We start from the raw sequence: 144179 nt of genomic DNA, 5'->3' as shown, positions 1-144179 counted from the left end.
AATTGTTCACTGAAGAGAATGTTCATCAATTCTCTCTCTCTTCAGGAGATAGTCACTGTCTCCTCCATTAAGTTATCATCCTAAAGCAGGAAATTTATCATAATTTATTCTTGGATATTCCAAATTTACCCTGTTGATTACCACTGTGTAAACAATGTCTGCTGTGAGCTGGGGTTGCATGATTGAGGGTTGGAACTGGCGCTGGTTTGGAGTTGCCATTTGCTGAAGAGCTTCATGATGGTTATATCAGTACAAAGTCCAGGGATGTCTAACAAGGGGTTCAGTGGTTATGGAAAAAAATGAGGCTCTTCCTCTATGTAATGGTAATGGGCCACTTACTGAAATATCTCTCTTTGCAGAGGCAAGTCCAAATGGCATAAGGTTAAAGAACATTAGAAAGTGGTTTACACATGTACAACAACATGGCTTTTCTCATTTGAAAAAAGAAACACAAAACTGTGCTTAAGGCATTTGTAGAAGTCAGCACTGAAAATTCTTCTTAAGAAAAATATTTTCAATGGCAATACATGAAACTCAGTTATGGTAAGTTTCCTAATAACTATAGTAAAAGCTGTCCAAATTGGAAAGAAGGGTTTATTTTTTAATTTGCTGTTTCTATTAACAAAAAAAATATTTAGGAATTTATTTGATGTAGACTGAAGACACAGCATTTATTAAAATTAGTGACATCTGGCTATTCTTTTCCTTCAGACAATGCTCATAACTCTTTTGCTCTTTTTCTCCCCAGACTTTCTCTTGCTTCATTTTCAACCATATGTTTGTGGTAACCTAGTTATTTTCAAACCCCTAGCCTACAGCATTGATAAGGACTTGATTTCACCATTCAACTTTACTTTTAAGTTTGTCTTTTCCTATCTTTCTGAGTGGAGAAAATTGATGTAAAATTTTTTTGGAATATTTTTGTCTCTGCTACAAAAGTTTCTTGCTTCTCTTTCCTCCTCATTCTTCCCCTAAGAAATGCTCTATTGTCTTTTTCCTACAGATCTTTCTGTCAGACTAAAAGTATCTTCAGCTTCTTTCTAGATGACACTAAGAGAAAGTTGGAAGACAATGTCACAAAACAAAGAAAGTTTATCTAATATTTTCATCACACAGTGTTAGCCTTCTCCTTTGTCTTTGTCTTAGCTCAAATTAAATCAGGCCTCATGCTGATGTCTCTTCTACTGCTATTTCATTTCTTTTTCCAGTAGCACAGTTGCCTCATTGAACCTATTTTTAATCAAATTGATAGTTAGCAAGTATCTCTGGGTGACACTATAATTGTTCTAGAAAATCCATGAAATTCTAAGCATCCTATTCAGAGCTCCATTCTTTGGCTAATGACCACATAAAGATGTCACTCCTCATGCTGTGTTACCTGCTGCATGTTAATTGGACAAAGGACTGGCTTGTCTAAAAAGTAGCTCTGAAGAAACTGGACATAAGAAAGGTCACCTGCCTTTGTGGCATCTTCGTGAGATACTCTGCCCAATTTGATAGGACAAGCTAACCTAGTCACACCCCTTTATGACATATAGCTATTCCTTTCCTGTAGAAAAAGGAATCGCCGTTTTTCTCCTCTTTTTTCCTTTTGCTACATCCTCAACCATATCGTTGTGGTAACCTAGTTGTTTTCAATCTCTTTAGGCTTTGGCATTGAAGAAGGCTTGATTTTTGCCATACAGTTTTACCTTTAAATTTGTTCTTTCCTATCAAAGTTTCTTCTCCATCTTTGGTCTTTCAGAGCGGGGAAATATACTGTAAGATATTATTTGAATATTTTGGCCTCTGCTCCATAAGTTACTTGTTTATCTTTGTTCTCCATGCTTCACCTTTGAAAGTCCCTCATTATGGGGGAGTATAATGTAAGATTCAAAGAGGAGGCTAAAAGGACAGTAGTAGACAGCGACAGGTACCCTCTTCCACAAGGAAGACGAAATGATCAAGTCGTTGGAGCTGCTATTGAATGCTAAATTAGGATTATTCCAATTTTAGAAGGCCTAGGATCTAAATCATTCTACAGCTGCTGACATGTTTCTATCTTTCCACGCTTCTCATGTATCTTTACCAAAAAGTCATATTTCTTTGAAACTTTAAAGAACCTCAGAATCGCCTTCTGGTCTCATTGAAACAGTTGTCATTAAGTTTGTCTTCTTCCTTTCTTCTGGCCTTAACCGAGTTTCATCTGTTACAAGATGATGCATGAGTTCTGTTTCAGAGGAGAAGGTACAAATCCACATGGCGTAAAGTAAAGTGGAAACAGCCTCAGACTTGCCTCCTGCAAAATCAGCAAATATGGTGTTATTATTTTAGCTATAAAATACTTAAAATAAGTGAGGGTTAAGAGTGAACTTACCTCCTTGATCAGTATTTAAGAATACGTTAATACCTTCCTGGATATTTTTCATAAATTAAACTGATATTATATTTTTGTGGGATATAATCGTGGGATCAATTCGCTAAATGAGCTGGAGTCAGGAAGGAGTAAACAGAACATTATTCTTTCTCCAAACTTCCCCTTTCAACCCCACCCTAGTCTTCAATTGCATGAAATTTTTCAGTCAATTTTGATTCTTAAAAAGTCCAGCCATTCTATAAGGCAATTTGCCTGTTCTCTTGAAAAAGTCAGTATCATGATTAGTAATTCAAATAATGTACGTGGTAGAGAAAATATGACTAAGAGATATTAGATTTCTAATGTTTAATAATTTAAAATATTGAAATGTATGTAGGATAGTTATAAATATTTCTCATTAAATAAACGTATAGTGCAAGTATATGAGAATATAATACACAAGTGTTTCAATCCTAATATTTACGAAAACATACTCTTACTGCTATCTTCCATTTTTAACCATCAATTATATGGCAATTCTTGTTCTGCTAAATTCTTTATATACTATCTCATTTAATCCTGATAGGGACCCTGAAAAGTCACTATTGTTACCATTTTAGAGATAAAGAAACTGATATTTAGAGGAGATAAGTAACCATATCCAAAACAACACAAAATAACTAATTCTCTCAAGCTATAATCAGGTTAACAAATAGACAAAAACTAACCAAAGACTATGACTAGGGTAATGACTACTTATATTTATTATACAAATAACATAAAATCAATAATAATTATATTTATTATTTTCTCATATTTTTCTATATATTCTGGCATATATGTGGATACTGGCAGCAAATGGGCCACTCAGCCCCTCCCACTGCAGGACAAGAAAAAAATTATTAGTGTCCAATCAAGAGTTTGCAAGCTCTACTATTCACCACAGCCAAGACATGGAAACAATCCAAGTGCCCATTGACTGATGATTGGATAAAGAAGATGTGGTATATACATACAATGGAATACTACTCAGCCAGAATAAAAGACAAATTCATCCCATTTGCAACAACATGGATGGACCTGGAGGGTATTATGCTAAGTGAAATAAGTCAGACTGAGAAAGACAAACACCAGATGATTTCACTCATATGTGGAATATAAATGAACACATGGACAAAGAAAACAGTTCAGTGATTACCAGGGGAAGGGGGGTGGAAGGTGGCCACAGGGGGTGAAGGGGAGCACGTACATGGTGACAGACAAGAAATAATGTACAACTGAAATTTCAAGATGATGTAAACTATTCTGAATCTCAATTTAAAAAATAAAATAAAATAAAGAATTTTGAAATTTCAAAAAGAGAGTTTGCAAGCTTTGATAGAAGTATGCAAATATAAAATTCATGGAACTTTGAATAAGCAAAATAACCACAAATACCAGAATACTCATCAATCTGAAGAATTTTTCTTTTTTTTTTTTTTAAAGATTGGCACCTGAGCTAACAACTGTTGCCAATCTTTTTTTTTTTTTTCTGCTTTATTTCCCCAAATCCCCCTGGCACACAGTTGTATATCCTAGGTGCAGGTCGTTCTAGTTGTGGTATGTGGGACGCCGCCTCAACGTGGCCTGATGAGCCATGTCCGTGCCCAGGATCCGAACCCGCAAAACCCCAGGCCACTGAAGCGGAGCGCAGGAACTTAACCACTCGGCCATGGGGTCGGCTCCCTGGAGAATTTTTCTAAATGGCAGAATTAGATCTCAGTTGCGCAGTTTTGTTTTTTGGGTTTTTTTGGCTTGTAGGTAGGCTAGAGAGAAGTTTTGTCTTAATGAGAGTCTATTTGTTTTCACTGGTATAAATACATATTGTTAAATTTGCTCATGACAACCTTAAAGTGAGAGATGTAATCTTAAATGTAATCTCTGACAGGTAAGAATATAGCAAATTCATTTTGACTTACAAAAAGGAGGGAAACATTTATAAGGACAGAGCTACATTACATAGTCAAAATACAAAAATAAAAACACCTATAGGAGATATTCAGGGAAAACATGGGGAAATTTAAACATAAATTTAAGAAAGAAGATGGGAGGATTATACGGTATCTTTGTAACTGAGGTGACAGAGAATGGGCAGCAGCATCCTGGGAGACTTTCCCTGCAGAGCTGAGGCTCCTTGAGGACCTCAAGGGTTAATGTCAGAAAGGGTCATAATGGATGCTCAAAGGGTGCATCTTTTCTTGACAGGACAGAGGGCATAAAATCAGCTCCCTGTTGTTTCCATCAGCGGCACTCAGCCTATTGACGTAATACCTAAGAATCTAGTTATGATTTTCTCCTCTGGAAGACCTTGAAAACTACCACAATCCAACTGATCACACTTCTAGTAAGTGGAGGTACTGAAGTGTGAATTCTGGTTGTCTGGTGCTATATAATAAGACCTTGGAGAGCTGAGAAATAGAATCACATGCACATGGAGGCATCACTTATGACATACAGCTTTGGCATGAGAAATCATTAAAGCAATTATACTGATGAGACCATTTCATTTCTGATTAAAAAAATAAAATCGAAGTATCTCACACTACAGACAAAAATAAATTCCAAATTAGGAATACTTAAATTTGAAAAAGCAAAGCTCAAAATTTGAAGATAATATAAGAATGTTTTTATTATATATCTAGATTTATCTTTTTTTTTCTCTAGATATATCTAGGAAAGAATTTCTTAAGCTAGGCACAAAAAAGAAAGATTGATAATTTTTTAAACTTCTATGTCAAAGTCTTGAAATCTATTGTCCACTGACTTCAGAAAATCTTTCCCTTAAACAACTGCTTACAATTATGGTTTTTTAATTTTCCAGAGATTCCTAATAGTATAAATATCATTCCAGGATAATGCCTGTTAAAATTTTGATGCTTTAGCTTCTAATAAGGTTCAGTGATTTCATGAAACCAAATACCTGGACAGTGAACATGCACTAATATCTTTCACAGAGTGTGTATTTACTGTGAAATTCCAATGATCAAAACAGAAGGACAAGGAGGGAAGAAGGAAAATGGAATAAAAACCATCAATTACTCTTTTTGCCTGTCTTTCTTTTCCATGTCTGTGTTGTCTCCTTGAGAAACCCAGGATGAGATCACTCCTCGCATACGTTCCTACTTACTGGTTGGCTTTTGGTGGGTTTATCTGTTTCTAAGTAATTAGCTGGAATGCTGTGGGAATTTTGAGGGATGTCAGACCTGTCACTCAGAGCAGCCATGTGGGAGGTCTTGAAAGGACCACTGCAATATGGTAGAGCCTTTTTTTCTTTTTATACTAAAAGGTTTTTGATCCTCTTTAAAACTCAGTCAGCCAAAGTCAGTCAGTCTGACTGCATGATTTCTGGTCCCGTGTGGAGCTGCCACACAGGAAGCGGGATTTCACCCTGTGAAATATCTTGACGTTGCAAGGTCTTACAATAAGGTGCACACGTAGGCCAAAGTTGTGTGTTGAGACACACGCACACACACAGCCCTAGAAGAGTGTCTCTATCTATATTAATCACTTTGTACCTTCATGTTTAAAAATGTTTGTAGCGTGTTTTTAAGCTACACAAGCAGGCACTGCATGACTATTGCATGTCCAGCAAATAACTTTCAGTGAATTACTTTCATCTAATTGATGTAGAGGAGGTTGATTTCAGCTATAGATTTTTATCCCATTATCTTCAATTAGTCTTAACAGTTTTATTTTCCACATTCAGTAACAAAAGCAGGAGTCCCAGCATCTGACAAGGACCGCGAGTAGCAGAACAATTCGTTGGCACTTGCAGAGAGTACAGTTTGATTTCTCATCGTTCTTTGACCAAATGACATATGCATGCCTTGCATCTTCGTCCTTTTGGGCTGTCTTAAAACAAGGGGGAAAATGAAAAGACAGGAGTTAATGAGAATCTAACATTCTTTTTTATAATTAACTCCAATTCAATACATGAAAATAAGAAAAGTAACATTCATTCCATGGACCTCAGTTTTGAAGAATAGCAGAGACAGAAAAATGGTTTGTGAAGAAGTGGTTTTAAGAAATAGAGGAAGGTATAGGAGAAAGCTTGGCAAACAGACTGGGGCAAGGAGCAGGCAGGAAGAACGTAGTTACGTTTCAGTCCGTAGAACACCCAACAAGCAGAAGAGAAGAGAGGAAGAAGAGAGTTATGCAGGGAGAAGAGAGTTAAGGACGTCAAAGGATGGACTGTCCTAATTTAGTGCCCATGACACACACGGCCCTACTAGGACATCATAGTGCCTCACAGGTACATACAGATGGATCGGTCCCCAGTAATACATTTTAGTGTATTCTTTTACTCTTGCCCACGCAAGAATAAAAGGATGAAACAGGTTTAGGAACCAATCTCCCCAAAATAGAAAGGGGCATGCTCTAGTGCTAAAGGTGCCTAATGGAAAAATTTTAAGTTAAAATTATCTTAAAGATTTAAATTAATTTAAATAATTTGCATGTCAAAAGCATTTATTGCCTTAAACTTTTAGAAGAAAATGCATGTATTAGTTGAACAAAAGTTCTAATAAAAAAAAATGAAAATGCTTCATCCTATATCAATGAGGAAAACACAGTTTTGCGGGGTTTTTTCTGTAAATATGAATGACTGTGTTCATATGTTGACATGTTGCTACCTCTAATGGTTATCAAGATTGTGGTTATGTATATGCGTGTGTTTATTTTCATCAAAACTCAGCAAGCCAAACCATGTACAAAAGACTAAAAGACTGAATAGAGGCTAGATAAAATGACAAATATTCTCACATCTGGTGCAATGTCTTCTGTATGCTCTGTAGTACAATTAGATATATACCAAAAAGACTCTGCTTAACATTTTTAAGTTACAATGTGTCTTTAATTAAAACATGATGATCCCTTCATTTCTTAAAAATATAGTTACTCTTTATCACCTTTATACATTCGTCTACAAAGAAATAAAAAATCTGAGGCCAGCCTGGTGGCACAGCTGTTAAGTGTGCATGTTCCGCTTCGGTGGCCCGGGTTTGCTGGTTTGGATCCTGGATGCAAGCCATGCTGTGGCAGGCGTTCCACATGTAAAGCAGAGAAAGACAGGCACAGATGTTAGCTCAGGGCCAGCCTTCCTCAGCAAAAAGAGGAGGATTGGCAGCAGTTAGCTCCGGGCTAATCTTCCTCAAAAAAAAAAGAAAGAAAAAATCTATATAAAATATCTTGAGCTTTGAGGAACAGAGGATGAAAAGTCACGATACTATGCCAACCATTCAAGTAGCTGAACTTAATTACATATACTAATTTTAAAGAGCAAATTAATGTTGACAGTTTCATGTATCATTTTGCCAAGAAGATAAATCATACAAATTGCTCGTGTAAACAACATAATCAGTGACATTATTAAAATTCTAGAATTATGATATTTAGTACTTCATCAAAACCTGAGTTATTGCCTTCTCACTACATTTTCAACAACTACTATGTTAACAAATAAATTAGTATTCAATGGACACTGTTATAGTCTTAAGTAAATCTGTCCATTAAAAATGTACTATATGAGTACGTTTGGTTTAATAATATATAATTGTTAAACCAAAGGATATTGACGTCTATTGAGGTAGAGAAAAATCCCTTTATAAAATTCTACTAGTTGTGTTTTCTGAATGTGTATAAAATAATGCCAGCTCAAGTAAAATGTGTTTATTTATGTCCTGATAAGAAATCCATTATTTTCTTCAATCTTGAACAAGTAAAAATGATGTGTTCACTTTAAAACACAATCTATGTATAACGTTTTAGAAACACTAAAATTTGTATTTATCACATCAATGTGACAGAATTTTTCAAAGTCAAAATATGAACAACAAGTAAATTATCCATTGGCTGCCCAACAATGGCTTTGATGTTTTTTTTCATTCTGTTCAGTTTTTGGACCAAAACTCTACTGGACAGTAAAATGAGCATTAAGTAAAGTACGAATTCAAGGCACAAGATTTAGTGAAACTTTTCTTAGTGAATGTGAGATGTGTCAATATAAAAATTAAAGAGCTACCTAGTAACTCAGGCAAAAACATTTAAAGCAAGCTTCTTTAAATGCTGATGCTAATCCAGAATTTGGGTGGCTTATTTTTTGTTGGGGAGGGTGCCAGAGGTAGTATGAGGAAAATAAGGAAAAAACTTCAAAGCCCCCGATTTACATTTGCTGGCAAAATAATTTGTGCTTTAATAAAAATTTTAAAAGAAAGCAATTATTTGAATTCATAGCACTATTTTCCTCCTTAAATTGTTTTTACTTAAATGTTAAGATTTCCTCTTCTAAGAAGTCAAAGGAAGAGCAAGTACAGCTGTTTTCTCTTTGAACATGGGAATGGCTTTTACAGTAGTTATAAGTTTGATTATATCCAGACACAGGCTCTCCCAAGGGAAGATTTATCAACCAAGTCAGCATCAAGTACAAATATTCACAAACAGTTGTTGAAACAATTGTTTATCAACAGTATCCAATGACATCTGCTCTGTCCCTTGTAATGGGAGGAGGGGGAGCAGGAAATCTTAAGTCTCATCTCTTTCCCTACATACTTTGTATATTTGGCTTCCAGGTTCATTTGCTATGCTAATAAAGATACAGAGAACATATTGATTACATTGGTAATGGCTGATAGTTACTAGAGAAGAAAATAGAGCAACAGGGCTAATCAGGGAAACGAGAAAAAAAGACAAAAATATTATGGGTCTGTTGTGTTTGGATGGGGGTTGGGACAATTTGCACTCAAAGAGGAGAGAGAATATGGAGGGAGACTACCTTGTTGCAGAATGTTGAGAGCAGGAAAAAAGAGTTGAAAATACGTTGCTATGTTTGATACACATAACCCACTTCGGCAAGTTCTTGAGATGCTTAGCTTCTCATTTATTTTGCCTGCTGGACTATAATTTTCCTGGCTAAGACAACCTGCAAAGACTGTCCTCACATTAAGTTTGTTTGGCCAACCTTTCATTAGAGGCTTTTGCTTCTTCCAAATTGTCCCTGAGTCCACTCCCCTCCTCCATTTTATGCTCCCTGTTCTAGACTGAATTGTGTCCTCTCAAAATTCAAATATTGAAGTCCTAATGCTGGTACCTCAGAATGTGACTGTATTTGGAGACGGGATCTTTAAAAAATTAATTAAAGTTAAATGAGGTTATTAGGGTAGGTCTTAATCAAATATGACTGTTGTCCTTATAAGAAGAGGAAATTAGGACACAGGCATAGAGAGAGGACCATGTGAAGACACTGGAAGAAGACAGCTATCGGTAGGCAAGGAGGGGGGCCTCAGACTCTGCCCACACTTTGATGGACTTCTAGCTTCCTGAACTGTGAGGAAATAATTTCTGTTGTTGAAGCCCCCCAGTCTGTGGTAGTTTGTTATGGCAGCCCCAGCAAACTAATAGACGCTTCGTTAAAGTCTGTTCTCTTTTGTTCCATCTTTTCAATTTTACCTTCTCTCTTTCTCCTCAACAGCTCCAAATAACCAAGGTAAGCTGTAAAATGCCTCTCACAGTAGGTTCACATGGACTATTCCTGTATCTGAACTCATATGAGGGCCAGTTACCAAGATAAGGTAAAAAACGGTCTGGGACTGTGGAGTTGTCAGGAGGGGCAGTATGCTAGGAGGACAGGAGGGCGAGCTAGGTAGTTGAGTTCATTCAGGAGAATCACTCCTGGGCCAGAGGAGGAGGTTGGGATATCAGGTGCTTCATAGATGGAAGCATGTTTCAGCTTGGGAATGAGAAAAAGAGAAAGAAACCATGTCGTTAAATGAGCAACCATCTGTGCCAAACTACTGAATTAAATGTCTATATGTTTTATGGCATGTAACCACCTTTAGTGATCATAGGTATCAGAATTTTCCTCAATTTATTGATGAGGAACTGAGGTTCAGTGAGGTTTGGTATCTTGCCCAAGGTTTACAGAAAAGGAGTGGTCAAATTATACATCAACCCCTATCCACCTTCCTCCAGCTTCTGGGCCCATTACCATTATGCTCTACTCCAAGGTTCTAGACAGATGAATCAAGCACAGTGAAATTCCTGGCTAATAAAGATGGAGAACCAAAGCCCAGTGCTGGTGTGGCTTCTCATCCAGGATAGAGAACAGAGACAGGAAGGAGATGCAAAGGGAAAAAGAGGCATGGGAACCGACACTGAAGACCTAACTGACCATGGTGGAGCTGACTCCCATCAAACTGCTCTTGTTCCTATCATTCTCCATTCTCCACCCAAATATGGGACTTAGGTTTGGTTCCACACATGTGCAAACATCTTTACTTGATTCTCAGCCACTAAATAATTCCCTTACAAACCTGGCTGCCCCATTCCCCACCCAACTTGGTATTTAACACATCCTAGGCACATTCCCACGAAGCAGCCATCAGCTGATAACATAGGTGCCCTCATCCATAGAAAAACTTCCAACTTGCACAATTATGTTTGTTTACATGCTGATTCATAACACCTGCTGACATCTAGACAGGTCTAGGGCATCTGATGGCAATGACACTTTTCACCAGGCGAAATGTGCCTTCACAAAACACAAAAATCATGGTGAGTTAAGCTCCAGAATTAGCTTGAGTCATTAGAGCCATGAGATTTCATATTCCAAGAAACTCCTAGCAAACTTGAATGTTTACCTTTGTGGATAAAATTTCAGGCAAATTCAATCAAAAGAACGTTCAGATGAGAAAATACTCATAGGGATCACAACCTCCCAACATTGCCCAATTCTGAGCATTTGAGCCCTAACTATTCAAGGAGTGCTTTTGCTCTTCTCCACTTCCTGCAAACTAATGTTGACTAAGTATATTTTCTGTGTATGTGAATAAGATCTTGCAAGATGTTTATGAAATCAAAGATTTTACTGGGGACTAAAAGCCCCTACTCTAGACACTCCACTTGTAGGGTCTATAAATCAAATGGCTGGACCTTTCCTACATCTTCCAGATGCAGCCACAAATATTTTCAGTTGGCACAATAGCAAAAATAAGGAGGGGACTTTAGGATCCTCACATCCAGATTTTAAATGCCACCACTAAAGCTGTTATCCACATGAATTTGAAATAAGTTTAAAAACTAGAATTTTAGCCTCTCCCCTTCTAATTTTCCTCTTTGTAATATAATTTGAAGCCATAATGGTCTCAGGTTAAACTATCAAGGAGAAAGTAACTTCGTTACAAGTTTTTCTCACATTTTAAGACTAAGGTACAAATTTTATTTTTTATCATCACTTAACTAAATTTATATAAGTGAGATGTCACGTAAGTGATTTTTAATCATATTACTCTATTGATTGTTTCAATTTTTAAAAGAATATTATTCCAAAATTTAAATATTATCAGCAAGGCTCTTAGTGTACTATTCTCTGCAAAGTACCACTGAAATTATGTTTTTCTACTCTGATGATTAAAACTTTGGTGTCATAAGGAAATTTGTATTTGTTGTACTGATTAGAGTTGTGAATTAAATTCATAACCTTAACATCCAGTTTTTAACATTATTGAAAATCTATCTCCCACATACTAAATAACTACCATTATTAATATAGTATGACATATATATTACATATAAGTATTAGCGTAATTCTTATACATAAGTATACATATATGCAACATATATACATATATGTGTATATGTATTATACGTATATATTGTATATAAAATGACTTTTTTAGCTTTTAAATAATCTGCTACTGTTTTTGTCATTCTTTGTTTTGTTTTTTAACTCTCAAATAACTTATTTCTGCTTTTGTCATTCTTAGTAATAGGTTTCAAAACAGATTTTATGCCCAAACGGGCTGTATGCCTCGACAGTATCACGTCTAGTCATTAACCATGGTAACTATAGCAATTCATAGATTAACCACAGTAATTAGAAACATGCATCTTTATGGAGAACAGTAAATACAACTAATTTTATCTCTTTTCATGAGTATTGATACTCATGCTATTACCCATTTAAACTATTTGCATAGCATCATTTTAGTTTGTCTATTGAGGAGAAAAGTATCATCCCAATTTATCCTATAAAAAACTTCTCGGTGTTTGGAAGAATTCCAAAATTGATGATAAAAATACATTCAAAGAAGGGATAAAATTTCCAGCCTAACATTTTCTATGGACCAAAACTGGCTTTGTACTTCAAGCTAAAGTGAAATATGTCAAGAAAATGTTATTTTGGTCAATTAGTTTCAGTGTTTTTCTATTGTTCTTTTATTTTCTGTGTGTGAGCTAGTATCATAGTTTTCTTTCATAGCTTTTCAAAAAAAAAGATGATCTGATGCCTAAATTGTTAAAGTATAGACATATACTTTTTAGTATATATAGAGATGGAGCTGATATAAATTTCAGCCACAAAGAGAGCAAAAATGTAACTATTGTAGTAATCAAGGCGTCATTTTGTCTGATGTAGAAAATTTCATCTATTAGTTACTCTTAAGTAAACTCAATTTGTTACTTTTTTCAATCATTTTAGATTGAACTTTGAACTCAATGAGAATGGACTCTGTTCCTGTTCTTTCTTCAGAGATTGAAGCTAAACCCTAGGTGACTTAAGCCAATGGCGTTCCAGTGATGGAGAGGAGTGACTCTCTGCCTCTCAGGTGTCACATATCTCTGTTCTCTACTGGCATCCTCCGTCATTTGGCCCATTGGACCATCAGATAGGTTCCCCCTTGATCCTGGCACCAGCTAAGACGTAACTGTGATTCATGCAGTTCCCAGCAAGATAGCCACTCCTCCTCAGCTGGCTTGTGCTTCATGTGCAGAAAAATCCCCACAGGTCTCAGTCTCTTCCTCTCTTTCTCTCTCCCTCCCTCATTCTCCCTCTCCTCACCTACCCCTTCTATGTCCTAATCTAGGGCAGGCAGATGCTTTCCTAGATTACTCTGGAGCTGTGGGAAACTGAGCAGGCAACCTTCCCCCCTCGTTTTTAAGTCACCAAGTCACAGAAATGGTGCAGGGCCTTCATACTGAGGGCCTCTGTCTTCCCGCCTTTATCTGGAGAGTGAGGGACAAGGCCTCTCTGCTCTCAAATCCGTAAAGGGAGTTGTATCACCTTCTAACCTGGACTCACTGCCAGAGGCCAAGGGTGGGAGAGAGGGCCAGAGGCCCTGCTGCCCTAACTTGCTAAATTCCTCTCTGAACTCTCCTAACTACTTCCCAACTCCAACACTGCCTAAGGGGCAGAGACTCCTGCTCAGATTTAACTTCCTCAAAGCTTCTATTTTTAATGCCCAAACCTAAGTTTCCAAATGTTCAGAAAGAGTGCGTGTCTTGGGTTTCAAGAATCTCTTTCAAAACTCACAAGGCAGTGAAGGTGGGTTTCTTTACTTACCTGGGGGGAGTAGGGGGAGCCAAGACATGTAAAACCAGTCAACGTAAGGGAAAAAAATCTCTCCGTTAATATCGCAGAATTATTATCCTACTACAACTGTCTTCCATGATTAATAAATATAGAAACAGAAGATTGAATACAAGTGTATCTTAAGTGTATTTGAAGCATTGAAAGATGTGAAAATTTTCCTCTGTAAGTGGCTCATTGATTTTGTTCGTTTTCCTAATTGTGACTTACGAACACTATTGTGGCTAGGTTTTTACAGGTATATATAGAAAGATAGATGTCTTGTTAGCGATTTATTCCGAACGAAATGAAAGTACTTCAGAATGTCCACAGTAATTAAAAATTATCAGGCCAAATTTTATTCCCACAGAAAAGTATTACTACTAAAAACCCCTAAAAGAAACTAAATTTACGTCACATATTATATGATCATCTCAGAATAAGAAGTGTAGATGTAGTTCAATTATTATAATGTCTTTTGGTTTCCCTCATTTTTTTTTTTATAATTAATTTTTTTGTTAAAGATTTTATTTTTTCCTTTTTTCTCCCCAAAGCCCCCCCCCCCCGGTACATAGTTGTGTATTCTTCGTTGTGGGTTCCTCTAGTTGTGGCACGTGGGACGCTGCCTCAGCGTGGTCTGATGAGCAGTGCCATGTCCGCGCCCAGGATTCGAACCGACGAAACACTGGGCCGCCTGCAGCAGAGCGCGCGAACTTAACCACTCGGCCACTGGGCCAGCCCCTGGTTTCCCTCATTTTATTATAATGTTGTATCCACAGTACCACAATGATCCATTAAATTGCTTGAAAAGTTAATTAATTGAAAAATCCAGTCAAACCAAACATAAGTCAAAATCAACTCTCATTTCAATTAACATTAGTTCACTGAAACTTCAAATACAGGAAAATATATAAGTATTTTTGTCTTTACACAGAACCGTGTATCTTCTTTAATAAGATATGTTGGCTTGGTAAGTGAAGAGAATAAAATTTTAGAAATGTGATATATAATATGCCAAGTTCTGATCTTACCTAGCAATCTCATCTTTACATGCTGATTAGACCTTTCATTAGTCACACCATTTTACATTTTAAAGAATGGAATGGGTAGGCAAAAACAGCAAGAGGTAAAAATAAAGGGAAGAAGTTATAAAACTATATATATTTTTTTCTTCTCCCCAAAGCCCCAGTACATAGTTGTATATCCTAACCATAGGTCATTCTAGTTTTTCTACATGAGATGCCATCAGAGCATGGCTTGATAAGTGGTGTGTAGGTCCATGCCCAGGATCCAAACCAGTGAACCCTGGGCTGCCAAAGCAGAGCAGGCAAACTTAATCACTTGGCCGTGGGGCTGGCCCCTATATTTTTTATATTTTTATATTTTCCTGATACATTGGGTCATCAAAATTAATCATTTCTATATCTTTCATTTTTAAAGTTCACCCCTCGCTTCTTCCACACCTGTGCATATGTTTGCTTCCTCATCTTTGAAAGGAGGGTGACAGAAAGCATCTAGGATGCCAGAAAGGCATATTGCAAACTGTTGACAAACCACACCACAAGCCAAAAAAAAGTGGATATTAGTGTTCGTCATAGTAGAACAATTACCAAAAATGTAATTGTTTACTTTTAGCATATGTTAAATGTCTCGTGATAAGAAATATTCCGGAGCAGATATAATTTACTATCCAGCAAGGAAACTCCCATAGAAAGTCTGGATTAATTTTCATTCAAACTTATTAAAGGTGAATAAAGATCGATCCTTTTAAAAATGTTTTTAAATTCCCAAAATAATTTAGTCATTTATGTTTGTTATGGATGATTGATCCATTTATAAGGTTTTTGACAGTAATAGCAGAGAGAAGTTTGATCTTTTTGTTAGTCCTTTAAATTACATTGGCAATGATCTCTCTACTATATCCAGGCAACAAATACAAATGCATGTTGATCTTCTACTAAAGGGACAGTAAATTCTGTAAAAGGATATAAAAATGTATGGTCATCAGAAAACACATAAGGAATATAAAATATGAATGACCATTATAAGGGAAAATTGGATGAAGGACAGTAAAGAAAAAGTTTTACATGAGCTCAAAAGACAACACATAATCTTTGCCTGAAGGGCATCAAGATGATTTTGTAACGCAGGTGCCGGTTCCCTGGGCCTTCAGGATGGTCAGCATGTGATCAAGCGGAGCAAAGCGGGCCACCTCCAGGACAGAGAACTGAAAAGGAGGGAGAGTGATGGGAAATTACTCATCTAGAAAACGCAAAATGCCCTAAATCAAAAAATCCTCAACTACTGACAAATCCTGCAAATATTGCGGCAACAGAAGTCTTTGTTAAAATGCAAATTAAATATATGAACACCCAGCATCAATCACTTACAATAAAAGCCAACAAAACAAAAAGTCAAGTTTCTAGCTTAACAACCAGAAAGATTTTAATGTGAACACAGTAAACTAGATTAGGATCAGTAGACTCAGTTCTAATATGAGTCCTGCCATCTATTTGCTGACTGGCTGGAGAAAAGTTACTTGACTGTCTGGGTGTCACCTAGAGAACAGAGATGACAAAACCCACCCCATCACTGTCTCAGGGTTATTGGGGGCATTAAAGAAAATGGAATTCAAAAGGAAATAAACACTTTCAAAAATGTATTACCTGGTAAGAACGTATACTATGCAACATATTGAAAAGCAGTGCTTATATTCCTCAATTTTTGCACTCATAGACACACACATACACACACACACACACACACAGGTGTTGAGAAGAGAGTGACAGTGATGACACGTCTGGACATGCCAAAGGAAGAGGTTTTCCTGTGGCTATAGGAAGTCTCCCACACCTTAGTCATCCATAAAAATGGAGCTTTATTCTCTTTCCATCAAATATCTGAAGGCCCATGAAGACTATCCTTCAGAGTTCTGGATTGGCCATTTTAGTCTAAGTTTTGGTGTCTTCTAGAACAGTGGCCACCAGATTCCCAAACCACACAATGAGACTTCTCATCTAGATATTAACAACTGTATTTCCTCCTTTTTCTTTGCAACCTTGAGAAAACAAAGGATTTGTTTCATTTCATTTTGATCATCAATGAATTACGAAGTAGAGGGCAGGATTGATGTGTGCTAGGTAATGTGAGGGACACTTATGAACACTTTCTTACTCGGCATCACATTTTTAAAAATATTTTTTAAATCGTCTTGTAATATAGTAGGCATGAAATTATTTAAAGATTTTATTTTTTCCTTTTTTCTCCCCAAAGCCCCCCCCCCCCGGTACATAGTTGTATATTCTTCGTTGTGGGTGCTTCTAGTTGTGGCATGTGGGACGCTGCCTCAGCGTGGTCCGATGAGCAGTGCCATGTCCGTGCCCAGGATTCGAACCAACGAAACACTGGGCTGCCTGCAGCGGAGCTCGCGAACTTAACCACTCCGCCACGGGGCCAGCCCCGGCATGAAATTATTTAAATAATGTAAAGCACTATCTACTTGTAAGTTATTACTATCTAACTTGTAGAATTCTTCAAGGAATTTAAAAAATCCTTTCTTTAAAGAATAAAAACAAGTATAAAAATGCCATATCATCGGCTCAATAATAAAATAAAATAACCTGATAATGAGAAGTAAATATGAACAATGTGATTACGTACTACTCTTTATTAAACTAGTGGCACAATTGTTTCTTCTTAAATAATTACTTCATGTATGATTATGGATATTAACAAAGGGAGTTTTCTAAACACTCAGTGCATATCTCCTACTTTGCTTTGTTTTGTATCCATGCTCCAATTATATGAATTTTTGAAGAAAACAGGAATAGCCCCCACATCGTTTGGATGAATATAACCTGGATTTCACTACTAGATCTTGAGATAACAGTGATGTTAATTTTGTTCCTCCAAACAACCATCTTTCTTAACATCTCTAAACGACCCCATTGCAGGCAAGCTCTTCATCAGCTGTACAGCTGTGACATGAGACAATGTGCAGCATAATCTGTTCTGCCACATCTGCTTGGTCTCTCACATATTTAACTAAGCTTTCATCTCTGAAGTGCAAAGATAATTATTTCCAGAAGTCACTGAAAGAAGCAGGACCATCGGAGGACATGGGTGTCAGAGATTTGCTTGACTTTCAGACAGCGAGAAAAAGTGAAAATCTCCCAAAAAAAGGATTTGTGAGATTCTACAGGATGTATGTGTTTTACAGTTCAATTTTGGTCTTAGAGAACACGAAATGTACTAAACATCAGAAAAATCCCATGAGGGCAGGGGAAGCACTCTGTTCTGCCGTCATTCCAGTGAGTCGGAGAGCTCTGTGGAGATCCAGAGAGAGAGCAAGAGCTGTCCTGCAATGCTGAACAGCCACCAGCAGTGATGAGCACCCTAGCAGATGCTTCTGGCTCACACAGCTGCCTACCAGTCCCACGGGAATCAGAAAAGGCAGAATTTAACAAAGGAACATTAATTTAAATATTTCTGTTGACAATGTTAAGATCTTATTATTGTTCTGTCAAAACATATCATGTGATTATTACATTTCTTTTTCATTTTTTATTTATTTTTTTGGTTGTTTTTTTGAGGAAGATTAGCCCTGAGCTAACTGCTGCCAATCCTCCTCTTTTTGCTGAGGACGGCTGGCCCTGAGCTAACATCCATGCCCATCTTCCTCTACTTTATACGTGGGACGCCTACCACAGCATGCTGTCAAGCGGTGCCATGTCCGCAGCCGGGATTCGAACCTGCGAACCCCCGGCTGCCAAAGCAGAATGTTCGCACTTAACCCGTGCACCACCGGGCCAGCCCCACATTTCTTTTTTGTTAATTAAGCAAATAAAAATAGTTCTTGAGGGCCAGCCCCATGGTGTAGTGATTAAGTTGGCACACTCTGCTTCAGCAGCCAAGGGTTCGCAGGTTCAGATCCCAGGCGTGGACCTAGGGCTGTTGGTCAAGCCACGCTGTGGCATCCCACATAAAATGGAGGAAGATGGCACAGATGTTAGCTCAGCAACAATCTTTCTCAAGTAAAAAGAAAAAGATTGGCCACAGATGTTAGCTCAGGGCCAAGCTTCCTTATGAAAAAAAAAAAAAGTTCTTCCTTTGCTTAGAATTTTGCTGGGGCTGTTAATTTTGTTTTTGTCCTGTCATAACATTTGGAAATTGCCTAATTTTTTTCTTTTCATGCATTCTAGATGCCGTGGTTATGACAGGATGAAAAAATAATTACTAGTAAGTCCTTATTTGTTTGTGATAAATAATGAAAGAATTGTATCTTGTTCAATTAAAACAGGAAAAAGAATTCATGAGTAGCAGGGACATATTTGATTGCTATCGTGTTAAAAACATAACTCATAAAAGTTAGAAGCATGCTAAAGATGACATACTTCAATATTTATTTCACCAGTTCCATGATGCTAACCGTTACTTTGTGAAGGTTACCATTACACTAATTAACTTGTTTAATACATATGTACCAAATACTGTGCTAAGAGCTTTACTTGCATTATCTTTTATCTTTTTTAAACTTTTTATTATGGGTATTTTCAATAATATATCAAAATAAAACAGTATAATGAACTCCCGTGTACCTCATAACCCATTCTCTACAGTTACAGCTATTTCTATACTCTCACACACTTCCTCTTCTCTCTACTGTTTTGAAGTAAATCTTATCCTTCATATAATTTCATCCATAAATATTTTAGTATATAATTTCTAGAAGATTGGGATGTTTTTTAAAGCAGCATCATTTTATATAATACTCAACGCAAGCTTATGAAGTTGCTCCTATGAATACCTCCATTTCCCAGATGAGAACACTAAAGCTTAGGGACGTGAAGCATCTTGGCCAAAGTACCCGCTAGAGTGTGGCCTCCTAGGGGCTCAAATACCGCTCTCCCTGAATCCAAAGTCGAAGCTCCTGAGCATCACGTCAGCTCTCTAACACAAGATCATTTCGCTCTCTGAAAGTTTTTCTGCTTTTTAAATATCTCAGTACTGACTGGTACCTCATGGTGACAACACCAACAAAGTAAAAATGCTCTTAATCACCTCAGGAATTGAGAATTGTACTCAGGGCACTAGATGACATGAATTTCTAAAAACTAAGGCGGTCACAGAAATCATTATGCCTCTTTCCCTCCTATCTTAAGTTCGTCAAAACTTGTGACCTAGATATACAGACTCTTGAGATTCTGGCTCTAAAGTTAGAAAAACCTCTGTCATGGGTACTCTGAATTACAGAAGGTACAGAGAGCTGCAGCCAGCCCTGACATATATCCAGGCAGGCCAGGGAGAAGGCTGACCAGGATACGGGGAAGCCCCAGGAGTCAATACTTCAGACTACTTAACATTTCTCCACAGAACTGCACATGCTCTAGTTAGGAGGACGTGATACATAGGTGCTGCCGGCTGGTGACAGTTCTAGCTGTCGTTTAGTTTTAACGTTGCCCTCCTACACAGATCCTTATTCTAATAAAATATATCTTTTAAAATAATTTTCATGCCTAAATATGTTTTTCTGAGATGAGTCATTTATGTCACTGTACTACTTGTAAAGTCAATATGGAATTATTTTCATATTCAGCTACTATAAATAATAACTATCACGTGACATGGAATTTCTCTCTTGAAATAAAGCTATATAATCATGGCAATTTCCATGCGAATTATCTCAGACATGACTCTGGCCTAGAGAAACCTAACCTGCAATTTACAATTGCTAGATCACATAAAAGTAGTTGTCACAGAGGCAGGCCTTTGGAATAGTTAGGGATTCAGCAAAAAGAGTGGTTTCCTTGGGTGCTAATCGAATGTCTGAGGAGGCAGAACTGAAAGAAGAGAGAAGTAAAGAGTCTTGGCTTGGGATTCCTAACATTAAACTTACGTCCTTGTCTACATTAGATAAGATTCCATCTCTTTTAGCACATTCGGACCTTTACACAAACAAGTCAAGAATACATACTAATTTTTCATTGTCCATTTGGCTCATTAGCTACTTCTTTATAGGATTTGATTCCATACATAAGCACTATGTGTGTACATGGAGGATACAAATATGGGTAACTCATAGAGTTGCCATTACAATCCAGTAGAGAGACAAGTATACTGATGACTATAATATATTGTAGTATAAGATGTCTTTCCTATGAAAGGAAAGAAGATATAAGTAAAGTGCCATTGGGTCAGAGATTAGGATCAAAGGGAGGACTGATATTATTCAACTGGGATGGGACCAAAAAGTCATGGCATTTGAGATAGGCCTTAGGTCACTTCCTCTCTGCGTGTTTCACTCCTACTAAGTCTCAAATGAAGTGTCTCCTTCTCTGAGAATCTTTCCATGACTCCCTCCCCAAGACTGAGTCCCATGGCCATTCTTAGCGCTCCCATATTTCTATTATTGCCTTTCCTGGCAGTTCTAAAAAGATGCTTCTAAATCACAGTATCTCCTTCTACATGAGTTCATTGAATTAAGGGGTGTTGATTTGTTCATCTTTGCACTGTTTTTGCAGTTCTGGCATGGAGTGGGTCCTCAAAACTTTGTTAAATTAATGAATAACGCTAAGATTTAAACAGGGCTACACCTCAGAAGATAGGTGGTGTTAGAGGTATAGAGTGGGAAATCACCAGCATATAGGTGCCAATTGCAGAATTTAAGGTGGATGAGCTCTGCAAGGGTTATGATACAGAGGAAAAAGAGGTGAGCCCTTGGTGAACTATCTTCCCAATGAGGCCTATTCTTATTGATACTCCCTGCTTCCTGCTTCCAACCTTCTGTAACCCCACCCACACCCTCTTATCCTGCTTGAATTTTCTTTTATTCTATTGACTTTTAAGATATGTAATTTTTTACTTATTTATTATATTTTTCGTTGCCCAACTCCCCTGATTAGCATGTAAGTTTATGAAGGTTGGGACCTTCGAATATTTTGTTAAAAAATGCAACCTTAATACTTAGAACATACTAAGCACTCAATAACTATTTGTTGAATTAATGAATAATTATCTATATTTAGAGTGTTAAATAAGGGAGAAGAGAAACACAAAAAAGAACAATTATGGTATTGGAAGACAAAGAGAAGATCTAAATTATAGAAGCAAAAGGAGAAAGGAATTTTAATAAGTAGTGGGTAGGTAAGAATTAAGATAGGTATGAAGTGTTTTAGGAAGAAGAAATCTGAGAAGAGATTTCTGCATTTAGTAAATTCAGATCATTGATAATTACAGAACAATATCTACGGAAGTGAGTGAAGAAATCAGATGGCAAAAGCTTGAGAATGAAGTGAAGGCTGAGAGAGAAAATGGCATCTAGCACAGACCACTCTTTTGTGAAATTTAGTGGCAAATAGCAAGAGCAGTGGAAAAGAAATTTGAGGTAGTAACAGGGATGAGAAAATTGTAGATGGTTTTAAAACAAGGAACAAGGCACAAATGGCCATTAGGTAGGACGCAGGGGAAAAAAATGCTAAAAAGGAAGAGAGTGATGTAAAATAATATTGGGGAAAAATCCAGACAAGGGCAGTGATGATAACAAAGAACAGGTAAGTTTAACCTTTCCAAGTCAGCCAAATTCTTTCTCCAAAACATAATGAAAAGGATAAAGCAAGTGCTCTATAGACAAATCATTTAGGAGGAATGAAGAGAATACAAAGGAGTTCACCTTGTATGGTGCAGTTTTGTGCATAACTGAAGCTATATCAGCTCGTGTCCATATATGCTGCTCTATCCACACATGAATATTATCAACAATATTGATCGTGAGGCTGGATCACAGCATAATGCATTTGGTTACTTTCTACCTGCATGGATGCTGAAGATGCAACACAGAAAATTCATTCGTTCAAAAGTATTTGTGAGGGGGCTGGCCTCATGGCCAAGTGGCTAAGTTCGCGCACCCCACTTTGGCGGCCCAGGGTTTCACTGGTTCGGATCCTGGGCGCAGACGTGGCACCACTCATCAGGACATGCTGAGGCAGCATCCCCCATAGCACAACCAGAGGCACTCACAACTAGAATATACAACTATGTACTAGGGGACTTTGGGGAGAAGAATCAAAAATAAAAAAGAAGATTGGCAACAGTTGTTAGCTCAGGTGCCCAATCTTTAGGAAAAAAAATTTAAAAAAAAAGTATTTGTGAGCTATCTACTATGGACTCATCACTGTTCTAGGCACGGGACCACATCAGTGAACAAAGCAGACAAAATTCCTTGCTAGTGGAGAGAAACAATAAACATATGATATATTAGATGATAATGTATGCTAAGAAGAAAAATAAAACAGGAAAGTGGTAGGAAGGGTAGTGTCAAGAACTGTGAAGGGTCTGAGAATTCACCCTGTTGATAGGCTAATATATTTACCTTGAACAGTTTCATGGATTCTAGCAAAAGACACAAGACTCCTGGGTCAAAGATGGACTTTATTACTCACAATAAGCAGCAGCCAGAGTATCAGATTGCACCACTGCCTCTGAATTCTCACAAGATGACAAAAAGAAGGCCAGACGATACCTACACATGCAGTGGGCTGCATTATAGGAGAAGAACTCTGAGTTTAGGGAACCGAAATCTTTTATAACAGACAGTGAGCCTTCCTGATCTTTCTTTCAGAGGAAACGTTACCTTTTTTATATTGGAAGTAATCATGTCTCCTTTTGCTGTATAAAGCAAAACTATTTTCATCTTCCAGGGCTGTTAGCTATATACACATCTTTAAAAAGATAGTCTAGAATAAAAGTCTATCAATGTTTCCTTCACAGGATGTACAGACACATGAGAGACACATGCAGAATTATCTCCCAGTAATATCAACCCCTCCTTTTACCAAATTTGTTCAGTTTGTGTCAATCAACATTTTATTAAGGCTACTATCAATAGAATGCCAAGAAGCAGGATGAGGCTAACTTTTACTTCAATCATGCCACCCAGGTTCCAAGCTTCAACCACGCGAGCAAATCCCATGAACCATCAGGGTCTACCCAAGAAAGTCAGATGACTTTCTCCTAAAGTTTCTTTGTTGACCTCTCTACTTTGCCCAAGGCATTAATCCAGGCACAAAGAAAAAGTCTAGGGCAATTTTCCCATGTATAACCACCCTGATCAGTGCGTTGAGGCTGGCCTAAACGCCTTCGAGGGCCAAGGTGGTATCATTAATCACTTTAGCTAAAGTTAGGTACCAATTTCATACTACCTTTCCAAGGTAGGGATAACTTCCCACAGGGTGCACATAATAAGTCGGTTATCCCTCTGTGATACCTCGCTAGAAAGAGTAGTCTCATTTGGAGAGATCTTCACTGTCATCTGAGGGCTATATAATCTACTCGGGGTATATTTTTAAATCCTTGAAGGTCACTTATGATTGCCCTGATCATGCAACTTACCATTTTAGAGGGGAGAGAAGCAAGTTAATGCCTGGCTTCCACCCGAGAAGTATAGTTCCCAGGGGTGTGTGTAGTGCCTCTGGGAAGGAAGTGTTGTTTACGATTGTCAGAGCTCTCCAAGTGGGACCTACACCAGTCACAGAGCACAGTATGACGCGCCTCCACGGCAGCCTCCCAACTGGCTAGTATGTCTTAGGATACCCTTTTCAGGATATAGTTGAGTCTTTTTCTCGTGTTTTGAAGGACAGCCAAAGGGTAGTTAGTACAATCTGTCCTGTTTGTCCCTATCACCAGATGAGCAACATTCCTCCACCTAACTGAATGATTGACTGAACAATGGCCATGGGAATAGCGTTGGGAAAGACATCCATCCAGAGTGTTGACAGGTGTTTTGCATGGAAGGTGCAGGAGCTGAGGCCATTACCTGCAGTTTCTGATAGATGTCTCAGTAAGGCTAAAGGGAATGTCATAAAATTATAGTCAAAGGTGTCTGGGAGAGGATGGCAGATCCATTAGTCAGTTAAACTTAAGGTGCTCGAAGCCGTTTGGAAGAGCTGCACCAGAGCATTTTCCTTTCTAAAAAAGGCTCCAGGGATGATTCTGAAAGTAAAGATCGTTAATGTCCCTCTGCTCCTCATACATCCTGAGGCATGAGTCTTCTCTCTCTAAGGGCCAGGGGTGTTGTTCTTTCTCTAATGCCATGAACTCAGTGTCCCATTCCAGTACATATAACTTTATCTTTTTTCCAATTATCTCCTACTTGCACTTAGACTTAAATAGTATAGTGTAAATAAAGAGAATATAGAGAGAAAGACAAAGATATTTTTATAAATTGTACAGAGACCCCAACTTTGACCCACATGTGACACTATAGTCCATTTTTTGAGGAAGTCATTCCAACAGTCAACAACATCAGATGCCTATAATGCTCGGAAAGTTCTGCAATTCCTTGACTATTAGTCCACTTTTGTGTGCCTATTGCAATAAAAGCACACCATTGTGAGATTGCAAGTGGAACAGAAATCTGAAAACACGACACAGACTAGTTTCAAGGCCCACACTAGTATCATCCACAATCCACTGGTTGGACTAGAACAGCAAAATTGCAAACTGAAAAGAATGTCAACAGCAGTAAGTGACCTCTGATAGCCTCAAGAGGAGACCATAGGTTCCATGGAGTCAATATGTGAGACAAACATACTTATTTTGTCAGAAGTCATAAATATGGCATGCAGTGTGTTATGGGCTGAATTCTGTCCCCCCAAAATTCAAATGTTGAAAGCCAATCCCCAAGACCTCAGAATGTGACTCTATTTGGAGACAGGATCTTTAAAAATGTAATTAAGTTAAGATGAGGTCATTAGTGTGGCCCTTCATCCAATGTGACTGATATCCTTATAAGAAGAGGAAGTATGCATGCAGATATGGTACAAAGGGAAGACCATGTGAAGACACAGGGAGAAGACAGCCATCAACAAGCCAACGAGAGAGGCTTCAGAAGAAACCAATCCTGGAAACACCTTGATCTCAGACCTCTAGCCTTCATTTCTATGAAGAAATACATTTCTGTTGTTTAAACCACCCTGTCTGTGGTGCTGTGTTATAACAGCCTGAGCAGACTAAGACACAGTGGTAGCTTCTGCATCAGAAATGTAGTCCTTGACTTTGTGCCTTGTCATTAATGGTGGATGTGTTGCCATGTCTGGTTTGATGATAGGTCCAGTCAGTGGTGGTAGTGATCTGGGTGGTGAAGCCTTGATCAGCACTTCAAATCCAGTCAGTACCATCAGAAAACAGGCTCTTATTATGACCATCTACACCAGTGGTCCAGACTGTTCGATCAGGATTTGTTTCCAGAGTTTGTGGACCAAAGGAAGACTATTTAATCATTCAGCCTGTAGTTTTCCAAGTGGCAGACCAAACAGGTAGACCACTGGCAACAGCCCAAAGATCAATAAAAATACAACAACTTCAACAAGGGGAGTATGGACCAGAGCTGTGAGAAGGACCTTGAATTCTGCTCACTGAATGGACCAATCGTGTCCACTTTAGGTTCTGTTTAGATGGTGCTGATGTTGAACAAACACAGCAACTCAGTGGGCACTATCAGGTTTCAGTTTAGCCAAACCATCAGTGAGCTAAGTCTAGGCATTTAGGAGAACTCTCTGAACCCAGAGCCCCATTGAGCCAGCACTTTGTTTCAGATGATGGGATGGAGGATAAAGGTTCTCCCAAAGAAATAGCTGGCACTTTTTCACATAAAGCCAAGATGCCACTGACCCAGGCCAGCTGCATTCTTGAATATACCATTTCCATTTGATGAGTGAGGCTTATTAAGCCATTCCCAGCTTGTTAGTCCTTGAATCCAAGTTGCCTCACCACAAAATGGAGGTCACACAATATTACTATTTCAAGGATATCCTTGAAAGAATAATCTGTAACAAAATGCAGGCAGTGTCTCACTTGCAAGATGTTCCAAAATGAAAGCGACTTGTGAAGAATTGTCTCCCAACATACACAGTTTGCGATTTTAAATAAGGTGGCAGAGAAAGACTGAGAATTTGGAATAAAGACCCGAACAATAGGAGATTGGAAGAATCTTTATGGGTATCTGGAGTTGAATCATTCTCCTTTGTTCATACAGAAACAGGGTGAATAAAAGATGCTAAAGAATACTTGACTGGGAACTAGGAAGCCTGATTAGACAGCCAGTCTTACTCCTGACCATTTGCATAAACTAGGGTAAAATCAACTGGAATTTCCCATTCTTGATGTTGTCTACAACATGAAGTGGTTAGACAAGGTGCGTCATGAAGGCCTCTGTGATTCTGTTTTAATCTATACCTGCAGAAGTCCGTGGCACTTATAAGTAAATCTTCAGATCGTCATCATCAATAACATTCTGTACTTGAGAATCTGCATTCCTTAAAAAGACTCCCTCGGCTAAAATGGCTGATTCCCACCACCACCACATTGTCAAGGGCTGTCATCCTACACTGATTTATTCTGTCTCATAGTACTTATCTCAATCTGAAAATATATTTTATGTTTGTTTTATTGTTTATTTCAAGAGCAGAGATTTTGTGTCTTTTTCACTTTCATATTTCTAGTACCTAAAATAGTGCCTATCAGATATAGGGACAAGATAAATACTTGTTGAATGTTATTGTTTAATTAGGAAAATACTCGATCTGTCAGATTTTCTGCTGAGATGCCTATTTACTTAGAATCCATTTTCAGGTTGAATAGATTCTGAGAATATTTCCTACTTGTGATTTAAATATCATCCATTTCCTGACTTAGAGGCATTTTGCTAGAGATATTGTCATTTTTGATCATGTTTCTAACTAAAAGAGAAAAGAATAATAATTTAAATAAGTAGTAAGTAAAGTCATATGACTGTACTGCTTTCACTGCTTCAGATAAATCAATTAATTTTTTTTAATTTGCTAATACTTTTAAAAATTTATCTGTCTCAATGAGTTGACTTGAGGGGAAAGCCAGGCTGGACGTCCTAGATAATCTGATGAAATAATATATTATCTCTTGAAATGATTAAGATATTGAATAAGGAATTGCTTTCAATCATCTACTTATATTCACAGTTTTTCCCCTCAGGAAAACAGAAGTTTATTGATTTTGATAATTAACCTCAATTAACAGATGTCTTATTCATTAGTTGCAGTAACAACATTATCATTTTTGGTATTTTCTCAGCAGTTCAATACATGAAATGGAATAGATTTTTTTAACCTTTCCATACTTTCTTTGTATATCAGGGCTAGTGAGTAGGCATTTCTTGGAATTTATAACTGAAATTCCAGTACCGTACACATTTTTTTAAATTCTGACTTATTCCTCTTCTTTCTTCATTCCTTACAGAAACAACTACGGACTTTTTTTTACTTTGACTTCATGAGTGAGGATGACTTTGCTAACACTTGGAGAAAAGTTATGCTAAATGGAGACATGGATCTATTAGAAGTGTCCTGAAAAAGAAACTTTGTTAGGGAAAAGAGTAGGGAGATGATGATACTAAAAAACCTGCCTCCCCCAGATGCTCTTCCTAGGACTTATCACAGTAAGAAACAAAAGCATGATCAACAAAACTAAATAACACAGATGTTTAAAAAGAGCAAAACTTCGGATAGGCAGCACAGTTTGTGGTCAAGAACATAAGTTCTGAAACCGTATGATCTGGATCCAGTCCTGACACTAACTCATGATCTTAGATGAGTTATTCATCTGCTAAGAGCCTTAGTTCCAGCATATGTGAAAACTGGTTTAAGACTAGTACTAACCAACTGGACTGTTGGGAAGGCTAGAAGAGATAACACTTAGCAGAGCACTTATCACAGTGTCTGGCAGACAATAAATCCTCACTAGATCTTTGCTATTATTATCGTTTTAAACTTCAATTGGATAAACATCCTTATCAAAATATTTTCTGGTAAGCATCTTTACTCAATATCCCACAAGTGTTTACCAAGAGTCTACTAACCCAACAATATCACAGTCATAAATATTCATTATGTTGCTGATACAACCTATCTTAGCCTCGTTCCCTAGAAACAGAGCCCCAGGCAAAAGCAAATGTGCTAATACTTTGTGGAGGAGTGCAATCCAGAAACAGGCAAGAGGGAAAGGTGGGGGGATCAAATACAAGTAATGCTGGGCACAGCTTCATGATGAGGTCGTTGATCATTTTTACAAAATATCTCCAGAGTTCATTTATGAAGTTACTGAGTCTCTAAACAATCCTTTTGTGATCGAAGAAGAGAGTTGAATTTATTTACCAGCCCTCTTGTTCGAAATTTGTCCCATGGGCATTAACACTTACAGGTTGCACATGCATGTGTTCCCCTTGGATGCTGTAGTATCTTGCTTCTCAGGACCTGGGAATCCACAGGGCCAGAGCAAGAGGTGCTCAGTGAGGAGGGTAAGCTGATGTTTTAGGACAATGCCCGTGAACAACATGAGGAAATAGGGAGCAGCTGCCACAGCAGGCCCATTCATCTATAGAAGTAGGGACACCTCCTGCCAGAGTGCAAGACAAGTATATGGATCTGGAGTGGTGCATAAGCTGACTGATACACATGCTAGCTACGGAAGCTCAGAGTTAAAGGAAATAGGACTGAGAATTCCTGGAAGAATCGAATCATATCTCTTTCTCTTCTAAATTAGCTGGGCCTGGGGTATGTCAAGTTTCTCTGAATATCTAAGGCACTCACAAATGGACTCTATATGAGCCCCTCCATTAGCCTCCAAGAAATCGACTACTGTAATTGATCTGCAGTCTTTTCAAATACTATTTCATTCTCTGGCATGTGAATGAGCAAAATAACAAAAAGTCAAACACAAACCAAAAAAATTAGCTGAAACAATCTGCAACAGTACAGTCAGAAAACGTGCTACACATGAGGAAAAGAACCTTGTCAATTATTGTTTTCAAAAGCTATGCTAAAAATTGTTCATACTGAATAATATTTAGACAAAAGTACTTTTAGAGCTTCTGTACAAGTTAATATTTGACATATATTTAACTGATATATCATGATTCCAAGATGCAAACCAGGGCTATTTGGGGGTGTCTCATATAACTGAAAAATAACTACTTTATCTCTAAGAAGATGTAAAATAATGGGAAAGCTTTTGAGATATATTCTGGTTAAATTTGAATGGGAAGAGAAGAAAGGGGTGAAAAATATGAAGATTTTTAAAAGATGGTGCTTGGCCCAAAGAGATTCTGCTTTAGTCTGTTAGATCAGCTTGCTTCAACAAAAGTAGATAAATAGCCACTGTAGTGAGGTAAGTTTGATCACAAAAAGGACAAAAATAACATCCGTTTCAGGAATCAGAAAGAATTAGAGGTAGACTAGATAATTTGAAGTAGTAAGTACTCTGCTATGTACTGGAAAAGCTGAACAAAACATACAAAACACCTGCTTTAAGACACAGGAGAGATAACATGTCAGTGAAAAGTTACTGGTTCAGGATCTTGAGATACAAAAGAGAACCAGGAAAGTGAGCCCAGCTCCAGGACCACTTCTCACCCTTTTTTTTCTTAATTTGAAAGAGGAAGGGTGAGAGCACTTGAAAGAACTACAGCTCAGCTTAAAATCATTTCATTACGTGAAATTAGATTAAGACAATCCGCACTCTGCATTTTTAGTGTTCCCAGATGCCTGGTTGGAGGAAAAGTAAATCCTCTCTGGAAATTATAACATTATTCTCTTTTCCAGACTATTTTTAAGGGCAATTGGTAAACACGTCGTGGGGGAGGAGGCAGCAGGGAGCAGGGAAACAAGCACAGAAAAGCAACAGTACTGAAAAACAGCAAAAATAAACAATAGAAACAAACCCAAAGGAACTCCAAATTTGAAGCTAAGCTTATTCTGTTCAAGGACATAAAAGATAAGACATCAGATTTTAGCAGAGAACTAAAATCAACTTTTACAATAGAATGACAACAACAAAACAATTACCAAAGTTAAAATCTCAATGAATGGGTTTTATAGGAAATTAAAGATGATTGAAGAGAGAATTAGTGAACCGAGCTGTAGCTCGGAAGAAAATCTTCAGAATGAAGCATGGAGACACTAAAAGCATGAAAAACACAGAAAAGAAAATAAGAATTATAAAGGGATATAGTATAAAAGCCTAATATAAATATGATGGAAATCCTAGAAGAAGAACAAAAGGAGAATGGAATAACAGTTATATTTAAAGAAGAAATGACTGAGAACATTCCCAAACTGACGAACCAAGCCACATATTCAAGAAACCATACAAAGCACAAGGAGAAAAAACTAAAAAGAAATCAATACCCACTCACATCATGGTAAAACCCATATTGAAAACCATGCTGAATACCAAACCAAAGAGAAACCTTAAAAGCAATTAGAACAAAAAAGAACAGATTACCTTCAAAAGAGCAACAGTTAGACTGACAGCTGACAGCTTACTTCTCAAAAAAAGAAATATAAGCAAAAATAAAAAAGCAAAAAAAGGCCAGAAAGCCGTATTTGAAGTATTTGGATAAAATAATTATCTAAATTAGAATTATATGCATAGCAAAAATAACCTCCAAAAGTAAAGATGAAATTAAGATATTTTTCAGACAGACAAAAACTGAGAAAATACATCTCCAGCAGATTTGCATTTAAAATATTTTTCAGGGGACCAGCCCAGTAGTGTAGTGGTTAAGTTTGCATGCCCCACTTTGGCGACCCAGGGTTCACAGGTTCGGGTCCCTGGTGTGCCTATGCACCACTCATCAAGCCATGCCATGGTGGCATCCCACATACAAAGTAGAGAAAGATAGGCACAGATGTTAGCTCAGGGCCAATCTTCCTCACACACACAAAAACAATTTCAGGCTGAATAAAATTTATCCCTGAGGGAAACTCAGAAACTCAAGAAGAAATAAAGAATAAAAAATGTAATAAATATGTGGATAAATATAAATGAATTAAGTATCTGATGAAAGACTTTGGATGTGAATGTCTTTGTGACATTGTTATCCAAAGACTAAAACATAGAGATAGACATCAATTTCAAACGTGTCTCCAAGCTAGCATACCATAATCATGAGTTCATCTCTTTCACTTTAGAGCTCTGCTGTCTAATATGGTAGCTACTAGCCACACATGGCTATTGAAAACTCAAAATATGGCTAGTCTAAACTGAGATGTTTGTAAATATAAAATACACACTGGATTTAGAGAACTTAACTTTAAATATCAATATCTTATTAATATTTTACATTAAATAATATTGGAATAGTATTATGGATATATTGGGTTAAGTAAAATGTTATTAAAATTAATTTCCTCTGTTTCTTTTTACTTGTTCTAATATGGCTATCAAAGCACTACAAATTGCAAAATTACATATGTGGCTGTCATTCTGTTTTGACTGGGCGGTGCTGCCCTAGAGCATGAATTCCATTACTTCAAAATGGAAAGTTCCAAATTTGATATCCACTCACTGAAATCACTGTATAGAGTTTATTAACAGCAGAGACAATAGTAATTCATGAACACTGTGTCTTCTTCTCTTTAAGATAAAGCAGTTTCTTAAATTTACCACTTGAAGAGTGACATCCATAAGCAAAAGTCCTTTACAAACTAGACCGACTTGTAAGGATATAGTTGCACATAAAACTGCAAATTTGGAATTGTGGCAGCAGCCTCAGCACTCCACACATTCTCTCCATTGAATCACCCTTCCTTGTAGTAGCCAAATATATCACCACTAGTGGAAGCTCAAGTTGCCTTTGGAATTATACAACATTCAATTCCTAAAAAAGGAAAGTAGTTATGTCTTAGAGATGGTTCGTGTTTGTTTTTTATTACAGTATCTTGATACATACTTCAAGGTTTTGACATGTGAACAGCACATGGGAAATGAAATGAGACGTGAAGACCAGCCCATAAACTGCAAATGTGAATGCCACACACAAACATGCATGATGATACAGTAGAGTACACAGAGAAGCTAGGCAGAAGGCTCTATGCATGTATGTAGGTGTATGTATGTTATGTATATGCATAATTCTCCTCTCTTGAGCTCAAAAGGACATTTACTGTGCTTTTCCTCCAGAATGCTCAGTAACAAGCTATTTGGAAGGCAAAATTTGTTCTGTGACATTATCTTTTATCTTCATTCCTGGCCCTGTTTATTGGAGGCCAGAGTACCTGAGATAAATAAGTGATGCTATAGAAATTTTACCAACTGTGTATGGGAACAAAGTAGCTGGACACTTCTTTCTATTCATACCAAAAATGAAGCCAGGAATATAATCCAGTGGGCACATTGCCATCTAAGCCTGGTACAGGAAGAAGTTGAGAGGAGATAAATAACAGAGAAAAAATATTTCCCTGTGTCCATAAATTCACCCCTTGAAGTATTCCAAAGTCATTTCTTCAAATTATTAATCCTAACATCTCTGCTTCTATTTTGCGTATTAAAGGTCATTCAGCCTCACTTCACGTTATGCTCACACGTGCCCTCTGCACTCCAGAAAGACCAACTTTCTTACTTTCCTGAGCATGCCGTTTTCTGTCACACTTGCACTTCTTCCTATCCTTTCCCGTCTATCTGGAATGTTCTTCCTCGCTTCCTCTGTTTGCTTAAATCTGTTTATTCTTTATAACTAAGCTCAAATTCCATATACTTAGTGAACTTTCACCTCATAAAAAATGATTTTTGGAATCCATTTTAAAACATTTTTAGATGAGTCTGTGGGAAACAGGAAAATAATGTAATTTAATGTAGACCAACTTCAAGGATTTCATTAACAATTACTCAAATGTAATATTCTTGGTAAGAACCTAGACTATACATACACATATATATATATGAATACATATATATTTTCATAATTGCTCACCAAAGAAGATAGGAAGAATTCTATATATATACATGTAGACAAATACATGAACATACAATATTTATGTTAACCAACAAGAAAATTCTGCCGCTATGTTTGTTAATGTTTTGGAAATAAAATCATTTCTGATAGTAACTGGGAATATATTCACCATTATTTTGTTGTTAGAACATTTCCTCCCTAAAATGACTAAAATGTTAGCTTATCATGAAAAAATAAACTACACAATATGCAAAGGGATACCAAATTAAAATTTCAACTTCAGTCATGACAACAAAAACATGTTTCTCTTCAAATTTAATTTCCATGAGAAACTATTCTAAATTAAAACCTTCCAGTGCAGTGTCCTTCCATTTTTTGCATTTTTACTACCTAGAGATCAAACAGTTTGACACAGCAAAAATTCTGGTGAGTTAGGAAGAAATGCTGATTGGTTTGTTGGCTGGTGGCCGGGGGAATGTTATGACCGAGTAATTATGTGTTCTGGACAGATGCATTAACCAGGCTTGAGGCTGGAGCCACTGGATATTATTTTAGTCATAAGGCTAGAGGAACTGAATCATTTTCAAAGCATTGGCTGGCTGACATTGCCTTACTGATGCCTGTTCCAATGACTCTTTGGCAGTAACTTCCAACGCTGCACTTATGACATGGTAAACAAAAACTACATTAAAGGTTTGCTTTTTAATCATGAAGGAGTTCAGCATTTCCACTAAGCTCTCTTGCTATTCATCAAGTCGCATTGAAGGCTATTGCAGATTTTCACAGTCCTGTCTTCTGAGAGAAGAATTGTAGCAATGTAACAGGCAGAAAACCTTAGTCTTTTTACAGCAATAAAAAGGCACATGATCAAAATTCAAAATGATAACATTTTTAGAATTGTCCTCAGCTATTAAATAGACTGAAAGTTAACAATGCTTTTTACCTTTTACCAAGGACTTATTTCAATTCATAAAATGACATTCTTTATACAGCATCTATATTTAATGATCAGAAAAATATATATAATAGTAAAATAATACAGTCAACATGATGGCTTTTGGCTTCTAGGAAAAGACTAAATCTCATAATAATCAATTCGTTAGCTTCAGGTAACTTTTCCTCATGTGCCATTTATACTTGAGTTTTACTTTGACACCAGGTACTAATTATAAATTTAATAATAGTTTAATTGGAATCTTGCTAAGTTATTGCAAATGTTTTATACTGGCTATTTAAAAACAATAATTTTAATATGATTTGACATAGAAGCATTTTTACTTCTTTTAATGCTTTTGAATTACGAGGGCATAGTGACATCTTTCTCAAAGATAGCACTGCCAAAGTGAAATGCAAATAATAAAGTCAGATTCCAGAACACTTGGAAGACTTGAATAGTTTTTTCACATTAGCGAATGATTGCTTTTGATAGCTAGCAAGGTAGGTGATGGATGGATGAATGGATAGATAGACAAAGATGATAGCCATAAAGATGGGAGTGTTTCATTGTTTTTATTTATTTTCAGAATATAATGACTGCAAACTTTAAAACTATTAAACAGAAAAAATATTGGAGGATATTCTCCAGAGTCAGATGTGCTTAAAAGCATTCTTTGAAGATTCATCATTTTGGTCCAGTTTCATAATATTATTGATTTTTTTCCCTTCGATCACAAAACATCCATCAGCGGAAAATGAAAAATCACTTTTGCTGATGGAAATTTTTTCTTAAATTACAAAAATCCCTCAGAAATAAGTCCATCAGAGTACAGTAATTACAGAATCAGTGTATATGCTATAAATAAGTTATACATCTTTTAAATAATAGCAACTGAAATTTCTAAGAAAAATGCTTCACAAGATGATTACAAATTAGTAATGAAATACATTAATTTGATCATTAAAATATTGTAGTTATTTTATTTTTTATTAACAAAGTTCACTATGTAAAATGTCTGTTTTTAAATAAGCTCATCTAGAAAATACTACTCCTGTTTACTACAGAGTTATCAAAAGCCTGGAGGGCTCAGTTAATTGGAAGGTACTTAATGAACTTGTTAGGAAAAATTTAGAAAAACTCTTTCCTAAACCATCAAGCAGATCCAAAAACAATATAAACTGACACTGAATGCAACGTCTGGGAAGAATTTACTGAGAGAAAAACTTAAAGTGTATCTGAAAAGCAAAAGCTTTATGAATGAAACCACAATGATAAAAATGATGAAAAATTTCTTTCTGCGAAAATGGAGAACGCAGAAATAGAAAGGAGAAAATTAGGTTGGTGAAGAAAGAGAGAGAGCAAAAAACACCAGTTTAATCATCTACAGTCAAAATTGTATTTACCAAACTTATTTGGCTGTGAATTGTTACTCATTCCATTAATAGTGTTAATCAGTGGAACTAATTAATTGCCACTTAAATGAATCATTGGACAAATGAGTGAAATAAAATTAGTGCTATTTTATCATATGTGGTACATTCAATTCCTTTCTGAAAAAGAAGAAATCAGAATAGTTGATAGAGTTGTTTAGGTTGGAAAATTAAAATATTTAATGCAACGTCTGCCACACAGCATACAAATATCATGGATAAATAAATGCATTCTTAATAAGTGGATTTTTTTTGTTACAAGGTCTAGCATTCAGTATGTGTTCATCACTTACTCTACCCTCATGCATTGTTTTCATTCAGTATATACATTGGATATATACCTCAGTTATAATAATTCTCTGTTGAAATGTAAGAAATTCTGAGACTTTTTTCAAAAGTTTTTATTAGATGCTTTTTTGGTTGTTAAAAATTCTCTTCCATCAAATGTTCACCTTGATGAAGTACACAAAAAGAGGGGAAGGGGGCAAAGAGACTTTGAAAAAAAAGTCTTTGAAAGAGCAAAGTATAAAATATGGTGAAAATATCGAAAGGTATTTTATTACCATAAGCTGTAGTAAATGTGAATTTAGCATAGAGGGGCCTAAATTAAATGCAGAAACTTATACACTCTTTTCTCTGATGGCCCTAATGAAAATACAATATTTAAGCAAGCTTTAAAAAAAGAATACCAACAAAATAATGCATGTTAATGTGAAATGATCCTCCACTAATGATTTTCTTAAAAAAAAAAAAAGCAACTTTCTATAAAGCCTAAACAAGATACAAAAGACACACAGACACACATCTGTCATATGTTTGCTGCTTTATAGTCACTGTTTTAAGAAAGGAGATGAGTTATGAAGTGAGTCCTTTTGTAAACATTCTCATAAAGTCTGGGTAAGATATACAAGGCATCGGAACCCTTCAAGCTGCTGCTCTCTAAATAACGCTAAGAATTATAGGAGAATCTCCAAGCTCCTTGTGTAAATTGCTACATCAACACAAAACATTAGGCTGCTTCATCACTTTTAAAATCCTTTAAAGAAAACCTGTGTTACTTTTCCACTTTACAGAAAGGCGAGAACACAGCAATGAAGAATCTGTATTTTATAAGATGCTTTTGGAAGGAGGGGGTCAGTACCTTTAATTTATGAGCCCTAATTCCTTTTTTTCCCTCCTAAAACATCAAATCACTAGCTCTGTGGAAGGTACCAATGATGACATGAGCGTGACACAGAAAAGCCAATTAACCTCTGATTACTTTATTAACTGTACCCTTCAAAAACTAAAGTGAAAAGACAGTAGATTTTAAAAGTATAGAATAAACAGTAGACTGTCTCCTCTCCTTCTCACCTGTCTTTCCCACTGAATAGTTTTGAATTAAATACTTTAAATCCTCTGGGATTAATTTCCACGAAGACTGTTTAAAGAACTTAATTCCTTCCTGTTTTCAGACTGCAGTACTGCTGCTTCAACCCTATTCCTAATAATCCTAATGACTCTTTTTAACAGCATACTTTTATTATCCAATTCTAAACTAAAATCAACTCCTGAAAAAAGAAAAGGTAAGAATTATAAAATTCTATTGCACTAGTTGAAGAAAAAATATTTTTCTCGGTTTCTAAAAATACTTAAGGGGACGGAAATGCTAATATTGTGAGAAAATCTGAAGCTAAAGTAAAAAGCATAGACCTAATTCAAATTAACAAGTTATTATCAAAGTACTTGATTGTTAAAACCTTTAATTGTTTCATGGCTATTTGCGAGTTACAAGTTGAAAGTAACAAAGAAATACAAACATAACGACAGAAAAAAATAAATTAAAAAACGAAACAGTACGGATTAAGTATATTGTCTCATGTAGGAGTGGAACTATAATAAACTTCCTAAGACACTCTAATTAGTGTTTACTATTATTTCATAAGGATTTATGTTCTTTAAACTTACTGTTAAATTTAGTCTGTGAATCTAACATCATAAGTTTATTTCTATTTTCTACGTTAGGAATTACCTAAGGACAAAAATGGCTACTGCAAAACTAGATGTTAAAAAAAGAAAAATAGAGAAAGCGCAGGCAGAGTTTGAGATTATAGAAGTGATAAGGCTATTTTAATTCTTACTTGCCTTTCTGTTAATAACACCCAGCCACTCTGGGACCCTCACCCTCTTTAACTGATGCTGTGTAATATTTATGCATGCATGACAACAAAATATGTTTCAATAAAAATATATTTGAACTAGCAAAGCAAAATTGCTTTAAGCTTTTGATCTGTCTCATAGCTCACATCTCTGAAAGTCTTTTCCTTTCAACAGTTACATTTAAAAAGTCAAAGATATACAGCTGACGATTCAAGCAGAATGACACCACGATAAACTATGGTTTCTCCTGAAGATAAAATACATCATAAATCGGTGCAACACTTACCTCATTTTAAATATTACTGTCTCCTTTTATCAGGTAACACTATATGACCTCCCCTTACCTCCCTTCCTCCCATATTTTACACGGGATTTCAATTCTATACAATGATCACAACCAGAATTTTTTTTTTAATTAAAATAGGATATATGGCTTTAAAGGCTTAGGTTATCTGACAGACAGATTTAATTAAAAAAAAATAACGAGGACAGACTGACTTCTGACGTCCTGTAAAATGTAGCAATGACGAAATTATATCCATCCTTAAACTGCAGTAGCTCTTTATACTTAGCTGCAATTTATCAGATGGTATAAAAAGATAGGCAACACGGTTTAATAAAATGGAAATGCATTCACAACTACATGGCAACGAGATATTTTTGCAGGGAGGATATGACAACATAATATGTAGCTTTTTCTCATTAAAATATCTATTTGTGAATTACAGCCACCCCCATCAACACCGTGTTTCCAGTGAACTGCTTGATTTATACCGCCCAGCCTCTAGCCAGAAGTCATCTTTTTCTGAATACTCAAATCTGGATTATACTCCCCAAACTATCAAATGCGTTAAACGTACTAGTATAAATCCTGATTATCATCTGCACAGCTTTGCATTCGCATCCTCCTTCCTCCCAGGCCTGTTGAGAGGCGGGCTTTCTTTGGCTGAAGGAAAGAGGGAGGAGGGCTCCCTGGTCAGGGGAGAGCAGCTGTGAGGGAGGCGCTGGAGGGCAGCAGACAATCAGGGAACCTGGGCACTCCTCTCTGCCCTTTTGCCTCCCAGGTTGCCCCACAGCAGATGCTATGTGGCCCTTCCAGATACATCAGTCTTGTCTATCAATGGGGAGCATCAGTCACAAAAGCTTTTCCCCATTTTCCAGTTGCTTTTGTCTGAAACTGGGGCTGGGCATAGAAACCTGTGGACTCAGTTCCCTGACTCAGACCCCCAAATTACTCCATCTTCTGAGTTCTTCCTGTCATTCCAAAACACCTTAGACAAAAGCCATTTAATGGGCTATATATATATCCTTTCATCAGGAAGTAGGTGGCCTCAGTAATCTGAAGACCATATCACGCACATTTAAGGAGATTCCTAAGCTAGTTGAAAATTTCTTTATTGACTCAATGGATCCTTTTTTTTTTAAATTTTTATTTTTTTCAGATGTACATCACATTTCAAATTCTGTATACATTACATCATGTTCACCTTTTTAAAATTATTATTCTTTTTTACTACACAGGGACTGCTTACCATGTGGGAACTTTACATACATAAGTAAATAATACATCTTATTTTCATATAATATGAAAAAGAAATAAAATGCCTTTTATACAATCCTATTGATTTGAAAGATTTCCAGTTAGGGCATGGTTTGTGAGGGCTGTCAAATTAGCAGTGATAGATTTGTTTTGAGGTGTGTCAAATGTTTCAGCACCTCAGGCTCTATGGAACAATGCCACGCATTAGCCACATCACTGCCTTGAGTTCACATGGGGTTAATAGTGCAGTCTATACCCTTGAAACGGAATGAAGCCAATTAGTCTTAACACACTGCCCCAATGGCTATTCCAAACCCATATTCCTGAAGCCCTGACTTTCCTCTAAGGGTGAGATTCCCAGACTTGAATATTGCCAGCTGCCTTTGTCCCAACCTCTCAACAGCATTATCTCTATACTATAGTTTTCTTTTCTTCCTTCTTACCCCCCAAAATCAATGTCCTTCTTTTCCACAAGGACATCTCTCCACCTTTGCTTAATTTCATCTCCTCTTGACTCTCCAAGGACTTTGCATCATCAGTTATCTGGTCTTGTCCTTGCCACGGACTCCTTTCAATATTCCTTGAAAGACACGTGGATCTAGTTGGAAAAAATTACTTCATGCGTCCCTACCACATTCCTCCAGCTATTTTTCCATTTCTATCCTTTTTTTTCATTGCTCTAAACTTCCCAAGCACTCACTCTTCTCCTTCTATGGCACCTAATCCACACATCATTAATTGTTTGTTTCATGTCATTCTTCACAAGACGTCTATAAACTCCATAAAGGCAGAGATTAAATTGTCTTGTTCCAGTCTATATCCTCAATGCCGAAAACAGTTTCTGGCAGATCGTAAGTATTCAAAAAATATTGATTATATTGGATTATTTAATTTTAATAAGTGTTTCTTTTTTTCTTACCACTTTCGCCATAACTACTGAAAATCTGGTCTCTACCTCTCCATTCTCTTGAAAATGTACACTCGTCAAAAATATATGGTTTATACTTTCTCAGCAATTACTTACAAATCAATCAATAAAATAACGTTTTCTCAGCCCCCACTCTTTTTGTCCCTTAGGAATTCATTGCTGATGAGGACATTTTCTCTGAGGATTCTCCAACAACACACTGGTTCTTCTCACACTCCAGTCACTTTAACTCAGTCTCCTTCCACCATCCTTTGCAAACTAACATGACCACCTACACCCCAATGTCCTTGCCTGGAATGCTGTAGCAGACCCCAATCTTTCCCATCTCAATCGACGCTGAGCTTTATAAGGACACCAATTTCCTCTGTTCAAAAATTTCCAAAGCTTCTTACTGTTTGCATTATTAAGTCTAAACTCCTTATCCTGACATTCAAGGCATCCTTTGCAACCTGTACCTTAATCTCTCCAGCCATATCTTCCCAAATTACTTATAGTCAGCCCGATCTACTTATTACGACCACACAGGTTTCATATTTTCCTCCCTAGGGCTTTTGCTTAATGTCAGTTGTCCTGCCTAGAATGCTTTCCCCTCTTTTCAGTCTATCCAAATATTACCCATCTTTTAATAATCAGTCCATATTACTGATTCTTCATGAAAACCCAATGAAGAATTCTAAGTATAATGTAGAATTCTTAGAATTCTAAGTATAATGGAGTCCATTTGAACCATTGTTTTGGAAACCAACCATATGCTTAATATTTATTTTCTTTTATTTGTTAGTTTTGGAATAGTTTTGTAATACATTCTCGATGTTCTAAAGTCAAGGGGTACAAAAGTATATACAAAAAAACATCTCTTTCCGAACCCCATCCTTCAACCAGCTAGATTTCCTCCTGGAAGCAACCAACATTATCAGTTTCTAGAGATACGTTATTAGAAGCAAATAAAATTTACTACCTTTTAATACGTTTAGCATTTTGTACCAAACTAATATGTATCTATTTCTCTCCTTTATAGATATTTGACATTTTACGTACTTACGTATTATCTTCCCATTTATGGAGACTGGGCCTTGACTTCTTTATACAAATATTTGTCACACAAATATTCCTTGATTGATTGTGCAATTCTTTCTTTCAAGTTTGGGATAGACTATTCAATGGTAGGACTGAATCTCCACCACCTTCCTCCTCCATTAAGAAGGATAAAAAAGCAAGCAGTAGGTTTTTTCAAACACTTCCTCCCCATCCACAGTCATTAAAGGGAAATTAAAGCATGACTGATCACATATGCAGATGTGCATTGTTTTACTGCGATAGTTTAATGTGTTCCAGATCCAAGCACATATTACCATATTTCCTTTGGTTCTGATACATACGCTAATACAAAGATTAAGAGAATCACTGATTTGTAGTGGATGATTCTGTTTCATTTTAGAAATCTCCCATTCCTGCAGCATTCCAAGTTCACAGAAGATATGTTTGCATTGAAATTTTTGTTTCATAATTGCATCCATCTCCATTTCACATTGCACATATTAGAAATGACATGAGAGCCCACCCACTTTGTTACTGCTCCCTAAATGCCCTACAGTTTCCTATAATTATTTTAAATGTGTATACCAAACTGTGAAATGATAAAGCCCCAAAATGTTTTTTACATACATTTATAAAATAATACCTAGGAGTCAAGCATTGGAATCAAAGTAAATGTCATTCATAGTTAAACCTTGTACCGAGCAGTACTAATTTAAAGTATTATCCAGTACATAATAAAGTAGATGTTTGTGATCAAATGACTTAGTTGGTCAGTAGAGAGCCAAAGCAGATAAGCTAAATCCATTAGTTCAAAATCCTCAAAATCCATTAGTTAAAGAGGCTTTAGACTCTTTAGGCTCTTTGGAACACTAATGTATACCCCACACATGTCCCTTGAATTAGGACATTTCTTTCTGATTCATCTTGCATTTAAATCAATGCTCAAGGTTTAAATATTAGTCATAAAGGCTCAATTTTTCTTAGGAAAAATTATCTCGAACCAATAAATAAAATTCTAGTTTTAAAAAGTTAACAAATTATTTTTATCTATACCAGCACTGATATTTTTAAAAACTAGAAATTTTTTTGGGAACTCTATGGAAAATTCTAGTATTTTAAGCTTAAGAATTTCGGTAACTCATTAAATCACCAGAATTGTAACATAGTTCTCGTTTATGTTATTTTGCTTAATGTCATATTTCCTTCCCAACTAAACATACACACACAAAATTTTCATAAATTTACTTTTACTCCTATAGGCCTTTCACCTGGAAGAGTCTCGTGAGTATAAAATTCATAGTAAATTATAAAATATTCAGGTGTGAGTGAGATTCAGTCGGATTCAACATTCTCATTCATCACGAAGATTGAGTTTATTTTTTCATCCTCAATTTTAATAGATGTGGGGGTTTTATTTCAGACTTTGGGTATATATTATCATCGATGGTTTGAGTATTTACCAGCTAGGAAATTAAGTAACATTTACCAGTTAAACATACTGCTCAAGTGAGATGTTAAGACACTGTTAAGGTAGGTTGGAAGCACTTAGCTTTGAGAGGAATGATCTATAGCCAGGGAAGTAAGTGAACTCAAATAATTACGCTGTCTTTGAAAGAGTGGCCTATTTATAAGTAGACCAGCCAATGAGACTGAGGTAGTAGTTGTCAAATTTACAGGAAGCAATTAAAGAAGCAGAGATTCTCTTCTTTTACTGGCTGTTTCTGGATTACATAGAGATTATGAAGAGAGACAAGAAAAATGACAGAGCAGCCTGAACAGCCCATCAAATTTTCTACTAAGAAAATTGTTTTTCTCCACAGATAAACTTTCCAGTTAAAAAACACTTATGGCTTTTATTTTATACTGTACTGATTGCAATTTTGCACACAAAAATATTCGATTTCTACGTTTTAACAAAACCACAGGGATGTTTGTTCCCCAGAGGACTTGTTCCCTGTTTCACCAGCATTTTGTAATTCTCTCCATCCTCAATGCCTTTGGTTGGCTGCCATCTGGCATTGTGCCTTTGATTTTATGAATAAGGTCCCCAATTGTTTCCGCAGCTGTTATCAGTGCAGCTGACCTGTTCAAATGGGAATAACAGGAAAAAATATCTCCACAACTTTCACAGCATTTCACTTCTGTGGCTCTTTTCCCAGACCATGCATTGCGACTTTCTAGCGTACATTCCTCAGCACAGATGGTGACATTACTAGACCCTTGCTTCAAGGAAGATATAAAAGTGAACCCTTTCCAGGAATCATTGTTTATAAATATATTTGTGAGTCTATGAATATAGGATCTATTAGTTCTATACATTTTACATACATATATATGATTGTTCTCATTCATGGGCACTGATAATGCTTCTGATTATACAATTTCTCTCTATTTCCAGCAGTTGTTTCTTTTATGTCTATAATGATGTCCATATCTTCCATATTGATCTCATGCAAAATAATAATTTTCAAACTGTACTCCCAAAAGCCCAGGAGGAAGAAGTGAAAGAGAGGGGGTTAGCGGGGTGCTACTGGTCTAGTTCTCAGGTTATAGAGCCATCACCCTCCTTCAACCACGGCAGATCTTCTCTAACTCATTTCATGCAATGGGCCTCCAAGTAAAATTCCATTTGAAGAAGGAGTTTCACTACTAATTTTGAGGATAAATGAATCCGCTCACTACTAAAGGTGGCCCAGGCCAGTTCAGCCCAGAGATAGACAAGATATTATTGTAGCTGAAAGGCCTTTATCAGCAACCTCCTCCAAAAGATCTCCCTTTGTGGCAAAGCTGCCTAGAATTTCCACTTCTAGTCCCAGCTCTTTTTAAGGCATTGAAAGCATCGGTTTTAGGGGAACTATAATAGATTAGACAGGAGAACACATTAAGCCATCCATTAGCACTTCCACATAAATGAGTTTATCTCTTAACTCTTGGGACTTAGTGGGGCCTGGAGAAAACCTAGTAAGTTTTGGTGGGGGAGAGGATAGAGAAATGTTTCCTAGGTGACCACTTCAGGGAACTGGAAGTTACTCCGTGACTGAGAAGTGAAGGGGACAAGAAGAAAAAGAAGGACCCCTGAGCAGTAGAGGGCGGTGATAAGAAACCTAGGCTCTGAAAGTTGAGGCTTGTGAGCCAAGAGAGGGGACGACTAGAGGGTGGGGAACAGTCCTCATTGCACCCTCCCCTTGGTCAGCAGGGCTCCTAACTCCAGATTAATACAGATTTTCTTTTCTCTTATGACTACTTTATTCTTCTGATCATGTCAACTGTAAATATTTTTGTTTTAACTGAATTTTACTCTGAAAGGTTTCTGTTGTCATCCGTACCAATAATAATGCCTACCTAACAAATATTCAAAGTGAGTTCTGTCTCTTTCATAAAATATGTCCATTCTTCTCCAAATTCAGGCAAGAAAGTTCTTAAATCTATGCACAAAATTTGTCATTCACATTGACGTTTAGTGCCCCTATTTTTGCATATGAAGTTACTGATAAAGAATCATCTAGGGCACAAAGGTAAAATGGAATGCCACAAATTCCCTCTTTATACTCTCCCTGCAGCAAGGTAAGCGCAGAGGATTTATTTCACTTCCACAATTTGTAAAATGAAGGGGGAAAGGCCTACTGGGTCTCGTTTTTACATTACACTAAAATGATAAGTAAAACTGAGTTACAGTTATGACTCACTATGTGCAAAGTTTTATTCCACATCTCCAGGCCTGCACTGGAGCAAGCTTCCTTTAAGCAGACCTTTGTGCACACAGTAATTCCGTGCTTCTGAATTGAGGTCCCTGGTCAATTCTAAAGCCAAGTTTGCAGGCAGTTTAACTTTACAAAAAAAAGAAGAAAGCAACAAAACAGCATTTTATAAACACTGTGTAAAGTTTCAGTAAATGTCAACTTCAGATGAGAGTGGGAGCTAAAGGAGAGGTGGTAGAGAACTTGAATGAAATGAAAGCAGAACTCTACCTGGTATTTTCTGACCAGTTGTTCCCACATTTGTATATGAAATTTTCAGATACACGTAGTAATATTGCCATCTAAGCCTTTACAGTTGGAAAAGTGCTTTCACATGCATTTTCCCACTTCTGCAACCTGTAATCCCTAAACACTTTCGGACTCATCAGAGAGACATCCAGGATGCTCCTTGAGGATGAAAAACAGCCCTCCGGACCCCAGTACTCTTCAGGCACCGCCTCTATGAGAAGGGACCCCGCCCCGGCGACCTCAGGTCCGCAGGTCCCAGGACTACCACGCGCGTGTTCGCCCGCACACTGTGCCTAGTGCGGGTAGCATGGTTAAGACACAAGGAACAGCTGCACCTTCCGCACGTAAGAAAGCACGTAAGAGCCTTCTGCAAAGTCTACAGTTGTATCCGTCACGTTTAAAAGAAGCCATCCCAAAGTTCAAACCCTTTACAAAGTTTTCAGCACTACCTAGGATGCAGATGTCGATGCCCTACTGATTTATCCACTCCTTTGATGATCAAATAAAATCAAGCCCTGCTCCCCGCTGTTTGATGTGCGGCTCCATCCAGGTTCTTTTGGCTGCCCCAGCCCGTCGGCTTCCACGATGACTCCCTCACGCCCCGCTTCCCTGTCCCCGCGACTCTGCGAAGGTATTGGTGGTTGCCGCAGCCTTTTTCTGCCGGTTGTGTTTCTCTTTCTAAAGCTCTATTTACGCAGATTACTTTTTTCTTTCATTAAGTAACCAGGATTGCTTTTATTTTCTATCAGCCATGCGCACATTCACTGCTGTAGAACCAGTCAACGTTTTGTGTTCTTATTTATTTTTATTTCTTCTCAGGCAGGTTCATGGCAAACAGGAAAGTCAGAGAAAATAATCAAACAGCTCGCAGTGGGCTTTTTGCTTTTGTTTTTACTCGCGTTTTCCTTTGCGGGTCGTTTTAAATTCTCCTCTTCATCGAGAGGCAATTAAATCAACATCCTTGAGCTCAGCCTGAGTGCAGGCGGTAGTAAGGAGGCCGGCAAACCCGCCCAGGCCCTGAAGGCTCCCTTGCCCTGGTGTTAAATGGGCAACTTCTCTCCCACTAAGGGAGAAGGGAGGAGGGCGGGGGACGGCTTTCAGTGGAGAAAGAGAGAGGGATTGAAAGACCTTCCGCCAAAGTCAGTCATCGCCTAGAGAAACCTGGCCAGTTCTGAGCTGCTGATTCTTCCGTGGGCAACACCTTTTTCCCTTGAGAGGAAGAGCAGAGTGAGATCCCGGCTGGGTGAAGGATCCAAACACAGCTGCTGATGGAGGGAGAAAATCCCCTCTCTCACTGAGGAACATGATCTACTTTTTGTTTTGAAGTTGGTCTGGTGTCACTGAAGATCCATGGGGCCAAGATTCCTTAGAGGACACTAAAAATACTGAATTGTTGACTCCATGCCTTGAATAATGACGAGCACTAGTTGAGAGTGGCATGGAGTACCCTTCTCCCCACCACCACCACACAGATGAAAATGGACTCTGTGAGGGAAAAGAGGCAAAGGGTGTTGTTATCCGCTGTGTAGCATGTCAGGGACCTTGCAGAGATACTGGGAAAGGACGGAATTGTGAGTTAAACTACATGCAATGAAGAAACTTTACCTACAAAGGGAGAAGTTTCACTCAGGTAGCTTGGACTGAGCTGCATGCTTCTATTAAAAAGCACGTCATCTCAGTGTCCAACCCAAAGTGAGTCCTGCCAGAAACCTGTTCCTGGAAGCTCCAGGAAAGGTTTTGTTTTGTTTTAAACTGCTGTGTCCCCACAGCTAGTCCAGCAGGCATTAAATATTTGTTAATTGAATGATAGAACATTAGAAGTTCCTCTCCAGCACCACCATGAAACAGTGAGATTTGCAAACCAAGATTAGTTTTGGGAAGAACTGGCCACCTAGGAAAATAAATTCTGACTCAACAGCATCTTCACCCACACTTTATAGTAAAGGGAATCACATGTGGGTTGGGGCCCTGGGCTTGAGAAGGGATTGAGTGCTCCTAACAATCCTTCCTTGGGTTCTTGGAGAGAAGAGCTCCTGGGAACTGGGGGCTCAGATGGAAAGCGGCATAAACATTAGCTTTGTAAAATTAAATTTATAAACGCAAAACTGCAGAACTTTCAAACTGCTAAGGAAAGGAAGTCTATTCATTCACAATACAGCTAACGGGTAAATGGATTTTGCAAAGGGCTCTAGTAAGAGAACTGTTGATCTTGGACCTTGCCTTTTAGACTCTCATTAGGCTTCCCTCCTCTGGGTCCTTCTGGAAAGGGAATGCCCCTTGGCGAACACCAACTTTCTTTCAGTCGCTTATAGAGTAGAATAGACAGTAGAGTTCTTCAATGCAACACCGAAGGAGATCGGGTGTTCGAAGCCAGCGGCCCCCTCCCGGGACCCCAGTCACAGTCGTCACACCCCCTGCCCCCAGCTACTGACGGAGGCCATGTGCGGCTGCCACAATGTGTATAGAAGAATCTCTCCCAGGCGTTGGTTTCCTCTATTCTTGGAATGCTTTTGGCAGATCCTCAGCGTTTTCCAGGTCTCTTGGGAGTTTGAACATACATTTTCCTTATTTCAGACTAGATTCCAAAGTGTTAACTAGATTGAGCACTTCTTACTACCTATCCTTCTCCCAGCAAAGAGTTCTTCCGTCCCAGCGGTCGGGGCGTGGGAGCGCGCGCCCTTGCAAATGTCAGCCTTTCTAATCTGCGCTGGAAGAACCTCTTTCAGAGCTAGGACGATTCAAACTGCCCCCAGGTTGTGAGGCCGAAGACTGAAGAGGGTGGTACATTAAAAGTTGCTTTGGACGCCAGCTTTGGCCTGTCACCGGGAGCGCCGGGTCCCTGTGCGCGCGCCTGTCTCGCAGGGCAACTCGCCCGGGCTCCGGGATCGCCGTGTGCGTTTTTAGACGCCAAGCAAAGCATCCCATGCTTGGAATGCATCCATTCCACCGGTGGAGAGTGGAGCGGGTGCAGCAGAGCCTAAGTTGAGGGTGGGGGCTGCAGGGGGAAGAGCAACTGGACAGTGGAAAATACATGTCTGCTGACCTTGGTTTATTCGGCTCTGACGTGAACCAGCAGCGAAGTTAGGTGGTTTCGTCCCCGTTACTCACTGGCTTGGAGTGACCCTGGAGCTAGTTATGGGTGTTAAACTGGTACGTGGGTGGGGCAATTCATTAGGCAAGAAATGGATTAGTTGTTTATTATCTATAAACATTCCAACCACAGCAACCAATCATAAAACCGCGGAAAGGCCTATAAAGTAAAGCAGCCAGGAAGCCTCCACGTGGGCAGTGTGGGCTTAGCAAGGGTTCCCGGTGACACGGGGTCGATTAGACAAGGAGATGGGAGTTGACAATAAAGCGATTTGTCGGGAAATAATTTCCTAGATTGGGAATCCCGATTTATTTAAGTTGAATGGGAAAGGAGAAAAAGCGGGGTGAGTTGGAAAGGAATGATGAGAGAACGGAAGAAATAAGGTGTGGAGGGCAGCAGTGGTTGATACCAGCAATAAAAGCTATCGATTAAGTCAGAAGAGCAATTTTGTCTTTGTTCTTTCTGAAATACCTGGTCATTAATCATGAAAGTAGCCTAGAAATATTTTATGAAAGGAAAACAAGTTTAAAACCGGCATCGTTGGTCTAGTAACAGAAATTCACTTTTGAGTATGGCTGAGATTTTTTAAAAATTCTCGTTGGGATAAAACATTTTCTAATAGTTAGTCTAGAATAATTAGATAGGGCTTTAAAGTATGAAGTCTGGTTGTTGTTTTTTTATAAACCAAATGGGTGTTTTGTTTCTTTAGGGGTTTCTTAAGACAAGCTTTAAACTATCATTGTGTATTATATTTTAATATATTACAAACAATGATCCAATATTTATGTTCTTTTTCTAATTAATTCAAGACATTGTTGTCACTTTGATTCAGAAGCTGTTACTTACAAATAAAGTTATTGGTAAATTTCTTAAATACAGTTTAACAAATATATTGGTTTGGAAGTTTATGAGGAATAAGTTTTAGAAGCTCTAGTGACATACACACACAAACATCAGAGGTTTTCTGTTTCTTAGGTTTTTAAAACTTTTTATTGAAGTATAACAATCTAAAAAGGGACACAAGTCCTAATTTAAAAGCTTGATAAAGAATTAAAAATAGTACTCCTCATATAACTACTCAGATCAAGAAAAGAGCATTACTAGCATCCCAAAAGTCTCCCTCATTAAAAAAAAATCCATTTACTAGAATTTTGTTTGGTGTATATTGTTTTTAAATAGTTGCTCATGAAATGCTCAGATTTCTTTTTCAATATTGGTCTGGTGGATTTTTTTTTTTCCTGGGGATTATCTTCTGGAAAAAAAACGAACTTGAGCTTTCCTGTGTTGAGCAGGGAACAAAAACAGGCTCCAAATCCATTTTTTTGTCCCTCTGGCAACGCGCACCCCTTCCCCCAGCTTCCCTTATTCTACACTGAGAGACACAACAAACAAACGATTACATGTTGAAAAACACATCTGAAAACAGAAAGGTCAAGTTACTACCGAGTCCTGGGGAACATTAATCTGGTGTTTGGAAAACAGTTGACAGTTGAAGGTTGGAGTTTCTCTTTTCTGCTCTTGGACGAAAACAAAGAAAGAGAGAAAAAAAGAGAGAGAGAGATCATTTGAATGAATGAGAATAAAAGAGAAGAAATCACTACTTTGTGGCCTCTTCAGAAATAAATGCTTTGGGGGCTACCAACTCTCTAGCCCAGATTTTTAAAAATAAATAAACGAAGGACACTACAGGGACAAAAAGAGAATCTGAAATGGCTCGAGTTCGCCTTTAGTCAAAGTGTGGAGGGGTGTGTATTTTTCTAAAATAATTAATGTGAATGGTAAGAAATTATCACGATAACGTCAAGCCCTGAAGGCCTGAGGGGAGAGTTTGCTGGACGAAAACCAGTCCGTTTCCGACCAGCGCTGGGGAAGGTGAAAGTTGATTGCCTGACCACCGGCCCCAGGGCCGCGTTTCTCTAAGCCCGCGCCCACCCCGGGCCCCGGCTCTCCCCGCGCTCGGGCTCTGCGCGGAATTCCTTTCCCGGACCCGGATGGGTGCCTGCAACGCACCGCCCAGCGGCCGAAGCTGTTGGAGGGTGAGCTGGGGCGTCTAGCACCCAGATATCTGAGACTCCTCTTATCTGAATTTGTGAGGTAGAATGAGAAAGAAAATCTGAAGTACATTCCTGGGACGATAACGGGAAGGATCACATAGAAAATTATACTGATAAATCGGTATGACAGCAGAGAGTGAATACTTCTTTACAGGCATCCTTAGATCCTGATATCACCAAAATAGAATGACTTTGAGAGGCGGGACGGTGGAGGGGGCCCACCAGTGAGAGCGGGAATCAAGAAATTTGGGATCAGGCAACAGTTTCACTAGAGCTTTAAATGAGCTTGAGAATGTCGCTTTAACCTTGATGGGCTCAGGGTTCCCCAAGCATCAAGGAGGTCTGATGATGCGCTCTTGCGGTCTCTGTTGCACAATAATCGGGCCATCGCCGGCAGACGCGGTCGGTTGCTAGAACCTCCCCCCTCACCCCCTCAACGCCCTTTGCGCGTCTGTTAAAGTGCAACCGCGAATTTGGAGCCAAGGAGACTCGCATGGGAAGAGTGGGGGCAAATACTTCGGCTCGGGAAATTTCGCGCAGAGCCTGAGGCAGTTAACCTGCCTGGGGCCGGCGTGGCCAGGGCGAGCGAGATCGCTGTCCGGGCTGACAGTGATTTACGCGCTGGTGACACAAGTCGGCCATAAACCTGGGTTGTGAGACGGTCTTTGGGAGCTGCGGCGGAGTTAACGCAGGGCTGCTCAGCCCAGAGGACGGATCCTCCAACCTGCGCGCCTTTCCCAGCCTCCATACCCGGTGCTCTTGAGCTCCAGGGCGCGGGGATTTCAGCTTTTCCTGCTTCATTGGATCCAATTTCAAAACCCTCGGTTAACTGAAAGCATGTCCATTCGTGGACATGTCTGACCGCGGGCCCCTGGGGGCTCTAAGCTGAGTCTGGTGGGGGTCCTGGTGGCCGCGCGCAGGGCAGGTCTCGGGGTGCAGGCGGCCGCGCAGCCACCGAGCGCGCAGGTCCCGCGTGCGGGCAGTGAGAACAGCCCGCCTTAGAGTTCAGTGTAAACTGCCTTGACAGTAGAGGGCAGGGAGGACGGGCCGTCTGCCTGGGGAAAGAATTATCCTTGATCATTGATTTTAAGACGTGAGCTCCTACAGAACCCAGCAGCGGCTGCGGCCGTAGCCCCAGCGCCAGGCAAGCTGCCAAACTGCGATATGAAGGAGCGAGACTGGTTCCATCCGGTTACAAATACACTTTTTTTTTTTTTTAAAGCAATCAGATACCGAAGCGCTTCTCTCGCCATTCACAATTCTCAGCAGATGGTCTCCCCGAAGCTTGCGGCGGCCTCACCAGACTTAGCCGAGGAGACGCCTCCGCCAGGCAGGCCTCGGGTGGGGGCCGCGGGATCTCAGATAGGATCCGCGGATGCTGACTTGACCGTGGCAGGTTCCCTCCCCGTTCGTTTCTCAGCTCAGCAGTTGGAAAATTCATTTTATAACTATCTCCAAACAAAAATACACGACTAAGAAAGATTGCAAAGAATTAAACTGAAGTCGGGCACCAATGATTTGGAAAGATTTTCCCTCGAGACTGGAAGAGGGGGCTATCCCCTTCTACAACTCGTGCTGTTTCTTCCAACTTTGTCTTCGACTTGGTTCCAGAGAGCCACGCGGACAGGGTCTTGAAATAGAACGGGGCAGAACGTGTGGTTCCTCTTGCTCCCTCCCGTGTTGAGTCCCCGAACCCCATGTCCACCCCCACCCCGCCGTTGAAGCAGAGACGCGGGAAAAGCCGCCAATTTCTAGGCACCAGGCCCTGCTGTAGGAAGACTGTGAGATAAAGGATGCGATAGGGAGGCCTTAAGTGCTCCGCGGAGATAAGGTCCCTGAGTATCGGAGGCATTTAGCCCTGCTTCCCTGCTTTGCCTCTTGTTTATATCACACCGCTTGCCCCCCTCCACACACACCCCCCCGCCTCCCACACCTGGAGGGAGAGGAAGCTGTCGGAGAGGTGGTTGGGCAAGACGCTCGGTTGCCTCCAACCCCTGGCCGTCAGACTCTCCTAAGGCCACGCGATTTGCTTAGTCCTGGTGGAAATTACTTAGGATACTAAGATATGTCAATGGTCCGGCACAACAAAGTTCAAAAGGAGACAGCCCTCCATTATTCATAAATATTACTCCAATTGTGTTAAAGGCTTTAGGTGATTTTTATTTCGTTTGGAGTCTCCGGTGGTATACTTAGGATGCTGAAAGAGATCGGGTATGATTTGTGCTGGTCACGTGCCAAAACACTGTTAAAGTGAAAGGAAAAAAGGAACTAAAAGTTTTGTAAGGACGCACGTCACATTTAAGACAACCATATACAAAACGCTCGCATAATTTTTATGAGAACAGTTCCAACGAAGAAATTACATTTTGAATTTAATAAAACTTAGTTCTTTCGATCATTTGCACAGCTTTTCTAAACTGATGACGTTTGATTATAAAACTTTGGAGAAAAAATATTGCTCCCCTATCCAACTATAACCCACGGCAGCCAATAGTATATTTGGCTTTTAAACATACAGTTATTTTGAAACAAAATGTTTTTAACTACCTGACACACACACAAAACACTAAAAACAAGGCAATATTTTAGAAATTATCATAGTATATTCCCCTCTGTGAAATAAAAATTTACCCATTTAAACCAAGAGAGAACAACTAACTCTTTGGGTTAAACAATTTTTTCTTTTTAATTCCTAAATGTGGATTGAAAAGTAATAAATGCATATTTGCAAAAAATCATTAAAAATCAAGATTAAAATGCTGTAAAATCTTTCTAGTAAAGCATAAGTTACATTTCATGTCTAATCACATAAAACTATTTATAAATTTTACACTTTTATGAGACATAATTCATTTATATGTATTTTGTAGCAAAATGGTAGCCTTATTGTTAAGCTTAAGCACATATTTTAGTATCAATTACCTTAACTTATTTTAATGTTTTAAAAGCCCTTCTTCCAAATGAGGGATCTTTTATGTTTAAACAGCAAATTATATCAAAATATAAAATCTGAAGGAATTAGCTATTTGAAAGCCTTTGGTCAATTTTAGAGATTATATTTGTTGGTTTTTGTTTTCTCTTCCTAATTTTCATAATTTGCAGGTGTGAATATGTATTTGTGTCACCTTCACTATCTTTTCCCACATAAGTCATGCATATTAGGCAGGAAAAATTAATTTTGAAACTTATGTTTTTAAAATGTTACACATCGTTTGTGTGAGGTGAGTAAAACAGTTTAGTTTTTTTTTTAAGTCACAATGATAGAGCAAATATAAGTAATACTATACTCTTGATATTAAAAGGCAAAACCTCTTAGCCTGTGAAAACCACCTCCCTACCTTCTCTTGATTTAAAAAGAAAATATACATTGAATTCTTGGGTCAGACTTCATATAATCTGTATCCTCAATAGCTTTTATCTTAAATATTAATATTGAGATGATAGAGCTAGCTTTATTCCAATTAAAGAGAACTTCTGAACAGTACAGGCATAAAAAGGAAAAGACATCTTTCCACATATTCGCACCCCAAACTTCCTATTCCCAATGCAGTGGGAATAATCCTTTTATTCCATTATAATGGTCACTAACCTTATAATGATGAAAGAATGTTTTAATCTCTTACCTGAAAGAGTCTTGTCAACGTAACAGGAACTGAAATTGTGACTGTTCCGTGTTGTCTGTTACAGTACAGGGCTCTGTACTGTTTTGCCTTGGTGAAGGCTGAAGTAACAATGTGTGACTATTGCCTCCCGGGACCCTTATGAAAATGAGATAGATAGCTGGTTCAAATAAATGCTACAGACCTTGACCCAGGGACATAGTGGAGAAAAATGAATTATTTCACATACCCCCAAAAATAAATAAAGTGTTATTCTAAATTTTTTTCTTATGTATGTTATTTTGTATGTACATATGAATGTCATATTCAATCAACAGATATGTAAGAAATGAATATAAAAATGTTCTTTAAACCTCTTTTTTTTCAGAGGGGCAAAAATTACCTTAGAAAGCAACTGCATCGCAACTTCCACTTTCAAAGTCTTCGAAATATGAACATTCTAATTCATAATGTACCTTTCTCGTTCTAAAACACTTTAGACTTCTTCGAAGCTGGCATTTTAAAATTTTCTGTTGTTTGGCAGGCTATGCATGTAAGATTGCATTTTCTATCAACTCTGTCAAAATAAAGTCATTATTTGCTTTGGATTTAATGTTTATTTGGATGTGTGTGTATATTTGTTTAAAACCATGAACTCTGGAGAGAATTTTAATTCTATGCAACATAAATGTTTTATATAATGAATATATACCGTTTCAGCTAAAAAAATCAAGATTTGTATCTCAAAAATGTATTATTAAAATGTGTTAGGATATTGCCAATCTAAGATCATCTTGATCTGAAAAACAAAAAGATTAAGTTCTTTTAATTGACTACTATGTGTACATATTTTGCTGATTTTTGAATGGAAATAATCCTCCTGAGAAATAAATTTGAGGTCGATTACCTAATGAATTTTTTCCAGCCCAAAATTTAAGGTGCTAAAACATAGGCATAATTTTGCTTTTTGAAATATTTCCAAAAGAAAGTCTCAAAAATTCAAAAAGACGTTAGAGAAATGCTCTAAAAATTATGATCATGATTCTGCTTTTTAAAATCACCAATATTTATGCCAGGAGAAATATGTTTAAGAGTTATTAACACTTGAGGCCCATTGAAGTAGAAGCATGGAACGTTACTTGAAAAAGAAAAGTATAGATTCACGCCTATGGGTATGTACTCTTTTTAAAAAAAGGGCTAAAAGGGCTTTGTAATTTTTGGCAGCAAAAAAAGGGAATATCAAGCATTGCAGCCCAAAGCAAGAAGAAAGGAGGTCATGGTTTTTAGACAAAGGAGAAAGGGCATTTTACAAGGTAGATTTAATCTTGTTTGGGGCAGTCGGGGGAAAGGAAAGGTGGGCTCTCACTAACTAAACTAAATGATCTGGGTTATCTGTTTATACTGAGCCATGATGGCGTCTCCTGTTCCTAATGAGCTGTGTAGGTATATCTTTAACCCAAGAATATAGATCCCAGCATTTACTTTTGAAATACTTTGGAACTTTCATTTCAGTTAGGAAACATGTTTCCCCAACATCATATGTGACTATGTTTTCAATTACCTTCTCCATAATAATTGTCTTCAAATGGAAGACACCTTCAATGATAGTTCATCATTCATTTAGCAGCTATTTATCGATCATCTACTAAGTGTCAGGCACTGTTTGAGGAGGACCAATGAACTAAGTAAAATCCTTCCCCTAGGTGGAGTTAGGGCAATTCTTTCTGAAGAGTATGGAAATTAATCATTAGTGTGAAAAAAATCCTGTAGTTTTCAGGCTATCCACTAGGTGGCAACATGTGCAAAACTGCCATATGAGGAGCAAAATTTGGTGCAAAGAATAGCGTTTCTATGAAAATTCCCACCATATTTTGTTCCAAGTGTCTTTTTGAGCACCAGTTAATAGCTAATGGTCAGAATACATCTTGTGTCCTGTTCTATAAAGCATTCCTTGCTAGGGGCTCATCTCTGCAAGGAAAGAAGAGAGCAGCTGCATTCCCCAGAGGCTCGTCTGCGAGATCCCCAAGCTTATCTTAAGAAATTGTGCTCTTTCCCTCCCCATATTTCTCTGTGCCCCCAGGCGTGTGGATTATAAAAATATGCCTGAGGGTCTGAACATCTGGCTTTGCATAGGGCCCCACAAAGCCTGGGGCCAATTTAATTCAAATTTAGATAAACTTAGATATTAACACACTGAGATTTGCTCATTTGGGCAGATGTTGTCCAAAACACTAGCAGCTTAGAATACCATCCATGCTGACGAGTAGTCACACACATATGCCAATATATACATATATGTAACTATATGCATACACTTAGTTTCCAGAGGTCCCTTAAGTGAGACCTAACACTTACATTGAAGAAATAAAATAACTTTGTTTACTCAGATCTCTTCTTTGGGAGAGAATTAAGATATTATTCCCCAAAGAAATTGGACCTTTATTCATCTTTAGATCTCCCAAAGAGATAAAAAAAATTTGCCTTCTTAGAAAAATGTTTATACAGGATGTATAAATACTTGTAGAGTTGTTTAAATGTAGAGTTTGAGATTTTTTTCTGTGCTTATTTACTATAGGAAGTCAGGATCTTTGTTTCCAGATGAGTGTTCTTGAAATCTAAAAGTGAGATGTTAGAGATAAATATTTCTCCATGTGAAGATGCTCTCTCTAACAATTCTGCGTGTTCTCTTTCTAAGGATATAATTAGTAGAACATTGACACTTTTAAATGTATAGCTGAAAATTTTCTCCTTACATTTCCACTTTGGTCACAGCGCATAGGTCATAAGACAGGTGCAATTCGTGGCTCACAGGAGAGTTTATCAGTTTCTCCATGAAGTTTGATAACAGTTGCTCATAAGCAAAGGAAAGATTATTTTATACATAAATTGGAGGTGTGGGTAAGTTTGCTGGTAGAGAGGGTTGTTTTAGAGTTAGCAGAGTTCTAGGGTAACTATTGTCTGATGCAAAGTGAAACATTTATGTAAAGTTCAGTGCTCTCAATACAGAATTGGGCAACAATTTCTATCTACTCCATTTAGCTCAGGAGTCCTAACCATAGTTGAGCTGTAATAACTTCACTTATTGATAATGATGACTATTTCATGCAGAAATCATTTGTATAAAATTTGTTTGTAGCTCTTAATGTAGCCAAGCCAAGGGTGTGGTATAGTATTACTAGTGAACAATCTATTCTTTTTTCTTTTTCTTTTCTTTCTTTCTTTCTTTCTTTTTTTTTTTTTTTTTTGCTGAGGAAGATTTGCCCTGAGCTAACATCTGTGCTAATATTTCTCTATTTTGTATATGGGTTGCCACCACAACATGGCCTCTGACGAGTGTTGTAGGTCCACGCCTGGGAACTGAACCTGGGCCGCCAAAGCAGAGTGCCCTGAACTTAAACACTAGCCCACAGGGCCAGCCCATGAACAATCTATTCTTAAGATGATTTTAACTGTAAAAGTATTTGTCTGTATGAACAAAAGAAGGGAAAATTGAAAGGTATTCAAGTATGAATAAAGTGTTACTAAACTGAAGATGGCAACTCATTGTTATCCATTCCCACTGATGGCAAAACAAGAAAAAGCCTCAAAGTTAAGTGTAGGGTGACTTGGGGACTTTATGTTAGAACAGATGAAAGAATTCTAAAGAAATTAAGGTTATAAGTAGTGGAATGGATTGTGATGGAGCTCATGGAATCTCCTCTTCAGGTCTTTACCAGTAGAACTTTATATCAATAATCTGGGTTTGAGTTTTTTTGCCTCCCCCTCCCCCCATGTTAATTCTGCTTAGGATTTCAAGACCTGGGAATATAGCTTTTGTGGTTTTAAAATAATTCCATTATACGATTCTTTAATGAATTTGTTATGATGAAATTCTATTCCAGATTGCAGTCATTTTAGGCTTTTCGCATAGAGGTATTGTCTTTTACTAGAATTTTACTTTTTATCTCACAAACAATATTATAACAAGCAGAGTAAAACTTTAAATTTAAATTTTTAAAAACTACAAAATCCTCAATAAATCAAAGTTTTCCTTCAACCATATTTTCTACTCATGTTTTTCAATATACAAACATATTTTCTTCATAATTGTAATTGTTGTGTACACTCCAATTAGTTTTTTTCAACTTAATATCTTATCCTACACAGTTCCCCCTATTCTTAAGAAGGTTTTATATTTTTCTAGGAAGATGACCAAGCTCCCTTAGATTTCTTCTCTAAACATACTCCTTCCCAGTGTTTCTCATCCCGGTAAATGGCATCATCAACTATCCAGTTGTTAAAGCCAAAAATCTAGGAGCATTGTTCTTTTTTTTTTTTTTTTGAGGAAGATTAGCCCTGAGCTAACATCTGCTGCCAATCCTCCTCTTTTTTTTTGCTGAGGAAGACTGGCCCTGAGCTAACATCCGTGCCCATCTTCCTCTACTATATATGTGGGATACCTACCACTGCATGGCTTGCCAAGTGGTGCCATGTCCTCACCCGGGATCAGAACTGGCAAAACCCAGGCCACTGAAGCAGAACGTGCCCCCTTAACTGCTGCACCACCAGGCCAGCCCCTAAGTTCTTTTATATACATATATATGTGTATGTGTGTGTTTATGTATTTATTTACTTATTTGGTGAGGAAGATTGGCCCTGAGCTAACATCTGTTGCCAATCTTCCTCTTTTTGCTTGAGGAAGGTTGTTGCTGAGGTAACATCTGTGCCCATCTTCCTCTATTTTGTACGTGGGATGCCACCACCGCATGGCTTGATGAGCAGCATGGAGGTCCACGCCCAGGATGTGAACACGCGAACCCCAGGCGGCCGAAGCAGAGTGCACGAACTTAACCACTACACACCATGCCAGCCCCATGCAATTCTTTATATCTCTACTGCCATCCTCCCTTTCCAAGCCCCCATGACCTTTCATCTGAACAACCTCAAAACCCTAATAACTGGTCTCCTTTTGTTCTTGCTCCACCCTATTATCCCCTCCTTCATACAGCAGTCAGAATGATGGCTTTAAAAACAGAAATCACGTCACATCACTGCTCTTTTGAAAATCCTTCTAGAATGTTCCACTGCACTTGGAGAGAATCCTAATTCCTTCCTACCGCCTAGCAGGCCCTATAAGATATGACCTCTGCCTTCTCTAAACCCATTTCTTTCTTTGGGTTCCCTCATCTATTTATTCATTCATTCGTGCATTCCTCAAATATTTACTGACTTTTTCTTATGCTTTGGTGACTCTTTTAGGAATTTGGAATAGAGAAGTGGAGGAAACAGCGTCTTCCTTCACGAAGATTATGTTCTACTGTACATGGACCAACTTTGGTTTTGCCTCACGGCGTTTGCATTTGCTGCTTCCCCTGCTTTGGAACGTTCTGATCCAGATCTTCTCAGGGATGGATATATTTAGATAGATACAGGTGTATGTGTATATATATACTGGGAAACACTGGGAAGGAGTATGTTTAGAGAATAAATCTAAGGGAGTTTGGCCATTTTCCTAGTGTGTGTGTATATATATATATCACTATAGCCAGTATATTCAGGACTCACTAGCTTGTGACCTCTAAATAAAGTCACCTCAGAGTGTACCTGTGAAGATTAAATGAGTTAAGGAGTACAAGGCCCTTAGCAGAGTAAGGCTAATAGAAGAGTAAATGTTTTCTCTAATTTTGATTTTATTATCATTATTGTCAATTTAATATCTCCACAATCTTTCCAGAGATTTCTGAGACGCAGTTCCTTATGGTGTCGATCAAACTATAAAATGATTCTTCTGCAGGAATCTTAAGTTACAAAATACACGTCCAAGAGGCTGAAAGATTATTTCCTTCCGGAGCCAGAGCTCTGCTGTGCAGCACGGTATGGATATCCCTGGCTTAAAGGTATGGTTTTTATCACGATGCCGATTGGAAAATAATTTAGAGATGTTTTTGATTGGAAACAAACTTTGACCCTTTGGTGCATTACATTCAAAATGTTTCCACTGCAAAGTGTTTAAACTTTTATGATTGCATTTATCACATTGTATTATGGTCACGAGTAGAGTGACCACACTCCCTAGTTTACGCCTGTTGTCTTGAAGTACCATCTGGTTTAGCATTTTAGCACTCTCAAAAGTGTCCTGGTTTAGACAATAAAATCTATAGTCCCCCAAGTTATGAGGCAGGTGCCTGGCTGCAGAGGCTGAGGAGCACTGGGGTGGTCCCAAGCTGAGTGTGGGCCTGTTTGAGAATCTGGTGACGCTGGTGACCCAGAGATGTCTGGCTGATATGCACGCAGAAAAGGGCTTTGTGGGGAAACTTAGGCACTGAAGGCTGGAGGCAGAATCAGTGGAGGAGAGTCGGGAGGGTCTCATAGACTACGGCTTGGCCCTGTAGGGAGAGGGTTCCTCTTCCCATTTCTGCTAAGAACACACCATATTCTAAGATAGTGAGGACTGCAGAGAGCAGTACCATTTTGGCTCTTTTAGAACTTGCAGTTGTAACTGTATTAGGGGCAGCATCCTGGTGAAGGAATTGAGGGCAACGAGACATAACCCAGAAGATGCTTTGCAACCCTAAATCTCAAGGAGGTGTGAAACAACTGAACCTGAGTTTCTAAGGACTCTGAGAGATATTCAGGTGTGGGAAGGTGAATTTGCATGGGTCTTAATCATCAGGGCAAGATTTAATTTGGTTTAGTGTAATTTTAGTTTTAAGTACTCCAATTATAGGGTCAATTACAGTCTATCCGTAAGCAAAGAATATTTGATAAATAGAACACCTCATGTCCTAGCAAAGATGTGGACTGGCAAGAGGAAACTTCTCTGAATGGACAGTACCTTGGTTATTTAGCTTTAAAAGTATGTTGTAAAAGATTCTTTAAATTGAAATACGATGGTATCTTTTTATATCCCAGGCATATTATTGAAGTACTTTGAGAGTTTTGAATATTTGGTTTGAGAACACTTATCAATATCAATTTGTTCATTCAATAAATATTTATCTAGGGCCAGCCCTGGAGGCCTAGTCCTTAAGTTCGGCTTCTGCAGCCCAGGTTCGGTTCCCAGGCAGGGACCTACATCACTCATCTGTCAGTGGCCATGCTGTGGTGGGAGCTCAAATTCAAAAATTGGAAGATTGGTTGTGGACATTGGCTCAGGGCAAATCTTCCTCATCAAAATAAATAAATAAATAAATATTTAATAATTAATATTTATTTATTTATTTAGACTCTACTGTTTTCCATGCACTGTGCTAAGTAATCAGGACAATGTCAATATACATATCTATTCCTGTGGTTTCTTCTCATTTTTGTGCTGAGGACTCTCTCAAAATGTCATCTTAGTTTTTATCTCCAATCTCTGCACTAGATACATTTCCAGACTAACTGTTGATATTGTCACATAATTGCCCCATCTGTACTTAAATCTAACTGACCAAAAGGGAACTCGTTCTCTCCCTCTCATCGCCATTTTATTTCTAACCTAAGTAAACTTGTCTTTCACATGTGTTCACTCTGTTTATAATGGCAACAGCTTCTTCAGACTCTCTGGAGTAATTTTTAACTCCTTCATCTTTATGTCCAACAGCTAGTAATTAGCCAAGATGATTTACTTCCAAATGTCTCTCAGATCTTTCCTCTGTCATTTCCACTGCCAATAACAATGCTGAAGTTCAGAGTTCCATCATATTTCACTTGCATAATTACAGTAGACTTTTCATGGATTTCCTTATACTACATTCTGTTGCATTTCTACTTCACATTTTATATCGGCTTTAGAAAGATCTTTCTAAATTACATATCAGAAATGACACTTTTCTTTATGAAAATCTCCAGTTGCCAACAAGAATAGAGTACCAGCTCTCTATTTTAGCATTCTCTTTTTCCAATCTATATTTTCCAGTCCTTTCTTCCACTAAACCATTGCTCACACCTTACCCTCCAGTTCCAGCAGATTACTCACTGTTCAGTGACCCTCAGACACTCTTATCTTTCCATGCCTTTGGTCATGCTAGTGCCCCACCCAGAAACACTTATTGAGATAACGTTCATCCTTTTATACTCAGCTAGTTAGTATTAATTGCTCACTCTTCTGTCTCTAAAATACTAGGGTTCTTTTTTTCTTTAAAAAGATCTTTTAACACATTTACTTCTGCTGTTTATTACGGTGAGTAATCTACAAAATGTACTTGAGAGTTTCCCTCTCTTGATCCCTATAAATGGTCATGTGACCCTCCAAAATCACTTAACTTCTTCAGACCTCTGCAAAATTGTGGTGGTGTATATAAAGTATTATAGAACTGTATGTAAGTTTGCCTTCGTCCCACTGAAGCTCTCCATTTTTGTCTGTTTGACAGCACATAGTTAATTCCTTCCTTGCACAAAATGAGCCATCTTTAAATGCTTATTTGAATATTTAAATTAAAACTTCACTGTAATGTGAAATGCAATGTCCTAAATTTATGTCATGTTATAGGTAATTGGGGGCTATAATGAACTCGTATACGTGAGAAATGAGATTTTCCTTAGAATTAAATAATGAGAAAAGCACGAAATGCAGCAGAATAACTTTAGGAGAGCAGGCCATGCCCATAATGTGATTGGCTATATTAAGGTTTTAGGTAAATTGATGCAATAATAATGAAACTGTTAGAGACATTCTGTCAATGAAAAGGGAAACTGGTGAAGGAAAGAGCAAAACATTGCTCCACTTAACAGTATAAAATAAAGAGAAATATGGCAGCAAATATTGGCAATGCCTAGTAGAAAGTGACTTTAGCTATCAATTTTTTGTTTTTGAAGATTAGCCCTGAGGTAACATCTGCAACCAATCCTCTTCTTTTTGCTGAGGAATACTGGCCCTGAGCTAACATCCGTGCCCATCTTCCTCTACTTTACATGTGGGATGCCTGCCACTGCATGGCTTGACAAGGGGTGCCATGTCCACACCCGGGATCCGAACTGGTGAACCCTGGGGTCACTGATGTGGAACGTGCGAACTAAACCACTGCACCACCGGGCTGGCCCAGCTATGAAATTCTTATTTATTTATCGGTACTAATCCCATTCATGAGGGCTCCATCCTCACCACCTAATCACCTCCCAGAGGCTCCACTTCCCAATAACATCACATTGGGGATTAGGTTCAACACGTGAATTTGGGGGGACACAAACTTTCAGTCTATGTCAAGTGAGTATTATCTTTCACCTGAACTAGTGCAGTTTGCTCTTTGCTGCCCTCCCCAAAACACTCATGGCCATCCTCCATTTCAGTCTTCTCCCCAAACCCACAGTATTCAAAATGCAATTCTGATAATGGTTGGAATTGTGCTTTAGCTTCAACGATACTGGGCTCCGGTTGCAAGCTGCCTGGATCTACTCCTTTTGGGGTACACTATTGTGTTGTTTGATTTCCTTTTATAATGAGTATTATTTTGTTTGTTCATTCATATAAAAGGGGGTAAACTGCTCTGTTTGCATGATATGCCATTCCCCATCATATACACATCTCAGTGTTTGAACATATACGTGTCTATACACAAACACACATATTGAAAAGGCAGGGTCACTTGTACCAAACAACTAATAGCGGGGACCCGTGGGAGTGGGAGTAAATGTGGGGCAGGATGTTTATTATGTCTTATGTCTTTTATAACTTTCCTTTTTTTAATTTAAAAATTTTAAATTTAATTTAAATTTTTAATTTTTAAAATATTTTAAATGTGCAAAAATCATCTGTATTGAAAGATGCATTTGACTATTTCAGTCTGATACAAAATGTAAAGCATTTGATTCTGGAAACTTCCCTTGCTGTAATTTCATGATCATCAATCAACTTTCTGTAGCCTGGTAAAGAGAATGTGCTGATCACATTTTGTAAGTTATCACTGTAACATTTCCTTTAGTTTTGGATTAAAAATCAATGCCATGGAAAATATATTTGTTTGATGTGTGTTGACAAAACCAGATTTCTAAGGCTGAGAACCAGACCCAGAACCAACACAAATTCATCATGGTAGTAAATGCCACCCTGGGAGAGCTGTTACAGGGCACTGGATTTCACCTAATCCAGTAGGTGCTTGGCCTCATTCAAGAGGTTTTCATGTCTGGTTTATTATTATTATTATCGTTATTATTGTGTGTGTATGCAGAAGATTCGCCCTGAGCTAACATCTGTGCCAATCTTCCCCTACTTTGTATGGAGGATGCCTCCACAGCATGGCTGATGAGTGGAGTAGGTCTGCACCTGGGATCTCAACCTGTGAACCTGGGCCGCTGAAGTGGAGCACATGGAACTTAAACCACTCGGCCACCGGGCCAGCCCCCTCTCTGATTTATTATTGACAATGGTTGACAATGGTCATGATCTTTTTTGGATGGCATTTTGGAAAATACTATGTCTTAATTAATTAAGGAAAGGAGAGAAATATATGTATTTTTTATTTATGCAGAAAGAATAAAAATCTCCAATGTGAAATCAAATAAGTGTGAATTCCTTCATAAACACAACTGCCTACATCAGATTTCACAATCCATTTTTAGAGAAAAAATATGTAATGCAGCACCTAAATTGCAATAACACTAAAATTCACACACCTTGAAAATAGTCTATCTAATTTCTAAGAATTTTAGAAATACAAAAGAACTATTCGACGGCCTCAGGGTTGAAAATGACGTTCGCTTTGTAAGAAGTTCACTGCAGGGCAATGCAATGGGTAAGAGCTGTGCTGGTACCTCCACACAGCTACTCTACTTTGCTCCGTTTATTTTCCCCTCAGTAAGCACAGCAGCCTTGATAAACTTTTCCAGGCCTCCCCACTTTTCTGTGCTTTTCTCAGACTGTCTACCATAGGAGCAGAAGCAAATATTCGCCGGAAGTCTAGCTCTGGCAGAGGGTCTCTCTTCTCAGGTTGCATACACTCACACAGCTCAAAATAGACGACGACTCCGAAATTGTTTAACATGAAAGCACTCTTTGTTCATTTCATTTTGTTTTGGTAAATATCGACAAATATACATTGTGTTAAATTTCTGCAAACGTGTCCTATCCTCAAGATCTTCTCTGTGCTTTCGTTGGAAGAAATTCCTTCTGTCTGAACTCTTTCAGACAAGTTTTTAAAAGATGATAAACATTGGTATGGCTTTCTTTTGCAGCTAATTAAACACCAAAGCAAAAATATATATTACATTTACCATCTAATAATTAGCGATATTCAGTAATTTCGTTTTAGCTAATAATATCGATTTTTTTAAACATAAGTACCTGAGTAGATAAAAAAGGGTGTATGAAGTCAGATCACAACCTTATAGCTTAGCTTTAAAACTTGATTATAAAATTAGGTCATGCTGATGGCTAAAAAAAGTGTTTTCAAAAGTGAAAGATGATTTTGCTTTTTAAAAACGCTTCACCTTAATTTTTTAAGTAAAAGAAGAAAAACAGAAAGTAACCTGAGATCCTAGAATCCTAGCTTAATTTTTAAAATAGATTAGGGAGGAGGGACATTAGCAAAGATTTTGTTTTTAAATAGTTTTGTTTGCAAAACACCAGCAACTTAAATATTTAAAAAGTAATTAACCACTTGCAAAAGACTGAAAATATCTTAGGTATGTGTGCCCTCAGACCTACATATTTCTGGTCCAGACTTTTAAACTGTCAATACCCCAGAGACGATGCCATTGACGTGTACCTGGCACTAGTCCTGCCAGTTAATTTTTTCCCTGGAGAGTGGTTTTGGGCGACAGAGTGGCGTCCGGGCTTCCCAGGTTGTTGCACTGACAAACTGCAGTGGTGGTCAAGTCAAGGAGCCTGACAAAATCTCATTAATCATTTTAAATTAAATCCAACCTACCTTCCAACCATGCCAAGAAGAAAGACATTTTTTTCTTTAACAAATGAAAATTTCCTCAGTAAAGATTTGGTATCTTTCTCCTGTTGGTCTTTAATTTGATTAGACAAAAATAAAATAAAACAATCCACTTTTCTAAGCTTGAAAACAAAACATTTGTCCAGAAATGATTTAACAGATCAACCAAGTGTCTTTTAAAAATAAAACAAATTTTGAATAAAAATACATGGAAACATTCTGAGGGGAAACTGTACTAGTTAAATTAGGGACACCATTTATCTTTATTTTCTCAACAGTTGAATGAATTCATTTTGGCCTATCCAAAATAGACGATCCTAAAAAGTACTTGAAAGAAAAAAAGTCCATTATCCATAATGTTATACTTTATTCCAGTCTCTTTTTTCCATTCATAGTTTTAGCTTTGTTTTACATGGTAACTGAGGTGTGTATACACACACATATGTATACATTTAGGTATAATTTCATATGCCTTCAATAGCCATCATTATTTCTAAGTTTTCCTGTATTACTCATAAACATCATGGCTTCACAGTAATACATCATGAGAACGTATTTTGGTCTACTTGACCGGTGCCTAGCATAGTGTCTGGTACATGGTATGTACTCAAATATTTGCTAGTTATCTGTTAAAACAGCCCCAACTTTTGGGCTTTTCAGTTGTTTCCATCTTTTTTTTTTCTTGAATTAAAAACAACGATGGTATAACTACTGCCTTTTCCCTATTTTGGATTATTTCCTTAGGATGGCTTCCCAGAAGTGAACATGTTCACTTAGTGAATGCTTGAAAAGAAACTATAGGCAATTGTGTTATTAATAGCGATATTTAAGAAGTCCACTTTAAACACAGGAAAACAGACTCCAATTAGAATATGTTATTATTTTAAATATTAAGATTTCTGAATAATCTTTCTTATACTTTCATCTAGTAAGATCTGCACCATATTAAGAATATTGTAAAAAATGTAAAAGATCAATTTAGAAAGAAGATCAATGACTTAAATGCTAAAATTTTTTTTTAAAAAGACAAAGTAGCAATTCACCCAAATATTTAAAATTAGAAGTCTTAGATGAATTTATATCTAGAATAATAAACATTGGTTGAAACTGTACTAATATTTTTAAAAAGTTAACTTGAAAATATTGGTTTGTAAATTGTGTATACCTGGAAGCCCTGAATACATTTTTTAAAAATGGAAATAGTAAAGCCGTTTTCTGTATGCTTATATAGAAAGTGAACCAGAGCTAAAATAATTCAATTGGATTTATTGAGAAACTACTCTGGGCCAAGGTCTGTGTTAGGTACTGAGGGAGATATGAGAAGAATAAATTTCTGGCTGCAAGAATTGAGAAAGTTGACCTGGAGAGGAAAGAGCATGAGAGGACTTTGAAGGACAAATAACTTTTCAACAGGTAAATATGGGGAAGGGGTTACAAGCTTCCCAGAAGAAAAAACAGACCAAATGAATGGAAGGATGAAAGCACAGGGTTCATCGAGATTAAAGAGTGTTAGTTTTAACAGAATGTACTTAGGGAAATCTCGTTGATGATAAATTTGGAGGACTCAAAGTTTTTAAGGACTTTTCTTTCCTTTTTTTCTTTTCTTAAAAAAATATGATCTGTATGAGAAAAGATAATTGGTGATTGTGTATAGGAAGGATGCAGTAGCCGTACCCAGTTGGTATGGTGTGTTCTGGGCTTAAAACAGCCCAGTCCTTAGCAGGGAAGGGTGTAGACGGGCCTGAGCTGCAGTGGACCATAAGCACTCCTGTGGGTTTCAGCAGAGTTCAGATTACACATTGGGTAAGGGAGAATTTGATCAGAGACAATATAAAAGCCATTAGCACTACTATGGCTTTCCAGCCTCAAAGAACTCAGCCCCAAGTGGAAAAGGTAGACTAAAACAGGGCTGAATATAGATGGGTAAAAACTTAGTTGTGCTGCAGCAGATGCAAAGCTCAGCATCCTTTTTGAAACTCTCCTCCCCTAGCTCTTGGGATACCATTTTTCTCTGGTCCTTCCACAATTTCAACAACCTTTTTCTGACTTCTTTTTCTCTTCCAAAACTCAAAATGCTGTGTTTTCCACACAGCACTTCTTTTTACTCATCATACTCCCTATAGGAGTTGTCTTTTCTTATGCTTCACTTAGTATAACATAAATACTAATACAACCCCCAAACTTGCACATCCAGCTTGGACTTTTTAGTTAATTAGTTTTTTGCTTGAGAAAGATTGGCCCTGAGCTTACATCTGTGCCAACATTCCTCTATTTTGTATGTGGGAAACTGCCACGGCATGGCTTGATGAGCAGTGTGTAGGTTCATGTCCAGGATCCAAACCCATGAATCCTGTGCCTCTGAAGCATAGCTTGCAAACTTAACCACTATACCACCTGGCTGGTCCCAAGCCTGGATTTTTTTGAACGCTAGTCTTATTCTCTAGCTGCAGTCAGTTAACATTCTATTGATACTTTCAAATTCAAAATATCCCCAAATTGGGATCGTTTATCTTTTGCATTTCACTCCACTGGTTGCTTCTCCTAGTGGCTACCTTTGATAATAGGACAACCACATCCTCATATCAGATACCTTTATCCAAAGTCACTAAATCCTATCAATTTCCCGTGTTTTTGATTTATTCCTCCTCTCTAAATCCTCTGCCACTTGCTTAGTTCAGGCTTTCTAATAGAAGCTGGCAGACGGAGCAGTCCTTGACTTTAATAAGAGCACGTTCTGATAAAGGAATGGGACATGTAAAAAATTATAGTATAATTATAATAATAAAGATATGTACAAAGTGCTATGGTTCACAAAGGAAGAAGCAATTAACACCAGTGGTATGCATGACAGATATGATGATAGTCTTTGAGAGCTTTGATGACTAAGTTATATTCGAGGTCGATCTCAGATGATGAGTAGGGGAACTTTAGATAGAGAAGGCAGTCAAGGATATCACAAAGAGAACAGCTTGTAAAAGACAGACAGACCAGACCACATTTGAGGAATGCTGGAGATGAGGCTTTAAAGATAAGCTGGGGCCAGATTGTGAAGGATCTTATATGTCATGCTAAGGAGCCTACACTTAATTTTGTAGAGAAGGGAGACACTGAAAGACTTTAAACAGATATATCATATGGAGTTTGTGTTTTAGAAAGATAAATTTGTTATGGCTGAAAGAAGGTCTAATAGTTCCCAACTTTAAGGGATATGTCTCCTCAGCAGGCACTTGGAAATATGTGGGGATATTATTTGCATGTCACGATCACTAAGGGATACTACTGGCATCTAGTAGAAAGAGTCTGTGTTTATGTCCCCTACTGCATGGAGCAGTCTTCCATAATGAAGAACATCCTTTCCCCAAAGCCAGTGGGACCTCCAGTGAAAAATACTTAATTGCTAATTTAGAAAATGGTTAGTAAACATTTGTTAAGATTTCCCAGAGACAGAACCTTTTAAAATTTCTGTTCACCTAGTTTTAAAAGTAACCAGGAATAAATTCCCCTTCAGCAAGCAGAGGAAGTAGCAAAAAGAATACTGCTCAGCTGGAGAGGGTTCCACTTCAGATGATGGCCAAGTAGTTCTTTCAGACCAACCCTCCAACAGATAAAGCCACAAACGCTGACAAAATATAAAAATTAACTACCTGAAAGCAATGGAAAGCAACCCAATATAGGCTGATACTACCAAGGAGAGAACACTTGAAAGAAGAGAATAGCATTGCGTGAGTTTCCCATTTTTACAGCTCTTCACCTGAGAGCAGTCCCCAGTCTGCGTCATGGGAACCTTTAGTTTTGCTGACTTGAAGAACCATGGGGCAGAGTTTGGGGCAATAACAGCTGCTGGAAAATATAGGGAAATAATGGAAAGGAAAGAACCCGAGAGAGCAACCTAAGTTCTGTGTATAAACTCTGCCCCATACTCCAGCTAGTCTCTGAAAGTATGCATGCACAGGAAAGATTTCATGTAGATCATCCAGGTTAAAGAACTGAACTGAAATTTGAACTGCTACCAACTGCAGGGGAGCAAGAGCTTGCAGTTGGAGTTCCGTGAAATTAACTGCCAGCTTAAAAAAAAAGAAAGTCTTTGGAGAAACCTATCAGAATCCAGAGTTCCTACAATATTTTATTCACCATGTCCAGGACAAAAATCTAAATTACTAACATATAAAGAAACAGCAGAATATAATCCCTTCTCAAAAGAAAAGACAACCAAATAAGACTGTCACCAAAATGATCTATGTATCAAGTTGAGCAGATAAGGATTTTAAAGCAGCTATTATAACTATGTTCAAGTTTGTAAGGAAAAATGTGCTTGTAATGAATGAAAGATAGGAAATCTCAACACAGAAATATAAATTATAAAAACTAAACAATTTCCAGAACAAAAAAATAGTTAATTGACAGAAAAAAGTTCACCGAATGGGCTTAAAAGAAGAATGATTACAGAAGAGTCAGTGAACTGAATATAAATCAAGAGAAATAATCCAATTGAAGAAAAGAGAGAAAAAGATCAGAAAAAAGTAAACAGATCTGTGAGATGATATCAAGTTCTAGCACACGTGTAAAGAAAAAGAGGAAAGAGAAAACGAGGCTGAAAAAAATTTGACCAAAAAGAGCAACGAGAGGAAAATGAAATTATTACACACAGGGGGAAAACAATTTCAGGTATCAGTGACTTCTCAATGGAAACAATGGGAGCCAGAAGACAATGGGACAACGTCTTTAAGGTGCCAAAGGAAAAAAACCTCTCAATAGAGAATTATACATTCAGCAAAAATATTCTTCAATAAGGAAAACAAAATAAAGACTTTTCATATAAAATAAAACTATATGATACTTAATTAATTGCCAGCAGACCTGCACTGTAATGGATGTTAACATTTTTCAGGCTGAAATTAACCATACTACAAGGAGACCTGGATCTTCTGGAAAGAATAAGAGCATTAGAAATGATAATGTGGCTAAACATAAGTGAATATTTTTTTCTTAATTTATTTAAAATGTGTATGACTGTCCAAAGCAAATTATTATATTGTGGCGTTTGTAATATATACTATATGGAATACATACGACAACCATAAGATAACAGGTGAATGGGATAAACACCTCTATATGGTTACAAGGTTTCCATATTTTAGGTGAAGTGGTGCAATATTAACTGTAAATGGGCTGTGAAAAGTTGTACATCCTGATAAGGGTTTGGTTTACACACGTGTATGAATTTGTGAAGACACACTGATTAGTACACCTAAGCTTTATGGATTTCACTGAATATAAATTTTACCTAAAAAGAAAAAAACCTAAAAAAAAAATGGATCTCTAGCTAATAACATGCAAGCAAAAGTCTTTAGGAATGAAATGTCTGAAACTTAGATTGACTTGTATCAAAATAATAGGATAGGTTGATTGATGGATAAAGAGATGGCTAAATATGTGGTCAAGTGAATGCAGTAAAATTTTAATTGTAGAATCTAGGTAGTGGGCGGATAAAGAGATGGCTAAATATGTGGTCAAGTGAATGCAGTAAAATTTTAATTGTAGAATCTAGGTAGTGGGCATATAGGCTTTCTCTAACTTTTTTATATGTTTGAGAATTTTCATAAGAAAATGTTAAAAAAAATACCGCCATTCTACATTTATAATCAGGTCAAGGTGGAAAAACAAACCAGAAAATAGGAAAAAAAAAAAAGAAAGGAAATGAAAGATACAAAAAAAACACAGTCAAGCTAAAACAGAGGCAGAGAGAAGAGAATGGTAAGGGAGAGACAGGGATGGAAAAAAACGAAGAAAAGATAGGAGATTTAGAGAGATATAGCAAGATGCTATCCATTGGAAAACAGAAATAATAATGTTATCACTATTCTTTGTCTTTTGAAACAATAAATTAGTTTTGAAGTTAAAAATTAAAATTATTTTGTCATGGAATTCAAAATTATGCACATGTGAAAATCATTTAGATATTTGCTTCAGAATCTTAGAAATTATTTACTACTAGTCTAAAAGTCCCTTTGACTTTCACAAATTTTTTGATTACCTTACGTTTTGTCCTTGAAAATTCTGTAGTACAATATTCCAGTTGTAATATTACCAACCACTATTGACTGAGAGCCAGATCTGGAAGGAAGCCAGGATGTCACACCTCTGGTAAGCAGTTTCTACTCCCCCGATTCCCTTCCCCTAAACCAGCAGCTCTGTGCGTCACACAGTGTATCATTCCAAAGCTGACGCTTTTCACTTAATGGTATTTCCAGGGAACTTCTGAGCTACCATATACATATATTGTTCTTTATCATTCCAATGCTACGTGTTTTATTATTAATAGTTAAGCTATACTTTATCCATTTGCTCTCCATTAAGCAGTGTTTTTCCTCTCATTACTCAATCATGTAACATCTGTGAAGGCAGAGCCCATGTCTAGGTATCGCCAGTACCTGGCACAGTGCTTAGCACATGGAAGGCCCTTGGGAAATAATGAATGAATGAATAAAGAATGCTTACTATCATTCACAATTTCCCTTTCTCAACTGATTTTGAACAAAATCATCAAGATTAGAACAGTAAAGTTTGACCAGTTACTTCAGATATAAGTTCTAGTAACACTTTGTTCTTATATGTGGAAATCTTATATTTTAACATTTTTGCTATCCCAAATGGTTTAAAAGACTTAGTGAGTCTTGACTAACCTACAAATCTTAAAAATGAAAAATCAAGTGATGACTTTATATTATAAAAATAAGTACCTGTTTTGCATACTAATATAGTAACAAATCAATACTCTTTTCAAAGTTCAAAATAAATTTCAGAACTCAGTTTGAGAGAAAAAGGAAAGGCTTTAGTTAAAATCTTTACAATAAAATAATTATGATTATAAATCTCTTTAGTTAAATATGTACACATTACATGGTATTTTTAAAAAGAATGGAAGTGAATAAAGTTTTTCAGGCAAATCTAATGCACAAATATACCATCTTTTAGAGTATAATGTCAGTTTAACATTCTTAAACAGCTGTGTCAGACAATGGCTCTGCTTTGTGCAAAACATGATAAGCAAAATTAAGAAAAATTCTGCAAAATTTTTTAGTTCCCCAAGGAAATTACTAAAAAAGAGAATAGTAAAAGAAAAAAAAAGTTTGTCCACTCAAGCTTGATTGTATACAGAGGCTGGAATGACCAGCACTAATGTAACCCCCTTATCCGCTAAATAAGTCCTTGGGTAGCTTAAGTTTGAAGTTAAAAGCTGAAGTCGTAGCAATTGTGCTTTTACGCAGCCACATGGCCAATAAGGTAGATGTTGTCATAAAGGTGCCCTACAAAATCTTCACTAATGTTTTGAGCAGCACGACGGGTATTTCGAATAAATTCTCTTTTTGACATTTTATTCTTCACATGAGGGCTGGTGAGGTCAATGGAAAGTAGAATTAAAGAGTAGCACAGTACATAGACAGCATCTGGAATTAAAGGGAAACATTGCAAATTATTAGCTGGTTTAAAAAACGTGATTCCCAAAGGAATTAAATAACGCAGATATTCAAAATTTCAAGAAATCAAGATTAGAAAATAACTAAATACAGGATGACCAACTCGTCCCAGTTTGCCTGCATCTTTGCCAGTTCCAGCACTGGAAATCCTGTGTCCTGGGAAACTCTTCAATCCTGGGCAAACATGGACTCTTGATCATCCTAACTGAACACCAATTCAGTGAGCATTTTCTTCAATCCAAAAGAACTTTAGAATAGTTCAGGAGTTTATAGTGAAAACTCATTTTAAATTTGAAAATTTCAGATTGGGCTTTATTTTCACCTTTGCTTTTAAACGTGATGTTCCCATTCAGCTATCCATAAAGTACATTTGTACTGTCAGTATATTTATCTTCCCATTCTTAAAAAAGCAGCCACAGTTATCTACATACAATGTTTTTACAAAAATCTAATTTAATTGAGAGCATCTTTAAGGACAAGAAAGATAATAACTTGGTACTAGAAAATAAAATGTAAACAACTCATAAGATTATTAAATTAACATTCTCATTTAAGATATATATTTTAAAAGTCAATGGACTTTACATACTACTTTCAAAAGTAAATCTTTAGGGAAAATATTGCTAAAGCTGACTGAGCAAAAAGAAAATTTCTTCTTTACATAGGCTCAGGGCAATATTTGATGTTTACTATTAAAATAGTAACAAACCTCATGATACTCGCTACTTGCTACTACTATGGTGTTTACTTCAGAATCTCACAATTGTAATCTAAGTTAAACATTATACCTTGTAAAAGTACATTCAACAAATTTCATATGATAACTAAATGTTTTGCAACCCCTGCTTAATAAGATAAACACAATAAACTTTTGATATGAAGAGATAACTAAAGCTATATCAAATGAAAAAATATGTAGGAGACTCAGGCTATATCACATACACATACATAGACACACAAACGATGAAAACTAGTTGCATTAAAAATAAATTTTAGTAGAAAACTTCTAGGTGTTACCTATATAACATGTAGTTTATTAAAAGCTTTAAAAGTAATTTGTTGGGGCTGGCCCCATGGCCTACTGGTTAAGTTTGGTGTGCTCTGCTTCAGGGGCCTGGATTCCCAGGCGCAGACCTACACCACTCTGTCAGCAACCATGCTGTGGCAGCGACCCACATACAAAATAGAGGAAGACTGGCACAGATGTTAGCTCAGGATGAATCTTCCTCCAGCAAAAAGAGGAAAATTGGCAACAGATGTTAGCTCAGGGCCAATCTTCCTCAGCAAAATAAATAAATAATTTCTCACATTTTTAATTAGATTAGTAAAAATGCCCAATGGTCAAACAAGAATAATTTTAAAGAATTTATATACAAAGAAAGTTAAACTAAAACAGTATGTTTACTAAATATAATTGATAGCTATGACAAACTAAAGTATTCCTTCTGAGCTCACGTAAATGATGTATTCCATTGAAGTAGTCCTTGGTACAAGCAGTAAAAGAAGTATCTGTAATTATTGAAAGCATGTTTTCAAGGTGAGAAAAATGTCTCATATACTACTATTGTTACCTGGAGGTGGGAAGGAGGAAGGAAGGAATTCACCATATATATTCTTACCAGGACTAAGGCCAAGTTCCCGCATTAAATCAGGGTTACAAGCACAGAATCTATGTGAGAACTTTGTTATAAGAGTTTCAAGATACTCCCCACGCTCTTCAGGGGCGTGGATATGACGAAAAAATTCTCTCAGTGCATTAGGCAAGAACTGATTTCTAAAATTATGCAACGTTACAAGGTCATCCAAGACATCTCTCCTAGTAGAAAAAGAAAAAGATACAGCTCTAGTTAATGTTTCTCTCTTAAAAAATAAGAAAAATAATAAATTGCCATTTTTTGGATGAAAATATTTTGTTATTGATCACTAGATCAGCTAATCCCATAAAGAATATATAACTCAAAATTAAAAAAATCTATGATTAAGAAATTAAACTATTTAAAAATTTTTTGTAAATAGGTTCTAACAAGGTAAAACTAGTAATTCTAATTATAAAATGAAGAAAAAAGGAATTTTGCAGTATAAAAAAGGCAGCAGCTTTTCAAGTGTCCTCTTGGCTAAATCCAAACAGCAACAGAATTCTTTATTTTTTAATTACGAAAATAATGAGTTTTCACCTCACACACCAATCCACATTACCAGAAGTAACAACTATTTATATAGACTTTTAAAAAATGCCAATATATACTATATATCGGTCCAGAATTGGCTTTTGCTTATTTCACATAGTATATTGTGAACAGCTTCCCATGTCTTTACCCGTAGATCTAAGTCATTCTTTTTAATGGGTCCACAGTATCCCATCTTAAGTATGTAACACTTCTGTTGATATACATTTAGTTATTTACAATTATATAAATATTTGTGTACATAAATTATTTTATCAAGAGCATTCTAATGAATAGTCACACTTTGTTATAATATGCTTCAGTTCTTACTGAACTCAACCATGATTGTATGATCATAATCTTTAATTTCTACTGATTGCTTTTGGCAGAGATAGCAAACTACAGCTAGTGGGCCAAATATAGCCCCCTGCTTGTTTTTATAAATAAAGTTTTATTAGAACACAGTCATACTCATTTGTTTACATACTGTCTATGTCTGCTTTCATGACACAATGGAAGTTACAAACAGCTGTGACAGAGATTTTTCAGCTAGATGACTACTATGTAGTATAGTTTCTAAAATAAAACAACTCATTAAAAGCATTACTTAACTCATTTTTGATGAAAATTTAAAATTTTTTTTTACCTTTCATCAAGATAGATTCTCAGTTTTTTCCAATTTAGTGTTCTTGTACAGAAGATGAACTTTGCTATTTCCTTTGGTGAATCATCTAGGATACCCTTGGACATAAAGTAGTTGACTCCCTAAGACAGAAAGACAAATCTACATAAATAAAATCAGTCTCTATTTATAAATTTTAACAATTAGGCAATAGCAGAACAATAGCCATAAATTCTTTCCAGCATTAACAGACTTTTTTATAGCTTTAACATGCAAAATACAAGCTAGAACTTGAACTGAAACCATTATTTGTGGTTGATAGTTTACATGCAATGGAAAGTAGGAAATTCAAAGTTAAGACTCCTAGAGAATTCCTAATTCAATTTTCTGGCTCATGTCAGTTAAAACTAACTAAACAGAAATATGGCCTAGATTGGGGGCAGAAACTACTATGAAGACTTTAAAATAAGTCTTGTAACAAACATTTCTGCTGCCTAATAGAAAACATGATTTCTTAAAGTTCAGATACATATTCTACTATATTATTCAAGGAAATACTTGAGAAAAAAAGATTCTCCAAATGAAAGGCTAACAATTTTATTCTGGAAAGAAAAATAACTAAATTATTTAACTTAAAGTAGGCACAGTTCCAGGCAGGCTCATGGGTTGTACACACTTTGGCTTTAAGCATTGCTACATTCTTTAGGAATCAAGCTCTAATATATACTGACACAAACATAATAAGACAAAAAAATTTCAACGTTTTTCATACGATTTACCTTTGAATTTCCTTTTCTCTGCATGCAAAGTTTTCCAGAGAAGCATTATCCATAAGTTTGTGTCTACATTAGATTTAAATCAACAACAACAAAACATCAACAAAAAATCAAACGCTGAAACCAATGTTCTCTCATGTATATGGAGGTCACATTCAAATAAATGCCTTATGTGGATTTGAATGCAGTTATTGAAATAAAAGGCAGGTGTGTTTATTTCAACTTGCAGTTATCCAGATACATGCATTCCCATGAATGCTTATGTCTGGATAATAGCATATTGTGTACAGTTAATTGGTAGAGAAAATGACGTATTATATACACGCAACATACTGTTTTCACACAAATTCCTTCAGCATTTCTTCCCTTTTACAAACACTTACATAGTACTCAGAACTATTGCACACATTAAGAATTCAAAAAGTTGGAAGAAATTTTATAAGACTCCAAGATAAACTCTCATAAAATTTTCATATTAAAAAATTTTAAAAGCAATTTGGTACCATGAGGTAACGCTTTTGAAAGGTTATAATTAAGTATAAATTATAATTCAAAGATAAGATTTTTTTCATATAAAACTAATTTTATGAGCCATCAGGATAATATCCTAACAGCAATGTTATCAAATTCTCATGTGAATTTTAATAATACAAAAGCAATGATAAAGCACTGATCTTAAAAATGTATATAAGGAAGAATACAATATGATAATATGAAACTTTCTTGTCAACTCATAAGCCGTATTTCAGACTGCACCCTGGATACAAGGCTAGAAAATGTAACACGATCAAGATGGAAAGCCAAAGAATTTGTTTGGAATGAGGCTTTCAGCAGTTGTCTGAGGGGACAGGAAGTAGAGAAATAGTAATTCTTGCTCCATCCTTTCTTCCATTAGTTTGAATAATCGAGAGTTGACTGTATATTTAATTGATCTACTTAACAAAAGGTGTCTGGTTTGATTTTTTCCAAAATTCCTCCATTTAAAAGAATAACAATATTTCAGAAGTATTTCCAGTGTTTAATTTTAATCCAAGTGATTCAAAGACAAAAGAATGTCAATTAAGTATTATTGAATAGGCTCTTTATTCATACCTACTTGTAAATCAATGTTTAAGAGATGTAAAACTAATTAGAATCTCCTCTTTAAAAATTACACAAAATATAAAAACCACTAATATGAGCCATTAAATAGTATATAATTCTATAATTATATGATATATGCCATTTTAATATCATTTGATGCTCCTTAGTTATAAATTAACATTGGTATTTGCCTCACGTAGGCATCACAAAAACATACTGTTGGTCATTTCCTTTTTTATGGAATCATGTTTTGAGAATCTGCCTTAACTTGAGTTCTCCAAAATCAATCAGATACAGAGGAGTAAGCAGATACACAGTCAGTTTTAAACCCAGTCCTAAAAATGAAGAACACAGCTTGAAATAAGCCAATTCTGTTATGAGGAAAGGAGGTATCAGTTTCAAGCCTGGGATTTTCCTGGAAAGGAAGATTAATTTAGAAGGGCTAGCAAAATGAAGGGTAAAGAGATGACAAATAGGAAAAGGCATGGGACCAGATTATAATCTTCAATAAGCAAGCTGACAACCACCTGAATTTCTATCTTGTTATGTAAGCAATGAAATACAAAAGAAACCATAGCATGAGATCTGTTGAATAACTATGCATTTGTTTAGTAAGTGATATAAATATTTTTGGTTTTTAATAAAGTTTTGGGAGAATGGTACAGAGAGATTCCTAGAGCACACAGCACATACATTTATTAATAAGGACTAGAACTCTCTGCAGTGTAGATGCCTGTGTGTGCGTGGTGTCTCACAGGCAAAGGAAACCATGAACATTAATATTAGTCTAATTTAACATAGTTTCCAGAAAAGGGAAGGTTGTAGTTCACTATCATCTACACGAATAACTACAAAAGCGTCCAATTCTGGATATCGCATTTTATGAGGCATATTGACAAACTAGAACTTATCCGGCTAAAGGAAACCAGGACCTGATAAAGACTGCTGACAGGTCTAGACTTCATGTTATATAAGGAGGAGCTAAGGGATGTAGGGATATTAGGCCTAAAGAAGATACTCGGGAAAGAAGAAAAAGAGTAAGACTTTAAGACAACTGAAAGGCTGCGTCACAAGGAAAATGAACAGATATTGTGTGTAGTTTTAGTGAAGATCTTAAGCTGAGGAAAACTACAGAACTTCTTCCCATAATAATGCACATAAATATTTTTAAAACAGAAATCAAATGCCTGAAGCCCATCTAAGTAGCACAAGTTAGGAATCTCTACTCTAGAAGAGTTTAGGAGTATAGTCAGTGAGTGTTGGTAATACGTAGGCAGGTTAGTGCCACATAAGGAAGGGCATGCTTGCAGCTACAGCTCACTGAGTTATCCAAGGCCAATAGTTTGTCACTTGCTTCATTTTATTTTTACATTTCCAAAATAAGCTTAAGCTTCAAATTATTACTACAGACTTACTTTAATTTGATTACTTAATCTATATAAATTTTAACTCCATTATGAAAACTCTACTTTGTTGAACTTACAGAATTATCTAAATTGTTACCGTCATAGAGTAGTTCCTTTTTTTCATATGGGCATAACCCTAAGAGATTTCTGACATATAACTCTGAGATGAATTATGATAGTGTCAGCCCTATAATAAGTTGGTTCCACAGCATAAAGGGAAGCTCTTGTCAGCTGAAAGGAAACTAGTGGCCAAATGCATTTTATTTAAAAAATGGATTTAAAGGAAAGTTACAGTGAGGTAAATAAAATTTCTATTATGAAAATGGATTGGGTATAGATAATAGGCTTCACAATTCTTTGTAAAATGATAAACTGATAAATAACATTCATGTACAAATCTTAAATTTCTTAGTGATGTGATTTTTGAAAGAAGTATCCATTTAATTTTAGATTTAAATATAAATATGAACACCCAAAGACTAGTTTGTAAAATAGATATATGTGTGTCTGTGTATGTATACATATAGATAGGTATGTATCTGCTGTAACAGTATTTCTAAAACATTGAATCAAAACAAATATGTTAAAGTTGTCTACATTTCTATTTAAAAATGTATTAAGCACAAGACATATATGTATATGCAAGATATTCAATGACAGACACTGAGAAGTATAAAACCGAGTTTTGCTGTAAGAAAATCTAAAGTTTATCAGGGGAGATGAGACAGGTATACAAAGTATAACTAGAATACACATATGTGATAAATCTATGATACAAGGCGACTAGTCAAATAAGGCCTAAATGAATGGGTATAAAATAAGTGTTTCAGTAGTTTCATGAAAGGAAAAATCACTGTAGGACAGGACATTTGGATGAAGTTTCTTGGAATATCTAGTTTGACAGAATGGTAGGGGTTTAGATAGCTAAAATGAGGAGACCACTAGAGAAGAATATTTCAGTCAATATTGTATTACATGAGCAAAAGCAGTGTGAGATAAAAAAAACTCAGGCTATTATCAGGAAAGAGGGGGAGCTATCTTGGGTTTGAGAACAAGTCTGGAACTAGACTACAGTAGAAACAGTGTTGAATTTTAGGGTACGAAGCTTATTCTCTACCCTATATGTAACTGGAAGCCTCTGAAGGCTTTTTAACACGATGAATGAATGGCCTGCAATGTAAAGTTGACAGTAATATAAAGAGAAATAATCGAAGGGAAATTAGACTTAGGCTACTGCAACTGTCCAGGACTGAACATGTGGAAAAGCAATAGAAATGCAATGGAAATAATCTATTCTTAGACATATGAAAAAAACCCCATATGCTACATATATGGAAATAAACAGTGGGAGCATAGTTAATATGCTGGCTATCAAGCCAAGGGATAATGAAAAGTAAAAAATAAAGATAACTGATGTTTCTGGCTTAGATGAAGATGGAAATGACTGACAGAAAAAAACACAGGCTACAGAGGGTGTTGATTTGAAGGAAACGGTGATGAGTTTGGTCTTAGAAATGTTCAACTTCAAGTAATGAAAGATACAACCAGAAAGTCAGGGTAGGCAGTTGGCAATATAATAAGGTATAAAGAAAGTAAGGGTTGGAGGTATAGATTAAGGATCTTGGGGGCCGGCCCTGTGGCCACCAGGTTAAATTCTTGCGCTCTGCTTCAGCGGCACAGGGTTTTACCCGTTCAGATTCTGGGGACGGACATAGCACAGCTTGTCAGGCCCTGTTGAGGTGGCGTCCCACATAGCACAACCAGAAGGACTTACAACTAGAATATACAACTATGTACTGGAGGCTTTGGGGAGAAGAAAGAAAAAAAAGAAGATTGGCAACAGATGTTAGCTCAGGGCCAAGAAAATAAAAAGGATCTCGAATAAGAAGAATCAGGGAGCAGACAATGAAGAGGACAGAGCTGGAATATCCCAGAGACTAAGAGCCTTTGAAACTTAAATAAAAGGGTATACAATGCAATTACATAGTACAGTTGAAAGAACATAATTTTCAAAAACGGAACTAAATCATGGCTCTGCCACTTAATGATTACGTGAACATAATTTACTCAACCTTTCTGAGCCTGTTTCCTAGTCAGTAAAAATCTTATTTAGATGACTATTGTGAAGATATAAAACTGCCTACTATAGAACATGGCTGGTTTCCTTTTTCTTTTAGATAGCTCAAGGGGACAAAATGGGAAAAGGGGGCACTGGATTTGGTGACTGGGACAAAACGAAGCAGTGATTTTCCAGAGGTCTCTTTCTAGAGTAACTGGGGCTCAAATGTAAGTAGAAAGCTAAGGAATGAGCTCAAGACAAGGAAACTGAGTATAGCCCCCTCATTTGACAGATGTATCAGTACAAAGAAGGAAAACATAATTGGAAAAATAAGAGGGAAAACAGATAAAATGAAATTTTTTTCAGATAATTTTGACCTATGCATGTCAGAAGACAAAGAAAGAGAACCAAAGGTGAGATGAAAAGACTGAAGTGTAAGAGAAAGAGGAGATAATGGAAGCAGCAAAGTAGAGAAAGGGAGCAGGGAAAATAAATGAAAATACAGGTAGAGTTTATAATGCTTTTTAAGCCTGGAAGACAGGACAGGAGTGTTGGTTCAGAGATAGGTATATTAAGAAACTGATAAGAGCAGAAAACAGAGGGCATGTTGTTTTTCTTCTAAGAGCAGACATCTGGAAAGAACTGGAAAAGAGAGCGTTGATTTGGATCCTGGAGCAAAGCGGTAAAGATTTCTGTCAACAATGACGTGAGGCATAACAGGGAAGTGACTAGAAATAAATATAAGGAGTGCCAAGCAGCAATGAGAAGTGAGGTGAGTTCATGTGAATTCATCTCATCTCATGTTAAGGTCTTCTTTAATAGAACAGATGTTTTCAGAGATTCAAGAAAAAAAAAATTTGAAAAGTAGATTCCATAGAGCATGTCACTAAAATATGTTATGCAAATAAGAGCAGCAAGACTTACACAATCAAATTAGAGTGGTGAGCTGTTTTGATGGAATTTGTTTAGGTGGCAAACACACATAATTCAAGAAATCATAAACAAATAGCTTAAACCAATATTAAAGAATTCAGAATGAAGAAAAAGACGTGTTGGAGCTTAGTCACCTATATAAAGCATCTCTCCATTTTCTTAAAGAATGGCTCTTTTCACATAATAAGTCATGTTTTAAGATATATCTACTTTGTTTCTTTTCTTCTATTACATAAATATCCAAGCTTTCTCTCCCCTTTTAATAAAAGTTTGTTTTTTGACTCAAATCATTATCCACAGTGTGTTTCAAAAGCAAAATCTACCATATGTATGTTCAGAACCAGAAAATATATATTTGGGAACAGAGTGAATTCTAGAAAACTAGGCATGCAAAGCCAAATGGAAAAGTACCAACTTATGCTGTGAACCTAAACTTGCTCTAATAAGTAAGTAAATAAATGAATAAAGTCTTACTTAAAAAAAAAAAAGAGTACTGACTACCAATACTGAAAGTACTGGCTATTGGCACAGACATTTGGCAGAAACATTGTGTAACAGTTGGTATCAATAAAAGAAATCACTAATAAAACAAAATTGTGACATACTAGGGAGTATCTTTAATTTGTTTTTCCTAAATAACAGCATAGTAAAGAAATTTAGAAAGAAATTTGACTTAGCTAGTTTTGTTCAATGTAAACAATGTAAATCCAGTACTGTGTACACAATCCAGCAAAGTGGCTACTACTTTTCAGGTAATAAATCTGTCCTTAGAACAGTACATAATAGAAAGAAAACTGGACATTGCATTCAATTTTATTTTTAAAAGAACATCTGAAGACTTAAAATAACATTCTTTAAATTTTAACAATAAATATTTATAAAACAAAATAGTTCAATCTAGATTTCTAATTTTTCTTTTACTTTGAAAAACAATATATTCATACTCAAGTACACATTTTAATCACAGTGAAATGAACAACTGAAATGTCATCTTTTCACAGTAAAAGTAATGCAAAAATTAGGAGATACAAGATACGTTATGAAAACTTTACTTTCTGGATAGTAAAAAATAATGAGCACATACTTCAGAAATGTCACACATTTACTTTATTCATGGTAATTTAAACTGCTCATACATACTGTAATTGTTATTCCCCATCTAGTCACTAGGTTCAAAGGCTAAAGTAAAAACTATGCCCAGGTTTTTAAAGTTGTCCTGGGTGGAAAGATTATTTTATGAGTAATAAGTAACGTTTTCCTCTTATTGAGGTATGCGTAACTAGGCTATTCACTGGGGGGCTCTGTGTGGCTTAGAACTGAGAGGAAAGGGGTAATGAAAATTGGGTAAGAAATGTGAAGATAATTTTGATAGTCAGTTTGAAATGTGAACTGCAAATTCTGTCTTCTCTCTTCCCTGGGAAGAACAGAGAGCATACAATGGCTATACTTCTGCAGGAGAAGTGACAGTTGTGAAGAGAAGAGAGAGTGCCAAAACCCTGTAGCTAGTTCCCTCTGAACAGTTACTGAAATTGGTCAGAACTTCACATTTCACCTAAAGGAGAATGAAGAGTCCTACTGTTCAGTCTGGAGTGTGGACTATGCAATGAAGTCAGTTTCTTCATGGACGGTGTCTGAATCGGCAAGGACTTCCGCTTCCTAGAACAATTTGTGGAGGACTTTTCAGACCATTAAAGTGCACAATGCTGAGAAATTGCTAAGAACAGACACACACACACCCTAAATTATTTTAGATGTCAACAGGAAATCGCACATAAAGGAGGGATAGTTCAAAGGAAATCAAAAGAAAAATGGAAAATCTGCTCTAATGGAGTCCAGGGAAATGGAGGAGAGGTATAGGACAGAACAGATCTTCCGGCTTCTTTTCCATAGGAGAGGAAGCAATGACATCAGACAAAATAACATGAATCTTCTTACCTAAGGTTTTAAATAACAATAAAATGTCTCTATTAATTAGTGCAATAGCCTCCACAGAAAACGAGCCACGCTTGTGAGTTCTAATAGTCTCCAAAATAGATCAATAAGATGATGAAAGTGAAGGTACTTCCTAAATGATAAATTACTACTAATAATTAAAAATAACAATCATTATTGCAATTATTATTGATAAAGTTGCTGGTAGTGGAAGTAAGCTTCTTGGAAAAGCCCTTTCTATCTCCAACCTGTCTGTAAATTAGAAAAAGAAAGCATTCCAATCAAAATATGGAGAGAGAACTCTGTAAGGTATAGTTAATAACAATTCAAACTAATGAGAAAGTGACACATTTGAGCACCAATGTTAACTAATTTAGAATTCCTACTTTACAAAAATGACACACAAATATTCCATTTGCAATATGTATATATATGAATAATCTTTAAAGGACTAACTCTACTTTGATAAATAACAATTAGAGTGTAATCATATTACCTAGATTCTAATATGTACATTTATAAATATATTTTAACAGCTCTGAAACAATTTTGAAATAAGCAACATTAAAAAAAACCCAACAAATCTTAATAGTAGACAAGCAGAGAAGCAAGTTAGGATTTAAATGGCAGTTTCACTGCCAGCACATGTGTATATTCATGTAATTAAAGTATCTGTTCATCCTACCCCCATTTCAGCCAAGATACATGTTTTATTTGAACATAACTTTGGAACACAATTATTGCTTAAAATGTCCTCAAAAAGTTAAACTAAGCAGCACCACTGAAACAAAAAATTACGATATATGCAAAATATTGCTCATCACATGCCAGGAAATGAAATCAAAGGCAAAGGGGATCACCATCTAACGTCAGGAGATTTTGATGCGATGGATACATACTTCAAGAAGCACTATTTCTCAGTGTGAAATATTTATCTACTAGAATTCAAAAGTTTCAGGAGAGCAAGAACCCCTAAGCCTAGAGTAGTGCCTGGCTCTTAGAAGTATAACTCGTTGTAGCTGTACCTCCGGTATAAATATAAAGCTAGTTTTGTGGAGCACTTAGAGGCACTAAGTGCTTAATGTACATCATCTCATTTAATAATCACAATAACACCATGATATAGGTACTATTATTGTACCCATTTTACAGATGGGGAAACTGAAGCATAGAGAAGTTAAATAATTTGACAAAGTCAAAGTCACACAACTAGTAAGTGGAGAGATAAGTAATAAATATTTGTTGAATGAATGTTTGAATCTATCTATACAAAGCTTCCAGCTGACTTTCAAGAGAAGCTGTAAACTTTTAACGATTATATAATTAACTAAAGGGTTAAAAAAGAGACAATGACATAATAACAAAAAAACTATGAGTTGGACCAAAACTCCAGTGTACTTTGAAATGTCTCAAATTATAAACTCTTAAAGGTCAGAGTCATCAGTCCAAATAATAAAAAGCAACATGTTATTGTGATGCTATATTTAACTGCTGGCGCCCAGTGTTTCACAAAGAGCTTAAGACTTTGACTATAAAGAAGGCATCTTCAAAAACTTTATGATATGAGAAAGAAAATGTTACATAATATTAGGGATAAATGTATACTACCAGTGAGTTGGTTAAAAAATGACATATTGTAGTGTTTCCTTCATACTCCCATATTTCTAAGCTGCTATTAAATTGATGGATGCCATACAATTGATGACATTCAAGAATTGAGGAAATATTGCCTTTTAGATTTCTGATAAAGCACTCACAGTTTACAGCGACATTTACTGTGACACTGGTAGCAGCAATTGCTAAATTTAGGACAGACATGCAGGAGAGACAACTACCTTGGATAATAAAGCTGAGAACTTAAATCTAGAAAGTCATGTCAAGTTTCACTGAAACTGTGGTCACATCAGACAAGGAAGAACCTTTTTGGAGGCATCCAGGTAGTCAGGCTATGATAAGGAGATAAAAAGCAAACATATCTTTCTTTGAAATGTACTTAAAATATTGACACAATATTACAAACTCTCCAGGTACACTTATATAAACTGGTAACAAAAGTAAAATTCAAACAAAGAAAAAATCTTGCTCATTTTAGCATTTCACATTTTTAAATTTGGTGTTGGTAGTATGGGTGTTGTATGCTGATCAAGGGTAAAGGGCTTTGCCAATGAACTTGAGCAGTTTAGCTCTTTTGGGTAAGTAATTCTTACACAGGAGAAAGTTGTTTTTTTTTTTTTTTTTCCCATTTAGGCAAGTGTTTTAAGACCTTCTTTGATATTTTTGACAAACTTCCCCAAATCAGATTCTAAATGAAGTCTTTTTTGACCTCTAGCTAACTGTGGGATTTATACATTCTGATGACACCAATCAGTTTCCTACCCCTAGGAATAAAAGTAAAAGTTATCTTTCATCACTGTTGCAATGCTATGAAGTAATGGTAATGAACACTTTGCTGCTGTATATTGGAGCAAAAACGCGATAAGATTTAATATCTGAGATATTATTCATAAGAATTGAGTATAAATTCCTGAGTTCACTCTATAATGGAGAACTCCTACAAATTCCCTGTTTATGTTTTAGCTGGTCCAACAACAAAAAGAGTATGTTATCTTGAAAATAAATTGCTTATGCATTCCCACTTAAAACATGTGCATAGGTCAAATTTAAAATATTTCTCATAGTAGATTCTATCCCAGATAAATCTAATAAAATATAACATATATGCACGTGGGTGTTTCCATATGAACACAGGAAAAATGTACTTAAACAGTTAAAAAAAAAAAGACTTCTTTACCTAACTCCATGAGGATATTATAAAAAAAACTTTTTTTTTTTTTTCACTTTATCACCCCAAATCCCCCCGGTACATAGTTGTATATCTTAGTTGCAGGTCCATCTAGTTGTGGCAAAAAAAACCTTTTATAAAACATATTTACACAAACAAAAATAAACCTACAATATGTTAAAGTTAAATCAGGTTCACTACCAATTTTCCAGACTACAAATTTAAAAATAACTTGCCAAGAAAATGTTTAATACTAAATGGAACACAAGGAATATAGCTTACTGCTTGATAACCAAAATTACTTTATTATAATATTGTAGTGGAATAAAATCAACACAGGTAACTTGTACATGCAAGGGAAATACAGCCTAATGTAAACAGATGGTTTTTAGCACATTCCTTTACTAGAATGTGGTCACCTGCCACAAAGTACACAAGCTCATGCACAAGATCAAGACTACGTACAGCTGAGATCACAATGTCATGCATATAACAACAGCGTGCTAGATCATCGTACCACAAACTGTGCAGATGCTCGCCCCCACCCCATGAGCCACTGCCAGCAGTTGCTGTGGAGTTTGGTTACCCACATCCGTGACATGAACGATGTCCTTTGGAGAATCTTGTTCCCTGTGGCTGTAAGTATTCTTATTTTTATAATATTTTAATGATGCTTGCTATCAAAATGTTAAGTACAGAACTAGAAATTATAGAAAAGTAGACTTTTTACAATATTGAACAATTATATACATCTCATCTCAGGTACTTACAATAAATACTAGTTACATTTAAATATATCATCAAAACTAATTTACTTCTCCGGCTTAAATGAACTGAAAATAACACAGTTGATGACAGTGCTCTAGTGAGGAGGAAAAAAATAAACCAACCTCCAAAAAGTACTTCCTCATTTCTAGTACTCAAAAAATCTGGCAAGAATGATTCTAAGACCTGGTTAAAGTATGAATCATACAGATAAGTTCTATAGAAAAACATCTTTTAGCATAACTCTTTCAATTATATGATTACAATTTTGAAGGCTTAACTTGGATAAACAACCAAATTGACAGTGATTACTTATATTGGTCAATAAAAGAAAATTTAGAATATAGTTATTAAAATACTTCTCATTTCTCTGCGCCTACAAGTGTATTTCAGCGTTCTTCATTTTCCATTTATATCCTAAGTGCATTCTGGTAAAGACAGAATTCTATTTTGCTCTTAGAGAACACCTGCTAAGTTACTGATGTTCATAAAAGCATAGCATTAGAATTCTAGAACCACAAATCACTTTGAATGGTTCAGTTCTACACCTCTTGGCAGCACTATGTGCCCGTTTCAGAATGGTGAATTCAATACTTCTGGAATGCTCCAGGTTATCCTTAAATCAGGCCAGGGAGTGAAGAAAATGAAAATACAGCCAACTCTCAATAATAATGGGAGGTAGGATGGATAAGTAAAATCTGAAGATCTAAAAATTTTATTTTAATTAACAACTTCAATCCTCTCTCCTAACAAAGATAAAAAGAGGACTTTAATTTACCTCTTTTCTCTGCCCCCTCTCCAAACACTCCAAAGGAGGTACAACAAGAACCCTATAGTCTGATATATGTAGCTGCAAAGATGGAAACATATTTTGACATCTAGCTTTTTCAATTTACATATTTAAAACTGTATCATATTCTAGTATATGAGGGCCTATCTACATTTTCATCTTTGTATAAAAAGGATGGCTTTATAATTTGTCTGAAAAATTGATATTCTTTTAGTAAGGAATGACTACTTACCATAATCAATATCAGCAATAAGATCCAAATTTTCTGACTTTGTGAATCTACAACTCAGTACTTACCAAGTTACATTTTCCATAGAATGTAACATTTGCGAGTGATATAAATTGAAGATGACAGTTTTTATTCAACATCAGTATAATTTATGACCAGAGTCAGTATGCCTTGATAAATCAGGCATAATATGACTGGGGCTTGCAATATCTGCCTTTCCTGATTCTTATGTATCTAGAGTAAAACACTGTACTATTCTGCCTCAGTTCTTTTTCAGTAATCATCATTCAATTAACCCAAGAGACTAATGCAAAATATATGTCTTACTATAAGGTTTGTCATATGAACTGTTTTAATTAGCAACAAGTAATGTCTAATTCTAATAAACAAGAATAATGAAGTCTCTGAAACCATGTCCTTCAAATACACAGGTGTAGCAGAATCTCTTGTACAGAGCAGCTCTGCCATAGTGCAAGAACAAAAAGGTGACATGCTTACTGTTGCTATATATTTAGAAGGAAGAGAACTTGCTTTCGACCAAAAATAATGTAAAAATAAGAATATTTTATGATAAAAAGCATCAGAAAAAATTTTCAATAAAAGGATAAATTACAAAACCTAAATTTATTATAGTTTATCCATTCATTTGCCTTCTAAAGAATGACTGTTAGATTCTAAACAATCAATATTATATTGGTTTCAAATTTATAATTTGAACTTTAACTTATGAATCATTCTATTTTCATTAAAAGTATCAGTCTTCTATTCATTGAAAGGAAAAGCTCTTTAAATGATGGTGAAAAGAGAGAAAAAATATCTTAATTTAAATATTCATACCAGGATTTATAATATATATAGTCTGCTATATTTGTTGGGCTAAAACTTAACTGATAATGTGTGTGTATCAGTAAACCTTTCTAACAGTATTATATATATTTTTATTCATATGCAAGAAAAATTTAACAAAGAAAGAAATCATATATAACAAGCAAAAATCAATTTAATTTTAAAAATGTATCATTTATAAAATCAGTATTTCTCTTTAATATTCAAATATTTCGCATGGGAGAAACATTTCTCTAATGGAAACATAGCAAAAGTTAAGGTATTTTAAAAGCTATTTGACTGCATGACCTAAACAGTCCTTAATACCTCTACAACAAATGAAAAAAGCTGGACTTTGAAAGTTAAATAAATTAAAATAAATGCCAGTTAAATTTTTCCACAGAAAATAATCCACCCAGAAGTAGTAGTTCTAATGGTTGTATAATTTCCATTCAATTTCTAAGAATAAGTCTAGCTGATGTTTAAACATTTCTGAAAATCTGAACCTTTCCAGGATATGTTAAAATGAGAATAGGGGTGAAAAAAAACAGTGAAAGAACTGTCTTCACATTTGATCATTCTTATAGATTATGACAAGAAAGAATTAAATAACTAAAATAAAATTATTCAATTTTATAACAGAATCTATAAGCAGTTCCTACGGCAGCATGGAATTAGACTGTTAAAGGCATTATTTAAAGACAACATTTTGATGTGTTGCAAACAAACGATGTCCTTTGTGATTATCTCTGATAAACGCAGCATCATTACAAAATAGAAACAATAAAATAGAAAGAAAAAGCTGCAGATAAAATTTGATAGACATATGTTGTATTGTCCACTTATAATGCAGTAATATCTCAATTAGGCCTAGCAGAGGACTGAATATATGCCATGGAAGCTGCCATACAAAATGAGCAGGTGGAAAGACTTAGAATATGACATGGTAAGGTAAAGAGAAACGACAATGTCATGTAGCATTAACTTCAATTACTGGGCTTCCCAGTGATTGAAAAGGCACATTCAAACACTTGTTACTTTACTTGCAAGTTTATTATGCTGGAAAGCTGCAGCAAGATAGTAATAAAGTTTAACTGTCATAAATATTCAAGTTCTTCACTTACCTCATCTGGATTGGCATTAAAGGTGAGGCTGCCTTCATCCAGCTGCATATACAATTTTCTAAAAGAAAATCCTAGAGGTAGGTTCTTATTATATATGGAACAGTGACCCCAAGTGGATTTACACAACCTGTAAAAGTAAGGTAAAATCAGATATGAAAACATTGCTATATTTAATTTCCTAAGTTAAACATGTGTAACTTGATAAAATATTAACATGAAATGATATAAAATTGGATTTTATAGTTCTAAAGTTTTAAAATCTTTAATTCTGTACTTGTTTTTTATTTGTTTACTAGTGTATAATAGACAAATGTCTTCAACTTAGCAATTTTGATAGTACTAAATAAATGTGAGTTACAAAGATTAATAATATTCAGGAGTACTTTGGTGTTAGTGACTTGGAGTGGACTTTGACTCCTAGTGACCCTGTGCAGAGTAGAACCTGCCCCATCTTTCTGCACCATCCTCTCGCCTGCCAGCACTGTATCAGACAATACTCTGCTGCTATTCAAAGGCTTTCATGAGTACTATCTGAAGTTAAATATAAACGATTAATAGTAAGGATAGCTAACATTTACTGAGTGTTTACTAGTTGCCAGGCACTATTTAAAGCATTTTAATAGCATTAGCTTGCTTAATCTTTACAACAATCCTATGACGTTGGTGCTACAGATAAAGAAACACAGATATGATAAAAAGCTTGCCCAGGGTAGCACAGCTAATTTGTGTAGAGGCAGGATTTGAACCCAAGGAGTCTTACTCCAGAGCTTGCAATCTTAACCAAGAAGCTAGAGAGGATTAAGTAACTATGTGCTCTACTGCTAAATAAAACTGAATGGGGGGTGGAGATTGCTGGGCAGGGGGAGAGCTTTGTTTTTTTAACAACACATAAATCAACAACAAGCAAACTAAACATAGAAATTGTAATTCTATAACTTCAATAAATACATGAAAAGCTGTGATGTTAAGCTTAGCTGTTTTTATATTTGAAAGCTAAAGTTTTATCTTGTTACAATGTCTAGAAATTCTGGATATATTCCATAGACCATTAAATATAAGTGCATTACTCTAGAGACATGGAGAATACTGAAATTATATTTTGATACACTTTTAATGACTCATGGTCTTAAAATTATCTGATTTTAGTGTGTGTCCAAAAAACACCTACTTGTAGTGACAAACATTAAAATAGTTTCAGTTTCTGCTATTCATTGATTTTCGGCTCAAACTTCCTTCTTTTCACAAACACACACGAACAGGAAAACAAGAAAATGTTACTGTCTCAGCCTAAAACATCAAAAATTGTGAGGATAGTAGATAATATATCTAATTTAATATGAGAATATCTTCTTAATAGTTAATTTATATCCTAGCATTAGTTTTACCAACCAAATGAAATCATTGATTCTAAAACAGAAAGTTTAGTAACTTGTTCAGAAAATTATCAATATTTTAGTAGCCTCTTTAACTTAGTCCCAAAGCTTTTGACTTTTATTTCTTAGCTACATGAAAAAAACAGAACTTCTCAACATTAATAAGCATTCAACACATCCAAAGTTAAAACTTTGTTAAAACAAAGTAAAAACTAAGCGAACTTTTAACTTAAAATGCTGGAAGCAATTTATTACTAAGAAAAAATATTCAAGCATCATAGAAATAGGCATAATTAGGGGCCGGCCCCGTGGCTGAGTGGTTAAGTTCACGCGCTCTGCTGCAGAGGGCCCAGAGTTTCGTCGGTTCAAATCCTGGGCACAGACATGGCACCACTCGTTGAGCCATGCTGAGGCGGCGTCCCACATGCCACAACTAGAAGGACCCACAACTAAGAATATACAACTATGTACCAGGGGGCTTTGGGGAGAAAAAGGAAAAAAATAAAATCTTTAAAAAAAAAATAGGCATAATTATGTGATAAATAATAAAAGAAGCATTTATTTCTTTCAGAAATGAACAATTCAGATTTAAATCCCAAATGAAGAATACATTCTGATTGAGTTCAGATAAGCTCAGAAATAAACATTTTTTTCAAAGTTCAAATATAAGATCACAAATTAAGTTTGCTGGGAATACTAAAATGTAGAAAAGAGGTTATAAATAAAGAATGAGTCAGTTTTGAAGTATTTTTATTTCTTCTTACATTAAATGACTAAAAAATTAATAACTAATTTACTTTAAACACTACTAAATAATAGAATTGCCTCTCACTTCCATAGTACTTTCACTATAACAAAACAATGAGAAAATAACAAGATGACACTGATGAATTTTATCTATTCAGAGATTGAGAACTGAACTATATAATTGCCACTTAATTCTGTAGCATCAGGAAGCCTGAGTCAGGAACGTCATTGTTGGTAATACATTTTTACTGAAGTTTGGCTATTTAGATAATTTATTAATTCTCTCAGATTTTCATTCAGAAATTATTTAAAGTCTCAAAAAGACTTTTGTTTTTAGATATGTTTTACATTGTTAGGAAGTCCCATTTTAAAATGATGAGACTTAAATAAACGTTAGTAAAGAATGCTGGAAAACCCAAGATCCAATGATTCTTCTATGTTTGGTAACATTTTCAAGACTCAAGTATATGATTCTATTTAAGGAGTCACTAGATTCCATAAAATAGATTCTATTCCACCAAACGTTCTTAGATTTATAGCTTAAATTTAAACTAGTATAATAGCTGCTAAAATTTAGAAATCTACTTTCACTTCAGCAAGTAGATTATCTCCTTGCTTTCTAAAACTTGCCTACTTCATCGATGAAATGGTGGTTAGAAAAAATAAAAAAGTAGATGAAATATTCACTAGTAAAAGTTTATGCTAACACGTACCTTTGATCAAAAATATATACATATAAATAAGCAAACACACACACACATATACTCCATTTGTAACCACTGAAAACAATAAGATTTGGGGAATATTTAGGGAATAATGATTTTTAAGTATGCCTATTCTTTACATGGGAAGCACAAACTACACTAGGGAGGTGAACACTCTAAATTTTGGATTATATTCTCAATTAACAACTTGTATTTTTAGAATAAACTGAGAATTTCTGCTTTATAATAAACTGCTACATGTTAAGTGGTAACCTCTTTTCTAACTGTAGAGTCATTATTTTCTTCTACACTGTCCTCCTTTTCCCATGATTAAATTTGACTGTGATGATAACTCTATCTTTATCTTCTTAGGTTTTAATGAAAAGAAACTCAAAATACAAGTCCAGGATAAAAAGAAATAGTTCATAATACATAGTTATCTGTTATAAAAAGGACAGTTAAGCATGATTATATTTAGAGGTACCAGAATCAAACATGGTGGGTTGAACTTACCCTTGCCAGAGAAGTTCATCATTTGCGAGGTCCTGCCAAACACAGGAAGCTAAGCAGAGGTCAGTTGCATTCAGGTAGGACAAGATGGTAAAGCTTAGCTCGGGGGGCAACATTTCCAAATTAATGAATCCTTCCTGTTCTTTAGATTTCCTTGCTTTCAAAAGATGATATATGTCAATGCCTCCTTGGACTTGTTTACGATGACTGGTGTTAGGAATGCTGCTGGCAGCCATCCTCCTGCTCTGCTCTCTGCTGAGGTAGCCTTGCTCACTATAGCCTTCCTGCTGTAGCTGCTGGTTTCTGGCCACTCTCCACAGCCCCTGACCCATCTGCAAGCCTGAGAGAAAAGCCAGAAGGTAGTAAGAAGGTTACAGTAAAAAAGTAACCCACCTTTCCCTGTGGTACAACAACTCTGACACGAAGCAATCCTGTATCACGATTAACATTCCTCATTAAAGCATATTAAAAGGAGTAGTGTACTATAAAGAATACTTAGAACATCATAAGTACAAAACTTGGACAGCAAGGTTTCAGAAATATTTGGTTTGCTCATCACCTTTATCCCAGTTTGCTAAAGACTTTTAAAGTCCATAGGTGACATAACCATTTTTCACATGGTAAGATTTAAAAGTTACTGATGTTCTAAAGACTCTTACAAATTATAATTACGTGGACTTATGGGCCAGTATTAAAATACAGCTCTGATCAGAGCACAGGACTTTAGTTAAAAGGTCTCTAGGCCCTGCTTTTTATCATAACTCAGGCTAAGCTAAGCTAGCCCCTTTTAACCAAACTCCCAGATGCATAACAGCTGTGAAACAGGCTTTTAGTTTAATTCTTGCCAGTCTGCACTTAAGTTGTAGACTGTAATAAAATGTAACATAGGCCCTGAAGTCTAATTCAGAAACCTTATAAATTAGACACCTAGAACTCCAGGATAAACAGCTCAGTAATGACTATTTGGTTTTGTTGTTGCTTTAAATAAAAATTATAATTTAGACTAATTTTCCACTTCTTCTCCACACAGCCCTATGGATTCCTCAGAGGTACCTGGGAAAAGGCAGGAGAGGGTGCGCTCTAGTCTCTTCCACCTCCATTTGACCTTCAACCAGAGCAGCTCTACATTTATCTGTTACAAATATTGGACTTCCTCATATACAAATATTTAGAAAACTACTGACCTAGACTTCCTATTTGACCTTGGCCTTAAAATAACTTTTCCTGGGCAAATAAATTCATTGAGAAAAATGAAATCAGGAAGAGCTTTTAACTAATACAAATAATTACTTTTAAGATCTCTTTTCCAAACAAAATATTCTTGTTTTATAAACCCAAGTTGACTACTAATATGTGTGTCCGTATTTCAAAAATTGGGGGAAAAAACTGATTTTCATATAAAATCATTAAAATAAATATCAAAGCATGACCTAACTTTAAAATATGGTTTTGTTTTAATTAGCTGTTTACAATAAGGACTAGCAAAAAAAACCAAACAAACCAAAAAGCCCCACTGGTGACCAGAAATTTTGAAAATTATTCGGAATAATTTGAAAATTGAGTAGAATTTCAAAGAATGTCAAAGATACTTTTTAAAAAATATGTAAAAAGGCATGATCCACGTGTATATGTACTGAGTTATTGGCTATTATCTGGATAATGGTCACTATAACTGGTCACTTATTGATCAAAACAGAAAAAATAGTCCAAGATAATTTTTTACCCTTCTTCCTTATGGTGAACTGCTTGGAAATCCAGCAGCTTAAGCTATAAAAGGACGGGGGGTACAAAGAGAAGGAATATATTAATGATTTTTAAATGTGGGGAAATTTGTTTTTGCAAAGAAACCACAAAAGATAACCTTTCCTCCCTCCGCCACATACCACAATAATGGTAGCAGTTCCTAAATTAGTGGTTAAGCTATAATAATTAAATTCCTATTTTTAATATAAAATATTAAGAGAAAAGACAAGCCACAGACTGAGAGAAAATCTTTGCAAAATACTTATCTGATGGACTGGTATCCAACATATACAAAGAACTCTTAAAACCAATTAATAGAAAAATAATAACCCAATTTAAATTCTCAAGAAAATCTCACAGATGCCTCACCAAAAAAGATATACAGATAGCAAATAAGCATATGAAAAGATGCTCAATAACACGTTATTAGGCAATCATAAATCAAAACAACAATAAAATAATACTACACATCTATTAGAATGATTGAAATCCAACACTGACAGCACCAAATGCTGACAAGGATGTGGGAATGCAAAATGGTACAGTCACTTTGGAAGACAGTTTAGCAGCTTCTTACAAAACTAAACATGTTTTTACCACATGATCCAGCATTCACGCTCCTTGGTATTTACCCAAATAAGTTGAAAACTACGGCCACACAAAAACCTGCACATGTATGTTTATAGCAGCTTTTAGTCGTAATTACCAAAACCTGTAAGCAACCAAGATATCCTTCAGTAGGTGAACGGATAAACTGTCCTACATCCATACAATGGAATATTTAGCGCTAAAAAGAAATGAGCTATCAAGCCGTGAAAAGACATGGAGGAAACTTACATGAATACTACTAAGGGAAAGAAGCCAGTCTGAAAAGCCTATATAATATACAATTCCAATTATATGACATTCTGGAAAAGCCAAAACTACAGAGGGAATAAAAGGGATTAACACAGAAAAAAAAAATCGATAATAGCAACAAAAATTTGTAAGGAGTTTTAAGTTTGCTTAATGTTTAAATACGCCATGTCACATTACAACACCAGTAAATTTAATTTTGACACAAATTTAACATTTTAAGACTCACAATCATAAAGAAATTTTTTTTCTTTATGTATTTTATTTTCATCATGGCAATTTCTGTTTGAAAATATCTAGAAATCACATTGACTGCTAGGCTTATCTAGATATCTGCTGTCATGTTAGATGATTACATTTATTCCTCTCTTTTGGTTTTGCACTGCTAAAGATAAATAATCAAACATGGTAACTGTGATGTTTGAAGTCTCAAGATTTAAGGCATTTAATATTAAATTCTGTGTATTCTCCCTACAGCATCTTTCTAGTGGCATATGGTTAAGCAGCTGTTGTTACTCTCAGGGATGTTGCTAGGGAACAGAATCAGGGTGATTTCCCTAGGCTGTGGACTTCAATGGGGATACTTCAATTGAGCACCGGATAACATGATCCAGAAAGCATCCGGCTGGTAGAGAGAGGTAAAGCCAGCAGCTGGTTCTTGGAAACAAAACAAAACTTGATAAGGAGGGTGGAGGTTTGAGGCTCATATACAGGTTTCAGACAAAGAAAAGTGTATTTTTTATTTTCCTACTGCTAAACAGCACTGCAAATTGCCCTTTTGGGGCATCCTTTTCCCTTTAAAGCAGTTCTTGATACTGGGCAAGAACACAGTGTGATAAACTTCTTGGGGAAGATAATATAACAATACGTTAATATTATATATAATAGTAATATCATAAGTTTATCCTTTGGAGAAAGGAGAGGGTGTCCAGTGTTCCATCCCCACTCCCAATCTTCCTTAGGGTAACAGAGATGTGGAATGTTGGGTGGAACTGTCAGAAAAGTGATAAAATTCTTAAGAGGACATGATATCCATTGCAGAAATTGTCAAGCAAGTCATAGAGGGAGCATAATGTTGTAGACTCTGAAGTCGAATAGACTTGAGTTCAAATCCTGACTCCACTCATTATTATTTACAGGACCTTGGGGAATTTACTTGACTATTCTAAGCTGTAGTTTCTTCATATGTAATGTGATAATTTGCATTTTATATAATAACAATACCTATAGCTCAAAAGGCTGTTGTATTAAGTGAGATAATGCATATAAAGTTCATTCTACAACAAATAATCAACAAAATTTTAGGTATTTGTTTTGACAAAATCATATTTTCATAAAGTGCAAACGATGAGCACTTTGTTATTAATGATACTTTAATCGTCCTGATGTTCTGCCTGCTAAATAAACTCATTTGTTCACGTTGACAGGTGTACAGCTTTGCAGGGTTTGTTCACACAATTCTTCATCTCCTTTAGTTATCTGATACTTCAGCCATGGTTACTTTTTTCCTCATAAATCCAATTCCTTAAATCAATGAGCAAACCAAACCAAAACACCCCAAACCTAAAAACAAAAAGCCTATGTTATGTTCCACAAAAAAATTTCAAAGGTCAGCATGCCTTACAACAGTGCCAATAGCAATGGCATGAAACAGGTCCATGTGCTAACATTAGTAACCTGTCAACATCTGGCTCCAAAAGAGATACAAAATACGATACATTCTCATGCTGGGTTCTGGCATGATTTCAAATTCTTGAAAACAAGTGTTTGGCCTGAATCAACCAAAACTTGACTTCAAAGTACAAAAATCTTAAGATCTGTCTTAAAGTTTTAACAAAATTTTGGTATAAAGATTTTCAACATTGAAATAGCATTATAATAGATATAGTACTCTGTGTTTGTGCCAGTTATTTAGCCAAAAGAATTAAGCTGCATAGCAGAATCACTGAATATGCAAAAAGTTTCATATTGAAACAAATTAAAGACAAAAGAAGTTTTTGTACTTGAAATAGTTTTGGTGTAAATATAAATTCTGTGATGAAACCATAACCATTGCTGATAACTTATGTGTTCACTCAAAACAGGTTAAGGAAAATAGAATATTTATTTCTTGGAAATAATATTTACTCTCATAAAAGGATAATTAGTCTATTTCATGTTCAAATAAAAGAAATATAGTCAATCCTGTAATTCATGCAGTTCTGTTCTATAAAGTCACTGCAAACACTGAATTAGCGAATACTGAACCACTGCTCCAGGAGAAACACAGGGTTAGGTTCCTGGGAGCCTCTGGCCACATTTTGGCTACTGATCAATACATAATCTTGTTCATGAGTGTTTCTGTTTAAAGACACCTTACGTAATATACATTGTTGATTCGTTAACATCAAACTCACAGTCCTGCTGGAAGCTTATCTAACACAGGTATTTTCTCTGTAAAGCCCCATCACAGCCTTCCAGCACTCAGGAACACCAGACAGCACTTCAGCACTAAGCTTGGGGGCCATTTTAAACAGTGAAATCAGCAAAACAAAAGTACAAAAATGTGAAAAAAGTGTCACTAAACAGACCATGAAAAGGACACGTTTACAATATGAGAGTAAAACAAGAAGGCAGAACACTGCCTTCCTCAACCAGGAATGTGTGCCTCACAGACCACAGATTTTGCAGCTCTGCACATCTCTGGGTCTGACGGCGAGTATGCCATGAGTACTGATTTGGGGGATGAAAAAATAAATTTTAGTGAGTAGGCAAATTCACAAATATAAAATCTACAAATAATGAGGATCGACTGTAAATTAATAGCATTCAAGATGTCCCAAGCTTTTTCTTCCAAATTTGAATTTATTTTGTTTCAACTTTCTTTATCATTTTTGGAGGATTTATAAAATCCTTTCTAAGGAACTTCAAAATGAAACCAAAGATATTTTCTCTTGGTCTCCAAAAGTAGAAACAGTACTTCATTATTTATCATCTGACAGAAATAAATAAAATTTTCATAATTACTTAGGTTACAGAGGAGAAATTATGCTAACAAAGAATTCTCTAGAAGATTTCAAAGTTGAAATTCTTCCTTTCAGAGGAGAAAAAAAATTATGGGGAGAAAAATTAAGGCAAGTAGGATACTACATGTTCTTATTTTTCAGAATAGTAATAAAATTGATACTTAGAAACAAAGATTTAGATACTATTTAGTAAGTTTAATTATATCTTACAGAGAATGATTAATACAAAATAAAATAAATCTCAGGACTCCTTTTTAAATTGGATGAAGTATCAAATGAAACAGTGGCCAAACAGGAAAATGAATATTATTCAAGAATTTCTGTTTTCCTGGAATTATGTGAACATGGCTATCAACTTAATTAATTTTCATCATTTTAATAGAATAGTCAAGTAATGCTCCCTGGCAGAGCTATTATACGCTGTTTCACTTTAAGGGCCAAATATTCATGTTTGATTCTGTACTACCTGCAAATGCACTGATGTACATGAGTACATGTACATGCAAACGTCTCATGTGGACAGGAGACTCAAAAGCCTGGCACTAATGGCTACTGAACAGGGATTAGTAACCAAACTGAGCAGCCTTGAACACTCAGTGGTACCGTGGACAAATGTCACATCAGTTGAGATAGTTATTTTAATTTAGTCTCATGGATTAGAATTTCATATTTTGGTCTCTATTATCATATCTCACATTTCAAAGTTAACTTTCTGTTCCTAAAGTCCTATACTGCCATGGCACAGTAGCTGGGATGACATAAATGCAAATTAACAATTTTAGGAAGATTTTGGCATTTGTCAAAAATAAAGTCTTTGAAAAATATTTACCAAGAAGAGTGCATAAAGCTTCTTGTTTAAATAAATGTTAAGCAAACAGCCACTATCATCTCTAAATGACCTGTTGTACCCCTACCTGACAACATTTTAGGCATATTACATCTATGGTTATTATGCACATATGGTGTTTTTCCTTCCACAAAAGCTCTTTTGGTGTTACATAGCTTAATTTTAGCCAGCCCTGGTGGTCTGGTGCTTAAGACTCAGTGCTCTCATTGCTGCGACTGGGGATTTATCTCCCTGTCAGGGAACCATAGCATCAGTCTGCAGGTTCTCACACTGTGGTGGCTGCATGTTGCTGTGATGCTGAAAGCTATGCCACTGGTATTTCAAATATCAGCAGGGTAACACACGGTGGACAGGTTTCAGCAGAGCATCTGGACTAAGACAGACAAGGAAGAAGGCCCTGGCCACCCAATTCCGAAAAAACTAGCCATGAAAACCCTATGAATGGCAGCAGAGCACTGTCTGATACAGTGCTGGAAGGTGAGAGGATGGTGCAAAAATACCAGGCAGGGTTCCGCTCTGCTGTACACAGGGTTGCTAGGAGCTGGACTTGACTCAATGGCACTAACAACAAACTTAATTTTAATATTCTAAACTGTAAAATTATTCAGTTAATGCTAACATGGTTTTAGAAATAGGTTTTAATACAGGACCAGGGTAAATATAAATGGTAGGGTATCATCTCATTAACATGATTTGTGACATATCAGTTGGACAGCAGATAGAAGAAAGAATGTTCTAATTCACTTATGATAAAATCTCTTATGGTCAACTCATGGCTTCTTGTTAAAGACGTAAGATTGAGTACATATATTTATCACCTTTCGCTCCTATTAAAATGAAAGAAAAGGAACAAAAAAGGTAGAATCTAAACCTAAAAGAGAAGGAAAACAGGATGTTGAATGGACATGAGATTTCAACAGGTTTCTGTAAGATGAAAGTAGGAGTGGTTACTAAGGAAGCCAGGAAAAGGGAGGAGGGGGATCATCTGGAACAGTGCAGGGAGGGAAGAAGTTTATCTACCTTGCAGAACCCTTAAGAGGTTTTTGGGGGTCCAAAATATTGTATCAATATGAGAATAATTCAGAATAAAGTAAGGAACAAAAATGAGAGGATTAACGTCTGTGAGTCACTGTTTCCTTTCTTACACAACAATGAAAATAAGATCCCTCTTTACAATTTTTGCGAGAATTAAATGAAATAATATATGTAAATGAAACACTAGACCACAACCTATCCCCCAACAAACATACGTCACGTGTCTAGAATGCTTAGGCATCTATTCCAACCCCTTTCCCTTATCCAGGTAAAACGAAAAAGGGTTTTCTCTAAAGAAATTGAATGACCCTAGAGAAAAGACGTCCCTCCTCTTCTCCTAACATTTACAAGTGGCCCAGCATAACGTGCTTTCAAATCAATCAGCCCAAAGCAGGGGCCACCAGCCCTAACAATGCATACATCTATAAATCAACTCATTATTGTCTCAAAGACTCAATATTCAATTATTAAAGCGTGGCTGAAACACTCACAATTATTTGGTTTATTTTTTCCTGATTTCTTCCAGTGACTCTTCAGTAAAAGTTAACAATTTAATTTTTATCTTAATCTAATAGGTATAATTATAAAATCTTATACTCTACAGATTATATATTTTGAGAATTTGCCTAGAGTAGGAATCCACTGAGGCTCTGCTATATTTGAATATAGTAAAAAGTTGCATCTTTCTCCCAATTTTAACCTTTCCAGTCCACTTGGGACCCCCTTGAGGGCTACCAAGAAACTCCTAAGGCAGTGTTTCTTAAATTTGGATTATAAATGTGTGACTGAGCTAAAACAAAACAAAAGCAATGGGATAATGTCAAAAGGGACATTAGAAGCCAATTTGGAGGAGCTCCTATTGGTGACAACTGAAACAATGTGGGCATCAAAATAAAAGTAAGGATAGTAATGGATTATAATTCATCCTATAAAAAGAGAATCCATGAGCCTACACTGATGATCAATAAATATATAAATAAAGAAGAAAGGAAAGCTCTTCCTTACAGTAAAATGCTGACCGACAAAGATAGAAGGAATAATGAAGTTAGGAAAATCATCATTTTGCAAGCACGATAGAAAAAATAATTCAGGCAAGAATTACCAATGGATGCTGAATCTGGAGTTATGATAAAGAATGAAATATTTACAGAGTCTCAAAGTATCTCCCCACATATTACTCATTAATTACAGAAAGAAATTAAGAAATCAGACAGTACTTAACCAAATGATTAAGATCAACCTTTACCAGTAAGAGACAAATGAACATTACGTGCCTCTGGATGTGATATACTCTAAGAAGGACACAATATCAATTATACAGTACTCCAACCAAAAATGTATAACCTGAAACAAATCATGTGGAATATCAGAGAAACCCAAATGGAGTCTGTAAACGAGATAATTCTTTTCTTCAAAAATGCCAAGGCCGTGAAGTCAAAGAAAGGTGGAGGAACCATTTCAGATTAAAGGAGACTAAAAAACATGGCATCTAAGTGCAGTATGTGGACTGGATCTTGTACTGGGGAAAAAAATTGCAATAATTTTTTATTTTTATTATTCTATTATTGGGATAATTTAAAAAACTAGACATATGGGCTGAAATTGGATAAAAATATATCTATGTTAAATTTTCTGAATTTGGTAACTGTTCAGTGGGTATTCAGGGTATATTCTTGTTCTTAGGAAACACACTGAAGTGTTAAGCCATAATGTATGCAACCTAGTCTCAAGTGGTTTAGAAAACCAGTAACATCTACCTCTAGATAGAATGATACACCAAAGTTACAAATTTTTTTAAATTGGTAAATCTGGGTACAGGTTATATACTAGATATTTTTATTAATCTTACAACCTTTCTGTAAACAGAAATCTGGTTGTGGAATCCAGGCATGTGAATTTGAAAAAACTCTGAGTCTGACGTGCACTCAGATTAAGAATGACTGCCCTTGGGCTTAATGTAATACAGACTGAACGCCACGATTAAGGAGATGAGTGCTCAGCACTACGGTTTAAGGGTAGTAGGAGATCTGGCAGGGAAAACATCAACATAGCCAGTAAGAAATATTTTTGCCATTTTTCATAGAAATTTTTATTTTAAAGGGGAGAGAAAATTTTTAAAGAAAGCAGGAACAAAATACCCCTTTAATTTATTTTGTGTGTGTACATTTAAGGCTTGGAATTTCTGGGTGTGTTCCCACACGATATTCATTTATATAATATTTAATAATATAATTATTAAACATATAAATTGTTTTTGTACTATACATTGCCATTTATTTAATGCTTGCTCTGTGCCAAGCATTCTGTTAAAGTTTTTATATGTTATCTCATTTTAATCCTTAAACAACCCTAATGGTTAAATACTATTCTAATTTTACAGCTCAAGAAATAGTGACCCAGAGAGGTTAAGCAACTTTTCCTGAGATCTCATAGCTGGGAAATAGAAAATTTAGGATTCAAACTCAGGTCTGAGTCCAAAGCTTTTATTCTTAACCACCAAACCTTATGCCCAGAGCTGTTAGAGCCCACGAATGGCAAAGGGAATCCACCATCTGTTTCTTTATCACTGGCTCTCATCTCTTTTACCCCTGACACTGCTTACTACCTCCACTATTGTTCCCAGCTACAGCTTCTATTTCAGGCTACTGTTCTTGTGGAAAGCACACAGGCTCTGATGTGAAAAAAGATCTGGTTCAGACTCTAACACAGAATCTGATTAGCCTGCGGTCTTTATTTTCCTCATCAGAAAAATAACGGATAATTCTTATCGCATGGGGCTTAGAAGGGATAACATTTAGAGAAGCTAGCTCATAGTAGGTAATTTACAGTAAGAGGTAGTTTTGTAGTCAGCCCTCATCTCCTTTTAAACGATAACTCTTATACAGAGTATACCTGATTATTTTGGATTTAATTACCTGAGCAGTTATAATCCTGATTTTAAATTTCACTAATTTAGGATCTGTGAAATTTGGAGAGATGCCATTTACCTTTCCTAGGAAAAAATAACAACTAGTAAATATATAAAGTAAGAAAAAGCTAACTTTGCTTAGATTGATACACTATGTATAAAAAGAGAGTTGGGCAAATAAGATCAAGTATTTAGCGATCAGTCAGTGATAAGAGAGATACCATTTTGGCAGTTAATTACTACCATCATCTTCAATCACTATCGACATGTTTCTAGAAATGAAAACTTCAAGACTTCATGGGAAGATTCAACAAGTCAAAAGGCCTTTTGCAATATCACAAAATAAATGTCAATTAATAAGAAGAAATTTCTACTAAAGATCTTTATAACACCGTCACATCTCCAGTAATTTGAATTATAAAGTGCTTTGTGGATAGTATGTTAACTTCTTAGATCTTTGAAATCAATGTTTCAAAAATCATTGAGATTGGTATTAAGCCTGTTTCTTGATTACAGAATACTAATATTTAGTCAAACATATATTCATTAAGACAATAATAATTTTGGACTCACCTATCATATTGTGCTTTTATTCAATTTTATTATAGTTTACTTATGAAAGGAAATAAAAATTAAAATTATACACACACACACACACACACACACACACACACACATATATACAAGCAGTCCTTGCTTTGTATGGTACTGTGCTAGCTACTGGTTAAAAGCTATGGGACCATGGGACCATGGGACCGTCAAAGCAAGGCCACAGTTCTAATATGCATGAGTTTCAGTTAACATGGTACCATGTGAAGTAAGAACCGTCTATAAATACTAAGATGAGGAATTGATTCCACACAATAGGCTACATGGATAAACCCAGTACCAAACACAGTGCCTTAGACATATAAAGTACTCAGTAAATATCTTTTGACTGGATGAATGGATGAATGGCAAACAATGCTAAAAAGCTTAGGGGCGGGTGCAGTGGCACAGCGGTTAAGTTCACATGTTCTGCTTTGGCGGCCTGGGCTCCACCGGTTCAGATCCTGGATGCAGACATGGCACGGCTTGGCAAGCCATGCTGTGGTAGGTGTCCCACATAGAAAGTAGAGGAAGATGGGCACGGATGTTAGCTCAGGGCCAGTCTTCCTCAGCAAAAAGAGGAGGATTGGCAGTAGTTGGCTCAGGGCTAATCTTCCTCAAAATAATAATAAAAAAAAAACCTAATTAAATGAAGCTTGACTTAAACTTCACATCTTTTAAAAATTAACTCAAAATGGATAATAGACTTAAAATGTAAAGCATAAAATCATAAAACTCTTAGGAAAATACGTAGAAGGAAATACTAGGGATCTAGGGCTAGGCAAAGAGTTCTCAAACTTGACATCAAAAGCACGATCCATAAAAGCAAAAACTGATAAAGCGGACCTGATCACAATTAACAACTTTCGCTCTCTAAAATCCCATGTGAAGAAGATAAAAACATAAGCTACAGACTGAGAGAAAATATTTGCAAACCACATACCCGACATAGAACTAGTATCTAGACCAAATAAATAACCCTCAAAACTCAACAGTAAAAAATCAAACAATTCAATTAAAAATGGCAAAAGATATGAACAGATATTTTGCCAAAGAAGAAAGTGTACAGGAGATCTCTGCATATTTCTTGCAACTGCATGTCTCTACAATTATCTCAAAAAAAAAAAAAGACAGAGAATTGTACATGGGTGAATTTTATAGTATGTTAATGATACCTCAACAAACTCCTTTAAAAAAAAGAATTAGAAACTCCAATGAATGCTCTAAAGAAGGTGACCAAGGACACAGAAAGTATAGCGTAATTTGAGAAACGTTAACTATTTTATATTTCAGGAAATCCAACTAGCTATTAAAAATCTATGACCTATGAATTATCTCTAACTTCCTGGAATTTACGATACTATAGCTCAAAAGAAGACAGCATCAAGGAATACAAACCCTTAAAGATATAATGATATTTTGAATATTTACATCGGATCCTATTTACGCAGGAATTGACAATAACTGGGTAAAAGCATAAATGCAAAAAGATTGATATTTGTGTGCCTCTGACTTGGTGCAACTAAAAAAAAATTAAAGAGAAAACGTATAATTACTTACACCTGTTTACCAAAAACATCACCACACCATTAAACTTGAATACAACCTCCACTTCCTCATTCCTCAAAACATACAAAACTAACATAACCTCCATTAATAAACCTGACTAAAAATCAAAGTATATAAACTAAAGTGAATTAATCTGGATTGCTTCAAATAATATTGCCATATTTCTAATATGTGGAAATGATCTTATTAAAAATATTTTCAAAATCAAAGGAAGTTTTGTTTAAATCTCCTGAATTCTTGTATAACCTAGTTTCTATTAAAATAACAATAGCAACCTTAATAATAACACTTTTATTATGCACTGAATAATTATTTGGAAGAGCCTACCTTTTTAAAAAAAACTGAGTAGACCTTTTTGGTTTTTAAAATTAATTTCTAGTTTTATTATGCTGAGATTAGAGAACGTGGGCTACTGATGTCTGCTTAAGAGAAATAGGTAGGTTTTCTTGACACTGCTATTCTGGAGGGTGAATTTAAAATTGGAGCTCCAATTACACCATATGCTGTGTGACCTGAGATATTTCAGACAAGGTTTCTGAGCTTCAGTTTCCTAAAAAGTGGGGGAAACCACTCCTCTCTATTTTACAGGGTTGCATGAACCTTAACTGAGATAACATATATAAAAACATCTTTTAATTGGTACAGCACTATTTAGGTCCTGACTCACTTTTATTTTCTAATGCAAAAAAAAAAAAAAAGAAACAGCTATAATTTTATGACATGATTTTGGATATAGTTCTCTCATTTTTTAAAAAAGAAATACAGTTTTAGTCTAAACAAATCTTTTATAACATACCATGAAGGCCCTTCCACCTAGCAGGCAGTATGAGTTAGATAAATTACCAACAACTACATCAGTTACTAATTTACTAAAGCTTGTAAGAAAAATAATACTTTTCTATTTACTTCCAGTAGATGGTTACTTTCTAAAAGAGATGGTCTTTTTGACCGACTATTTGTAATGTCTTGTTCTCTTTTCCAAAGAGTAGAGTATTACCACAAAAGAATCAGAAATTATTTTATAAATAGCTGTTGGTCTATCTAATATAAAGGCTATCTGTAAAATATTAAGCAGCTTTAATCAAAACATCTCTATGTAATAAGTTAAACATCAAATAAAGCACTATTCTATAAGAAAAGGGTAACTGCACTGATGCTTTTAGTAATTCTGTGGCACTAAGATTCAAATAGCACATGCTGTGGTGACAACTATATGTAATAATGGTTTATAATTTAGGTGGAGAATGCACAGTGGAGGATGAGAAGACTAGAAAGGAGGCTGGAGGTCTCAAAAAAGCATTCTTCTTTAAATGCTTTTGTTTGAAGCAAACCAATTCCATAAGTCTCTTCCTGAGCAAACAGTGTTAAATCACTGGTATGTGATGATAGACACATAAATAACCTCATTTAAATACTCATTATAAAAGGTTAGTTTTCTTCAACATTTCTTAAATACCTAAATAGGGGAATCTTAAGAAATTTCCTATCTCAGATAAAGATATAAAACGTATATCAAAAGAGACGTCTTTAAAATGTAAATTCTACTAAGACTTAAAAGATGAAGAAATTCACTTATTTATATTTTTTTAGAAATTTTCAATTAGAAAGTAACAACTGGAGTTTTGATGATTTTAAGTTTTAAAAATCTTTAAGTGATATCATGTGACATTACTCAATGGCATAAGAACATGGGAGATTCAGTGAGAAAATATTTTCTATGACATTTAGAGTCAAATTTGCAGCCCAACGTTTATTTCTCTACTTCCAAAAGGAGAGACCACCAAAGCAGTTTAGAACAGACAAAGAAGAGAAATTTGGAAAAAAAAAAAAGAGAGACAGAGAGCGAAGGGAAAAAAGGAAAAAACCTGATAACCAATCACACTCCTAAAATTGAAAAGCAACAAATGTTGAGAAATGAAGGAAGAGTACGTCAGTAAGGAGGTCTTTCTAAGGAGAAAAGGGAAATAGCTAAGTACCAAGAGGTCACAAGGTACATTAAACACATAAAGAACACCCAGTCATTAAATTTAAAGATCTGGTCCTGCAAGAGCAGTTTTTGTTACTAAAAGGCATACCATGTGTAGCTTGTTTTTTTTTTTTTAAATTCAAAAAGATTTACAATATTACTTTGTTTTCTGAAGGTTTTTTCCGGTTCTTTAATTGGATTCTATAATGAGTGTTACCAAGTGGCATCTAAATAAATGTAAAAATTAAAATGTGTCATTTAAATGTAACCAAAAAGCTGAGAACTGTAGGCTTATTTAATTTCTTAGGCTTGTTTTGCAAGAAACATTCTACTGTTTTTAACTTTTAAATAAATTTATCATACTTCTCACTAGCATTATTTTTAATGCACTGGTTCTTACTTAACTGCACTATTTATTCAACCCAACTGTAATCAGCAGCTGCCATGGCAGCATATGCAAACCCACCTCCTTGGGGCACATGACACTCCATGTCCACTAACCACAATGGCCATTCCATTGTGAGTTGTGGAATTAAAAAAACAAAACAAAACAAAAACTGTAATTCTCACAGAATTGCTTTTACAGAAATAAGACAAGGTATTAAAATAAAATAAACATTAAGGGCAACCTGAAATACAAGGGAAGTTAGAAATGAGGTGACAAAACATCTAATAATGAAAAGAGACTGACACAAACATAGATTTGATTCAGGCTCCTACTCTTAACTGGTTGTATGGGGCAAGTCCCTTATATTTGGAAGTCTCAGTTTCCTCACCTGTAAAACAAGGGTTTTAAACTTGATGATCCCTAAGGTTTTGTTTAGCTATAAAATTCTACGATTCTGTAAAATGAGAAAAAAATCCTACAAAGTAAAATAAAATGAAGAGGTGATGGAGATAGGTGTGTATGTATGTGTGGATATAGAATCTCTCTTTTCCATCTCTCTGTTCCCCAGGTTTATAACTTCTACCAACCACTACTCAATATGAGCAAACAGGGGCTCTCCACACACGGCTCTTGCTAAAATTTTGTTCCTTCATTCAAACAGCTTACGAAATTCTATGGAATGTATTCTTGAAGAATACGCGAACTGCTCATCACAGAGCTAAACTCCCACAACTTGCTGCCTAAACTTGAAACCACAAATATCTTTTCTCATTTCTGTATCACTAAAATACTTGCCCCAAATATGACATAAACTTATTCAAGTCAGGAAGTTTTCATTTTATTTTAGAATTTATGTCAATAAATTGGTCAGAAAAACAAAACGAGAAAAAATAAAGAAACAGGGAACACAAGTTTCTAGTAGATGTATTTCTTAAAGTTGTTTTAAAATTTTAAGTAAAATAATTCAATGAAAGAGCAACATGAGTTAAATGTATATTTCATAGATTTCAGTATTAATGATTTGATGCTTTATCACAGGCCAGACAAGACGTTAGCCTCAGTTTCCAAATTGGAATCAAGATGTAGGTAAAAAAATAGTTGTACATAGCAGCTGGTAGTAACAAAACCATCATTTTAATGACTAATTTCAACGCACTGTGATCAAAGAAAAGATAATCTCTTGGTAATTTGATCTTTTTATATTGTTAAATGAAGAAAATTACTATCTTTTAATCTATGCAAAGGCACAATAAACACACAAAACATTCCCTATTAAACTGATCATATATAATAAATTATGACGCATGTTTTAGCTTATGTAGCAGTTATTACCATAAGATATTTTGTGGGTGGAAGTATTTCAATTGTGTTATTTTCTCAAGCATCTGTTAAAACTTTGCAGACATCTAATGGCCCAAAACTACATTAGTTTATTGGCTGTAACCTACTATAAATGAACTATGTTAAACTGATAGGGAGCCCTGACTTAAAAGCCAAATTTACAATTTGAGAATTGACACATTCAGGCTGGTTAAGCTCCTGAAGTATAAAAGATAAACTTAAATAATACTTTACTAACAGATAAAGATACACAACATCTTTCAAACCTAGAAGCAGCACAGGCAATTTTATAGTGGATCACAGACAAAAGAGTGTCACAACAAACCCTGAAGCTTGTACCTTTAAATTCCAATAAGTGTATATGGTTCACTAACAAAAGTTGTGCTGGTGACTTACAGCCAGGTAATGCTGAAAGAAGATGCCTGCCACCTAATAATACTTACGACAGACATACAAGACACATTTCTATTCTATGACACACCTCTTTCATCCTTATTGGATCTCATACCAACATAAAGACTGTCACTGACCTGCATTCTTTCTAATCTAGAACGGCTTACTTCTAGCCTTTCCTAACTTTTCTCCTCCTTAAAAGCTATCTTCGCTCATGTTTATTTTGATACAATTTCAACCACATAAAATGGCAATAGGTAAGGAATATCCAGTCTCCAGCTGTGATATGCTCTGCTCATGAACACCCTAAAAACACAAACATTCCTCACACACATCATCCCTCAGGTAGTTTCCTAGAGCCCCTCTTCAGATAATTAGTAGGAAAAAAGACCAAAAAAAAAAAAAAAAAAAACCTTTACCAAGAGAGAGAATGCTTGTACAAGTTTCTTTCTTTACAACCTGTCACTTCTCCTTGTCTGACTGCATTTCTGTAGGACGCATTTTTGATCAATTATTTCCACCTATTAATTCCTAAAAGTTATCAGCAAGACTATCTGTGTTAGGCAGCCTCTAGAAGATCCTTAGCATCCTGAGATTCATGCCCTTGTATAATCCTCTCTCCAATGATTCTGAGTTGGACTTACTGACTCCCTTCTAACAAATACAATAAGGCAGTACTGACAGACAATACCACTTCTGAGATGAGGTTATAAAAGACTATAGAGAATCTTGGGTGCTGACTGCTCAACCTAGGGGAAGCCAACTGTCATACTGTGAGGTGGACCTATGGAGAAGCCCATGTGGTGGAGAACCCAGGCTTGCCAACAACCAGGAAAGCCCACTTGGAAATGGATCCTCCTCCCCCTGGATGGAGCCTTCATATGAGATCACAGCCCCCAACTACAGCTGGCCTACAACCTCACGAAAGAACTTGAGTCACAGGCGCTCTGCTAAGCTGCTTCAGAATTTCTGACCCACAGAGACTGAGATAATAAATGTTTGTTGTTTTAAGTGGCTAAGTTTTGGGGTAATCTGTTACTCAGCAATAGATAACACAGTATCTCATCAGACAAATTGTAGAGTCAACTTGATAAAAATGGGAAGTTCCCTGGTCAATCTGAAAAACAGAATAAAATTTATTTTTCATTCTGAGATCTCAATTTTGTAAGCCATTTTCTTAGGGGGAAAAACCCCTCATATCCCAGAAACACGGTTACCGAAATCCAAATATTAAAAGAAAGAGAAGGAAAGTTGAAATGGAAAACATAAATTAGTTTCGCTTTGCAGTAATAAAGGTCACGATATATAGATTTGGAGATTAACACCTAGGATCCTTGAAAATAAAAATTCCACTTGTTAAAATAAGTAGATACAAATATTAAATTACTAAACACATACAGGGCCTGAAATTTAAAAAAAACAAAGAAACAACTTAAATGCTGAGGATTGAGATTCATTTACGTAATTTGACCCAAAGAATATTTGAGCACCCACCATGTAAGAAACTAGAGTCCAGGCAGAGAGAGACAAACAAGAGACGATAAATTAAGAATTTGCCGAATTTATAACCAAAGTTTGACGGCTGAAGCCACTGGGAATCCACTGTGACCTTAACTGTATGTGTTTGCATTCATCTCACTGGAAAGTATGTAAAGAATCGAAAACTGTGCCTACGCACCAAAACCCCCCCACAAAAACCCACCGCACTTGAAAAGCAACACTTGGGCAAGAGAGTAATCCTTGCCATTCCTTGGCTTTATTTCGGAAGGAAGCTGAGTCACTAACCTGGGGTCCCAAACTGACCTATATACCTCAATGGCCTAGAAACACAAGAAACACACCTACTCCCGCCTCCTGGCACAGATTCCTCATTTTAATAAGCCAGCACCGCTGTCACTCAAGATGCCCTGCACTGTCATTGGTCCCAAAGTCTTGCTGGTTGGCAAGTTTCTGCCAACTGGCAACCACCGGCTGCCTTTATTTCCGAGAAGAAAAGTAGGGCTGTACAGGGAAAAGAGGCAAGAACGCTGAAATATCTAGGCTGATGCTTGTACCTGAGCAACCTGTGATCCCCACCGCCGCCGCGACGAATCGGCCTCTGGGCGGGGGCTTTGAACCAAAAAGAAAATGGCTCAGCCGGGAACTGGAGCCCAGGCCATGGAGAAGCCGGCCCAAACTTTACTTGTTCACGACGGTGGAGGTGCCAGCTGTGAGAATACCAGAAACAGCACTGGATCCCTCCCGAACTCGGCGCGCCTCAACCTGCAGCAACCTGAGCAGCCGACTTGTACGAGTTTTGACGTTTCCTATTGTTGCCGGAAGTGACGTTTGGGTTCTGAGCCGTAAAGAAGAAGCATTTTTATCCCCGTTGTTTACGATTCGCTGTAGAGTCCCTGTTTTTCACCATGCAGCCCGAGCCACTCTGCGCATCAAAACTAAACAAACCTCTCATATGGAACTTGGGATCGGACTTGCCATAGAGAAGGCCCTCAGCAGTGTCATTCTCCTCAGGGGTCTGGACGAACGCGGTGTGGAATCTGCGGCGAGGAATCGTGGAACGCTGAGAAGCCCGTGGCTTTGAAGGTCTTGCCGCGGGGCTTGGCGGGCTCCGACCCGCTGTTCCAAATACAAACGGTCGGCGCGGTAGGCGCGCCCGAGCGCAGGCGTCGGGCTGCAGGCGCTCGTTGCTGGAGGCAGGGCACCGACGGCTGTTTCTGGTTGCACGAGCTACCTCTTCTCGCTGTTGTGCGGCGCCAGAGGCCTTCGGAGCCAGCTTCTTTGCTCGGCGGCTGCTGGGTGAGCCCGGGGGAGCTGGCGAGGCTGCATCCCGTTCTGGGCAGAGGTCACCTCTCTCCGCTGCCTTTACCGAGTCCCCGGGCGGGGGCGAATGACCAAGTTTACCTTTTCCTGCTTTTAAACCAAGTGGAGGTCGGGGAGCCCTGGATATGCCTTTCCTGTATACCCAACTGGTGTATCCTTTTGATAACAACCAATTAGGACAAGCGTGGCAGCTCATCCTCTCGGGTTAGGTTGGGAAGTTAGAAACTTATTCCTCCTGTTGGATCCCCTGAGCTGAGGAGCAGTCCGGCCCCTCGGAAATAGTAACTAGAAGGAAGAGATGAAAGTACTTGATACTTTCCTTGCTTGCATTTCCCTGGTGTTTCAGTATTTCTCCATCTTCCTAGAGGACTACAGATTTTTCCCTCATTATGAAAAAAAGATCAATCTTGAGATTTTAATTCTATAGTTGTGGCTGTAGTAGACTATTCTTCTAAAATTATCCACAGACCTTGTAACAGTTTTATATGTGCACAGAGCAGTCCCACTGGGCTATATACGTGTCCCTTACTCCCTTTGTTTTTTCCTTAATTTTCTCAATGTTCTCCCCTTCCCAGACCTTTCTCCCTGTCTCTTAGAGCAGTATTTCCCTAATATCTTTTGCGGAAAGTTTCATAAACTTGATTTTTCCTTAAGTCTACTCCTCTCTATTTTCGAGGCGTGGTTTTTAGAGAATATCTAGCTTTATGAGCTGTATCCCAAACTCTTGGGCATCGACCATAATCGTTACACTAGTCAGATTAATTGCTTCATTCTGAGCCAGCTTCACTCAGATTTTATTGGCATTCTGTTGGGAGGCGTTATGTAATGACCTCTAACAGCTATGAGATTGAACTAGATCAAAAGCCTTAAACTGTTATTTTGTACCATTTTCGCAACATCTCCGTCAATAAGTTCAATTGGGCAGATCTGACTTGTACAGAGAACTTTCTGGAGGAAGCTAGGAAGCAATATTGAGACCATCTTAATGGGTGAATCTATGCTACAAGCTGAGTAATATATCCTTTCTTCTTTTAATTTACTTTAAGGGATAAGGGTTATAAAGTGAAAATGTTAAGCAATTTTTTCAAAAGTAAGTTATTTTTCTTCTCTGAAAGTACTACGTTAAAGTGTGCATAAGGTCTAGATTGGCTTCTTTTAATACCTTAATTTTAGTGTTTTTCAATTTTATGATAGACTTAGTGAAGCCTTTCATGAAAATGTAGAGTAGTAGCTGTAATTTATTTTTATAATACTCACATTTTTTATCCCTGTATTTTTTCTATCCTGTTTATCACTTATCTCCTTCACCTACAGATCCAAGCTGTACTTGTATCTTACTCTTCTTCAAAATATTTATTCTGCTGATACTGAAGAGGATGTGTTCCAGGGACATACTTTGTTGTCAGAAATTCCATTACCAGAGGTAGAAATAATATGAGACTTCCAGGGCTTCAAAGAAAGGAAAAATAGAAAGATACCATAAAGTATTAAATAAAACAAAATTACATGTACTGGAAAGATGGAATATACGTTTGGAAGTATTAAAGGAAGTCTGTGGGAAGAGATACAATTTATATTAAAGTTATAGAATGTCATGGGGGAAAAGGTGCCCTTAGAAGAATTGTGTTAAGATAGATGGGTCTATTGGTCAATGACAACACCCAAGAATATGTATTTTTGTAGTTACAGCCAGATTAGTTCCTACTTCATCTCTGCTAGGAAAGTAAAGGCTGTTCTTGGCAAGTCATCTCTCTTACTGCTTCCATATGTCTATCTATCTCCCAGTCATCCTAAAAGATGTTAAATAAGGTTTACCTTCTTGGCCGGTAGTTGGTATAATGTGATTTCAGGATCACTTCCTCTTTTTTCTAGTTAGCTCCCATTTGACAGTACATGAAATTCCCTCTGCCTAAAAATGTAAATGTTTAGTTGAAGTAATTGGTTGGCTGAAAAATACTACTAAAACCCATGCATGAGTGTGTAAATTAATTTCAATAATTAACCTGTTCTTTACCATGTTGATAAAGGAGAGGCGACTTGAAACAGGAGGATACTGGGTGGATACAGGAGGATGGGTGGTTGGTGGCTTAAAATAGAAAGCTTCCTAAATTTGGGATTTTGCAGAGTGCTTGCCTTGTTACCTGTAGTTATGTGTAGATACAAAGAAGGTGTGTAACAAGATAATTTATATCCTGGGCAACTCTTGGAATGCTGACTAGGGGGAAAAGATCACACTAACTCTACTTCACTTGATTTATGAATTGTTCTTTTTTTTTTTTTTTTTGCTGTCAATGACTTCATTTTAAAGGAGCTTCATTCCCAGAGGATTCATTACTCAAGGTATTGTTATATGTTATTTTCCTTCTATGAGGTGTCCATGAACAGTTATGAATACATATTTTGAAGTGTAGTATTGAGCTTTGCCTTCCTGGTTGGCTAGACTTACAGTGTAGAGGTCTTATGTCTCTTTCTAACAAAGGTTCTTAACCATTTATTTACCTATCTTACTATTATTTATTTTATGAACCTCCTTTGGAAATAGTCTCAGTTAAGAATCTAATGAAAACCTTAACTCGTGCAGTAAAATAAGTCATTTAAAAATATGATTCCATGGTATTATTTCCTTTGGGATTTATAAAAATGAACCATTCTATTTAAAATCTCAAATATTGTTCATGTTTTTTGGTGTACACACACACACGCATATATATACACACAGACACACACATGTTCTGTTATGTATATTCTTTATGTATATGTATTACATATGTATATGTCATACTCCTGTTTCATAGGCTCTATGTGTGTCAGCATTAGTAGACATTGCCAGTAAGTTTTCCAAAGTAATTTTACTAATTTACCCTTTCACAGCATTGTGTGAGTTTCAGATGCTCTACAGCCTACATTTTGGGTTTACTTTGTAAATTTCCTAATGATTAATGGGATTATCTTTTCACATGTTTACTCTTTTGTAAAGTTCCTGTTCAAATCTCTTTCCTGTTTTTCTATTGAGTTGTCTTCCTTTTTCTTATTCCTTTTAGGAAGTTCTTTATGTATTCTAAGATACTAATCTTTCTCTTGGTTGTATCTATTGACAGCATCAACTTCCACTCAATGGCTTATCTTTCCACTCTGTTAAGGGTATCTTTTGATGAATAGAAGTTACTAATTTTAAGTGGTTCGTTTATCAGGCATAAGATAAGAAATCTTTCTCTGCCTGAAGATCATATTCTCCTTTGTGATCTCCAGAAAGCCTGCTTGTCTTACATTTTACATTTAGATCTTGAACAAACCTGGAATTAATTTTTTGAAGCATGTGAGGTACTCTTTACGTCGAGGTCAAGATTTATTTATTCCATCTGGATATTTAGTTGACACAGTACCATTTATTTCTCCACGGCTACCCACCATCAACTTTGTCATAAATCTAGTGTCAATATATACATGGTCTGTTTCTAGGTTCTATTCTGGTCCATTGTTCTGTTTGTACGTCTTTTCGCTAATTCTAAATTTAACTTTATAATGAGTCTTAGTGGTTAAGTCCTCCAATTTTAATCTTCAAGATTGTATTAGTTATCCTTTATCTTTTGCTCGTCTGTATAAATTTTGGAATCAGCTTGTCAATTTCCACCTAAAAACTGCAAGGATTTTTTTTTGTAGGAGGTGGGAGGGAATGCATTGAATCTATGGAACAATTTATCAATTTATTGAGTCTTCCAATCCTTGATGAAAGTGTAAACCTCTTCTTATTTAGGACTTCTTTAATATATTTCAGTAAAGTTTTATAGTTTTGAGGTCTTACATATCTTTTCTAGATTTATTCATGTATATGATATTTATTAAGGCTATAGTGAATTATTTATACATATATAACTTTAACATTTTCTAATTATTTAGGGAATACAGAGAAATACAATTGATTTTTGTATATTGGCCTTCTATCCAGCAACCTTGCTGAATTCACTTATTATTTCTTTTGGATTTTTTCATATACAATTATGGCATCTGTAATGATGACATTTTTATTTGTCTCTTTTATTTATTTTTCTTGCATTTTTGTACAGTCTGTCACCTCTAGTACAATATTGAATAGAAATGATGAGAGTGGATAAGTTTGCCTCATTCCCAATCTCAGAGAGAAAGCTTTCAATATTTCACCGTTGAGTATGTTTGCCGTAGATTTTTTGGTAAATATCCTTTATCAAATGCAGGCAGTTCCTTTCTATTCCTAATGTCCTAAGAGTTATATCATGAATGAATGTTGAATTTTATCACAAATGCAGGCAGTTCCTTTCTATTCCTAATGTCCTAAGAGTTATATCATGAATGAATGTTGAATTTTATCAAATACCTGTACTTCATGTATTGAAATGATTGTAAGATTTTTCTGCTTTATTAATGTATTGCATTATACTGGTTGTTTTTTGTTTTGTTTTATACTTTGGGTTATGATCTAATACTATTTTATGAATTTTGTTGTTCAAATTGTTTCATTGATCATCGAGAGCTGTTTCATTTGGCTTCTGTGTCCCTTTGACATACTCCCATCTCTATGGGATTGGTTTGTTTGTTTTGTGTGTACTTTCTAGAACTACATAATGCTTCAGGCGCATCTTGTATATTTCCTGCCCCAGTCCTAGAATTGTCATTTTTCCAGGGAGACATGGTTCCTTTTATTGAAGAATAGTGTTACACACCAAGATCTGGATGCTAGGCGTGCTCTTTGCTACTGGGGTACCATTGCTTTTAGTCACTCTTGGCTGACAGAGAGAGGAAATATACGTGTGTATACTAAGCTGTCTATATACACATATCTATGAATATTTCAGTAGGAAATTATCTGTATCTGTGTTGAGCTAAACTTCAGTCCATACTGATGTCTCTAACTGTAATCCATTAGGCATGCCTCACCCTAGTCTCCTCCCCTTGCTTATCTGTAAATTCCCACTCCAGCAGTGAGAAACCTGGCTGCTACTATTCAGCCATCCATTTACTCAATTGTTCAATTTCCGAATATCTGTATAGAAGTATCAGAATTAACTCATACGTACATGGAAAACAGTTTTATAAGCTAGAGTACAGTGTTTATGTGCAATTTGTTTTGCCTTTAATTTCACAGTCTCCACTCATTTGCAAAGTTAGTCAACACCTTTTCCCCCATCGCCTTCTTTGAGGTTGTTTCACACATTGGGAATACAGTTAGATTCACTTGTCACACAGTCTGCATTCCTTCCTGGGATTTCCCACCTTCCTAAGTTGTTTTTGAAAAGTTGCATATATTAGTTTATTGTTTGAGGTGTACAATTTTATAGGTTTTGACAAATGCATAATGTCTATCATTACTTTATTGTAAAGAATAGTTTCCCTTCTCTAAAAAATTCCCCTGCACTCACCTCTTCAACCCTTCCTCCTCCCTCTCAGTCCTTGGCAACCACTGATCTCTGTAGTTGTTATTATCTGTACAGTTTTGCCCTTTCCAGAATGTCATATAAATGAAATAATTCAGTATGTGCCTTTGCAGTTTGATTTCTTTCATTTAGCAATATGCATTAAGGTCCATACATGTTTTTTGGTGATTTTATAGCTCATTTCTTTTTATTGCTGAGTAATATCCCATTGTATGAATGCACCACAGTTTTTTTAACCCATTCACCTATTGAAGGACATCTTGGTTGCTTTCAGTTTTTGGTGATTGTGAATAGAGCTGCTCTAAGCGTTCGAATGCAGGATCTTGTGTGTATGTAAGTTTTCAGATCAGTTGGATAAATACCTATTAGCATAATTGATGATTGCATGGTAAAAGTATGTTTAGCTTTGTAAGAATCTGTGAAACTGTGTTCCAAACTGACTGTACCATTTGCGTTCCCACCAGCAATAAATGAATGTCTTCCTAAGCATTTGGTATTGTCAGTTTTTTGGATTCTAGCCATTATAATAGGTGTGTAGTGGTATCTCATTGTTTTTTTTTTTTTAATTTGCAATTGCCTTATGACATATGATGTTGAGAATCTTTTCTTATATGCTTATTTGCCATCTGTATATCTTTGGTGAGATGTGTTTTCAGATATTTTGCCCAGTTTTTAATTGTGTTATTTGTTTTTTCACTCTCAAATTTAAGAGTTATTTGTATATTTTGGGAACAAGTCTTTTATTCAATATGTATTTTGTGTACATTCTTTCCCAATTCTTCATTCTCTTGACAGTGTGTTTTGTAGAACAGAAGTTTTTAATTTTAATGAAGTCCAGCTCATCAATTTTTTTTTTCACGGATTGTGCTCTGGTATTATCTAAAAACTCATTGCTAACCTTAGGCATCAGAGGGGTAGTTGCCTAGCTGAGTGGGTTATATGTGTCGGGATAGGAAGGGGGTGGGAAAGTAAAGATCTAGGGTTTAGCAGCAGCTTATATGGATTTTCAAATAATCATCCTTATTTCAGGGCCCCTGGCCTTATCCCTCAGCCTTTCAGAAGTATCAGGGGCCCCTCATTTCTGAACCTGTCTTGTTCCTGTTAGTTTCCTCCTAAGTAGTCAGATGGGATTGGCCTATTCTGTTAGATTTGTTATCACTCATCCATCTGCTTTCCATGTTCCAAAATTTTGTTGACGCATCCTCTGTCAAATGGAATCTCCTCTAGTTCACTTTGCCCTGGCAACTATATATGGTTTTTAATCATTTACTTTCATTTTAGTGGTGTTCAGAAGAAGGAAATAAAGGTAACATGCATTTAATCTGCCATGTTTAACCAGCTAAACCCTTTCTTTTTCACTCATCTATTGTTATTTTTTAAGTGAAGCATCTGATTGGCAACTATATAAGGTCAGAGCCCTGGGAATAACGACTAAATCTGTACTAAATTTCTTTCTGTCCATTTTTGTTTTTTGGTTTTTTTGAGGAAGATTAGCCCTGAGCTAACATCTGCTGCCAGTCTTCCTCTTTTTGCTGAGGAAGACTGGCCCTGAGCTAACATCCATGCCCGTCTTCCTCTACTTTATATGTGGGACACCTACCACAGCATGGTTTGACAAGCGGTGCCATGTCTGTACCCGGGATCCGAACCAGTGAACCCTGGGCTGCTGAAGCAGAATGTGTGAGCTTAACCGCTGCACCACCAGTCTGGCCCCTTCGTCTCCACTTTTTACTGATTTTATTTTGTAGCCTTATAAGCATCCAAAATAGTCATTGATGAAGATTATTTCAGGTTTACGTGTCTGCTCAAATGGTACTTTGTTGTCAAAATAAAATATTTGGGAGAGTGTCATATAATATTAAACACATTATAAGAACATGAACATAAGACAGTTATTTTTTGTAAGGAAAAAATATTGGGGAAAAGTGCATGTGACATTCAGGAATACACAGTAGATACAAGACAGTGCTAGGCCATTAGGAAAGATAAATTAGTGGAGAAATAGCTAAGATAAATATGTTAAGTATCTATAGGAGATATAAACAAAATAAAATAGAGAAACTTAAAAAATACACAGGTTTAACCAGTGTTTCATGGATTTTTATTTTTAGGTGAAAAATTAGGTTATTTCAAAAGCTGGAGCTGAATCTAATGTTAAATAATGGCAACAGGTGACTTAAAAAGAAGCTTACGGAACCTGGAGCAGGTGCTGCGCTCATTAAATTATCCTGAAGAGGTGGACTGTGTAGGGTAAGCTATAATCTCAAACTTTTTTGTATTCTTGGCAATGATTTGAGATATTTGATGTGGGAGGAGTATCTAAATAAAGATACAGATTTTATCTGGGTCTTCTAAAAATTTTCCTTGAAATGATTACTATATCTTAGAAAGCAGTTAGAAAGGAGTTTGCTTCTAAGTATGAATTAATGAAAAATTCCAACTTGAGATTTGAAACACCTTTTAGATGTAGAAGCACGATATATATTAGTGTAAGTTATGGTCTCTGTACACCTTTTAAACTTTATGCTTTTAGAAGTATAATGGATTTCACTAGTTATATAGTTTACCACCCTCACACATTGAGTTGGATATTTTTTTGATTTGAAAGATTCTGTTTAACTGATTTCTTGTAACAAGGTAAACCATGCTTGAGGATTGCTCTCAAGCTATAAGCTATGTCATTTACCAGACCCCACTTTGAACCTTTTGCTGTAGTTTCCACTTTCCAATTATGACTGACTTAATTTTGTAGAATGGAACAGCATTTCTATGTTCATGCCAATCTAATGTGGTGCCCCTGCCATCTTCTATCCTTTAATACTTTTTCTTCTTTGCTGGGACTATTGACTGATTAAGTATTTCTCTAAAATGCAAGCCGAAGTCTAGTACTTTTGTTTTGTTCACTGCTGTATCCCCACATCTAGAATTGTGCCTGGCACATTATTAGAAGCTAATTAGACATTTGTTCAATGAGTGTGTCAAGAGACAAGTCCAGATGAGGCACATGTTCAAGTAGTAGAGTGAAACTTGGTTAAACTAGCTACTAAGTAGAATTCTGGAGTAATGGGCTTTACCTATAAAAGTGGATATTCTAGTTGTATACTAGGGAAAGCTAACCTTGAGAGAAGGCTGCAAATGAAAGGAGAGTGAGGAGAAAGCTTGGCTCTAATGACTGTTATTACATGTATTCTATGTAAGAAGCAGAAGATATTCCATAGTCTGCTCCCATAGTGTGTACCAATCATATCTTGGTCCTCAAACAGGGAAATCTCTACCATCCAGACTTGCAGGGATGTAACCAGATTGGGTAGTCAAGTTTTCTTACTACTTTAAGCATCAACATTTTAAAAGATATTTTGGGTAGGAATAATTCTAAAATACACCAGTTATTCTCCTATCTTTTGAGTATAGCATTTAAACATTTGATTTTCTTATTGACCCCAGAGTATCATTAAAACAAAGATTTTAAAGTTATTCATAACATAGTAATATCTGCAGGGTCTCTTGAGATAGGTAATGCTACTTGCTGCTGCTTCTTCAGATTGCCTGTCCCCACACACGGGTAGACACCCCCCCACACACATATTTTGATTCTTTCTACAGTTTCCCAGTTTTAAATGTTTTCTTGCCATCTGCTGTTTTTTTGTGTTGATGTGCCAGTGTATAATGTCTGTTTTTCTTGCTGTTTCTAATCTAAATCCTTAGAAACTAGATAGCCAAGATTTTTGAGATTGTTTAATGTAAGGGGTGTTAAATGCAGACCTGGCTATTTTCTATTCATAGTGTGCATAAAATGGGCAGATTTTGCTATTCAAAGGTATTTTTTTCATTTTCTGTGTTTGAACTGTCTTACAGATAGACATGGTTGCCAGAGCAGTTTTCTCATTGGGTAAAATACTATTGTACCCATAAACATAAATGAGAAACGATTTATAATTGTCCTGAAAAACAAAATGTATTATCATCATACATTTGTTCTCTGCCTTATTAAAAAATTGGGGCGGAGATTTATGTACCTGTCTTGAATTTTGTGGAAAACAAATACATTTTATGTAAGTACATTATTACTTCACTTGAACAAGTATAACTGGCTAATTGAACAGATACCTCCTGTGCTTTGTTGTGGGAGAATCAGTGAAGGTACTTCCAAGTGAGAAAATAAGATCCATATGTGTAGATAATGAGACAATAGTACAGGACCGAGCATGAGGCATCAGATACTGAATACTTGGGCAGTCTTTCTGGGAGAGATCAGTAAGGACCACAGAGTTGAGGATGACTTCATGGAACACTTAATATTTGACAGATGATTCATAAAGAATGAATAACAGAGAAGAGTGGGTGCCTTTCTAAACTAGAGGAATTAGCATAAGCTAGTAAGGTACTCATTTCTAATGAGCCTGATGTAGGTGGAAGATAGTAAACCGATCAGCCTAGTCACAGTAGATGCATTTTCCAGTCCTGCTTTCCTCATCTATAACTTAGAATTCATAATATTTTACCTTTGCAGGTTTGTGGTAAAGAGCAAATGAGGTAATGTAACAAGTGTTTGTGAAATCATGAAGTATACTTGGGTACTGTAAGGTAGTACATTTGTTTTATTATTAGTAGGAGAAATGGGCTAGATTGAGTAAGGCTAAGCTTTGGAAAATCAGTAAGTACTATGGTAAACAGACTGTTGGTACTAAAGAGCTATTGTAAGTTTTTGAGCAAAGGAACAATAGTAATTTGGCTAGACTGATTTAGAGTAAGGGATGGAATCTAAAGGGTCTTGTGCATCACCTAATTATTATGGCTGCAATGTTAAGTTATAAATTACTGACATTTCTTATATTTCCCTTATTATCCAACTTTGTAGAATTTTATTCGCTAAATCTTTTTTTCTTTTTTCCTGACAGTTTGATAAAGGGAGATACAGCAGCGTCTTTGCCCATCATCAGCTATGCCCTTACCTCATATTCACCTTATGTAGCCGAACTTCTGATGGAATCTAATATAGAGCTCATAGCAAAGAATGACTTGCGCTTTATAGATACTGTCTATAAGGTATTTTGAGTTTATGAAACAATAATTATTTTAGTAGTCATTGAATGATTTTTTTAAGATTACTGTTTTCATAATAACTCCTTAAATATATGCAGCATGTATAGTTGACAGAGTATCTTCATATACATTTATCTCATTTAAATGCAATCCTTATTTGAATCAAGATGTAATTCAAGTTTGCTTTATGTTTCATACTCTAATAAATATGACAACTGGTAAACATTTGTCATTGGTTATCATTTGCTCTTTTTATATCAAATTTTAGTAAAATTTGGTATGCTGGCATAAGTAGGCAATATTTTATTGAGTAAAGTTTGTGCTTCATAGAATTGTGAGTTAATTTAGTTGTTTGTAAGAAGGAACTACAACTTTGATTGAGATTTTATGTTCCTGGAAGTCTGAGATGATGTCTTATGTCTACCCTAGTATCTATACTTGTACTATATATTTACTGAACTTAATCTCATATTTGATGTAAAAAAACATACTTATCATTAATTTTTGCTCAAGTACTGTGGTCTTCTTAAATTTTTTTAAAGAAATCATGAAGCCCATTTATCAACTGAAGTCTTATTTTTTCTTTTTTAAGTAGAGAGTTGCATTTGATGAAATGGGAGCTCCTTTATCTTCCCTTTCTTTGCCTCTCACCCCAGAAAGCTTCCATGGAAATCTAAGAGGCACTTCTAAGAAATCCTAGGGTTCCACAGAGTAGATTTTGAAAATTACTGGTTTAGTCTATTTCTCTGATTTTACAAATGAGAAATTGAAACTCACAGACCTACTGACTTGTCCAAAAATCATGTAGTGGAAGAATTATAAACAAATGGAACTATGGTTTTCTGAAATCTGGTATGGTATTCTTTCTTCTATAGTGAGCTAAGGAATTTTTCTAGTACCTGTGAGGATATTTGAACTTTTTGATGAGTAGCTGTCACTTTCCATCTCTCTGGACAGCTATTTATTCTCTGCTACATCCCTAGCTGTCTGTTTTCCACCTGGATACCTCTCCTACCTGGTCATGACTCACACCACCTCTACACATCTCTTTAGTACTCTTTATTTAATGACTTGATCCTCCTCCTCTCAAAAATGGCATTACATGTCTGACCAGGTGGCTGTTTATCATTTTGGATTTTTGAAAGAAATTGCTCCCAATTATTATGTTGATCTATTCCCTCTTTACAGCTTCTTCGGGATCAATTTAATTATAAACCAATCTTGACAAAAAAGCAGTTTATCCAGTGTGGATTTGCCGAATGGAAAATCCAAATTACTTGTGATATTTTGAATTGTGTGATAAAAAAGCATAAGGAGTTGAGTAGTCTTGACAAGGTAATTTTATTAATAGATTTTAACTTATGCTAAGTGGCCCAGTATTTTAATGTATGAAATCAATACCCTAGACAGCAAATGAAAGCGTAGTATAGTTACTGCATTATACACAGATTTGGGTAACCTTATAATGCCTGGTGTTTGCTTTAAATACTAGTCACCTGTTTTTAAACATTTGTGGCTTGGATCTACTCATCCTAAACTAATAGTTCAAGCATAATATGTTTTCATCACTTCTTCAAAAGACATGTATCCTCATTAGACTCTTATTATTCAATAGTCATATTTCATATATGAAAATTTAAATAATAGAGTTTAAATATACATCATGCTTTCACACAAAATTTACTACGTCTTAATACTTTTTTTAAGACTCCATCACAACAAAGAAAAAAAATCAGTTCTGTTAAGTCAGAACCTTCTTCAAGCAGTGAGAAGACATCTACAGAACCTGTTGGTATTGATGTCACTGGAAGGTTTATAACTTCAGGAAAGGTAGGAAAATACAAAGAAAATGTATCCTGTAGTGTTAAGAGTTATTATCTAATTAATCCACTGTACAAGATTCATTTTTCTGACTAGCAGCTGCTAAAACATTCTAGTTAGATATTAGAGTGTAAGGATTTTTAACAATGCATATCTTATATTAACTGGGGGAACAGCCCTAAAATTATAAGAAGAGAGTAGAAATGTAAAATTGAACATGCTTTCTATTTCTGATTCCTAATTCTACCTCGCTTCCTAGATAGAATAGAGATGATTTAGGAAGGTTATATTATGCAATCATGAAAGTTTACTGTTAATTATGTATATAGTCTTCCTAAAACGTGGGAACATATGAATATGAAGAGCCTACCATTAGTTGTAGTGATAGGTTATGATGATTCATTTCCTACATTCATTTTTCTGTACCAGGAGTATAAATTATCCAATGATGATAGTCCCTAAACCTATAATCTGGTTTTAGGTTAATGTTTTGAATATTTTCTCTTTGTTGATAGATATCTTCCCTGCCTTTGTCTGCTTCAAGTAATTTTGGCTGAGAGTCCAATGCATTTTAGAGAAAACTTTTCTTATCCTCAAGGGAAATTGAAGCCAAAATATCATTTTATAATGATAAAAATACTTTCGCCTGTCTTCCATCTGGGGCAAGCTTTTTCTGAGATCAAAGGATAGAATACCAGATGAATAATCAATGTGTAATTAGATAAAGAATGTGAATAGTTTCTGGCTGAAGTAAAATCTAGAGAATTGTTTTTCCCTAATTCAAAATACGTGAGTTATACAAACAGAATCTATTAAAAAGACATTTGTGGCCAGCCCTGGTGGCCTAGTGATTAAGTTCAGCATGCTCCACTTTGGCAGCCTGAGTTCAGTTTCTGGGTGTGGACCTACACTGCCCTATTAGCAGCCATGCTATACTGGCAGCCCACATTCTGAAAAATAGAGGAAGATTGGTATGGATGTTAGCACAGAGTGAATCTTCCTCAGCAAAAAATAAAATAAATTAAAAAAAGAAAAAATACGTTTGTACTTTTTGCCTTTATAAAAATTAGTGACATTTTGCTATAAGAAACAAATTCTTAGGTCAGTACCTTTTTTTAATATGCCTGTTTTGCTCCATGTAATGAGGGCAAAAAGAAAAGGAATTAAAAGAGGCATCGTTTCTGAATACATGCCCATAGTTCTTGTCTGTGTGAATCGCTAACTCTTGTTGGTTGTATACAGTTTTATTTTCTAACTCTTGTTGGTTTTATACAGTTTTATTTTCTAACTGTTAAGTGATGTATGTCTTGTATCCTTCCCCAACTAGAATTTATATAAACAGGGAGTTTTTTATGCTGATTTTTTTTTTACCTTCATTGTGCTTAGCACAGGATTAGGCACACTATAAGCATTTATTAAATATGAGTTGCTGTAACTAAATGTATTTTTCAGCCTTCTTTTTCAGGATGGGGGCTGAGGCGTAAACTAAATTGTCCTAACAAAGAAAGATGCAAAATTTCAAGACATTAGACTTGTTTTTAATTTTCTTAAAGTTTTCTTATCCATCAAAATTTTATCTGTTATATCAGATCTTTAATTATCAGGAATTTGAATAAGTATTAAAAAGTATTCCCATTTAGAAAAGTTGGAGTCAGTAAGTACACTCCTTTGTTTACAGGCAAAAACTGAGTCAATACTAAAGCAAATTGTCTCCTCTATAGCCATCTCTAGAGTGCTATTTGACTTCTGTGTCATATATGTTACGTTTTTATAGAGCATATGCAGTCTGTAAAACGGGAAGTAGTGGAAGAGTCCTATGTAAATTCCTAGTTTGACCTCATGCCTTACTCTCAGGAGTTTCCCTTTGTCGTTACTAAGTTTGAATTGTTAGGAGAAGGTCTGATATTTTGTGGTTTGTTTAACCGGAAAAGAAATTGTTTGGAGTCCTGCTCACAGAGCCAGTTCTTGATTACTTACATGTGAATTAGGTGATAACCTTTTTAAAATAATGTTTTATTGTGGAACGTTTCAAACGTTTACAAAAGTACCCATTCTGAGTTTCAGCAATTTGTCAACTTTTTGCTAATCTTGTTTCATCTTTATTGTAATCACTTTTCCCAATATCTTTCCCCCAGATCTGAAACATTTGGAAATAAATCCCAGACATCATTGAATAGATATTTCACTATTTTTCTAAAATATCAGAATGCTTCTAAAAATTATAACCACAATTTCATCATATATAAAATATTAATAATAGTTTATAATGTTTAATATATACATTATATGTGGTAATTTAAACGTTTGTAAATGTTAAAGGGAAGATAAGATGTTCCTTTTGCAAATTTCTGTGTGTATGTTTAAAAATAATTGTGTGAGGAAAAACATTGAAGCAGCTCTGATGTATTTTTCTCTGCAGAAGAAAGCGGTGGTGATCCGTCACCTGTATACTGAAGATAGTGTTAAAATCCCTGAAGATATGTTAAGTACAGTCACAGATGTTAATGAAGCATTTGATGTGTGTGGCTTAAAGCCCAGTGAAATAACCATTCCTGAAGTAGAGGTCCCTGAAATCAAGTCTGATCAGCAAGTAATAATTTTGGACTTCTTTAACAGATACCCATATTTCTTACTTTGATGTACATGATTATTTCAGCATCTAAACTTTGGAATATTTCTAGCCTTTTGAATTATTAGTCACGACACGTTACCTTTGTTACCATTACTTAAGAATCAAAAAGTTTTACTGAATATAATTCAACAGATGTTATTTGCTGCTTATGTTTAGGGTACTAGGCTAGGTGTTATGAATAGAAAGATAAGTAATAGAAAGGCGAATAAGACATACTACTTGGCTTTAAGCAATTTACAGTGTATTGAGAGATAGAGATATACTACTGTGTACAGGGAAACTTCTCTACCATCTATTCCTTATATTGATGAATGGAAACAATTGGTACCCTGCTGCCTTTTCTTTTTCCTTTTTGGGCTCTTGCTGTCTTTTTTTCTCTCTCCTTCTCTCTTAGAATACCATTTCTATTACTTTATTGCCACAGACCCCATTATAATATCTACTCTCTACTGTTTCTGCTAAAACTTCTTTTTCTATCTTCTGTGTCCTCTGACTTCTCTACATCTCAATATACAGTTGGCATTTATAAAAACTACCAGATGGCCATCAGGCTTATTTCCTATTTATAGAAAACTGAACAATCTCAACGCACTGTCATTTTTTGGTCATTTTCTCTTAGCTTTGTGCTAGGTGTTGTTACAAGAAGCTACAGTAGTCCCCCTCATCCACAGAGGATACGTTCCAAGACCCCCAGTGGATGCCTAAAAGCACAGATAGTACTGAACCCTATGTTACTGTTTTTTCCTATACATACATACCTATGGTAAAGTTTAATTTATAAATTAGGCACAGTAGGAGATTAAGAACAATAATTAATAATATAACAGAACAATTATAACAATATACTGTACTAGAAATTGCTATAGATCTTAGCAACCTCAGCATACGATGTTTTTCTTTCCTTGTTAAGTCAAGAACTTTCACCTTTTTACCTGAAGGAAGTACTTTATGGCTTCTCTCTGGCATAGCTGAATTGTAGGCGTCACTAGTCTTGTGCTTTAGGGCTATGATTAAGTAAAATAAGGGTTACTTGAACATGAGCACTGCAATACCATCACAGTTGATCTGATAACCGAGACAGCTGCTAAGTGACTAACGGGCAGGTAGCCTATACAACGTGAACGCGCTGGACCAGGAATGATTCATGTCTCTGGCGGGACGGGGCGGAACGGAGCAGGTTGGCGAGAGATTTCATCTCACTACTCAGAATGGTGCACAATTGAAAACTTATGAATTGTTTATTTCTGAAATTTTGCATCTAATATGTTTGGACTGTGGTTGACCCAGGATAACCACAGAAAGTGAAACCTCGGATAAGGTTTTATTATACTTCCTGATATTCTAGGAGCTTTATGCAAATGAACTCATTTAATCTTCACAAGAAGCATATGAAGTAGGTACTGTTCTTTCTTTCTTTTTTGGTAGATGAGGAAATTCAGGCATCAAAGTCACACATCTCAGACGAGCTAGTTTAAGTGTCCAAGTGGTCAGCCTTCAGAAATAGAATCTTAACTCTCATGCTGTACTGCCTATTGTAACTATTAATTGTTACTATAATTATTGTAACTGTTAATTATTGGAAGTGGGAATACATTGAATTGAAAAGGAATTTCAGCTTGCGTGACATTATTTTTAATCTTTCTGATCATTTTAGGACATAAAAGGTAGTCCTGAGATTACTGCACTGCAGAGTAAGCTTGCAGAATGCCAAGAAAAGCTTACGAAACTAAGTTGGATAGAGAGTAGATTAGACTGTTTGGAAGAAAAAATGAAAGGAAAAGTGATGGTGAATGAAAAAACCTGGACGAATCTCCTAAGTCGCGTCACTCTTCTTGAAACAGAAAGGCTTTTGTCTAAAAAGGTATTTGCTTTCCTTAACATTCATAGAATACTTCAGATACAATAAAGTATTTCCTTTATTCACTTATGTGTGTATTCTTTTGGAAATACCAAATAAGAGAATATTTAGGTAATGGGAAATATTTAATTGGAACAAAGTTCTGTTTAGACACAGCCTGTTTTGTTGTTGTTGTTGGCTGTTGTTTTTTCCTTCATTAAATAAGATAATCCGACAAACCTGTAAGTTGAGCTTTTAGAGCTGTTAATACGTGTACCTAAAATGAGATAATGTTTGATTTTATTTATGAAAAGCTTGAAATTATTTTAGACCCTTTAATAGTATAAAGGGCCCGTTTTTGCAGGGGAAAGAAGTAAAGTTGACAGGAGAGGAAAAATTTAAATTATAACTTCCTTTTCTTGCTCATTTGCTTTAATCAAATTGCAAGTTTCATAGAAACAGGTCCCAAATGTGCCACTGCCTCATCAAATCTGAGAAGTTTGTTTCTTGCTTTACTCAGGATTTCAGTTTCTGATCCTAGTCTGTCTTTCCTTCCTAGAAAGTTACTAGATTCAAGAAGATTACTATCTGCTTCCACATTTAAAAGATGATTTCTTGTATGTGAGAATGTTTGTTTTGCTTTATAAATAAAATAATGAAAAATATTTCAACATTTATCATGTCATCTTTATATTTTATGCTTAGCAGTAAGAATGAAAAATGAGAACTTTTTTTTTCATTTTATTCTAAATACTAAACTATATTATTCCAGAATGATGACTTTGTAGACTTTAATGAAGCTAATGAAGACTACGCTTCTTCTAGTAGTGACATGGATATTCTGAAGCCTGGTAAGTTCTTACGATATTGGTATTGGTGATATGGTAAGGAGTTTTCAGAAAAATGGTTTTTATAGGTATTTGGAAATTCTAATGTCACCAAGCCTTATCTTTTTGGAAGCTGCAAAGTTCCTAAGAGCAAAGAAAATATTGAACAGATTACCGAAGACAAAAATTGCTAGAAAAGCCAGCCTACGTGTCTTACATGACCTAGTGGTTGAATAAATTCCAGTGTACAAAATTGCAAACTTTTGGAGATGTTTTACTCTTTTAATTGTAAAGTGCTCTGGAATAATAAAAATGGACCTCCAAAGTTTCTAATTTAAATTTAAGTATAGCTTTCACATATGTAACTAATATATGTAAGAGAAGAATACACATTTGTCAGTAACCTATAAAGTGTTAAAAAACCTCTTGCAGGGACCAGCCCGGTGGTGCAGTGGTTAAGTGCACACATTCCGCTTTGGCGGCCTGGGGTTCACTGGTTTGGATCCCGGGTGCGGACATGGCACCACTTGGCAAGCTATGCTGTGGTAGGCGTCCCACTATAAAGTAGAGGAAGATGGCACAGATGTTAGCTCAGGGCCAGTCTTCCTCAGCAGAAAGAGGAGGATTGACGGCATATGTTAGCTCAGGGCTAATCTTCCTCCAAAAAAAAAAAAAAAAAACCAAAAGACCTCTTGGATTTGAAAAGTTCACTGATGATCATAAAATAAGAAGGATCTAAAATTAGGACAGGTCTTCTCCATGTCACTTAACTTCACTAGGCTGGTGATGTTTTCAGTGTGATTGAGCAGCAAGGATAAGATTTCTGGGCTGTTTTTCAGTGACAGCTTTTATTTTTTGGTTCTTACAGTTTCTGAAGAGACAAAAGTCTAAATTTTATCTCTTGTTTGTAATTAAATCATATTTGTAGATGATGTATTTTGTCCAATTGAGAATACATAATGAAGTTAAATTTCAAAGTCTGCAGATGTTTAATGTCATTAAATTTTTCAACTACTACATATATAACAATTTAGTAACACCATTGCCACCACATTATAGTGCTAACTGTGTGCCTGGCACTATTCTAACTGCTATATTAACAATTTTAATTCTCAAGGCAACTATGCAACGTAAGTACTATTATTATCCATATTTTACAGGTGAGGAAAGTGAAGTACAGAGAGATTAAATAACTGTGCCAAGTCACACGGCTATTGAATGATGGAACAAATTTGAATCGAGGCAACTTAGCTCTGAAGTTTTCTTTTAACCACTGCGTATTTAGTGCACATGCCAGTTTCATTACACAGAGAACAATTTCAGTGATTAGGTTATTAAATATAATTTTTTGAGATGCTATTTCAGGCACTCAATTTATTATAGACTACAAATTTCAGATTTGATAAAATGTTGACTTTTTCATATATCCTTCATTCATTTACTCAACACATTTCAAAGCTAAACTCTAAGATCCATGACAGCAAGAACTTTATCTTACGGTCTGTCTAGCAGACAGAAAGTACATCTATATTTCTATCTCCAGTATCTGTATATGGTAGAGCTCAAATTTTTATGCACTGAAAGAATGCTGAATGCCTGCTATTTGCAAAACATCGTCTTTTCCAAGTTTGGGTTTGCATGTTTGGGTGTACTGTTTTTTAGCTAACATTATTACAGAACATACCTTTAACACATTTAGTAAACACATAGCCAAGTTTAAGCCACCATGCTAGGACTCAGGGTGATGAACAGATGGGTCACTATTTGAAATGGATTATAGGTTATAAATAAGGTGAATATCTGGTCTCAAAAACTTTATACTCTGACCGTTATCAATTAAAAGAGTCAAATTTATAAAGCATTATACATTACACCTTACATATACATGCTACTAGGAAGCACAGAGTTTGATTTCCTTTGAATGTTGAGAGTGATAATTCACCAATCTGATCTCAGGATCATGTTGAATTGGGAATGGTTTTTGTGAAGGTCCAGATCCATTTTCCCTTTATTAGGAATACAGTGTTTCCATGGGAAACTATAAGGTGTCTCTGTATTTCTGTCAGAATGAGTTAGGAGAGGCTTTTATTATGAGGATTGGGCTTATGTTGGGTGATTTTGGAGACAGTTTAAAGAAGTTCTTTTGCTGTCAGAAGCAGGAGCAATTTGATTGACAATAAGAATGAAACGGAGCTGAAATTTTCAATGGAAAAGAAGCACTCATATTAGTGGAGAGAGGGCAATAGCTGGTTATTTGCGTGGTTACATGGTGTCCTTGTTCTGTTTGTGTTCAATGACAGAATAGTCTTTATTTTTTTTTTTCTGTTTCATCAAGTAATGAAGTGACCTCACGATGCTGATTTTCTATTATGTTTGGTGGGGGCTGCAATGACCTTGGTGTTAATTGCTAGGCAGGACATGGCTGTCAGGGCTGCTTTTGTTTTTATTTTGTTTTGTGCCTTTTTCCTCACAGAATTGAAAATATTAATAAAGTTTTGGTGTCACGAGAATGTAATTTGTTCCAGTATCACTAGTAGGGTACGTTGGGCACATAAAGGAAGTTGAAGCAGAAGAGTAGAAAGGCCAAATCATGGAGTCCGTGAGGTCATAGGAAGATTTTCAGCAAGCCTAGTATCAGATTTGTGTTTCAGAAAGATCATCATAAAAGCAGAATAGTGATTAATTAGAGGGAAGTAAGACATGCAAAGACAGTAATTTGAAGGGTATATTTCAGTGATCATTATTTCAAAACAATAATGAGGGTGTCTACTAAGGCAATGATAGTGAAAATCAAGAGGACATAGTTTATTTGGGAGATATTTAAATGTTAGAATTGATAGGCTCTCATTACTGGTAGAAGTAAAAAGGGTGAAGGAGAAGGAAAAAAGTCAAGACTGACCACTTGTATCTGACTCATGTGACTGGGTAGATAGTTGTTGCTCTTTAATGAAACAGGGAATTCAAGAGAAGGAGAAAGTTTGGGGAAAATGAGTTCACTTTTGAATATATTAAGTTATAAATGAAATACTTAAAATATCCAGAAATCAGTTGGATATATATTTGGCCTTTGATTTGGAGGGATTGGCTTACAAATTATAACTAAATGGCAAAGGACCCAAGTGGTTCTCTTAATGAAATAAGGTCATAATCCCCCAAAGTTGGCAGTGAAAGATTAATGGTCATATGGGGAGAGTTGTCTGGAAAATCTAGTGTCCCATACCTTAGAGATCCCCTTTCCTCACAGGGATCTATTAGCAATCACCTCTGAAACTCTGTAACAATGGCTTCAGGGGCCACTACTCTTTCCTTTCCTTTCCAACCTGAACTCAGTTACCAGTTCTTTCTCAATCTCCCATAGCAAAGCTAAGAAACCATTGTGTTTAACTAGGAAGACTTTACTAAAGGCTCATGAAGGCAATAAGAAGAATTATCACAGACAATAATATGCACTTAACTGATCTGGCTATTAAATATGTCTGGTGTCCTGTATATGCCCAGCTCTATAACCTCTGGATGCCCTATATGACTGTCTTTCTGAATAGTTCCCCAACCTGCCTAATACCAGCTTTCTCCCACCCATGAGATGTTCCCTTGAACAAGGCTAGATAGATATGTGAAAGTCTAGAAAGCAGGGACCTCCATTTCTAGCCCTCCATTCTGTCTGTCTTCGCAGGCCTTGTTGCCTGTCCTGGGATCTCCCTATTTTTGAATGGCATAAAAAATGTTCAGCACCTGGACAGGACACCTGTCTCTATCCATAGAAAATAATTCAAGATTAGGGCATAGTAGATATGGTTCTGGCCTAGATTCAAATTATTCCTTGAAATTACCAATTCCTGACAGCCCCTGCTAGAAGAATTGGGTGTAGCTGCTAGTCTTGAAAATGTATCATGTGATCCTGATCCCTGAGCTCAGCTAATTGGATCAAGAATAGACACTTAATCCAGAGAATACCAGCCAAAGGGAGTTGAGCTCAATCATTTTCTCTTCCTTAGGAATTTGGAATAAGGACACCAAGAGTGAGTCAGTCAGATGATGTTGAGCCTGGGTTAGGCTGGCCGTTTTGTCCAAGGTCATGCTGATGAGTAAGTAGAGGAATGGAGCAAATAGGCAAGAGCAGGAGGCAAAACCTGTAGCTCCATGAGAAATGAAAGTAAAAGTCTTTTTAGTTGTTTCAGTCCTCATGTGGTAATACTCTGTTCCCTAATTGAGGCTGTCTGTGTAGGCTTAACAATAAAACTGTCTTTATGTAAACCAGTTTAAATGGGTGTCTGATTTTTTTGGGAAGGGGCCTTGTTTTTGCAGCCAAATGTACCATAACTAAAACATAGGGCTTATGGGATTGATTCAACAGAAGCATGTCTTATCTGTGATGTTCTGTAATTGATTCAATTGTAGGAAAGATTTGCCATCGTTTTGTTGAGTGAATAATATCAGGATACTGGAAATGGAAAGTTGTTCAGTTCTTTAGAAAAAGAAATCTGTGAATCCTGAATTTTAAGCATTATTTTTTCCATGCACATCAACTCAGGATAGAATATTTCTTGAGTTAAAAGTATGTGTAGTCAGTTTTAGTAATAGTTGCCACCATTCTAAGAAAAGAATATACATGAGACAGTAGTTTATATTTAAAAATAAATTAACTTGCCTACTTATTCAATTGATTGCTACCGTGATAGAGATAACATTACCTTTTGTAATTTTTATTGGTCAATTTTTAACACTTAGATCTCCATATGTAAGTCATTATCTTAAAAGAATATTAAAAACTCATCTGGATTTATACTTGTAGCCATTTTATATTAAAATAATGTTTGTTTCTCTTATATATACATAACATTTTTAGAAATTTGACTCCGCTATGACAGGAAAAGATAACCTAAAAGTTAATTTCTCCACAGATAGAAAAAGCAAAAAGGAGAGGCAAGCAAGTATCCCTCTGTCCTCTGGCTATAGTACAGTGTCGTCAGATTCAACTCCCAGAGCCTCAACTCTTAACTACTGTGGTTTGAAAGACATTTCAGAGGTAAGAAAAACTGGCAACTGCTTAGATGATTTCCTTTCTAAGCTCAGGAGAATAAGCAAGCCTTAGATTGAGTTGTAGATACCATGGCAAGAAAAATAGTGAAACTGTAAATCTTAGTTTCTCTTGAAAATTCTTCATGATCAGTAAACAGTACTTACTGCAATGTTTTAGACTGTTTTATATGTTCATGTATTTTATATTTTCATGGTCCATCTTTGATGATGGTTTACTTTGAGAAATTGCCTAAATTTGTTGCTTTTTAAATTAAAGGAAACAACAATCCAGAAAATGGAAAGGATGAAAAAAATGTAAGTAACAGAAAAGGGCAACAGAAATTCATTTCTCAATAGGGAATTGTATTGGATTACAGTATATACAGAATGTGCATATGTGTTTCAAACCTTAAAGGTCTCTCAATCAGGTGTGGAATTTCCTTCAGGACTCCAGTGCGTAATAAATCCACCTACAGTTACGTGTTTGTGAGATGAGTCACTGTTTCGGTTTCCAACAAGTGATGTAAAACATTGTTTATGGAATTAATTGTGGATTAAAGAGTGCAGAGATATTTTTGGTTGGTAATTAAAGAGTATTATCTATTTTTGATAAGTGATTTATCAAAATACTATATGATATATGTAGATGGATGGTTTGGAGACATTTTAAGTATTGTTAAAGTATTGCTAGTCTTTTTCAGAAAACTATTGGTAAGGTAATACTAAAAATGATACCTTTATCTAATACAATATAGAATTATGTATGAGTTTTTAAAGAGCAGTTGAAAATAAATATGAAATGAAATTGTATAGGATTGTTATGCAGCCTACCACTTTAAAAAACTTTAATATTTTTCTGAAATTTGAGAAGTACTGAAATATTATGCTCCAAGAATTAGACTCATAATTGACTCTAGTTGTTATTGCTCCCCTCTGGCCATGGTATACTTAATTTATTAACAGTAACTATACCTTTAAATAAGAAAAATATTGAAATTTATTTTAGGCTCAAAAGCATAATTTCAACAACTTAAATCCCATGCCTCACTATGAATTATTTATTTACTTAATATATTATTTATTTATTATATTTCAGGTTTGAAGAAACTGCAGAGTTACTGAAATGTTCAAATCACTAATTATAGAATTTTCTGCATGAACTTCTTAAGGCCTTTGGCTATTGTATGTGTTGTATATTCTAAGAATTCTCTATAAATTGTAATATATGGCAATATTTTTATTAAGAATTGGAATTCCATTTGGTATATGAGTTTTTTCATTCAATATTGAATAAATATTTAATGTTTTATGATATGATTATACTGCTTTACTCTGTTTTACTTTTCTTAGGAAAACCTGTGTGCCAATGCATTTCTTTTACAGAGTGAAGTCATTATAGCACTGTATTTTGGTGTTGACATTTGTTGGCAGTGGGCTAAGTAATCTACTTTTTAAAGTACAGGCTTGAGGACCCCGGTTCACATCCTGTTGGAAACACTCCACCTGGGACTTGCGTATTGTACCCAGGAGGCTCTTGCACATACCGTCTTGCCATCTGTGCTGACGAATATATTGTAATGAAAAGTTAAAAATTCTCATTGAAAATTAAATAAAACAAAAATACAATGATTTCACGCTTTGTCAAAAACAGCAACACATTTTCAGTAAATACTAAGAAAGTGAGGGTATGATTCTCCTTTTGTATTTGGAAGCAGGTCGGGAAGTTGACTGTGAAAGTGTGTTGAGTATTTTAGTGCTCTACTTTGTAACACATTTTAAGACCAGCAGCACAGACACACATGGCGGCCGTCCAGTATTACAAGAAACACTGATGTTTTTTGCTTTTTGTAAGTGATGGGAAGTTATATATTTTTTATGGAAAGAGAAAATGTCTTAGATGAAATTAAATCAAGAGAAAAAAGAAATTCACTTTAAATTACTACATAAATTATCTTTTTATAACTTTATAAGTAAAAAAGGTAATAATAGTTCTGGGTAATCTTAAAATTGATTCCATTATTTGGAGGGAAAAATATTTTTTCATTTGTATTATTATTTAGATCATCTGATTGTATTTATTCATTTGTTTATATTATGTATATGTAATTTATTATTTATAACATGAACATTTATATTGTTAAAATTCGAAGTAGGAAATTACTTTTGAGGAAACATTTTTAGTATTCTAATACATGTTTAGTCATTAGACTTTAAAATTATGAACTTTTGAAGTTAGGATACGATCTTCAATTTAGTGGAGTTTCAGTAAACATTTCTAGAATTAATGAATTCAGTTAGCTTTATTTTTTCAATTACAAAAAATTTGTAAAAATCAAGAGATTACAGTTAACAAAAGAAAAAACTGCATCAGTTAACGTCTAAAATGTCATTACCAGCATGGAATTGTAGCACCACCTTGTGGTTCATATGCCAGTATTTTAGCTTTTATTAAAACAAATGATTTTCCCTTTTTGAAAGACTCAGTTCCAATTATTAAAAGCATTTTTGAAGTTTTCTTGTGCAACACAGAAGAAAAAGTAAATCTCCTTTTCTCTGTCTCTTCACTTCCTCTCTTTTTTCTTTATATAGTGTACATATACACACAATTAGATGATTTGAAATATTTTTTAATCTCCTAATTTACATACAGTGTGCAAATATAAGTATCTAGTAAAAGATGTCTTATAAAGTGGAGATTTAGGATGCAAATTCTTTTATATTTTTATCTAACAACTGAAACAGGAACTAATAAAATCAACTCATAATAATACCACACATTAACACTTACAAAGAATCTCACTGTACTACTAGACTTCTTTGGAAAAAAGAAAGCAAATTTGACTGTTGAAGTTTTTGAAGAGATAGCCAAATTATTTGTTATTCTAATTCTTTTAGAAATAGTAGGAAAAGGTATGTTTTCTCTCTTAGGCAATTTGATAAGTGGCTTGTAACCATAAACCCGCCCCTTTTGATTAACTTGAAGGTCTTGAGAAAGTGAGGGAGAGGAGCCCTGGAGAGATTAGTTGGAGCTACATAATTAAACCTTAGTTAACTTGAATTTTCACTAATTCTATCCCCTTAATTCTCCCGTAAGCTGGATAAAAGATAATTTATTATACTACCAACAAAAGCACCAGCGGCTTGTGCTGCCCTGTCTGTACTATCCTCTGTGAATGGGTCTGGATAGAGATCATCTAGGAACGTTATAAGGAAAGCATAGGGTAAAATACTAGTCAGTACAGATTAGAAAGAAGTAATATCAGCTCTTTGAAAATTCTCGACTGAGCTAAGGACTATTAAGTTGGAAAAAGTAGTTCTGTATTTTGTTTGTTTTGCTCTAGTATTTTTAATGTAATGTTTTAACATGTAATATATTTCCTAAAAATAAAGACTTTGGAACTGGCTTTTATGCTGTTCATTACTCACAGCTTTATATAATTGACAGGCACTTGGGGAAGCATTAAAAAGTAAAAGACCCTTGTCAGTTTTACAAACTACAACACTTTTTGAGCTCAAGTAACATTACAGATGTAAGTTTTACCATTTAACAATCCCTAGGTTCGTCTGTCCTCTTTCTTTCAAACTGAAGGATGTAGAGAGAGTGAAGAGGTGGGGGTAGTGTGAAACTTTAAAATTGAACTACAAAATTAAAACTTTTAACTGTTGTATCACTTGAGCTTTAATGTTTCTAGTGAAAATGGCAGGTTTCTTATACCTCTCACAGACAGGAGAAAGCTAGAAAACCAGTACTGACAGCAGCAGCAACCTTGAGAAGATGCAAATTTATTTTGAGGAGGAGAATATTTTAAAATCCATATTCATTTTATCATGATTTTTCTTTCTAATACTTTAGGAATGGGGACCATGTTTGTCATTTTTCTCCCTGAAGTCCACTAAATCACTCATCAAAAATTTTAATTTGATTAAAAAATTATTTTTTAATTCAAATTGTTCAACCAAACATTTTAAAATTGGGAACAGAGGAGTTATTCAATAAGTATTCCAAATGTAAAACTTATTTGCATTTTATATTATTGATGGGTGTTAAGAAGAAAATAAAAAGGAGAGAATCACAATATTAATTACCCAAGAGAGTTGGACAGTGGGAATTAGAGTGATGGGAAGGCTGAATATTTTGGGATGAGTCCTAATTTGTAGATGCACTCCTGCAGTTCGCTTAAGTTGATATCTAGTTGGAGTACAATCAATTTATTAAATCATTGGGTGTAGCTTTTCAATTCATTTGGTGGTAAAATCCTGAAAGACACTTGTGGATACACACACCAGCATTATTCTGTACCTGTTTCTTAAATGTCTTTTGATTGCCCCTATGGATTGGACCCTAAGCCACCACTTACTTTTCAATTTTACCAGTAAAATTTACCCCGAGTAGTTTCCTTCTTTCTGGGTCCTCAGTAGACAGCATTTCTACTTCTTTTGTTCTGTTGCTGTCTGAAACTTCTGAGATTCTCCAAGAATGGAGCACTGTTAGGATATTTATGAAAAAAAGTTTTAAAGTAAGCTATGGACTAGTTACTGGTAGTTATAAATGTAAACTCTCTTAATTTGAATTAGAGTGGAGCCAGGATTGATCATTTTTAGAACACTCATCACCGACTCACTTTTCATTGTTCCCATCCCACACTTTGATGAGGCAGCATTGCCTTCTATCAGTCCTAATCCAGGTGGTTTGTTTTCTGTTTGTTTAGTGACCTATCAAGAACAGGACACAGAGTCTCCCTTGGCCAGAGATGACTACTACTCCTAATTAGTCCTATCCTTTATACTGTTTTGTCCATTCATCTCCTTTCCCATTGCTGCTGTGTTACCTCTTCTCATTCTTTGCTTGCACTATTCTCTCATCTTCCTGCTTGTACTCTTGCCTCCTTCAGTGTATCCACGCTGCTATGAAGTGTGTTTTTTGAAACGTTCCTTTGATTATGCCACGCTTCTGCTTGAAATGTATCTGTTTTTCTTATTCTTACTGAACGAAGCCCAAGCTTCTCATCTTGGAGAACAAAGTCCCTTTTTTTTTTTAAAGTCTCATCTACCTTTCCAGCATCATCTCCCACAATTCTATAGAGTCTTTACACATAGTACTCTTTAAATCGTGCTTTTGTACACTATTTCTTTTGCCGAGAATGACTTTCCCTTCCAGCTGGCAAATTTCTGCTTATCCTCAAAGACACTGTACCTTCCTTGGAGAGGCTTTTCTCAACTACGGAAGCCAAATATATGCTCTGTGTCTTTGCTAATTTAGCGTCTTGTTTATACTTTTGATTTTTATACCAGTTTCATAGCTGTTGTCTATTTATATGACTTTAATCTCCATTAGTTCTGCCTTTTGGTTTTCAGTCTTCTTCCCATATTTATTTTCCCCTAGTGCCTAACATTGTTTATTTATTCATTGCAAAATAAGTGGTACTTATTATTTGTTGACAATGAGTATCAAATAAATTATAATCAAGTTTTCCAGAAAAGTAAGATTTTATCAAGTTGAAAGCTGGGGCCTGGTCAGTCATGCTATATCTTTTCTGTGGGAGGAAGGAATATATTGACAGAAGAGAGATATAATCAGCACAAATTCTAGAAAAAGATCATCATACCTTGTCAGTATATTAATGAATGCATGTAGAATGAAAGATGATTGACGTGTCCACTAGCTGCCAGTCAGTGTGCCATGCACTGGCCATAGGCAGAGAAAGATAAACTCAGTTCCTGTTCTCACTGAGTTAACAGCGGAGCAGGAAAGACAGTTAAATAAGCAATAACAATGTCTAGTAAGTACTAAAAGGGAAGTTTGATGCATCTGACTAATCTGAGATGGAGAGAAGGCTTCTAAGAGGAAGTGAGGTTAATCTAAGTCCTAAAAGATGCATGAGGGATAGCCAGGAAAGAAGGTTTAGACAAAAAGACTAGCATGAACAAAGGCTTGAGAGGAAGGTCATTTGAAAGAAATTCACTGGTGTTCACTGAATGTCATTGTGTGTGTGCATGTGTGTGTGTAGGTGTCGGAGGAGGGCACAGTGGCTACTGTGGGCAGTGTATACAGGCCCCATGGCACTTGGTGTTTTATTTATTGAAAAATTTAAGCAGCAGAATATTGTAACCAGATTGAGTTTTGGAAGGATTTATTTTAGTTCTTTAGTTTGGAGAATGAATAAGAGGTGGTAAGACTAGAGGTAGAGAAACCAGTTAGGCGGCTACATGGTAAAGGGTAACTCAGATTAAGGTGGCGGTGGAGATGGAGGAAAATTATGGGATTTGGGAGAAAATGTATTTCTTTCAATTTATGACTATTTTCTTAAATAAGAAGAAGGTAAATTTAAATCCAATTTAAGAACTGTCTTCGATTTAGTGTCTGCATAGGGTGATGGGGAGAATAGTAAACTAAAGTTTAGTCTAGTACCTTGCCTAATTGGTCCTGGACTGGAATCTTATTAGAAATACAAAACCTTGAGCCCCACTCCTGACCTACTGAATCAGATTCTGTATTATACCAAAACCCCAAAGTAAGTCATAGGTACTTTAAGTTTGAGCAGTACGAGTTTATATTTATACACCTCTTGCTTTTTCTCATAACCAACATTTGAATCTAAGCCTTCAAATTCAGATTCTTTTGAATTGCTTTCATGTAAATGCACACAAATTTTTAGTCCGTGTTCACTGTCTTGGACTCTTTAGCGCCTTTGGGTGGATAGTTTAGGGTTTTGCATACATTTAATTAAAAGATTTTTTTTTTACTCAGTTGAATTATGTGTAACTAGGAGTTAAAACGTCCTTCCTCCCAAATTAGGTGTAAATTTTGTATAAAATGATGTTTGGTGTCTCATCAGTAATGAGCCTTCACTAAACACGCACAGGTCATATAAATATCTTCTATCTTTGAAATATCTATGTTTGTGCTGAGAAATTTCCTAGTGTTTTACCATTATTATATTACCCAAAGTGTACTGAGCAATCTTCTTCTGCATATATCTTAACTTCTCAGTATTATATCACAGAGTCAGCTTTTTGAAAACATGGAAAGTGATTATTAAGGACATATATATATAACATTTAAATTAAAATTCAGTGATATATGGTCTTAATAACTTTAAAAAAACCCGTTTCTTAAGGACAACCCAATCTGAGAAGTGTTAAAATAGGGAAGAAAAATGTATCTTAAATTTTAAACAATACAATATTTAGGAAGCAGTATCGATAGATGGGTTGGATCTGAGGAGAAGGAAAGGAAAGGAAGGCAGAAACCACTAAGAGTTAATCGACTTCACCCAGGCAGTCTGTCTTCTCTCAGCCTTGTCATCATCTTTTTAAGTAAGTCTCGACTTACTTATCTAGCATCTGATTTGTGTTTTCAAATTCTGAACATTGTTAGTCTGTTGATATTCAAAGCAGAAAACTAAAAAGACTACCACAGCTGAAAACTTTAACGAACATGTAAAAAAAAAAAAATATTTAAAATTTAAAAGCATTTTGATATTCCATTTATCTTTTTCTCAATTGTGTAACATTTTTTGAATCACTGTTCTCTTTCACTTTCCCTTTTCATATGCTGTGCTTTTTCAGTTTTTGAATGTGCTAGACTTTCTATGACCTTATAAATACTGTTCCATCTACCAGAAATAGTCCTTATTCCCTGCTGTTCATTTCCTGTCCTCTGCACTGTGCCTGGCTAACGGCTGCTCAACGTCGGGTTTCAGATTAAACCTAAATTCTTCCAGGTAACATCCCTTAATTCCCCAGCATCGCTGAGGCTCCCTGTTACACACTAT

At 36.0% G+C, this 144179-nt stretch overlaps 2 protein-coding genes across 11 annotated transcripts; one reads left to right on the top strand and one right to left on the bottom strand.

Annotated features, from left to right (window-relative positions):
* Window positions 1-72866: 72866 nt before the first annotated feature.
* On the bottom strand, window positions 72867-113341 carry FBXO8 (F-box protein 8). The gene is made up of 6 exons (XM_008514502.2): window positions 113052-113341; window positions 94363-94699; window positions 91026-91152; window positions 76346-76464; window positions 75154-75350; window positions 72867-73504 (listed from the first exon to the last, which is right to left on the bottom strand). Exons 2-6 carry the CDS (start codon window positions 94689-94691, stop codon window positions 73317-73319), a joined length of 960 nt encoding a protein of 319 aa, XP_008512724.1. The 5' UTR covers window positions 94692-94699; window positions 113052-113341; the 3' UTR covers window positions 72867-73316.
* On the top strand, window positions 113340-139808 carry CEP44 (centrosomal protein 44). Of its 10 annotated transcripts, XM_070607840.1 has the most exons (14): window positions 113653-113793; window positions 115132-115240; window positions 116126-116157; window positions 121337-121475; window positions 123081-123277; window positions 124124-124271; window positions 125457-125603; window positions 125976-126098; window positions 128509-128679; window positions 130376-130582; window positions 131331-131409; window positions 136287-136411; window positions 136682-136719; window positions 137501-139808. In XM_070607840.1, exons 6-14 carry the CDS (start codon window positions 124209-124211, stop codon window positions 137541-137543), a joined length of 996 nt encoding a protein of 331 aa, XP_070463941.1. In that variant the 5' UTR covers window positions 113653-113793; window positions 115132-115240; window positions 116126-116157; window positions 121337-121475; window positions 123081-123277; window positions 124124-124208; the 3' UTR covers window positions 137544-139808. The 10 variants fall into 10 exon arrangements, with proteins under 10 accessions (XP_070463901.1, XP_070463911.1, XP_008512726.1 ...); XM_070607800.1 differs by lacking the exon at window positions 123081-123277 and having other exon boundaries at window positions 113340-113793; XM_070607832.1 differs by lacking the exon at window positions 115132-115240 and having other exon boundaries at window positions 113654-113793.
* Window positions 139809-144179: the final 4371 nt, after the last annotated feature.

This window comes from Equus przewalskii, chromosome 2 (genome assembly GCF_037783145.1).
Source record: "Equus przewalskii isolate Varuska chromosome 2, EquPr2, whole genome shotgun sequence".
NCBI classification, from domain to species: domain Eukaryota; kingdom Metazoa; phylum Chordata; class Mammalia; order Perissodactyla; family Equidae; genus Equus; species Equus przewalskii.
This window is presented reverse-complemented; position numbering and strand designations above follow the sequence as displayed.

Coding starts and splice junctions, on each gene's coding strand:
- CEP44 (XM_070607800.1), top strand. CDS start 121,387: ATGGCAACAGGTGACTTAAAAAGAAGCTTACGGAACCTGGAGCAGGTG. Junction 125,604..125,975: donor AGTTGAGTAGTCTTGACAAG/GTAATTTTATTA, acceptor ACTTTTTTTAAG/ACTCCATCACAACAAAGAAA. Junction 126,099..128,508: donor GGTTTATAACTTCAGGAAAG/GTAGGAAAATAC, acceptor TTTTCTCTGCAG/AAGAAAGCGGTGGTGATCCG.
- FBXO8 (XM_008514502.2), bottom strand. CDS start 94,691: ATGGGTCAGGGGCTGTGGAGAGTGGCCAGAAACCAGCAGCTACAGCAG. Junction 76,465..91,025: donor TTAATGCCAATCCAGATGAG/GTAAGTGAAGAA, acceptor TTTCTGTCTTAG/GGAGTCAACTACTTTATGTC. Junction 75,351..76,345: donor AGAATCTATCTTGATGAAAG/GTAAAAAAAAAT, acceptor TTTTTCTACTAG/GAGAGATGTCTTGGATGACC.